Source organism: Artemia franciscana, chromosome 20 (genome assembly GCF_032884065.1).
Source record: "Artemia franciscana chromosome 20, ASM3288406v1, whole genome shotgun sequence".
NCBI classification, from domain to species: Eukaryota; Metazoa; Arthropoda; class Branchiopoda; order Anostraca; family Artemiidae; genus Artemia; species Artemia franciscana.
In genome coordinates this window covers 24,924,612-25,068,790 of record NC_088882.1, presented here as the reverse complement: position 1 = coordinate 25,068,790, position 144,179 = coordinate 24,924,612, and the positions used below count along the sequence as shown (strand labels likewise).

General features: G+C 35.1%; 3 protein-coding genes across 7 annotated transcripts in view; 1 reads left to right on the top strand and 2 right to left on the bottom strand.

The window, feature by feature from the left end:
• Positions 1–29,098, bottom strand: part of LOC136039953 (E3 ubiquitin-protein ligase RBBP6-like) — an 89,020-nt gene extending 59,922 nt beyond the window's left edge. Inside the window, exons 1-4 of the mRNA XM_065723964.1 lie at positions 28,944–29,098; positions 20,327–20,496; positions 19,554–19,641; positions 5,346–5,397 (exon numbers count right to left, since the gene is read on the bottom strand). Of these exons, the coding sequence (XP_065580036.1) occupies positions 5,346–5,397; positions 19,554–19,641; positions 20,327–20,492 (306 nt within the window). The 5' untranslated portion in view covers positions 20,493–20,496; positions 28,944–29,098. The remainder of the gene's footprint in view (positions 1–5,345; positions 5,398–19,553; positions 19,642–20,326; positions 20,497–28,943) is intronic.
• A 5,887-nt stretch (positions 29,099–34,985) lies between these two features.
• Positions 34,986–46,161, top strand: LOC136039952 (serine/arginine-rich splicing factor 2-like). Of its 2 annotated transcripts, none has more exons than XM_065723962.1 (5): positions 34,986–35,234; positions 40,002–40,163; positions 42,500–42,583; positions 44,258–44,325; positions 45,976–46,161. In XM_065723962.1, exons 1-4 carry the CDS (start codon positions 35,047–35,049, stop codon positions 44,319–44,321), a joined length of 498 nt encoding a protein of 165 aa, XP_065580034.1. In that variant the 5' UTR covers positions 34,986–35,046; the 3' UTR covers positions 44,322–44,325; positions 45,976–46,161. The 2 variants fall into 2 exon arrangements, with proteins under 2 accessions (XP_065580034.1, XP_065580035.1); XM_065723963.1 differs by lacking the exon at positions 45,976–46,161 and adding an exon at positions 44,479–44,490.
• Positions 46,162–61,876: 15,715 nt separating this feature from the next.
• LOC136039951 (mitochondrial Rho GTPase-like) lies at positions 61,877–134,113 on the bottom strand. 4 transcript variants are annotated; one of them, XM_065723957.1, is made up of 12 exons: positions 134,050–134,113; positions 102,287–102,478; positions 100,866–101,131; positions 94,866–94,967; positions 93,969–94,010; positions 89,605–89,770; positions 79,973–80,093; positions 78,800–78,995; positions 71,626–71,889; positions 69,805–70,017; positions 67,950–68,143; positions 61,877–62,061 (listed from the first exon to the last, which is right to left on the bottom strand). In XM_065723957.1, the coding sequence occupies exons 1-12, from the start codon at positions 134,096–134,098 to the stop codon at positions 61,935–61,937; spliced, it is 1,932 nt and encodes a 643-aa protein (XP_065580029.1). In that variant the 5' UTR covers positions 134,099–134,113; the 3' UTR covers positions 61,877–61,934. The 4 variants fall into 4 exon arrangements, with proteins under 4 accessions (XP_065580029.1, XP_065580030.1, XP_065580032.1 ...); XM_065723958.1 differs by lacking the exon at positions 134,050–134,113 and adding an exon at positions 117,258–117,398; XM_065723960.1 differs by lacking the exon at positions 134,050–134,113 and adding an exon at positions 117,311–117,393.
• Positions 134,114–144,179: the final 10,066 nt, after the last annotated feature.

The window sequence follows — 144,179 nt, the reverse complement described above, 5'->3', positions numbered from 1 at the left end:
ATATATATATATATATATATATATATATATATATATATATATATATATATATATATATATATATATATATATATATATATATATATATATATATATATGAGGGATCTTTTTCAGTAAGGTCCATCTGAACATAAATACACGATGACAGATTATTTCAAAAAAGTTAATTTATTTTTCGGCATAGTTTCCATGTTTTTTCAAACGCTTATCATACTCTCAACTAATTCTGAAGTAGCCTCTTCACAAAAACTTGCCGTCTGCTCCGATAGCCAAGACTTCACTGCCGTTTATACGACGTCGTAATCATTATAACGAATGTCACTGACGTGGCAACCGGTTGAACTGGAGACGAAATATTGGTGTCACATATCACACCCAAATCGAGGCAGCAGAACATGGAATAGAAACACACACACTCCCTTGTAAAGTTGAAGGCCAAAAAGACTCTGTCCCAGCGGAAAATCATGGCGTCAGTGTTTTGGGATAGGCAGGGTGTTTTGTTGCTCGACTTCGTGCAACGAGGAACAACTACTAATGCAGAAGAGCACTACCAAAAATCTTAGATAGCTCCACAGAGCGAAAAAAAAAAAAAAACAAACAAAAAACTTGGCATACTGACAAAGGGAACTGTCCTTCATGACAATTCAAGACATGCCACTGCAGGTCAGACCAGCACTTTGTGCAGGACCTCCCACTGCAGGTCAGAACCGCAATTTGTTAGACAGTTTCTGATGAAAAGTAGCAGATCGTGTACCCAGCTTTCTTGATTTTGCTCCGAGCGATTGCCATACATTTCTCCACCTCAAGTAACACCTCAGTGGCAACCGTTACAATGATAACGACGACGTAAAAACGGCAGTAAGTTCACGGTTATTGGAGCAAGCGGCAAGTTTTTATGAAAAGGTTACTTTAAAATTAGTTGTGAGGCATGACAAGTGTTTAAAAAACTTGACATACCGTAAAGTAGAATAAAGTATGTACATTCTGAACTGAATATACTATACATCGTCCTTGAATATCGTGAGAAGGCTCATTCAAACGAAAATAAGAAATTCTACTGATAAAACAAAGTGACAATTTCTGCTATTTGTGTTGTAGGGACAACCATTTTGCCCGAAAAGGGCTAAAATACTATCGAGCAAAAATGTTAAGACAGTCAATCTCTTTAAAACTATCGAAAAGCTATTTACGTAACCTACTCTAAGAAGTTCAGGGAAACGCATCCCTTATTACTGGTGACCCCATCCCCAACCGAAATCGTGGATGGGGCCCAACAAAAGACTTGGCATGGTATTACATCTGATTTAGAACATATCATTATAAAAAGATAGGATTATGTATTTTTTTGTCACGAGAATTAACAGGAAATCTTTTCCCTTTTTAACCAATAACAAGAGCTAAGAGCTCATATGGCACTTGTGACGAGGCGAGAAGAGCTAAGAGCCAAGAGATCATATGGTGTGAGCTCTAACAAAATTCTATGAGTCAAGAGATTGATTTAAAAAGGAAAATAAGAGGCTTAATGCGGTCAGGATTTAAAATAAGAGCTCTGAGTCACGATGTCCTTCTAAATAACAAAATTCATTAAGATCCGATCACCCACTCAAAGTTATAAATACCTATTTTTTTCTAATTTTTCCTCTCCCTTTAGCCCCCCAGATGGTCGAATCTGAAAAAAAACGACTTTATCAAGTCAAATTGTGCAGCTCCCTGACACGCCTACCAATTTTCATCGTCCTAGCACGTCCAGAAGCACCAAACTCGCCAAATCACTGAACCCCTCCCCCCAACTCCTCCAGAGAGAGCGAATCCAGTACGATTCTGTCAATCACGTATCAAGGACATTTGTTTATTCTATCCACCAAGCCTCATACCGATTCCTCCACTCCAAGTGGTTTTCCAAGCTTTCCCCCTCCAACTCCCCCAATGTCAAAAGATCTGGTCGGATTTGAAATAAGAGCTCTGAGACATGGACTCCTTCTAAAAATCTAATTTCATTAAGATCCGATCATCTATTCGTAAGATAAAAATATCCCAATTTTCACCTTTTCCAAGAATTCTGGTTTTTCCCTCGAACTCCCCCAAATGTCACAGGATCTGGTCGGAATTTAAAATTAGATCTTTAAAGCACAAGATCCTTCTAAATATCAAATTTCATTGAGATCTGGTCGCCCTTTCGTAAGTTACAAATACCTCAATTTTAAAATTACCCCCCCCCCAATTCCACCAAAGAGAGCAGATCCGGTACGGTTATGTCAGTCACGTATCTTAGACAGGTTTCAATTCTTCCCATTCAGTTTCATCATGATCTCACCGCTTTAAGTATTTTCTAAGATTTCCGGTCCCCCGAACTGCCCCCCCCCCAATTACACTTGATCTGGTTGAGATTTAAAATAAGAGATCTGAGTTACGAGGATCTTCTAAATATGAAGTTTCATGAAGATCCGATCACTCCTTCGTAAGTTAAAAATACGTAATTTTTTCTTATTTTTCAGAATTAGCCCCCCCCCCCCAATAGAGTGGATCCGTTCCAATTATTTAAATCACGTATGTAAGACTTCTGCTTATTTTTCCCAACAAGTTTCATCCCGATCCCCCCAAACTAAGCGTTTTCCATGATTTTAGGTTCCCCCACCTCAAACTTCCCCCAATGTCACCAGATCCGGTCAGGATTTAAAATAAGAGCTTTGAGACACGATATTCTTATAAATATCAAATTTCATTGAGATCCGATCACCCGTTCGTAAGTTAAAAATACCTCATTTTTCTTCTAATTTTTCAGAATTAACCCCTCCCCCAACTACCCCAAAGAGAGCGGATCCGTTCCGGTTATGTCAATCATGTATCTAGAACTTGTGCTTATCTTTTCCACCAAGTTTCATCCCGATCCCTCCACTCTAAGTGTTTTCCAAGTTTTAGGGTCCCCCCTCCCAACTCCCCCCCAATGTCACCAGATCCGGTCAGGATTTAAAATGAGAGCTCTGAGACACGATATCCTTCTAAATATCAAATTTAATTGAGATCCGATCACCCGTTCGTAAGTTAAAAATACTTCATTTTTTCTAATTTTTTAGAAATACCCCCCCCCCCAACTACCCCAAAGAGAGCGGATCCGTTCCGTTTATGTCAATCATGTATATAGGACTTGTGTTTATTTTTCTCACCAAGTTTCATCCCGATCCCTCCACTCTAAGTGTTTTCCAAGTTTTAGGTTTCCCCCTCCCAAATCCCCCCCCATGTCACCAGATCCGGTCGGGATTTAAAATAAGAGCTCTAAGACACGATATCTAAGAGCTCTAAGACTTCTAAATATCAAATTTCATTGAGATCCGATTACCCGTTCGTAAGTTAAAAATACCTCATTTTTTTAATTTTTCAGAATTACCTCCCCCCCTAGCTACCCCAAAGAGAGCGGATCCGTTCCGGTTATGTCAATCATGTAGCTGGGACTTGTGCTTATTTTTCCCATCAAGTTTCATCCCGATCCCTCCACTCTAAGTGTTGATTCTAGGTTTCCCTCTCCAACTCCCCCAATGTCATCATATCCGGACATGATTTAAAATAAGAGCTCTGAGGCACAATAGCATTCCAAACATCAAATTTCATTAAGATCCCATCACCCACTCATAAGTTAAAAATACATCATTTTTTCTATTTTTTTTTCGAATTGACCGGCCCCCCACTCCCCCACCCCCCAGATGGTCAAATCGGGAAAAGACTATTTCTAATTTAATTTGGTCCAGTCCCTGATACGCTTGCCAAATTTCATCGTCCTAGCTTACCTGGAAGTGTCTAAAGTAGCAAAACCGGGACCGACAAAATTTGCGATTGCTATGTCACTTGGTTAATACCAAGTGCCATAAAAACGAGAATTGGTGACAAAGAAAGAACAATTAAATGTAAAAACAGTCGATAACTTTTCCAAGGTTTAAATTGCCATTTGCATTGTCTATCCAAAATACATCATCTTGCTCACAAGGAAAATTCTTGATTTCAAAGGTCAATTGAAAATCTGAATGCCAAATTATAAAAAAAAGTTAATTGATGCCCGAAACTTTCAAATCTCAATGGGGGATGGGGGGTCTTCAGATCAATAAAAAACGGGAACTTCCCGATACCTGAAACCAGTTACAAACATAATAGCGACATACAGCTGGTGATACAGAATATCCAAGCATTTGGCATAATCATTAAGACAAACATTAATATAATCAAAACAGAACAAAACAGTTTAAAAAAAAAAAAACAAATTAAGACACTACTTCCCCCAAGTTACTAACTTTTGATAAAATGATAAATGAACAACATTTATTTTCATATTGATAACCTGTATACGTTAATTAATAAAACATGATAAGACTGAAAGCCAGAATCGAACTCAATCCCTGAAAGCAAGATGTATCAGTCTACTTTAAAACTTGAGGCTTCTGGGAAGGACTTCAATTCCTATTCATTAATATCAGAGGAAAATAGGAATGATTAAAGGTCGAAATGGAAATTTCCAATAACAATTATACCAAAAATAAGCAATCAGGGTACATAGATTATGGAGAAAGATCTCCGGATTAACATTTCTATGGTTGCAGCTTACATTAAAAACCATTGCGTGATTGTTGTATAAAACATACTTCCGGATCTTAAGGAAAAAATAGAGTCCAGTGCATTATGCTCACAAAAATCCCATCTAAGGAAATTATCTCAGGTATTAATAGTTTAACTTGATTTATTTCCAGTAAATTAAAAGCAGATACTAATCCCTAAAATTAGACAATCCACTTAGCACTTATCACCAAAGAACGGCAGTAATAGTAAAATATATAAATCAATACAACTGCACTACAATGATTACAAAACACTAATAAAAAGACAATGATAAAATACCCTTAGAATACTGAAAACGAATGGGTAACAAGTTTAAAAAAAAGAAAGGAAAAGAAAACGAGCATGATCAAATTCAAACAAAAAGTAGGCCGTACCATGGAGGGGGGGGGCGTGTTTTGTCGGCTTTAAAATCTTCTTTAAGCAACCACTGATAAATTTTAGTGGTATTTTGACTATGATTGCAGGAAACCATATTAATCACAAAAAACTTCCTTGGTACGACCCTAATCAAGAACAAAGAAGAAGTAGATCAAAAGTTTCCTCCGAAAAAATAAACCCTAGCGAGTTCAAGTGGTCTACTGAGCAAATATCACAATCTTTCGTTATCACAGGCTGAATCACAGACTTCAAGCTTATATTTCGGGGGCTAGATATAGCTTGTTTCACTAATTTCTAAACTAGAAAGAAAATGATTTATACTATACCAATAAGTGGCTTTGTTTCGAAAAGAAATTATAACATACTGTTCTCTGCAGTGCTCCAGTTTGTTGTCCATCAGATGTGGCTCCAGGCACCCTAAAAAAAAGTTTACAGTAAAAACTAGCGTTTGATGCAAGGACAAAGAAAAAAAAATACAGACACAATCAGACTTCGGATAAAATTTGTGATACTTGAGGGTCTTTTACTGACAGCCATTTTGATGCAAGGACAAAGAAAAAAAATACAGACACAATCAGACTTCGGATAAAATTTGTGATACTTGAGGGTCTTTTACTGACAGCCATTTTGATGCAAGGACAAAGAAAAAAAACTAAAAGTTTTATATATGAAAGACACCAGAATTTGGTTTATCTTTTCACTTGCTTTTATCATTTCAGAAGGATACTAGAGATGACATAATCAGGCTTCGAATAAAATTTGTGGTACTTGAGGATCTATTACTGAAAGCCCTAAGAAGGAGTACCGCTGATAGTCTTCAAAAACGGGCGATTTCTAAAGTTTAAACTCGAAATATAAAAACAAGGTGTATACAGGATTCATCCAGGGTGCATAGGTGGGGGGGGGATCAAGAACACTAGAAACAACGCAGTTTCAGATAAAGACGGTCCGAACGTCACAACTGTGTAAAATTAATATCTTCATAATGTTTTCCAAACAGATGAGCACTTGGGAAACCCTCATGGGAAGTTCTTCTATGGGCTGCAATGAATATTGCTTTTTAAAATTGCAGTTTTTGAGAATACCCCACTGCAAAATACCAAATAAAAAATGTTACGCCAAAAAAGCAGTAGAAACCGTGACTCTGTATTTCCTCTTTGAGCTCTCTTGAAAGCGTAAATTCCCTATTGGTTATCTAAATGTTTTCTGATCTCTCCAATAAGAAATTATTTCAAAGTATTCTTAATAAAATATTCTTAGCAAAGTATTCTTAATTCTTAATGTACAGAATGTAGTCTTTAAATGATCTTTGTAGATCAAGAGTGTGGTCTTTAATTTAGTTAATAACAATTATCCGTACACGAATTATCAATATTAGTACTCATACGAAACTTCGTAAGAAAAAGCAAATACACAAACGGGGAAGAAATATACGTACACACCTAATAATACACACAATTTTGAAGACAAAGACACAAGTAAAATAATACATAGTAAAAAGACATAGATACAATAAAATACACAAGTAAAAATAATACAATTCCTTCAAAAGAAGAAGAGAAAACTCGAGAATGTACTACAGAACAAATGGGTCAGTAATGGAGGAGGGATTAGCTTCAATAATGGGGTGCTGCAAAATTAGACTAACTGGACCGACGATACTGCACTTTCCAACAATACAAAAAATACCATCATAGGATGAAGTGCGTTTTCTTCAAATTTGCTAAGTTTATGTTGCGAGTTCCTCCGTGGACCCGCAACTCCTATTTGATGAAGAATTATAGCTTGTCTTACCCGTGTGCTAAGTCAGCTGAGCTGAATGTACACATGTGCAATAACTAAACCGGTCATGAATGGCAAAATGTTGTTTTTTGACGTAGAATCATTTTTGTTTGTATTTTAGAACGTAATTACGATATGTTAATTCTTTCTTCTTTTTTTTCTTTTTTTACAATGTACTCTATCACTTCATTATTTTGTATGATGGGTTATGAAACATACATACATACTAGTCCATGGGGAAAACGAAAAATATTTTGGGAAGCAGAAGAAGAGCATATTTTTGACTTTTCAGAATTTGAAAACATTTTCTGGAACGGTAAAATATAAGAGTAATGTGGGATATCTAACAGATTGAAAAGCTTCAAAACAAGAGGGTAACCGGTACATAAGTTATGAGCAACAATAAAAGCATTGGAAAGCCAAGCTTAAAGATCGATATGAGGTACTAAAAGTTTTTATTGGTTCACAATAGTGATATATTTTCCCTTTGTTACCACTAAAGGTTGCATAAATTCAGCGTTTTCTTGTCTCTTATTGCAAACTTAATTTTGCGACACTTTTCAGGAAATGACCTCAAAGAAAAGTAAAGAGGAAAATTAAAATATAAAACGATCAGAAACAAATAATAAGAAACAAAAACAGTACAAGAAATTAGATATAAAATCCCTGAATAATCTTCACAATAGTTTTTATTTTTATATTATTCCTTAAATGAATTTTTCCACAAAATAAGTTAAATTTTTATCCCAATCTGTATACAACTCTATAGGTTTCTGTGGCACGATAAAAATTCGACTATTGCAGATATACCAATCAAGAAATGATCCAATTGGTGTTAGGGAGAGGAGAAGTATTGACCCTTTTTATTTCTTCAATCACCTAGTCAATCACTGAGATGATTATTGAGAGTTGATCATTGGAGGGGGGGGGGCAATTTTGGGCTGAGCTACAACACACTTCCGCTGCCGAGAAAACGATTGGTAGACTATTCTGTGGTGGATAGTAATTGAGGCTTGATAAATTGCCTATTTTACTTAAGTCGTCCAAGATGGGTAGCCTCTGTGTCAGCTTGCCGGAGAAGTCAAAACTGATGAGATTCACCTGAGATTTGATAAACAGGTGTCTGCACCCAAAAATTTACACAAAGAAATGTTTGATCAATGACCTCTACCGATAGAAGGCTAGTAGGCTTCAAAATTTTGTAGTAATGGGATTATAGACTTTTTGAGACTTCGAAGTATGCTAGCATCTGAACCAAACAAAGCTGGCGGTATAAAATTTGGGGATGTGTAGCTGACTGTAGCTATGCACCAATCAAATTTCAAGCGAATCAGGGTACTTTCCAGTAGAAACTGGATGTGGAATGATGATTTAGATAGCTTGGAAACCCAAAGGGAGTTGAAGCCTAAATTGGCACCATTCCAGGATTTTCCAAACCCTATTTTTTTCAATTTCGAAACAATTTAGCTGAGGAACCACAACGCTATGTACTTTCAACTATTCATCAATCTCTTTTTATTTATCATCGAGTGATGCCTTGAATTGCATTAACTTTATGATTAGCTTCGTTTATACAGATTAAGGCCCATTTTATGGACTGAAATTTTTTAACCACACTTTTTTTTTTATTCTTCAGATTCCTTTGGCCAACGGTGCATACCCTTATAAGCTTCATACCAGTTAGGCTTAAATCATTTATTGAGAACTTACGCTCTTTTGGGAAAACCTGCCCTTTCCTTTTGGCCAAAAATACTCGTGCTTTGAAACCTCCTTGACCCAGGGCACACGCCTTATTGCTTTCAAACCAGCAGGAGAACAAATTTCAGTTTTAAAACATTGGAAGCCCAGTAGTCCCTTCTGCCAAAGGCTAATTGAGAGCATTAAAAGTCTGGCAGCTCCTTTTTGTCTTGACTGATCAAAAATATTACAAGACGAGCTATTCCTTCTGGCTAGAACTTATGTAAAAATTTAAATTCCACTTACTCCTTTTGTTCTGGGATGACCAAAAAGGTTTGAAACCCGGTAATTCCTTTGGGTTTGAACTGTTAATCTTCTCCCCTACAAGTTTCTAGCCTGTTAGACACTAACAATTTCTTTATGCATTTAAGCCCTCTCAGTGAAACTACTGCTGAAAATCAAGTGTCATGGTCAACTCCTTGGATGACAAAGAAGAACGAGAGGTTAGAGCTCATATGGCACTTGTGACGAGGCCAAGAGCAAAGAGCTCATATGGCATGAGCTCTAGCAGAATTCTAAGAATCAATAGATTGATTTAAAAGGATAATCAGAGACTTGATACCGGTCGAGATTCAAAATAAGAGCTATGAGTCATGAGGTCTTTCTAAATATAAAAATTCATTAAGATTCGATCACCCACTCGTAAGTCAAAAATACCTGATTTTTTTCAATTTTTCTTCTCCTTTCAACCCCCCAAACGGTCGAATTGGGGAAAACGACTTTATCAAGTCAATTTGAGCTACTCCCTGACGCGCCTACCAATTTTCATCGTCCTAGTACGTCCAGAAGCACCAAACTCGCCAAAGTACTGAACCCCATTCCCTAACTCCCCCAAAGAGAGCAGATCCAGTCCGGTTACATCAATTACGCATCTACGACATTTTCTTATTCTACCCACCAAGTTTCATCCCGATCTCTCTACTCTAGTATTTTCCAAGATTTCCGGTTTCCCCACCAACTCCTCCAATCTCAACAGATCTAGTCGGGATATGAAATAAGAGCTCTGAGACAAGAGTGCCTTCTAAATATCAAATATTATTAAGATCCGGTAAACCGTTCTTAATTTAAAAATACCTCAATTTTTCTAATTTTTCTGAATTAACACCCCAAGCTCCCCCAAAGAGAACGAATCCATTCCAATTATGTCAATCACGCATCTAAAACTTGTGCTTATTCTTCCCATCAAGTTTCATTCCGATCTCTCCACTCTAAGCGTTTTCCAATATTTCCGGTTTCCAAGATTTTTGTCCCCCCAACCCCCTATGTCCCCGTATCCGATTCGAATAGAAAATGAAGCATCTGACACATAAGATCTTTCCATATATCAAGTTTCATTAAGATCCGATCACCCATTTGTAAGATAAAGATACCTCAATTTTCATGTATTCCAATATTTCCGGTTTCCCCCTCCAACTCCCCCAAAGTCACCAGATCTGGTCGGGATTTAAAATAAGAACTCTGAAGCACAAGATTCTTCTAAATATCAAATTTCATTAAGATCTGATCACCCATTCATAAGTTAGAAATACCTCATTTTTTCTAATTTTTCCAAATTACCCCCCCCCCCCCAACTGCCTCAAAGAGAGCGAGTCCGATCCAGTTATGTCAGTCACGTATCTTAGACTTGTTCTTATTCTTCCCACCAAGTTCCATCCTGACCTCTCCACTCTAAGCCATTTCCAAGATTTCCGACTCCCCCACCCCAACTCCCCCCAACGACACCGGATCCGGTCGGGATTTAAAATAGAAGATCTGAGTAACGAATTCCTTCTAAATATGGAATTTCGTTAAGATCCAATCACTCCTTCGTAACTTAAAAATACCTCTTTTTTCTAATTTTTCAGAATTAACCCTCTCCCCAACTCCCCCAAAGAGAGCGGACCCGTTCGGGTTACATCAATCACGTATCCAGGAATTGTGCTTATTTTCTTCACCAAGTTTCATGCCGATCCCTTCACTCTAAGTGTTTTCCAAGATTTTAGGCTTTCCCTCCAACTCCCCCAGTGTCACTGGATCCGGTCGGGATTTAAAATAAGAGCTCTGAGACACGATGTCCTTCCAAGCATCAAATTTCATTAAGATCCGATCACCCGTTAGTAAGTTACTTCTTAGAAGAAGTACCTTACTTCTAGTTACTTCTTAGAAGAAGTACCTTACTTCTAGTTACTTCTTAGAAGAAGTACCTTACTTCTTCTAATTTTTCCAAATTAACCGCCGCCCCCCAGATGGTCGAATCGGGGAAACGACAATTTCTAATTTCATCTGGTCTGGTCCCTGATACGCCAGCCAAATTTCATCGTCCTAGCTTATCTGAAAGTGCCTAAACTAGCAAAACCGGGACCAGACAGACGGACAGACCGACAGAATTTGCGATCGCTATATGTCACTTGGTAGATACCAAGTGCCATAAAAACAGAAAAAAAACTTTTTAAGAAACTTCTTTTGGCTGCTGCCTGGGCTAGGGAGCCCTATGAGCGTGTCAACGCATCGATATAAAAAAATTTCTATAAATCTGCGGTTTAAATAATGTGCAGCATAACAATCTTTTCTACAAAAACCTATGTGAAAAAACAGACCCTTTGCAGAATTTGAGGCCCTTTCTCCTGGAGCAAATTGGACTATATCATACCCAGGGATACATTTGTCGAATCTCTCGACAATTCTAAGCCAAATGACTATCTAAAATTTATATCGAACATTATTAGAGCATATATTGGCATAGTTTATACTTTTCTACTAAAGCCTAGCAAGAAAAAATGGACGATTTGCATAATTTAGTACCCATGGAGCTAGGTGGGTCATGTCATCCCCAGAAGCTTATTATTACATTTTCGGCTTTTCTTGACCCAACAGCAATCACAAATATGGACCCAATGCCATCAATGTAAAAGGGGACACATGGGACATTGAAGGACTCAAGGGTCGCATACCTTATTTGTACCTCTAATCATGCATATTTACATTCCATGCCAGATTTTAGTTTTAATGTGGAACATGATTCCCGCCTTTTCTACTAAATTCTTTGGGGAAATGTTTGTGAGGTCCAATAATGAGGCGCATTCTTTTAATTTTTGATCATTCTGAGGGAAATGGCCTTAAAATATTGATCCAATGCTGATTTTTTGGTACTTGCTTTTTTGCGGGGACTTACTTGCTTCATAGGCTGAAACGGGCTGTCCCCCTGCCTACATTAATACTTAATATTGTTTTCACCTTTTTTGTATTTAACCACTTTAATTGATTCAATTAAAACTTTATTTCATTCCGAGGTTTGAGTTAAAAGGTGAGAGGGAGTGGTGTAGCCCCCTCTCCTCCAAATATGAGCAGCTAATAGAATAATTAATAACATTAAATTTCTAGCTTTAGAGGGAGAGATTGGGAAACATATTTGATACCAGTCATGGCTAATCCCAAGCTACCGTAAGTAGATGTTACTCTGCAGATGTAAAGAAGGTGTAATTTTAAGCATAAATTGTTCCAAATTCCCTGTAGGTCAAACTGATTATCAGCTCATGATACGTCTGCATTAGTTGCATGAATCTTAGTAATTCAGTGAGGCTGGTTCCAGATCCCCCTCTTCTTGCGTATACTGAATGTGTATTAACGCTCATGCCTTTTGATGATGTTACAGAATTCATTTTTGCTTTTAGAAAACTATGTGATCTTCTCAAAGAGGCCATTGTCTGATTTATTTGAATCAATATACTAAAAATTTCTATCCTAATAAGGGGCTAATAGGCAAAGGGGTTATTCTTAATAATAAGAATGAGATTGGCATTTCAAGGAAAAAAAGAGTAACCTCTTTCTGGGATTTATTTTCACAAATTGCTGCTTCTTCTTCAAAAATTAGACAGACTTTAAGTCCAATGATTTAATTAGTAGACCAGTATTACAAAAGAATTTACAACTCTATTCTTTTTTACAATTCTATCAGTCAACAGCCCCTCAACCTAGAGAAACCTTGGACGTTCGCGAGACCTTCTGTATGGGGGATGTAAAAGAATACAAAACACAATAAATATATCAAACATTAGAAAACTGTAGACACCAAGACTTTTTATTAACCTAGTCCCAAATCATATGTGTATTATTAATTACAAAAAAAAAGAATATAATCAAGAGTAATAGGGTGATAGAATAATTCTATTTGTTGATGTCATATATAATGAAGTTTTTGACAAAATTAAAACCAAACCAAAAATGAAAATTTCCATGGCAGTAGTTCCTTTGCTTTACAGGCTATACTAAATGCAAAGGCTCTATACCATCTCAGTTATAAAAGACTGGAAGACATTCAGTTACCCAGCTGGCACATAACAGATGTAAAATTGATGATTCCCAAGCAATTGCAAATTCCCTTAGTGATCAATTTGCCTCTATCTTCACACCTGTTGACAGTGCTCCACTACCAGATCGCCCTAAGCACAACATCATAAGTGTAATGCCACCTATGCCTCAGCTGAACCAGATGGCATTTACCCTCAACTTCTAAAAGAAGCACACTCTGGACTGTTTCTTCCTTTTAACAAGATTTTCCACAAGTCCCTAGATTTAAAGTGTGTACCTGCAGAATTGAAGTTAGCACATATTACCCCAGTACACAAAGGTGGTAACACAAATGAGGCAGTTAACTACAGACCAATCAGTATCACCTCTGCTGTGGGAAAAATACTTGAAAGCAGTCGACCCTGCAGTCATTCAACTCTGAATCGAAATATGCTGTTGTCCCATCGCCAGCATTGCCACATTGTCACACATTGCAGGATTGCAACATTGTCACACATTGACTGTGTGATGTTTTTCCTTAGTAATGCAAAACAAGCAGTTAAAGTGTTTGGGGAAAACGGAAAATGATTTATCTCTGAAGCTGCAGAGGTGAGAAGTGGAGTACCTGAAAGCACAGTCCTGGACCCAACTTTATTTTATATTTTCATTAATGATCCACCTTGAACATCAAAAATAAAATAAGCCTTTATATAGACAATTCAAAATTAATTGGCTCAGTTGAAAGTTCAGAAAAATATAAACCATTCAAGAAGACTTGGACTCATTTACTTGCTGGGCAAGGAATTGGAAGCTGAAGTTCAATATTCAGGAATGCAAGGTTATCCACTCTGGTAATAAAAACTCAAGACACCAGGACTCAATTGAGTCAATGGACAAAACAGGGCAACCTATCGTCAGTAGTCATGCTGAACAGGATCTGGGTCTATTATCTGATAAACTACTAAAGTTCAATTTGCATGCTCAGACTGTTGCAACAAAGGCTATTCAGACTCTTGGTATATTTAAGAGAACTTTCAGTAGTTGTTCACCCTCAGTCGTTTAACGCGATTCTCCCTTGTTGAAAGACAATGCTATTTCCTATAGCATTATACATAACGAGATTTCCTATTTTTTCATTGTCTTAATTGCTCCTTTAGGGGAGTGCCAGAAAATCTAAAGACTGTTGACTTAAGCTAACTTAAGCCAATAAGAAATATGGAAATCTTAGATATTAAAAAATTATTGCTAAAAATCATATCTTAGAACTACAAACTTAATAATCTTTGGGATTATTTATCGGTATAAGATCTACAAAATGACACAAAAATCAAAGCTGTATGATTAGTAAAACCGTTTATAGTAAAGGAAACGTATCTTAAATGGCCAATTTTAAAGAAAACTGATAATAATATAAAAAAAAATTCACGGCCAAAAATTTTGGAATCTTGTGGCAAATCGAGAGGCTACTTTACAATGCTCTACGTCTTGTAAAAATAGTTTTATTACTACTTTTAAACATCAGAGGTGTCACCACTAATTAATTTTTTATCAAGCCCTAAAGAAAAAAAAATGCAAATTTGTCTGGCCTATTCATGTTAAAGCTTTCAATGAAGCCACAGTAATTTTTCCATCAAAGAATCTGCTCGTGTCTGTTGTTAAGACGCATTTCACTGCTATAGGAAAACAGCTTTAGCTTACAACCTGGTAGAATGACCTTAAAGCTCTAAAAAGGTTTAATTTAACCTAAGCTAGAGTTTGGCATGTATATTGCCAATCCAATTGATAAATCTGACCAAGAAACACAAGAACCAGTTCAGAGGTGTTTAACTAAATGCGTCTGGGGCAATCTATAATATTCCCTACCCCTTCCAGTTTGAAAAATTGAATTTACCCTCACTGACTTATTGACAAAAGAGAGGAGATACGATTATGGCATTCAAGCTACTCAACCAGAAAAAACTCATCCCAAATGTCTTTCAACCAGATCATGGACAAGAAGACATTATCAAAATCTTTTCAAGAATCATGCCAACTCAAGGTTATGTAGCAAATTCTTTTCTAATCAGGTGGTGAATCTATGGAACTTGTTAGACCAGGAAACAGTCTCTTATGTCAGCATTGAAGCATTCATCAGTTGACAAGGAGTGGTGCAACAAGCCCAGGGAATTAATCATCACTCTGTGCTGACTGATCAGTCAGCACACTATCTTCACTGACTGGTGACTACAGGATCATCCTAATGCTGGTAAGTGCGATTTAAGGTAATAACTGTTTTTTCAAAACAACTAAGTTTACATTTGGCTTATGAATATTTAATCAGAATCATCAGAACATGTCTAGTTATAACTGTGGACATTTTCATTTGTCTCAAAACAATTTCAAAGCATGATCAGGATACATTATAAAAAATCCATTCAGTTAACTTTCAGTGATGGAGCTTTTTAACTATGCTAAGGATAAAACAAACTCATCGCCCAAAAATTCAAGCTTAAATAAACACTATACAGAAAAACCAGTATTCTCAAGCAATTGTGAGCGTTCTTTTATTTTTCTTGTTAGTAACAAGTTTTTTACTTTGCTAATTCAGATGAGCTGGTAACTAGGTTTTAAAAGATCATAAACTTTATCATGCCTAAAGTAACTGAAAAGACAAAAAAAGATATTCATGAAAATAAGTGTAGATATTCTGTGTTGTTTCAGCTGTGGATTAAACAAAAAAAAAGTTTTTCTGAGGGAAGTAAAGAGCAAAGTTGAAACTTGAAACGGACAAAAATTATTATTTCACAACCTATCTAATATATATCAATAAAACTAGTACAAATACACAAACTAATTATGTTCCCCTATGCTTTTAGGATCATAGAAAACTGACGCTTTACTGAAAACACAAAAGTCAAGCAAAAAAAAACTGGAATTTTGATTTGGGAGTCAAAAGTGAGTATGCAGCCTGACAACAATAAACAAATCCATAAAGCTTTTCATAGCCTTACACCAGTTGTGACATCAGTAACTTTCAGTATACAATTATAATTATCTTAAAAATAAGCGCAAAATTAAATATTTTTTTACTATCCGCGAAAACAGTGCACAGAAATATTGGACTGATTTATCAGGTAGGATTTTGGTCTCGCCAGCTATAATACCAATAGTGAGTAATACACAATTTTAAATTGTAAGAAATATACTTTAGTATTACTTGAAATGAAGATCAAACAAAACATAATAGGAACTCTGGAAATCCTGTTATTTCTCTCTATACAACAGTGAATTTCAAACTATGATAAATTACAAAGCTAGTCTATACTTCTATTACTATCAAGATGGCTTTACTTTGAACTTGTTTACAAACTAATCATAACGTGTCCTTTGCAGAGCTAGAACGAACACCAGTCATTGGACTGAGCCATTGTGCAGAAGTGATACCAAATTAAATGTAGAAAAAATAAAGCAACAATCCTAAAATGGATTGTTGCTTTATCTTAAAGGGGATTGATAATATTCTTATTCTGTAAAAAGTGTCCTTTGTTGGTTTACTTTTACTGTACCAAAACTCCTATATTAATTTATCCTATATTATTATTGTGTGTATTCAGCAAAGCATTAGTTTTCTATAATCCTAAAAGCATAGAGAAACATAATTAGTTGGTTTATTTGTACTAGTTTGATTGCTATATATTAGATAGGCAGTGAAGTGATAATTTTTGTCTGTTTCGAGTTTCAACTTTGCTCTTTACTTCCACAGAAAAACTTTGTTTTTTTTTCCTAAAATAATCTGTGTTCGTTTTTGATTAGAAAATTAATGTAGAAACAATGCTGTCGTGATCTTTTTATTTATATCGAATGATATATTTTCGTTTTAAGCTTTAATGTTACTCCTTAGTTTCAGCTGAAAACTTATTTTTAATATAATTTCTAATTATCATCAATCTTGGGGAGATAAGACACCTCTAGAAAACACTGCAAACAACCTTGACAGCTACAAAAACTTTCAGTCTATAACATAAAGTTCATTATCCATAACTCACAAAACAATACTAGTTTTTCAGGAACGCTTGTTTTTGGTGAGCAATAAGCTAATTTTACTCGACTGACGTTGCCTGAAAAAGCCCATAGTGAAGACAGGGCTTTATAAATCATCTACTGACTAGCAGAAAATAGAAGGCTACCTTAATAAAAGAGAGCTGTTTAAGGGTTAAAAGCTTATATTTATACCTAATCGGTTTTTATAAATTTGACTTGACAGCACATTCCCACAAAGTGCACTTTTGGCTGTTTCCCCCATTTTCCAAATGAAAAAAGTGCCTTTTCCAAAGAAATGACCAAAAAAGGTGTTTTTTTCAAAACCTAGGCAGGAGAAAAAATTAAGGGGGCAAGAACGTCCCTTCCCGTAAATTACTGCTGTTAGAACTAGCACACATACTTCATCCCAGAGTGAAATTTGGAGATACAATTCAAAACTGTTGTTTATTCAAGCTTAATTTTTGGTAGATTTTTAGTTGAAAAGTTTCTAGTTTTAGTTAATTTGTTTTTGCAATAACCTTAAACTTTTAAGTGAGTAGGCAATTTATAAAACTTACTAAGAGTGTCTGGAGGGGGAGTATATGTGAGGGGTTCTTATAAAACTCCAGTTAAGAGCTTTGGACCATAATTATTGCAATGGTACTGTTTTATGCTTCCAAACTCTTCCACTTAAGAAGTGGTACCAAAAGTGCCGTTTTTAGTGCTACATCGCACTTTTGTATGGTAAAACTGATAAAAAGCATGTAGATATGAAAAATAGATTTTAAATGAGCCTTCCCAGGATATTAAATAAAATGAGTGCAGTCACGTTTGCAAAAATAGTGGATCGTCTAAAAACTAATCATAAGAAGGGAAAAACCATGATTGAAGAAAAAATCCAAGCTGGAATCAAATGCATGATAATCTAATTTGAAGTCCAGCACTGCACTAAAAGAACCATGTCTCTAATAATGTAAGTTAATATATTGGTGTTTGTAGGACTTAAATTGTGTAGCTTATTAAGGAGGCCTGGAGGAGGAATTTGCAGAAGGTGTTCTTGCAAACCTGCAGCTAAGGGTTTTGGACCATAATTATTACAATAATACTCTTTTATGCTACTAAGATTTTCCACTTAAGAAGTGGCACCAAAAGTGTTCTTTTCAGTGCTATATCTCATTTACGAAAGGTAGAATTGATAAACAGCATGTAGATATGAGCAAAAATTTTCAAATGAGCCATTAAACATCACTGTAAAAAGTTCTGGTAGCCCACTAGCCCCAGCTTTTCCACTTGAGTCATGGCACCAAAAGTGCTGTCTTTAGTGCCATTTGAAACTTGCAGATGGTGAAATATATAGGAAAAATGTAGCTATGAGCAATATTTTTTGTATGAGCTATCAAAAATCCAAATAAGATGTCCTAGTAGCCCACTAGCCCAAGCCCTTGAGAGACAGCAATAAAGTGCCCTTTTCATGCCATATGACACTTACAGATGGTGGAATTAATATAAACCGCGTACATACGAGAAATAGCTCTTGAGTGAACTCTTAAGCATTTCTTTAGGATGTTCTAGTAACCTGCTAGACCTGAAAAAAAGAAGAAAAAAACGGTTTTTACAATTTTTTTTAACTTTTAGTTACTATGGGCTGTAGTTTGCTTTTTACTATGTAGCACCCACTGCATCGCCCATGACAAAGAGTTCATTGCAAATTCTCCTCAGAAACTAGTTAATATTGAAATCTGTGAAATATAATTGATGGTAGAATTTGTAAAAACCTATTCAATATAAGCAATAGTTTCTAATTGAGCCCTTAAACATCTATCTACAATGGTGTGGTAGCCTGCTAATGTTTCAGTAGCTTACTGATGAGCAGAAAATTTATGAAACTTATTAAAGAGCTGGGAGGGGGAGTGTACAAGAGGGGTTCTTGTAAACTTCCGGTTAAGGGTTCTGGACATAACTATTACAATAGAACATGTTTCGTACTTCAGAGCTTTTCCACTTAAAAAGTGGCAGCAAAAGTGTAGTTTTCAGTGCTATATTACACTTATGAATGGTAAATAGTAACTATGAATTGATAAAAAAAAACATATAATATATATATATATGAGCAATAGCTTTCAAATGAGCCATTAAACATCATTCTTATAAGTTCTGCTATCCCAATAGCCCCAGCTTTTTCATTTGAGACACGGCACCAAAAGTGCTGTTTTTAGTACCATATGGCACTTGCGGATATGAAAAATTCTGAATGAGCCATTAATCGTCTCTCTATGGTGTTCTTGTAGCCTGCTAGACTTATTTGAAAAAAAAAGGAGACAGATCAGTTCTACCAATGCAAAAAAGAGATTTTCTTTGTTGTTCAAGGAGGGGGACTGTAATCTCCCTGCACAGGGTTTTCGACCACGCTGATTCCAATGATACCGTTTTCAATCTGATCTGACGCCATTTTCGAGGGATTTGAGGCTTTTTTCGAAATCACCATGAATTTCTTTTCACAATGAACATTTACTTTTATGACAAACCAAAATAAGTTACCATTCCCGAGTTGGTGTCAGATGGCAATTTTTTTCAAAGCACAATTTTAAAATTTTTGTTACTATGGGCTGTGGTTTGCTCTTTACTAGGTTGCAGCAACTGCTGCAACCATGATAGTTTGATATTCTATAAATTTATAAAATTTTACCAAAAAATTAGTTTACTCTTCAATGTTCTTTAATAATTCTTTGATCTTATATAATTATTTGAATTTCTACAATATTTCAATTGTTATAATTGCCTTCACTTACCATATTTTCTTTGTACCAGCAGGTAAAGGTATCCTTGATACAACTAGTGATGTATTCTTGGGAATCAATGCTGCATCATCTTGGTACACTGCAAAATGAATAAATAAACAAATTAGCCAATTTATAAATAAAGCCTATTTATTCAAAGAAGTGATTAGCAGCATCCCCCACCCCCACTTATGCACTGTAAACTTTAGAGTTCTGGTTATGCTTAGGTCATATGTACAAATGAAACAAGGCCATTGACACAAGATTTAGAGCCAGATGGGGGAAGGGGGTAAATTAAGATATTACAGAAGGAACTGAAGACAACATTACCTTAGGTTATGAAAGATTAGACTAAAAACCAGAAGCACAAGCTAAATGATCAGAAAAAGTAATTTTTTTTTTGAAGTAAGTGGAGAGAAATATCAGCTGCATATTCAATATATAACCATCAGTGGTTTACACAATTAAAAAGCTGATATTTACTTTACTGAACACTTGAGAATTATAAAGTCAAATAACAACTTCAATGTAAGAGTATAGTTACATCAATTCACCAAAAGGTAGGGGGGGAGGGGTCATGTTTTTCTTGCTATTTTTAATTTAAATTTTCTAGTTGAATTAATTTTTCTGCTTTTAGCTTTTTTTTAATATAGACAATGACAGTTATTTCTATCTAGGGGAGATGATTTGAAAAGAAATATGAACAATTTCAATTTTTTATCTTGAATGGACCAGCAAGTTTATAAAGAATTTAGTAATTCAAAAGCAAAAAAGCATAAACTAACCTTCTCTTGTTTGAGCATTTGTCAGCTGCAAGTCAAAATCTGTTATTTTCCCTAGCTTCTTCTGGGAGATTATTGCCTTTTTGGCATCACCAACAGAAATGTGTAATCCATCAAAGAACACAGTGTCATGTTCAACTTGTGATTTGAATTTATAATGGATGGACATTATTCTAAAAAAGATGAAACACAATAAGCACAGATGTATGCAAGTATATTTACCATATACTGTTTTCTATCCACCAAAAAAACTTAGATTCAGCATATAATAATTAGAATACAAAAGAGGTGATTTAAGACAACTGTAGAAGAAAGTTGAGTGCACAGCTGATTTCTTAGCAAAAGCCAAAGCCAAAACTCCCTATGTCTGGAAGAAGTTTTTTCAACAGGACCCATGATTCCTTGACAAAACTGACTCTAGTTTCTCTTCATTTTACTGTTATAGGAGCAGAACAGCTGTACCAATACATTCTCTGTAACAAAATATTTTTTTTTTTTTTTTTTTTTTTTTTTAGTGTGCCCTATTAGTTTCCCAAGAAAAAAGCATCAATGTAAATTTACCCCACTGGATGGAGTAAAAGAAATACTAAACATTATTTTGTTAACTGAGTGGATAAGAATCAAAGCTTACTTCCTTCACTGATGTTGGTGCTGTTAGCACTTAATTACTTCAGAATCAATTGTGAAGACATTGTTTTATGCAAAACAGTTCAATTCAGCATAATAGTTATATAAACACATAACAGGTTTCTTTTTTCCAAAAACAAGCCTTGGCTTAATGTAGCTGTATTTAAAACAAGAGCTAAGAGCTCATATGGCACTTGTGACGAGGCAAGAAGAGCTAAGAGCCAAGAGATCATATGGTATGAGCTCTAACAAAATTCTATGAATCAATAGATTGATTTAAAAAGGAAAATAAGAGGCTTAATGCCAGTCAGGATTTAAAATAAGAGCTCTGAGTCATGATGTCCTTCTAAATATCAAAATTCATTAAGATCCAATCACCCACTTGTAAGTTATAAATACCTAATTTTATCTAATTTTTCCTCTCCCTTTGGCCCCAGATGGTCGAGTCTGGAAAAATGACTTTATCAAGTCAAATTGTGCAGCTCCCTGACACGCCTACCAATTTGAATCATCCTAGCACGCCCAGAAGCACCAAACTCGTCAAATCACTGAACCCCTCCCCCCAACTCCCCCAAAGAGAGCAAATCCAGTACGATTCTGTCAATCACGTATCAATGACATTTGTTTATTCTATCCACCAAGCTTCATCCCAATTCCTCCACTCCAAGTGTTTTTCCAAGATTTCCCCCTCCAACTCCCCCCAATGTCAAAAGATCTGGTTGGGATTTGAAATAAGAGCTCTGAGACATGAATTCCTTCTAAAAATCAAATTTCATTAAGATCCGATCATCTATTCATAAGATAAAATACCCCAGTTTTCACATTTTCCAAGAATTCCGGTTTCCCCCTCCAACTCCCCCCCCCCCAATGTCACAGGATCTGGTAGGAATTTAAAATTAGAACTTTAAAGCACAAGATCCTTCTAAATATCAAATTTCATTAAGATATGGTCACCCTTTTGTAAGTTACAAATACCTCAATTTTCCAAATTACCCCCCCCCCCCCAATTCCACCAAAGAGAGCAGATCCAGTCCGGTTATGTCAGTCACGTATCTTAGACAGGTTTCTATTCTTCCCATCCAGTTTTATCCTGATCTCACTACTTTAAGTATTTTCTAAGATTTCTAGTCCCCCCCCAACTGCCCCCCCCCCAATTACGCTTGATCTGGTTGAGATTTAAAATAAGAGATCTGAGTTACAAGGTCCTTCTAAATATGAAGTTTCATGAAGATCCATTCAATCCATTGTAAGTTAAAAATACGTCATTTTTTCTTATTTTTCAGAATTAGCCCCCCCCCCCCCCCCAATAGAGCAGATCCGTTCCAATTATGTAAATCACGTATGTAAGACTTCTGCTCTTATTTTTCCCACCAATTTTCATCCAATCCCTCCAATCTAAGCGTTTTCCATGATTTTAGGTTCCCCACCCCAAACTTCCCTCAATGTCACCAGATCCGGTCAGGATTTAAATTAAAAGCTTTGAGACACGATATCCTTCTGAATATCATATTTCATTGAGATCCAATCACCCGTTCATAAGTTAAAAATACCTCATTTTTTCTAATTTTTCAGAATTAACCCCTCCCCCAACTACCCCAAAGAGAGTAGATCCATTCTGGTTATGTCAATCATGTATCTAAGACTTGTGCTTATTTTTCCCACCAAGTTTCATCCCGACCCCTCCACTCTAAGTGTTTTCCAAGTTTTATGATTCCCCCTCCCAACCCAACCCCCCAATGTCACCATTTCCGGTCAGGTTTAAAATAAGAGCTCTGAGACATGATATCCTTCTAAATATCAAATTTCATTGAGATCCAATCACCCGTTCATAAGTTAAAAATACCTCATTCTTTTAATTTTTCAGAATTACCCCACCCTCAAACCACCCCAAAGAGAGCGGATCCATTCCGGTTATGTCAATCATGTATCTAGGACTTGTACTTATTTTTCCCACCAAGTTTCATCCTCATCCCTCCACTCTAAGTGTTTTCCAAGATTTTAGGTTTCCCCCTCCCGTATCCCCCCCAATGTCACCAGATCCGGTAGGGATTTAAAATAACAGCTCTGAGGCACGATATCCTTCCAAACATCAAATTTCATTAAGATCTGATCAACAGTTTGTAAGTTAAAAATACTTCAATTTTTCTATTTTTTCCAAATTAACCAGCCCCCCACTCCCCCCCCCCCCAGATGATCAAATTGGGAAAACGACTATTTCTAATTTAAGCTGGTCCCGTCCCTGATATGCCTGCCAAATTTCATCGTCCTAGCTTACCTGGAAGTGCCTAAAGTAGCAAAACCAGGACTGACAGACCTACAGAATTGGTGATTGCTATATGTCACTTGGTTACTACCAAGTGCCATAAAAAACAGGTTTCAAATATAATGATTATTAATGAAGATTTCAAAATATCTGATTCTTCAATGGTTTCAACTCATAGAACAGAAAAAGAATAAGCATCTTAAATTGTCAAATTATAAGCTTCAACCTTTCACAGCAAACAACAAGGATGAGCACAAAATCCCATGCTAATAAAGAATGAAACAATTAAGTTAAGTAGCTGTTACCAGCAAATTATATTTGCACTTGCACTCATCAACCTGTAACATATTACCAGAGTATAATTTTGTTTGCATCTCTTGGCAGAACCGAAGTTTCTGCAGTTTTTTGGCAGTGCTGGTAGTTGTTCACAAAGAATATCTTCTAAATTACATTTTATTTTGAGTACTGAAGTTTTAAATAAAATAAAAATATACCATAAGGAGTAAAACCCTTTGTAAAGACATTTTCTTGCTGTCTTAATCAAAAGTTTGGCCTGAAATTATATATTTTAATTTCATTTCAGTCATAAGTAAAAAGAATATATGGCTTGAAATTATTTTACAAAAATTTTTACTTTACTACATTCAAAAATGTATGTTTATTTATTTTTACAGCTGCTTCTAGTTTAACTACATTGCAGCTCCCTACCCCCTCTAATCCAGGACATGGTCCTAGGCTATATGATAAATTTTCAGGCCTCTCTCTACCTTTCTTGTAATCAAAACAAATTTTTTAGTGAAATTATGAGTTTTTAAGAACCAATTACAAATTGAACCTAAGACAGATGCACCAGAGAAACTGTCATTTCTTCAACATACATACTAAAATTAAATCACATGTACCAATATGAAGAAAAGAACTCAAACTAAGGAAAAGATGTATTCAAATAAATAAAACATTAAATAAAAGAAAAATATTTAAAATTTTAATAAAATACAAGTAATTGTTGCACATTATTATGTCCTGAGAGACTAGAGGCTATCTTCTATTAAATTATCAGTGTTTTCAATTGTCAAAGATTTAAGTCAATTGACCCAGCTTTAACTGAAACATAATGGATTTTTTTGGAGATCATGAATGGTCAAAAAATAATATGCTCATGCTACTCACTATGTTCTGCAGGATGTATAATACAAAAATCAGTCAGTAGCCACATATACTTTTTAGTCATCAACACACAATATATGAACTTTAAATATGAGATATTTATTTAACCCAAGCTTTAAGTCACTGGTCCAAACCAATTTTAAGCCATGGCCCACCTAGGCATTTCTCATATCCAGATACCCACCCCCTCATAATATTTCTAATTTTGTTATTCAAAATTTTAAATTTAGCCTATTCACCTGAAGGAAGCTTTAAAAACCATTAACTTGGTAAATTTTTTGGGGGGTTGTCCACTAGGCATATTTATACTAATGAAAAAGATTGTCTAAATACAACAACTTCTATGCAATGTATGAATTCATTGCAACAGTATCCTGTATCTTTTATGCTCTTTAAAGATGTATATATTTTTTTAATTAATGCTCTATACTACCAAACAATGCTCTTTGAAATAGACAGATAAGTGTATTTCAAAAATCCATGGGCCATATACACACAAAAATATAAATAAATAACAAACAAGCAAGGAAATTAACAACAGCACAAACACACACACACACACAAAACAGAATTCAACACAAAAAGTACCTAATCTAACTTCAAAAGAAATTAATCATATAAAACTTTTTCTTCTTATTAAAGATTTATCTATATATGATAGATAAATATATATATATATATATATATATATATATATATATATATATATATATATATATATCTATATATATTATCTATTATCTACATATATGCTCTTTGAAATATTGATATGGTCTAAATTGCCAAGTAGTCTAATTTCTTATATTTTGATATAAGAAATTTGATATTATGAGCCTTTTGTATAAAGGACATGTTTGGCCAAGGCTTGAGACAGGCATGGTCCTTGCGTCCTTCTTTTTCAAAAAAGATGTTAAAATTCCTGAAGATGTCCAGAGAAGAGCCACTAAGATGGTGAGTGGAATGCATGGGCTCCCTTACCCTACAAGGCTATGCAAGCTGAAACTCCCAACTCTGGTTTACAGAAGAAGATAGGGTGATGCCATTCTAGTTCATAAACTTATTAATTCAAAGCCACTTCCTGATCTTCTTCCTTTGATGTCTCAGAACTCTTGTACAAGGAGACATAACTTGCAGTTATCCAGGCATTTCTCCTCAAAGTGGCAACATGCCCATTTTCTTACCAACTGTGTTGCCAACCTCTGGAACAAATTACTGCCAGATACCATTGCTGCCCAAAACACAGACAGCTTTAAGAGCCATCTTGACAACAAATAGTCAACAAAAGAATGGAAGTATAACTGGGAAACACTTGAATCAGCAACATCAAAACACTAGTCAAGTGTACATATTCAACTATGTGTCATGTATTATCAACTCTGGAGTTTCTACAAGGAAAAATCCTTAGATTGCTCCAAGCTGCAATTTAAGGTAATTTGATGCAACTTACCCCTTTCCTTCAAAACCAATTACTGTATTTATGTGTGTATGTGTCTAACATGACTAATAGACCTAAGCATTAAAAAAGTTTCTACTAAAAATATGAGTAACCAAAACTGTGAAGGCCTCAACAAATGCCATACAAAGAGTGTTTATGTTACTTGAAGCTTTTTATGCTCACATACCAGAGGAAACATACCAACATGATTATGGCCTGCAAAATTATTTCAAAAAATATTCTCCTTGCCTCCCCTCATAATGGTCTGTGATAAGAGGGCATTCCAAGAAAAGTTTTAAGAAATGCTCCTTAATCCAAGAAAGAAGCCACTTTTTTCAGCCAGCAAGTAACAAACTTGTGGAATTAACTCTACAAAGATATAGTGGCTACTTATTTGAAAGGTGTATTAAAAAAAAAAAAAAAAATGTTGACAAAGAATGGCTACAGCAAAAGTTCCTAACTGGGATGCTGTTCTAGTCCTCAATCTAAATGTAGCAATCAACCACATCAAACAACCTGCAGAAGTCATAAAACAGTATTAAAAGGATAGAAAATCCTTAGAATTGCTCCAACCTACAATTTAAGGTGATAAGGAGGTACAAAGCATAATAGATAATATGGAATTTATTTAACAGTAAAATCAACAACAAAAAATTAGAAATTACAGCTAATATAAAGCAAAGAGAAAGAGCTTGTAACTACAGTGAGAAATGGTTACATTATGTCTGCCACATTTTTAGGTGACTATACAATAGCATCAACCTTATTTATTGTAATCTATGTCCCTTGTAATTTTTTAGCCTATATTTGTTTTAAGGGCAAAATTCCAGTTCATTGGCTTTTGGCTATGTTGGAAAGGGGTTAGGTTAGGAAAATAAAACTTTTGGGGATGAGACTACAGGCTAAAGTATATACTGGGAAGGTAATTGAAGTACCCATCTCAACAACTTCTTTCTATAGAGGACCCTGAAATTTGCCTACATGACAGGTCTATACCTATTGAAATTTTGACAAAACAACATTTTACCTTAATTTTGAGTTACCAGTTACTTTTCTCTGCCTTTAGCTCTGAAAATGTAATTCCTTTTATTTGAGTAGAATTCTGAGCCATATCCATGTTGTTTCTTTTTTCAAAATTTAGGAAATGTATTTGCATATCTTTAAAACCTTGTAAATTGGGATTGAGCAAAGTTGTGAGGCTGAAAACAATTTTGTTGTACTTTATTCAAGCAGAAGATCTATTTTGCAAGGCTTCACTGTTATAACACAAATATTTTAAAAGCTCAGGACCTTCTAGAGGGAGAAGGAATAGAGGTAGGTACTTCAAAATACTTTCTTAGGATATACTTTAGCCTTTAGACCCATCCCTGAAAGTATCATTCTACCCCTTTCCAAGACAGCCAAAAGTCAATAAACTAGAATTTTACCATTTTAAGTTTTATTTCTTCAAGTTCAAGCTCATTTATTAGCAACATACATACAATGACAAAAATGAAAATAGATACCCCCCCCCTTCAAGTGGGTTCCCTGGCCCCAAAAAACAAGGATAGAGAAAGAAGAAAACAGATCAGTATCTATAGGAATCATCTTTATATTGCCAAGTGTAATTTAAAGTGTAGTAGGCTAATTACCTTTAGAGTAAATATTGAGCAGTTTATATAATTCAACTAGCCTATGAATAAAGAGAATATATCACTTGATGCCATTTTTATGCTCTTTCTGAATAATTCAAAACAGTTCTGCCATGTTTTCTTCTTATTCTGTTAGACTGCTTAATAACTGCTATTTCACCTATATGTTGGATATTAAAGCCAATAGAAAAAACATGGTGGATAGAAAAATAAAGAAATTGTTTTGATTTATGTTTTTTTTTTTTTTACTCAACTAAATTGTAATAAACAAATGCTTTCAGATTATACAACTTTAACAAAAATTAATTTTATAATGAAATAGAAACCAATGTTTTAACCCTTTTTAAAAAACATGGAAATAAATTATCATCTTCAAGGGTCCAAAAAAAGCTTAATGTTGAATTTGCAAAGAAATTGATTTTTAAAGCCAGAAAGAGCATAAAAATGGCATATTGTGTTGTGTTTCTACTGTTTATATGAACTGCTCAATATTTAGTCTATATCCCATTAAGGGATGATAATGGAACTCCTCTGAAAGCAATTATTATATTTGAAAAATGCAATAAAGTGATGTGTTCACTTTCTTTCTAGCTAAATAACATGAAAAAGCAAAAATTGCCAAATCCCTATTTTGAACTTAGGCTAGGCCTATGCTCTCAAGGTTTCCCAAGTTATACTATAAATATTATAATGTGGAGTCTATTTTGGATCATCTAGGTTGATGTGAGGGTGGTAAAAATTTAGTTAATTGACTTCTTGCTATCTCAGAAAGGGTTTAGGTTAGGAAAATGAAACTTTCAGGGATGGGCCTACAGGCTAAAGTATGTCCCGGGAAGGTATTTTAAATTACCCATCTCCACTCCTTCTCCCTCTAGAGGGCCCTGAAACTTGCCTACATGACAGGTCTATACCTATTGAAATTTTGACAAAACAACATTTTACCTTAATTTTCAGTTACTAGTTACTTTTTCTCTGCCTTTAGTCCTGAAAATGCAATTCCTGTTATTTGAGTAGAATTTTGAGCCATATCAATGTTTTTTTCAAAATTAGGAGATGTATTTGAATATCTTTAAAACCTTATAAAATGGAATTGAGTAAAGTTATGAAGCTGAAAACAATTTTGTTGTACTTCAGTTAAGCAGAAGATATATTTTGCAAGGTTTCACTTTTATAACACATATTTTTAAAGGTCATCAAAGGTCAGGGCCCTCTAGAGGGAGAAGGAGTGGAGGTAGTTGGTTCAAAATACCTTCACAGGAGACACTTTAGTCTGTAGAGTCATCCCTGAAAGTTTCATTGTCCTAACCTAAACCCTTTCTGAGATAGCAAAAAGTCAATTAACTTGAATTTTACCGGGGCTTCTCTGCTAATGCATCTTTTCCAGAAATAAAATTTCATTTTACCTATCTAGGAATTCAAAAATTTCATATGCCAGGCCTGGAGGTAGCCTATACAATCTTAAAAGTTTAAGACACTTGAAGAAAACAAAAAAATTACCATATGGAACGACTTTTTAGACAAGCAAGACAAAGCTTAGTGAATAAGAATATATAAGGTATTTTCTTCAAGATTAATCTGGTAGGGCCTATTTGATTAAAAACAGAAAATCAATAAAGAAAGATGATTATGATGAACATGGTTCCTGAATTTCATCAACGTCAATCCTTCCTATGGCCCGACGTGAAGACTGAAATAACTAAAGTAACGCTCACATTACGGACTGAGTGTCGGATAGAGACTGTTCCAAATTCTAAGTTTAGAAAGTCAACTGGTTGTGTAAATTCGTCTCAGATGATGGAGGAGTAGGTTTTCAAAGAGTTCTGACATCTTTAGTATAGTTGAAACAAAAGCACATTGTATGTCTTGCTGGAATTCCACCTACTGTTTGTCTGCGAAAAGACTTAGGCAACAGATATAAAAAATATCCAGTAATAACAATCCTGTTAAAAAATAATCATTAGGAAAAAGAAGAAAAATCAGCCCAATTTTAAAATAGTTTGAATAGAACCAATCAGGAACACCAAATAAACTATATCAACTTGTTATCTTTAAGCAATCTTCAAAAATTACCAAGTTTGGATAGTGTTAAAATTTCCAAATGCAGTTTAACTGGAACGAAACTTTAAACATTGAAGTGTTTTAAGAGATGATGGTCCAGCCCTTATTTGTAGGAACAGTTTTCCGGATTTTTTTCAATTGCAATCATTCTGAATTCACTTCTGATTTCACAAGTTTTGGTATATAACGCATTTTAGACATTATACACCGACAAATTAGCGTATAAATTCATAGGAAGGACTATTAATATGCTAATGCGTCAACAATCTAAATCAGGAAAAGTATGTTGCACTACAGTCTGGGTCTTCGGTTTACAATTTCGCCATGTTATGGCTATAGACCCCAAAGTCGCGCCAACAAAAATTAGCGGTTATAGATACAATTACTTTATTAGCGGCACGCCATCAGTGACACTGAATTTTTCGGTGGCGCGCCGGCGAGAAATCTTTGGCGGCATACCATTAATTGACCGGCGTTTGTTGTGTTTTTAGAGTATTTTTGGTCATTTATTAAAAAGTTCTGCAAAATTAATAGGTGTCAATTTTTACCTAAATTTGGTCTAAAAATTCTTTTTAGCTTCATTACCGTGATTTAACCTAAGACAAGATAAGGGCGAGATATCAATCTTAATTTCCCCAAATCATTCTTTTAATCCAAACGATTGACAGCGAGACATTTAACAGTCTGATTATAGATTTAATCCGACAGAATAGGTAATTTAAATTTAACTCAAATTAAGCTCTAAAACTTGAAATAAACAGATTTACTTTTACCATAAATCTGAGGTTAGTTTATGAAACATTAATGGAATCTGATCTGTATATCTTACTTTATGTTTGAATTTCCTGATCTTTCAACCTACATTCCACTTCTTTGGCTACCCTACTCCTCAACCCCTCGTTTTTTACACTACAGAAGCTATTATTTCTCATTGCTTCAAGATTGAATCCTGTCAAGTGGTAAAAAAAAAAGTTCTAAATTAGACATTTCAACGAACTCCTTTGAGAATAAAAAAATAAAAGTGTGTCCCATCTCAGCAATTAAGGTACTATGATCGTGGACGTACTTGAACATGGCAAGTAAGCACATCAAAAAAGATCATTGTTATACTTTAGCGTATTGGATTTAATATTTGATTTTTTTTGATTTTTTTAACATAGCCAACTTTCAGAAAGTTAGCGTATCATTTTTAACGGAAACGGATCTGCTCTGTTCGGGGGAGTTGGGGGGTTAATCTTGAAGAGTTTGAAAAAATGAGGTATTTTTAAATTATGAAGGAGTGATTGGATCTTAGTGAAATTTGATGTTTGGAAGGATATCATGTCTCAGAGCTCTTATATTACATTTCAACCTTATCCGATGAAGGGGATGTTGGGGGGGGGGTGGAATCTAAACTCTTGAAAAATGCTTAGAATGGAGGGATCGGGATGAAAATTAGTGGGAAAAATAAGCATAAGTCCGAGATACGGGATTGACATAGCCGGAACCGATCTGCTGTCTTTGGGGGAGTTAGGGGGGATTAATTCTAAAAAATTAGAAAAAATTAAGTATTTTTAACTTGCGAAAGAGTGATTGTATCTTAGTGAATTTCATATTTAGAAGGACCTCAAAACTTAGCTCTCTTATTTTTTATCCCGACCGGGTCCAGTGTCATTAGGGGGGGGGGGTGAAAATCTTGGAAAACGCTTAAAGCGGAGAGATCAGGATGAAACTTGGTGGAAAGAATAAGCACAAGTCCAAAATAGGTGACTGACATAACCGGAACGGATCCTCTCTCTTTGGTGAAATTGGGAGGGGGGAGAAATTCAGAAAAAATAGAAAAATGAGGTTGTTTTAACTTACGAACGGGTGATTAGATCTTAATGAAATTTGATATCTAGAATGGTATTGTGCCTTAAAACTCTCATTTTAAATCCCGACCAGATCCGGTGACATTAAAGGGAGTTGGAGGGGGAAACCGGAATTCTTGGAAAACGTGAAATCAAGGTATCTTACGAATGGGTGATCGGATATCAATGAAACTTGATATAAAGAAGAATATTATGTCTCACATGCTCCATTTTCAGTTGGAATCAATTCCGAGGACATAGAGGATTGGATGGGGAAACAGAAATCTTGAAAACCAGAAATCTTAGAAAACGCTTAGAGTGGAGATATCGGGATGAAACTTGATGGGAAGAATAAGCACAAGTTATAGATCCGAGATTGAAATAATTGGTACGGATCCGTTCTCTTTGGGAGAGCTGGGGGTTGTTAATTTGGAAAAGTTAGAAAAATTGAGGTATTTTTAACTTAAAAACGGGTGACCGGATCTTAATGAAATTTGATATTTAGAAGGAACTCATGTCTCATAGCTCTTATTTCAAATCCCTACCAGATCTGTTGATATTGGGGGGAGCTGGAAGGGAAAACCAGAAATCTTGGAAAATGCTTAGAAATATCGTAGATACGTGACTGACATAACCGGACTGTATCCGCTCTCTTTGGGGGAGTTAGATGGTGGGGTTCAGTTCTTTGGCGTGTTTGATGTCTCTGGACATGCTAGAACCTTGAAAATTGGTAGGCATGTCAGGGAGCTGTACAAATTGACTTGATAAAGTCGTTTTTCCCGATTCGAACATCTGGTGGGCTGAAGGTAGAGGAAAAATTAGAAAAATTGAAGTATTTTTAACTTAAGAGTGGGTGATTGGATCTTAATGAATTTTGATATTTAGAAGGACCTCGTGACTCAGAGCTATTATTTTAAATCCCGACCGGCATTAAGCCTCTGATTTTCCTTTTAAAGCAATCTATTGATTCTTAGAATTTTTCTAGAGCTCATACCATATGAGCTCTTGGCTCTTCCGACATCGTCACAAGTGCCATATGAGCTCTTAGCTCTTGTTTGGATATGGTAAAGGATTTATAAATAAAGTATTCGAGGAACATCAGAGGACAGAAACAAGTGAATGATAATTTCAAGTCCATAGTTGATGAGTAGATAGAAAAATATTTTGAGAGGATCCATTTTTACATCTGGCGTTAAATATTAAATTTTATCAGCACCTGGGGCCTTATTATTTTTTAATCCTTTTAGTGCTGTCGCTAATCTTCCTCACTAAGCAAATCTTCCTTCACATCTAAGGTATCACAAACTTTTTCATTTTCATCTATATCTTTTCCTGCAACTGTATTAAATTTCGCATTATGTGTGCTTCTAAACAGTCTCAGAAACAGCGCTCTGAAACAGTTTTGGTGGTGGTGCACCAAAAGGTTTTTGGCTACGCACCTCCGGTTTTCGGCGCAGCATTCGGTGATGATGTGAGTCGGGTTCATGATGTTTTTTTTTTGCTCTACTATGTGTAATTTGAATTCAAGATATGTTTTAAGACATTCATTTGTCTTTGAAAAGGCCTGAATTCTTAGAACTTTGCTCGATTTGTGCTTGGTATGAATAAAAGAATGATTTTGAACTAAACAGAATGATTTTGAACTAAAAAGAATGATTTTGAACTAAAAAGAAGCATTTTTCCATCGCCTAAAAAGTGTTGTCATCTAGTGTTACAAACCATTTATGTTTGTCATCTCATTTAAACTTGTCAATTAACTTCCATTATTTAGGACTGAGCTGGAGAAACAATGTTATCTATATCTTCTAAACTGTAATAGCTTTTTCATCATTCATATGAAACTTTGTTTCTCTCTTAATTATCATCATCATTTTATTCAAACCGGTCACAAAAAAATGAGCACAGCCCAGAAAAAGAAAAAGTATAAATCAAGAGAAACAAAAATGAAACAATATAAATAAAAGCATACTTTGACAACTATGAACAAGGGGCAAACAGAAATTACCAAAGATGGGAAAACTTTTGGCATTCTGTAAAGAAATCCCAAATACGCTTCTCATAAACCCCAGCTGAGTATACCGATTGATGCTTTTTATGCAGAAAAGAGTTGATTGTCCATGTTGCCATTTCCCTCAAATACTTTTCACATATAAAATACTTTTGATGAACTTGTTTGGTTACCACAGATAGAAAAAGACCATGCATGAGCAAGAGCGACTGGGTGAGGAACTTTTAAGTTACTATATAACTGAGAATGGTGAACTCTACTCAGATACAAAACATTTGAAGCCACGGATTCAAACACAGCCAAAATCTTACTTGAATAATTTTTCACTACCAGATTTGCAGTTTCTTTCAGATTCGCTTAAATAGGCATTCCCAGCAAGGCCGGAAAAAGAGCGATTGGATCCACTGGGCCCGATTCAGGTCCCACGTTTGAAAGGGCCCCGCGCCACAATCAAAATGAACAATTGACGTTCGAAATTATGAAATGTTTTTATCGATCCTAGTAAGCGTTGCTTCTGGAGGCAGATCTTTTTCCAGGCTAACCCCAATAAAAAAAACTATTTGATATCAAAACAATCAATAAGGAAAGAGTAAATAGTTTAGCAATCATGTTGAACGAAAGTGAAGACACGAGGAAAATTGATTTTAAAACCGTTTTAAAAGTATTTGGAGAAAAAAATTTGAAATATGTAAATTAATGTACCCATTTTTGGTGATGTAAATTTCAAAAGGCATTTTCAACAGTTTCATAACATTTAGGGGACACAGACGTTAATCAACGTTAGCACTAAATGAATACAAAATCAAAATCATAAAAGAGGAGAAGACCATAAGCTCAAAATAAAAAAGACTGGACCATCGAACGAGACAATGTCAAGAGAACTACTTGAGAATTGTAAATGTATTATGGTGATAGTGAACAACCTAGACCATCAAAAGTGACAAGACCAAACCAAGCAACTATGGCAAAAGGCATTGAAAATATGTCTGAAGCAAAGATAAATGAAAATAAAGATCAAAGAGATATTTAGTTAAAATATTAACAAAAATGATAATTCGAACAAGTCAAAAATTAAATTGAAGAATATAGTGATATGTACTTAAAAGATAAGTGGCAGCAAGAATCACAACGACTCAAAACGAAAATGAAGAACAAAAACAAAGTATGTGGTTAAAAGACAGCCGGCAATGTTGATGAGAACGAATCAAAATGAAAATGAAGAACAGAGAGATGTGTGGTTAGAAGATATACGATCGTGAGAACAAAGAACTGTGCAGCTAGAAGATATCCGGCAGCAAGAATTACAAAAGATAGCAGTGAAGCAAGTATCAAGAGTATCAAAGTAGCAGTGAAGAACAAAGAACTCTGCTATTAAAGGACAAAAAATTGAAAGTGCAGAAGAAAAAAGTACTTGTGTACATAATGATGCATATTCTAGTCTGTGGTGAATTATTCAATCAGCAAAAGACAGCAGAAGTGTGAAAATTGAAGCTCAGAGCACCCACTCCTCTCTCTTTTGAGTTTGATCATTTTAACAAATTCAGTGGGAGAACTTGGTATTTCTTCAAAATATACGAACGGCGATCACTGAAATTTATAATTTGGCCTGAAAATTCCCACAATAAACGAACGCACCTTCAGACTTCTGTCTTTTTCATCATTACGGCCATTTTGGGAAATAGCTTTATTCTATTTTCTAAAGGAAATGAGTTACGCTTACGGGAAAACTCCACCTGCTATAGAGGGTATGACATCCCTTAAAGTTGACAATTTGACTTACAGAACAACCCCTGATGAATTGAAAAGGGTATTTGGAAGATACGGCGATGTTGGGGACGTCTATATACCTAGAGATAAACACACTAGAGAAAGTAGAGGATTTGCATTTGTAAGGTATGAATAATTTTCTTTCAGTAAGGAGATTGAGATATTAGGGCGAGGTTGGATAGTCTATATAATTAACCTACAATGATTTCTTTCTATTGTATTTGGGTAGCTGAAAAGAGTGAAAACAGTGGTTTCAAAATGACTTTCATTATAGGCCATTTATCCATTTTGTCAAAATAATATAATCAGCAAGCATTGCTTTGTCAGAATTTAGCTGTTTAATAGAATTTAGAGTAATTTTCCATTTTTGATCTGCCATGTCTCTTCTGTGAGCTTTGATATTTTCAACATAAAGCTTAGCCTATGTGAAATGGGAGTCTTTGAGTGGCCTATCAGAATAAGAAGAAAACATGTCACAATGATCTTGAATATAAATAACAGGTAAATTTTTCATTGTTCATACTATTGACTAGCCTACACTTTTAATAAAATATTGAAAATATAAAGAGCCAAATGAAGAAGGTCTAGAATGGTTAGGTCAGGCTATACTGTCTTAAGCCTTTTTTATACTCTAAAGTTTGAGATATTTTGGTCATTTTCAAGAGCTCAAAAAGGGGTTAAATCTGAATTTGTGATAAGGGTTGGGTTAGGAAAATGAATAAGGCACTTGGTGTCTTTAATAAAAGGCACCAAGTGATATGTTCAATAAAATTCTAGTTAATTGACTTCTTGCTGTATTGGAAAGGATTTAGGTTGGGAAATTAAAACTTTCAGGGATGTGTCTAGAGGCTAAAGTATGTCCCAGGAAGGTATTTTGAAGTACCCACCTCCACTTATTCTCCATTTAGAGGGCCCTGAAATTTGTCTACATGACAGGTCTATACTTATTGAAATTTTGACAAAAAAACATTTTACCTTAATTTTCAGTTACTAGTTGCTTTTTTTCTGCCTTTAGTTCTGAAAATGCAATCCCTGTTATTTGAGTAGAATTTTGAGCCATATCAATGTTTTTTTTTTTTTTCAAAATTTAGGAAATGTATTTGCATATCTTTACAACCTTACCAAATGGGATTGAGCAAAGTTATAAAGTTGAAAACAATTTTTTTGTACTTTAACTAAGCAGAAAACCTGTTTTGTAAAGTTTTGCTTTTATAACACACATATTTTTAAAGGTCATCAAAGGTCTTGGCCCTCTAGAGGGAGAAGGAATAGATGTATGTACTTCAAAATAGCTTCCCAGGACATAGTTTAGCCTGTAGATTCATCCATGAAAGTTTTGTTGTCCTAGGAAATGTATTTGCATATCTTTACAACCTTATAAAATGGGATTGAGCAAAGTTATGAAGTTGAAAACAATTTTTTTGTACTTTAATTAAGCAGAAAACCTATTTTGCAAGGTTTCACTTTTATAGCACACATATTTTTAAAGGTCATCAAAGGTCAGGGCCCTCTAGAGGGAGAAGGAGTGGAGGTAGTTGCTTCAAAATACCTTCACGGGACACACTTTAGTCTTTAGATTTATCCCTGGAAGTTTCATTTTCCTAACCTAAACCGTTTCTGAGATAGCAAGAAGTCAATTAACTAGAATTTTACTGTATGTTCACTTTATTTTACCTTAGATCCTCTTGAGCCATCAGTGGTGCTGAGGATGTCAAGAAAGCCTCCCCATTCATCATAAACCTGTGTGGCTACAGTGGTATGTTCCCATTGTGGTGGAATGTTGGCCTCTTTCAGGTCCTGATCATACTTCCTCTCTAGTGTGTGCTTTGCTTTGCCTTGTTTATGTCTTCCTTCAGGTTGCCACTGATACACTCTTGAGGGCATTCTGTCTTTGGGCATGTGTATAATATGACCCAAATATATCCATCTTTGTTTCTTCATAACTTTGGTCACTATGGGCTGGTTTGTTTTCTGGCAAATTTCTCTGTTCGTAATTTTCTAATGCCAACTGATTTTGAGGATCCTTTGAAGGCAATTGTTTTTGAATCCAAGGATATGTTTCTCAAGTTGTTGGTTGAGTTTCCAACATTTACTGGAATAAATATACACAGCACATTGCTGTCAAACAGGTGCAATCTTAAACAAATTGAGTACTTGTTACTTCTCCAAATTGGTGCCAGTCTGTTGAAGGTACCTGATGCTTGTCTAATCTTTCTCCCAAAGAATTAGACAAGATACAGAAAATGCATGGGGATGTATAATGTGGGCTGTATATTTACACATTAGGAGGGTAGAATAAACTAAGTAAAGTACTTATATTTTTTTAACTAGGTGTCTAAGATATTTTGAAGTTGTTTTTGAATATTTCTACTTCCTTTTGAGGGTATTTAGACAAATATCCTTTGGTAAATTACCAGTATTAGCCTACAGATGGATTGGTAGAGAAGGAAACTTGTTAAGAAAACAATTTGCATTTCATAAACAGAAGAATTTGTGCCCATAAATTGAATTATTTATGACAAAAAATACCCAGAAAAACCAGAGTAGTGGCTGACAGATAGGGTTATATTCCTTAATACCTGATTTGCCCTTGACTTGTGTCATAGTCAAATAAGTAAACTGTTTCAGTTCAAGCAGCTTAGAACCATATTCATGTTTTTAATCATATGCTGTATTTTTAATTGCTTGTCAATATCCATTGGACATAGTATAGTTGTTATTGACAGGGAGAAATTGTCTGATTTGGATGAATCTGTTTCCAGTCATGGCTCTGAAGATCATCAGAACTTTCCTAGATCATTTTTATGTGTTGGAGTATATCACATGATAATGTTGATGCCTAAGAAACCCAAGTGTTCAGCTGTGATTAGGGGTTTAAAGGTCTTAGTAGAGGCTAATTTATCTACCTTTTGCTTCACAACCAAGTATTGATTTTGGTTAGTGTGTCATAGTCATCAAAAAGGGTATGCTTCATTCTACTTTTCTAAAAAAAAACATCATAAGGACTACTAAAATTCTTCTCTTCTATTGCAATACAGACATGAAAGTTGTTATTAATATTATTATTTTTCATTAGCAAACCCATTATACAAAAATAGGAAGATAGAGCATAAACAAAAGAAAAAAAAGTTTCAGATTAAATACAAGAAAAAACAATTCCTAAATGCAGCAAGTACTTCATTAAGTTTGCTAGTGTGTTAATTTGTTAGATGGCTCTGCTATTTGTTTATGTGCCTATCCATATAGAATCTGTTTCTCAAATCCTGGGACCTATTTACAATTCCAAATTTTGATTTGCAAATCTTTAGTTTTGTTGCATACAGACAGTGAGCCAAAGGCATCCCTCAATTGTTGAAATACATTTGTGTAAACTCTAAGTCTCTGAATTAGTAACAGCTGAGAAGTTATTACAGAGAGGTATTTATTTATTAGTATTTTGTTATGTCCAACCAAGCCAAACACAAACATATTACCCAGCTAAAGGTCATGATAAGTGTGCACCATGTGCTACTGAATTGAATGAGGGGTCTTTAGCCATTGAGTGTAACATTTGTGGTGAATGTTCAGACCTGTCCCATGGTGAATTTAAACAGTAAAATGATGCTGATACTTACATGTATATGGTCCTGCCCAGCCTGTAAAGTTAGCCCTCTCCTCCCCCTAGTAGTGAGCAGGCTATGGTAGCGAAGTTAGCTTCTGTCATGGGTAATTCCTTGGAAATTTTAGGGAAGATCTAAGAAAGGAATTTGCTACAAGTAGTCAATTATCCCTAACCCTTTGCCAGCTGAGGACTGACATCAAAAGGGAAATTTATGCACAGATCAGTGCTATTGCAAGTAGATTATCTCATATGGAAATGTGCTTTGATCTGTGTGCTCTATGTTAACTATCCAGGACCTAGTGTCTTCCACAGTGACTACAGAACTGTCTAAACTTTCTGTAGCCCCCTTGAACAAGTAGATAGTTATGGCATTATGGAAACTCCCAACTCTTGTATACAAGAGAAATAGAGGTGGTGTCATTTTAATCTATAAGTTAATGAGTGCTAATATACCCCCAGCATTATTTCCCACTGTAGGTCCCAACTCAAGAACTAGAAGTCATCAGCTGAAACTTGTTAAGCAGCCTACCCTATCCAGAGTCTGCACTCATTCTTTGCATCAAGAATCATCAACAGTTGGAATAAACTCTGAAGAAACATCTTCAGACAAAGACTGGATGCTGAGTGGTCCTCCAGGTAGTATTAACCTAACTAGGAAGCTATGGATCCACACAGTGTACCTGGTCACTAAAAACTGAATACAACTCAAATTGTCAACCCTGGAGTTCTACAAAGAGGAATCCTTAGTTTGGTTCAAGCTGCAATTTAAGGTAATGAGTTCTGAAGACCAAGGATGGACAGACAAGTTTTATATACAGAAACTTGATTTTCTACAGATATACAAAATTGTATATTATTTCATGAAATGTTGTTGTTATAATATGATGACAAAAATTAATGGATTCTCTGATCTGTATCATTTTCTGAGAGTGTACTTTGACCAAAATTTCAAATATATAAAGCCTATAATATGCAGTTTGTTTCTTTTAAATAATACTACATGATTTTGCCCCAATGGGTTAGATTGTCATTCTTGAATTGATTTCTATAAATGGCAACAAAAAAGTTTGAATTTAGACCATTGCCATTTTGAAGTTGGATTATAAAAGTCTGTTTTTTCTTTCTTTATTTCTCTTTCTTTATGCAGATACAAAATAGCAATTATTTATTTAAAAGTATTGTTTGTATTTTTTTTTTCTTTATGCAGATACAAAATAGTAATTATTTATTTAAAAGTATTGTTTGAAGGCAGTAGTGTCCAAGTGCTCCTTTTATGTGTCTTTTGTTTTTAGATTTTATGACAAAAGAGATGCAGAGGACGCAATGGATGCCATGGATGGAAAGCGTCTTGATGGAAGAGAACTCAGGGTTCAGCTTGCAAGGTATGGAAGGCCTATTTCACCCAGCAGAAGAAGTGGTGGAAGAAGAGATGGAGGCTCTAGGTACAGAGGAAGGTATGTTTTTTACTCATGCTTAAATTCATTCAGCTTCTCTTTAAGACAGTTAAAGGTAAGATTGAGCATAAGGAGTCATTATTGTTACATATATATGTCATCAACCTCTCCCTCTAAGAAAAATTCTTCAATTGTCCCTCCCTCTCCAAGAGGTAACCTGTGTATAACTATAAAGTACTTAAAAACCAAAGGTAATATATTTTAATAGTCTTTGCTAAAGGCTCATCAATTTTTTTCCATTTATTTGCCCCCTCCCCCTTTTTTTATCTACTCCCAGCTTCTTATTGCAGAAAAATGGCAAGGTTTCTTATGGAAATTGTGGACCTCCAGTTGAATTGATGAATATAACATTATATTTTGTATAAGATTATTGTCTGGGTCTAAAAAGGATGGTTCCTAATTGTCCTTGAGCCAAAGCAGACACTGTGTAAGTTGAAGTAGTTGTATTGTCAATGTCAGTGAATAAGGTCTACAATTGTTCTACCATGCTTTAGTTTATTTAAGCCATGTTGCTGCTTCTGAGTGGAAAGCTCTGTTCAAGTAAGCAGTTTTAAGCTGAAGTTTGGCTAAAATGAAGCTAAATTAAAATGCTTAACATGGGGAACAGTTTCTTGTGCTATTGTCAAAATATGTTCTTAGAAGAAAAAGTAGGAATACTTTGACATCTTGAAAAGGAGTATTTTCCTGTTTGGCTAAAGATATTGCCATGTACTTTGTAGGGTATTTCTGTTTATGATTTTATTTTTTGTCTTTGTAATTGAGGTGGAAGAACCTCAAATGAACCTATTACCTTCTTAATGTATATTAGAAAGTTGTTCTGCTATAAGAAATTCAATTCTAAATTCAAGAGAGATACAATTTTTTTTAATGCTGATCAATGTTCATTGAAGACCTGATGATTGTGTATTGCTTCCATTTTCTTGTACTATACTTTGTTCGTGGGATACATCATAAGACAGTGACTCAACTCGTAAGACCCAATTTGCTGTAAGAACAAGCTAAAGACAAAAAATGTGTCCAATGTCCCTTCTCTATCTGCCTACCTTATCACACCCTTTGGAAAACGGAATTGGTATATTTCGCCTTTTTGAAGCAGAATTTCATAAGGATTTTCAACTTATATGATTGAAGGGCCAAAATTGGCCATTATGCTGCTTGTAAAAAATCAGACATGCTGCACCTTCTTTGAACCAAACATGGATTTTCAGTTTCCATTGTTAGAAAGTACATAGTAGGCCTATGTTCTTTCCAATACTTCTAGTCTTCTTGCCCTCTCCTGACGTATTTCTTTGCAGAAGTTCTTGCAGAAGAACTTTGCATATTATTTAAAGTAGAATCCTGCTATTCAACTCAATGACTGGTGGATAAAAGTGGGGCCACAGCTCCTTTGACAACCCTGTCCTTGCCAACTTTTTTGCTGGTAGGTAGACATTTTGCACCCTTTTTTAACAGGAAGCACGCACGGATTTTCACTCTACATTGATGGAGGCACAAACTGGGTCTTTTCACCCTTCAAAGCCTCAACTGCATTTAGCAGTAATGTATTTACTTCACTTGAAATTTGGTGGAAGGGTACCTACAACCAATATGATGTTAATCATGAAATTGTAGTTCATTTAACTAAAAGCCCAGGCCATAGCTGGCTTTTAATTTTCACTTGTAAGCAAGGATCACAAAACTTATTGCTCTCCAGGAATAAGGGACTATAGACTTGTGCTAATTCACACACCTTTTTATTGGTTTCCAATATTTTTAGGATAGGAAAGTTGGTCATCATGCAATTAGTTATGCAATGATTATAAGCAATAATGTAGCAGAATGAAATTGCTTGGCAATTATTAGTAAAGAGTATGTGTAACAAGAGAAAGCTCTCTGCAAGATGGCAATAATAAATAAATTATGTAATTACATATGAAACAATTAATAGGTTTTACATGTTCAGGTAAAGTAAAATAACACCAGATTTTGGCTGCTGCAATTTTAGAGATAGCAATATAGTTTGTGTTAGGTTTTATGTTTTGGGGCAAAGTAATTAATGAATAGCCTGTATAAACAATGAATTTTGAAACTAATAGCCATGATTTGGTGTCAAGAAATAGAAAATAAATTTTATAGTGTGGTTTGAGACCATATTTAAGGGACATATCTTTTTTTTGTGTGTGTGTGTGTAGAAAAAAAAACCTTTTTTGAAATGCCATTTTTGAAGTTACAATAAGGCTGATAACCATGGCGTTTGATGTATAATAAAGGAATAAAATGGGAAATGCATGAAATCATACAAAAGGAAATGCATGAGATTACAATTTTTCTACAGAGTTTTTCTCCCGATATTTTAGATCCCGATCAAGAAGCCGAAGTCCTCGTCGATCCCGTTCCAGATCCAGGTCACGTGAAGATAAACGTGAAAAGTATCGATCTAGGTAAAGATGAATTTTATTGCTTTATTTTATTTTTGCTTTTATTCCTGCTACTGTAACAGACTTATCATAGTGCTAAACTTTTTGTGACCAGGATGATGGGGAACACGCCCCTTACTCTCCTTTCTTAAGGTTTCACTGAACCCACTCCATGAATCTCTTCAAGATTTGAAGTTTTTTTAATATCTCGACCAAATCTAAACTCCTCAGCTTGCCCCCCCCCCCATTTCTTTTAAGTTTGTCCTAAATATTGAATTTTTTGTGTTCTGATGAAAATCAAGCCTATCTAAATCACTCTCTGATTGCTTTAAACAAAAAGATTCAATATGTGTTTGGGGGACTGCCAAACCAAACCGCCCTTCTGTCAAAAACAATTATGTTCATGTTTTTGTCATGGATGCTTCCATGTAAATATGGAAGATGCTGTTGGTGTGATGAATTTATATTAATATATTTCCATTATTTATGACTGGGTTATTCACACTCTCTTAGTAGTTTGAAAAACAGTACTTCTAGGAGATATCTGAAAGTAACTTTTCTAAAAATTCCCCCACACGCAAAATTGAACAGTCACAGAGAAAGTACAATGTTCCTCAAAATTCTGATCAGATGTTCTAAAGGGGTAACAAAAGGACCAGATATCATAAGCAGTTTTTAGTACCGGGGCTGGCAACTCTCTAATTTCCAATCGAATAAGCATCTTCCAAAGTTTCTATGACCACTGGGGGAGGTTGGGGATGAGAATAGCCTCCTTCCTAGTCGGAATAAGTTTTGCTCTTTTTGGGGTTTAATGTTACTCTTTACTTTCATAATAATAATGTGGACAAGAAATATTCCCATAAGAGGGGGATAGTTGCCCTCCGATCATTTTTTAATCTTTTGATTTCCAATTGAATGAGTTCCCTCCAAAGTTTATACGACCATCCTTCCCGTAAAATCTTATATCTTAGAAATGGGCAACTTGCATAGCTTGCAACCCTTAACCTGGGGGCTGGAAGGGGATTATCAAACCCGGAAGCATGGTTATTTGACCTTGAACTATTTTGAACAAAATAGCTACCTCAAAATTTTGATCAGATGCGTTTGGGGGAAAACGGTGTTGGTGGTGGTTTGTCCTCCAGTCACTTTTGACTCTTAAAAAGGACACTAAAACTTTTAATTTGCAATCGAATGAGTCCCCTCCGAAGTATATGCAATCACCCCTTCCATATTAAGTGCCTCTGGAAAAAATAATAATAGCACATTAAACCTTTATGGCTCGTTGCTTTAGGCATCGCTATAGCATTGCTTCTGACTTAGACATGTGAGAAGAACTCGCAATTTTCCTTCTAATGAACATACGTAATTATCCAGGGTGAATGTGGGGGGGATTTACCGGGGTGGGGGAAACGCCCACACCCGGTTGGTTCGTACTTTGTTAGTTGTTTTTTTTTGTGTGTTTTTTATATTTGCTTGTTGTTTTGCTTTGACTTAACATCAATTTTTTCTTATGTTTTTTTTATGCCTTGTACATATGTATATATATATATATATATATATATATATATATATATATATATATATATATATATATATATATATATATATATATATATATATATATATATTTTGTTGGTAATTTTTAGAGATATCTAATTATTATTTTTGCACATTCACAAAGTTGAATTATGTTTGCAGGAGTCGTTCTCCAGATCGTCGCAAAGCCCGTAACGACAGAGAAGAAACTCCCGCTTCTGACTAAAAAGGTAAAGACTTCCCACTTTGTAATGTCGGGAGGGTGTTTGCAGTCCTGTCCCTATGATATTTCATGACTTCTAAAATTTTCTTTGAGTTTTTAGTTAACGATATGGAGCCTCTCAGCGTAAGATAAACTGATGTGTACATTGTGTACATAATCCCTATTTCTGGAGAAAAAAATGTGAATAGAGGGTGGTAAATATTTTAAAATTAGCTTTTCAACCCTAAATAATTGTTACTCCTTCAAAACCTCCTGTGGTGACTGTGTTTCAGATTTTGTGGTTTTAGACCTCTCCTAATCATTAATTTTGTTTACTTTTAACTTTGAGTATTTCATTGCAACTGTATTCAATTCGCAGTGAATTTTCCCTTGATCCGTTTGATAGTTTCTACTTGAATTACTGTTAGTTTCAAGTCTATTATTGAACTAGAGTTTTGTTCTTCAAACCTTATTAAACCTTTGGGTGACCCAAAAATAGGAAATTATTTCAGTAATTTTATGCAAGTTAATACAATATAAACAAATGAACCAAAAAATATCATGTTTATTGAATTCACAATATAGTGTTGTCATTTGCTGCTACTTCATTGTAAAAGTAGGTTAATGGTTGTAGTATTGGTTGCTATAAGTGAAATGAAGCGCTAATATCCATCCGATTTCGGCACATTATTTTATTGGATGGGAGGGGAATTAGACTTGAGAATTTAAGTTTTTGCCATGATATCTCAAGGGAAAAAATAGACAGAAAATTTTACTTATTTAAATATAATTTTATATTTAGTTTTACGTGTTGGTTAAATTGACTGTTCTGTTCTACTAATCTTTATGGCCTAGTCCATATTAGTTCAGGCTGAGGGTTACCTTAATACCTCTGAGTTGATGTTGGATTAAAAAGATGTTTAAGCTTAGCACTAAGTAAAGAAACTTATATTTTGTTGTCCTCGAAAAAATTCCTAGCCTGTCATAAATTGTGCCGTTTCTCAAAAGTTGTTGCTGACTAAAGTTTGCTTTGGAATGTTTCAAGGTCATTTTTTGCTTTTTCTATTTCACACATGCTTAATTACACTTTCTGTGTTCAAATTACTGCAATGAACAATTTTGGTAATGTTCGAAAACACATGCCACAAGTCCTTCTGCTGGATTGTTCCGTTCAGTGCAAAAACGTTTTTTTTTTCGAATATGCCAATCCCTGCTTTATGCTCATTATTTTTATTGTAATACTTGATATTACCATTCAGTATTACAATCCGGAAAAGGGGAACTTCAGCTTTTAAGTTTTAATTTTGACTAGGTGATTTGTTACTGGCTTCTGAACTCATTCTCGGGAGTCTTGAGGGTCCCAAGTCGGGACTCTGAAAGTCATCCTGGAGTAGTGCGTTGCCGAATCACATACCATAAATGACGCTCGAGGGGCCCAGGTTTGGTGGCGTGTGTATTTCGTTATGAACTTCTCCCCCCCCCCCCCGCGAAAACATCATCCCAAAATAGTGTAGTTTAGAGATTAGGAAGTTGATAACGGCATAAATCTGCAAAAAATAGTTTTAAGTGTTCTATATTCCGCTCCCTGTGTTTTCCGGGTATCACTTTTAATTTGTGTATTTAATTAGATTTTTTAAATACCAAATTAAATTTATATATCAGTATCTTTCTTTTTCAGCTATTTCTGGGGTCGATGGCTGCATGACTGTGAAAATCGATTAAGCCAAAAGGGTTTAAGATACCCAAGGTATATAAATGTCTTCTTTTTGTAATAGTTGTGAAAATTTCTTATTTTTTTTGTTTTATTACATGCACGCCCTCGACAGAGGTGGAACACTGAAATAAAGTTTTGATAGTACCTAAACTGTCCCTAATTAATATTTTTCAAGTATTGGTTTCGTCATAGCGCTGTTTTTTTCAAGGCAACTCTTATTTACAGTTTTCAAAAAAACACGTATAACTGTGGAATTCGGAATACTTTTTATGATAAAAACTAAACAAAAAGCACAAGACCTTTTTTTGCCAACGCGTAATTCTACGGGAGAGAAAAGAAGTGGAATAAGGTCGAAAAGTTTTAAATCTCCTTTTCTGTCCTTTTTCATATTCTCTGTCGAAAAGTTAGGTATTTGGATGCATTTGAATGTAAAAATAATCGCACCATAGGACCAGGTATCAACTAAGTCCCAAAGCTACCTGTAGCAAAATTCGACAATTCCAAAAGCTGCCGACATTTTAGCAGTACAACTTGCGTTTTGACAACTTTTCTGTCAAAACAAATACCATTTTTACATATAAAGATACTTTATGCTCAAGCAAAAAATATTTTTATGTATAAAAATGGTATTTTCAGACAAAATCTGCCAACAAATTTCCATGACGGCATTCCGCATAGGACGAGTTATAGTAAGTTAAAATTAAAAACGAAAAGCTTTGATTATGGTAAAGTACTGCTTTTCGACAAACTTTGAAACGGTGTCCGTTAAGAAACAAAGTTGGATGTTGGTTATTTTAGTAATCGGGGCTGATGAAAAAAATACTTCTACTTTTGTTGGATACTTGAATATTTGTAAATATGACACTTTCCCCCTTTTTGAAAATTATTTTAATTTTGAGAGACCTGCTATAGAGTTACGGAGCTAAAATCTTACCGTAAAATACAAGTTATCCATTAATCTGAAAAAAAAAACTTTCTGGAAGTCCTTGTGAAGTCCCTTGGCAGTCTTAAAGTCTAGAAAGTAATGCCGAAATTGGAGAAGCCTTTAGATTCTCTGTGTGCATTTACTTTAGTTAACACATTGTTTTTTGCCACTAAGATGGATTTTTCCCTGTTTCTTTAAAAAGATTAAAAAGTTTTCAACTGAAAGTAAGGAGCAGCATTAAAAATAAAAACGAATAGAAATTATCCCGTATATGTGGGGGCTGTCCCTTCTTATCCCTCGTTCTTTAAAGTCAAAGTTATTTAAAAGAAAAACTTAAATTCAGTGGCTTTTGTGTTGGAGCAGTCTTTCTTAAAGATTTGTAACAAAAAGTCAGTTTCAGTGGAAAGTTTAATTTCGATTGACGAAACTTGTTTTTAAAAATGTAATTTCTGGCCATTTTTAAACCATACCTGCAAATCTCCCCCTCCCCCCTACGGTGTAAGATTTCTCCTGGAAATTTCCACCCGAAAACTTTCCTCTAAATAGAAAGTCCATCCTATAGACTTACCCTCCCACAGAAAAATTTACGTGTATTTCTTAATAATAAATACTATATATAAACAATAAGAAAATTGCATAACTTAAAGCACTTTCCCCCTGGGGCTGTGAGGGTCAATGTTATCGCCAGAGGTATAGTTACTATGCATTATGAATATGCTGAATCAAATGGCTATCTCAAAATTTTGATTAGCCGACTTTTAGGAAAAAAGAAGCATGAGAGGGGGGCTAGTTGCAACTTAAAAGGGGCACTAGAAACTTCGATTTCAATCTAAGACCGTTGGTTCGATACAATCACTCTTTGAAAAAACAAACAAAAAAACGCAACAGTGATCTCCTTCTGGCAAAAAGTACAAAATTCCGCATTTCTGTGGATAGGAGCTTGAGTAGTAGAGTACGGTACGGTTCTCTGATATGCTGGATCTGATGTGGTGATTTTCGTTAGTCTCTTTACTTTTTGAAGGGGTTTCTTCCCTTTTTCAAGAATCAGCAAAATATTCTCAGACTCGTAGCTTTTGATGGGCAGCATTAAACCTAATGAATTACATATACTTGGAATCAGCATAAAAAGTAAATTTTTTTGATATGCTAATTATTAGATAAAATTCCTTTCTTTAGAGTTTTGGTTACTATTGGGCAAGTCGCTCCTTACTTAAATTTGTCTATATTAAAAGATGTTGGATAATGAAGAGCTGTCAGGTATTTTTGTCAATATGACACATTTAGCTTGTTGCTGTTGGTACTTTTTACTCCTTACATTTGGCCAAAGAAAAATGATATACGTTTCAATGTTTGCTGTCTAAGACACATTGGAGCAATTATTTATTTTGCTGTTTTTTGAAAAAGGGTAATCTAGGCCCTTTTTTTGTTTGGAAATGTGCTACAGATATCTAAGTACGTAAAATTTATTTTCAACTCGCAGAATAGCAAAGAAAGAAAAGACGAGTAAAATTTCAAAAATGAAATGCAAGCTCATTTTTTTTAATGTATGTAAAATAGACGTGCAAAGCCAAAGAAAAAAAAACGTAGAAAAAGAAAAAGAATGAACGTCATTTCTGCGATCACTTGGATTATTTTATAGGTTCGGTAAAGGATATTCAATCTACCTTATTATGAATAAATGGTCTATTTTTGTATTGGTTTTTGGCACCTATTTTGATTGAGGGCAGTAGATTGTTTTGGTCCTTTGACAGTTCAAAGGACCTTTTGTTCTACTAATCTATGATTTCTTATCAACAATGTTAAATCGAGCGTGATTAATAAGTTGCTCAACTTCGTGTTTAAATATCTTGTTTGTTTCACAATGGGGGGGGGGGATATCTATACAGTATTTTTCCCTTTTGAAATATTTAGAAGATGAGGCTTGCGCTATCTTAAATAACTTCACCGCATTTTGGAAACATACGGCAGTCTTTTGGACTGTATATCAAGTTTTTACTAGACATAAAAGTTTTTTTTGAGTATTTAAATATTATGGCATGTTCATAACTCACATCTTGAAGCCTTTTGAATAGCTGGCCTTAGGTGAATCTTTTTGGCCAATTTTTGAAGCGACTGCTGTAGCTGAACTTTTGTTTGAACTGGAAAACTGTAAAATTGGTTTGGCCTGAAGTTAGGGCGAACGAATTTTAAGTTGATCAAATTTCAAGTTTAAGTAAAGAACCAATTTATGTGCGTGATATAAATCAAGCAATAGTGCTGAATTTGGTAAATAAAAAAGGAGGTTGAAGAGAGAAAACTGAAAAGGATTTGGTCCCTAAAAACAAAATGAAAGCATAGATCGCATATACTTTCTTTTTTCAAGCAATATTGAAATTGAAACAGTATCAACCAAAACAAAATGAAAGCATAGGTCGCATATACTTTCTTTTTTCAAGCAATATTGAAGTTTCAAACAGTAGCAACCGATCAGCAAGCTAGTTCACTGTCATCGAGCTAGGCTAGAAATTAGTTTTTTCTCTTATTGATATCTTTATGTTAAATTCCTGAAGGAGATATTAACATTTTTGTTATTTTCCTAATAGGAGGCTGTTTGCTGTTAAGCTGTGTTGGGGTGCTGAAAGTACTCGGGTTTAGTAGCTGCCCAAACCATAAAAGAATGCAGACTAGCTGATTTTTTCGGGCTGAAAGTATGGGGGGCAGAGACAAACAGCTGCTGATATTGGCGCTGCTGAACTAGAGCTGCTGACCAATAAATAGCTGATGATTTGATTTTGCGGTTATGGGTTCGAGCAGTCCTGCAATGTTTTACTGTCCTGAGTTCGTGCATTGTCGTACTTGATTTTGCAGTCCTGAGTTCGTGCACTGCTGTTCAAAACCTTGCCGCCCTTTGTTCCAGTACTACTGTCTAGCTGTCACTGCTGATACCAGACGAGCCTTAAACATTCCTTGCAAATTTATAAATCTCGTCTTGTTTTAGGTAGTCAAAGTTATCCATTTTTTTACTTTTAAACTAAATATTACTTATAAATTTACCCCCCCCCCCCGCCTCCTTTTTCGTGACTACATAGCTAATGAGTCTGCAATATATGAAAATGTTGCCCAACATTTCAATTGTTGTATGATTTTAGCAACTTATAGTTATATGAAAATTCAAAACAAACCCAATGGAAAGAGGAAATTCGCGCCATTATAAACTAAGTTGACAGTTTTTTATACTTTCTCAAGGCTCATATATGGATAAAGATTTGAGAATAAAAAAGCAAACTCATATGTGAAAATAATATAAGGGAACCTAAAATTAGTCAACACATTTCGAATACATGTAATAGTTCTATTAAATTGCTAAGATGCTAAGGAGATTTCTTGGGAGATGGCAAGTGCTAGAGGTTGGAACAGGGCGGAATGGAGGACTGGTGTTTGCTCACTAAAATGAACACATATCAATATAAAATGCAAATTTTGTTTCTTATACCATTGATGGTTTTGTTGTAAAATATTTAAGTGGAAAAATAGTAGTTTTCCCGCGATTTAAAAATGTAAATAATAAATTTATTGGTAATTTTGGTCTCAAATCTTGTGGAAATTTGTATCAATAACAAACATCTTGAATCCTTTTTTCTTTATGTCCCGATTAGTTACATCTGTTATAATTAAGGATATATCAAGGATTTTTGTTGGGGGGGGGGGCTTAGAAAAAATACATCAAAATTTGTTTATAATTTTTGTTTGAATTGAAATTGAATAGTTGTGGGCGTCAAGTCATGGCTAATTGTGGAAAAAGCCAAGACAGATAGTCCAATCGGGTGAGAGGTAATTATGTTTATGCGTCAGACGGAAATATAGCGGGGAGGGTCAAACCCCGTACTCCCCCCTGGATACGGCTTTGCTATAACCAGTTAATTTTTCGAATGTGCTATATTCCTTATGCACGTTTCATAACCTTTCGAAGTTCTACATAGTAGAAGTTCGCCCGGAAAATCAGGAAAGACAAACAAGCTAGATAGTACTTCGTTCCAGTTTTCCTGTATTGTTGAGAAGAAATAGCGTCGGTAAGTACTTCGTAGAAATTCATTATCTTAATCCTCTGGATAATTTTTTCTAAATAGCCAATAGTAACAGGCACGTATTCAGATATATATTTTCCCAAGGGTGGTCAAATAAAGGCAAAAATCCTAAAAAACACGAGAAATTGTAACAGTTTAGGGGAGTCATGGACCTGAAGGTCGCCGTCCTGTCCTTGGAACTTATGCCAGCCATTAGGAGTAATTGATGCTTCAGACGTTTCTTTTTTGTCATCAATGGCAACTTTTAATATCAAAAATTTTGTTTGTGGAATTCATCTCTCTTTTTTTTTTAATGAGGCTGGAACAATAGGTCCAAGTTTGGTTTTTAAAGCCCTTTCTTATAAGTAGACACTACCGTTAATGGCAGATATCATAAATTAAACAGAAAAAGTATACTGTTCTTGTTGGAAAAATTTTAATGGATACACTCCTGTCACATTTTAAGGTTCTGCGAAATGTTTAAAGAATACAGTGGATCATGTACAATGGGTGAAGGAATTAAAAACACTGTTGTCGTCTGAAAAGAGAATATCGGTTGACAACCAAATTATAACTAAAAAAAAATTCTTCTAAAAAGAAACTTTTTAGCCCCATATACCTAATGTTATCAGGGACACTTCATTTAGTCCTAGACAAACGCAGAAGTCTCATTCACGTTAAGAAGCCCATATTGCAAATTCAGTTTTGAGGGGTTCATAGGGCGTCTAGGAATTTAATATTGTCAAGGCTCCTTCTTTTGAATTTTGTTTTTTAGTTGAAGCTTTGATTGATCCTTGATAGATCACGTTTCTACTCTTGTCATAATTACCAGAGCAAACTGCATTAAAAAGACATTTTCCCAATTTTATGGTTCAAATCTGGTGGACTTATTGGTGTTGCAGTCTCTTCTGATTTTCCAAGCACTATTAAACGTTGAAATGGCCCCAGTAGTCGTTCCCATGCGTAATCTGGCATGTGTGTTGACGTTTCTAATTCAATGCCGGTTTCAAACCTGCAATGGCCAGTTTGAACTTCCCTCAACATTGGTTTCCCTCCCCTTTACTTTGGTTTACAACAATATACGTCTTAAAAACTAAGAACTAAATTTTATTGAAAAAAATTCCATATGCAGCTATGTAATTTTAACACTTAATAGTGCCAAGTCCGGAAACAGGAACGTGTGTGTAAAAACCAGCAGAAAAATTAGCAACAAGAGTATAATGGGGAACGCTCCAAAAAGCGTTACCTTTTTGATTGCTGTAGCAAAAGACAAACACTGCCATTTATTGGCAATATACTGGGTAAACAAAGTGATCGAATAAATTAAGTAATTTAAGGATAAAGCCCTAGCATCTTTTACCAAATAGGAATTGAAAAAAAATGTTATATGTCTTTTAGTAGCTAAAAATCTAAGCTATGCATTAATTGGTTATTGTTAAAACTAGTCAAGATTAAACATTTAAAAATATTAGTTGACTTAACCACAAAAACAACTTTTTTGAAAGACTAAGAATCCTATTTTGTTATGCTTATTTCTTTATTGTTTTTATCACTTATTACTTAAGTTTGAATTGTAAAAAACAAATATTAAATTTATTCCTTTGCTTCAGACGCCATGATGAAAATCTTCAAGACTTGATGCATTTTAAGTGTCATAATGTCATTCGTCAAAAGATAAGTGCTAACATTGGGGGTTTTAACCCCCTTTGGCTTCATTTTTTGATAATATAGCTTCATCCTTTGAAATTGGATCCAGCCAGTATAGAAGAAACATCCACAGATTACATTTGAATTTTTATGAACGAGAAGCATTGCCAATTTACCGAATTAGTTGATTTTTTTTTTTTTCCACTGGTCTGCGTGACAACCAAAAACAATCGCAGAAAGTCCCGGTTTTCGTTTACGAATAGACCTAAAACCGCGCCAGGGGGCAATAATTGTTTTCATTTTGATGTCCTTGGTACTTCTAGCAATTTGATCAATTGCATGTGTTTAGTGAGAAAAAGTAGTATTTACTGTAAAAGTTGTTCATCTGAATAGAATTGCAAAAAAGCCAAACAGTGTCTTTTTTGCAATGAAAACTACAAATAAAGCAGTGATCAGGGATAAACAAGGTTAGGAGAGATCATTTGGTAGTTTCTACCCTCATAATATGAATCTTATTATTGCATACTTTCGTAAACATGAAAGAAAAAGGTATTATTTTTTAAACAGGCGACAGATAAAGCAGTCCTGTATTAAAAGGTCCAGTAACTGGTTGCTTGATAGAAGTGCAAGTTTCGTGGACATTTCGTCCGCAACTTGTATGCTTAATTTTTAAATAAACTTTCTAGGGCATATAATACAGCTTTACATTCCAAACTTGCCCTTAATACTTGTGAGTTTGAACAAAAAAGGAAAAGAGCCTATTGTAGCATAATTAGCATCAAACCGTAGTAGTACTCACCAGCAAATCCATTAAATTTGAACCTAACAAGCCCCGTTCTCTGAGAAGAACCGAGGGTGCTTTCATCACAAAAGCAGTGGGACCATCCAAATAAGGGAAAATATCGTTGTTATTATGGCGACAGAAAAATGTACGATAACAGCTGATACTGGCCCCAGAATTGATCCTTGAAGGACAACATAATCAACTTGTGAAGGTAAGAGCATCAGTAGAAACTATTCTAGGACCCCTTGGGGTCAGTTAAGCTATCGTAGGGGGTTAATGGTGTAACTCAATAACCTCAACCAGAGTCGAGCCAGCTCTAAATGGGTGCCTGGAGAAATCTGGAGGGAAAACACGGAAAATGTCGGATGATTTGCCCCCAACCACGCATTGCACTCCCGGCCGAAGACATTGAATCAGGAGATAGGTTCAGTACCCGCGAAACGCAGAAAATAGATCATCACGCGAAATTTTTTTTTAAAGAAAGTTCTTTTATTATGCAATTATTATGTTTATATTATTACTAGCTGTTGGGGTGGCGCTTCGCGCCACCCCAACACCTAGTTGGTGGGGCGCTTCGCGCCCCCCCAAGCCCCCCCGCGCGCGTAAGTCGTTACGCGCCATATTAGTTATGCGCCATTGTAGTTGTGTCCCTGTGTCCCACCTGTGAATATAGATAGATTTATATATGTGTTTCAAACTACGTAAAAATTGCGAATAAACAACATTCTTGGCTTTCCCATTGTCTGTGCATATACAAAGCCGTATGTACTAATAATGACGTCATATGCAAACGCTCTTTTACAAACAAACAAACATGCATCCACACAACTCGTTTTTATATAGATAGATAGATAGATAGATACAATACAAATTAACTGCGTAAAACTTGCGAATATACAACATTCTTCGCTGTCCAATTGTCGCTGCATATAAATACATTGTCAGGTTTACCGACCCTCGAACATGCAACGTACAATTGTCCATGGGAAAAACAATCAGTATTAAGATCTATACCACATTTTTCTAATGATTGACCTTGAGCTTTGTTAATGGTGATTGCAAATACTAATCGAATTAGGAATTGCAATCTTTTAAATTGAAAAAGCAGATCCGTTGGAATCATGGGAATGCGAGGAATAAGAACAGCCTCACCCTCATAAGGCCCTGTCAAGATTTTGGCCTCTATTAGGTTTTCCATTGTTTTTTTTTACGGCAAGTCGCGTGCCATTGCAAAGCTTTGGTGGGTTGATATTTCTTAAAAGTATTATTGGTACGTCTATTTTTAGTTGTAGCACGTGTGGTGGAAACCCTGAAGGATCTATGGAATTTAAAAATTCAGATGGATAATTAACCGCTTCATTTGGTTCCAAAACTGTGTCGACTGACTTGTAAAGGACTGCCTGGTCTCGAATCTTGGTCAAAACAATATTGTTGATTTCGTGGACGTCTATATTTTTGGGTGCGAGAATCGCTCTTTCACTTAGCCATTTATTATTTTTATAATTTTTTAGAATATTCGGAAATACTTTTTCAATCAATTCATTTTTGGACGTCACTAAATTACAGAAATCAGCAGGTAGTTGTATACGTCCTGAAATTGAGTCTACTGTTTGACCAGAGTCATCGTTTTGCAATCGGACACGCATATTTGTAGTTAATTTTAATATTTTTACGTGTGCCCATAAATTAGAATTTTTTAGGCAAGCATTCATTTCGTCTGCAGGAGTTAAACTACGTAAAAATTGCGAATATACAACATTCTTGGCTTTCCCATTGTCTCTGCATATACAAAGCCGTATGTACTAATAATGACATCATATGCAAACGCTCTTTTTACAAACAAACAAACATGCATACACACAACTCGTTTTTATATAGATAGATAGATAGATAGATACAATACAAATTAACTGCGTAAAACTTGCGAATATACAACATTCTTCGCTGTCCAATTGTCGCTGCATATAAATAGATTGTCAGGTTTACCGACCCTCGAACATGCAACGTACAATTGTCCATGGGAAAAACAACCAGTACTAAGATCTATACCACATTTTTCTAATGATTGACCTTGAGCTTTGTTAATGGTGATTGCAAATGCTAATCGAATTGGGAATTGCAATCTTTTAAATTGAAAAGGCAGATCCGTTGGAATCATGGGAATGCGAGGAATAAGAACAGCCTCACCCTCAAAAGGCCCTGTCAAGATTGTGGCCTCTATTAGGTTTTCCATTGTTTTTTTTTTACGGCAAGTCGAGTGCCATTGCAAAGCTTTGGTGGGTTTATATTTCTTAAAAGTATTATTGGTACGCCTATTTTTAGTTGTAGCACGTGTGGTGGAAACCCTGAAAGATCCACGGAATTTAAAAATTCAGATGGATAATTAACCGCTTCATTTGGTTCCAAAACTGTGTCGACTGACTTGTAAAGGACTGCCTGGTCTCGAATCTTGGTCAAAACAATATTGTTGATTTCGTGGAAGTCTATATTTTTGGGTGCGAGAATCGCTCTTTCACTTAGCCATTTATTATTTTTATAATTTTTTAGAATATTCGGAAATACTTTTTCAATCAATTCATTTTTGGACGTCACTAAATTACAGAAATCAGCAGGTAGTCGTATACGTCCTGAAATTGAGTCTACTGGGAGCTTTCCGTTTCCAATTGTCAGCAATTGATCTGAAAATGTTTGACCAGAGTCATCGTTTTGCAATCGGACACGCATATTTGTAGTTAATTTTAATATTTTTACGTGTGCCCATAAATTAGAATTTTTCAGGCAAGCATTCATTTCGTCTGCAGGAGTTGATCTAGGTATTATAGGTAATGTTTGCCTGAAATCTCCCGCAAGCAATATTAATGTGCTGCCAAAGGGTTTCGACTTCCCTCTCAAATCTTTCAAGCATTGATCCAGAGCCTCGAGCGATTTTTTGTGTGCCATTGTGCACTCATCCCAAATAATAAGTTTGCATTGCTGCAATACTTTACCCATCCCAGATGATTTGGAAATATTGCACGTGGGAGTTTCTGTAGAATGCAAATTCAGAGGCAATTTCAAAGCGGAATGAGCAGTTCTTCCAACAGGCAGCAACGTTGCGGCTATTCCGGACGACGCAATTGCCAACGCTATATCATGTTTTGATCGAATTGATGCCAGAATCAGTTTTATCACAAATGTTTTACCAGTACCTCCTGGCGCATCCAAAAAGAAAATTTCTCCAACGTTGTTATCGACACAATGCATTATCGTATCATAAATGTCTTTTTGTTCCGACGTTAACTTGGAAATGTTATTTTGTACATACGACAATAGATCACTCGTACTGTAACTTTGTTCACGATCCAATTCTACACATGTCGAAACAGCAGCGATACGGTTAGGTGAAGGCATTCCCAAATCCTGAAGAGGTTTGTTTGCCATACGTACGCACAAATCTTCTATAATAACTAAAGTGTAGCTATAAATTTCTGATGTAAAATCAAAAGTCATATCTGACGTCTCTAACTGTTTTCGATGGAGTATATCTTCGGACATTTTTGACTTATATTTTTCCCATAACTCTGTAGGAGCTGATGGAGAGCAAGTTGTTAAAATGATGCCAAACAATGCACGAATTTGACTTGGGGTTGACGTTTCGCACGCGTCATTGATGCAGTTATCCCAGTGTTGGTCATTCTCCAATAAATTCAGAGCTTGGCATGCACAACGGTAAGTGTCATGTATAGTACCGTTTACAGTTCTCAAATACTCAAAGGATGTCGGACCGGGTACATTCACCAAAAGCAGGCGTAGAAAGAAGCATTCATGTTGATTGGGGTGAACGGTGTAGAGTCTTCCTATCGTGGTATCTTTGAAGATGGTAGGTTGGCCGTCGACTGACTTACCCTGTTTTCGACGTTCAAATACTTTATTTTTAGTATTCCACGTGTAATACGAAGGCACTTCAGTATACAGCAGTTTTTTTGCAAAAGAATCATTTTTGCAAAGCGAAAAAAAAAAGCTGTTAATGTTGTATCACCGTCAAAGCAAAAATGACGACAACTAACTTCATGACGTCAGTCAACACAGAAACATGACGTCACCTGACAGACAGACAGACACACAGACAGACAACTTATTTTTAAATATATAGATTATGTCTAATTGATGAAACATTGCAGTGTTTGTAGTTTTTAATATTAAATTTAAATAGTTAGCCTCTTTTTTGCAAAATTTAACTTGAGTTAATTAAATTAAGTTCTATATTTACAGGATCGTCTTTACATATACGGTTTTTATGGCACTTGGTATTAACCAAGTGACATATAGCAATCGCAAATTCTGTCGGTCTGTCGATCCCAGTTTTGCTACTTTAGGCACTTCCAGGTCAGCTAAGACGATGAAATTTGGCAGGCGTATCAGGGACCAGGCCAGATTAAATTAGAAATAGTCGTTTTTCCAATTGGGCCATCTGAGGGGGGAGTGGGAGGCCCGTTAATTCGGAAAAAATAGAAAAATTGAAGTATTTTTAACTTACGAACGGTTGATCAGATCTTATTGAAATTTGATGTTTGGAAGGATATCATGTCTCAGACCTCTTATTTTAAATCCCGACCGGATCTGGTGACATTGGGGGGGATTTGTGAGGGGGAAACCTAAAATCTTGGAAAACACTTAGAGTGGAGGTATCGGGATGAAACTTGGTGGGAAAAATAAGCACAAGTCCTAGATACATGATTGACATAACCGGAACGGATCCGCTCTCTTTGGGGTAGTTGGTTTGGGGGTGGTTGTAATTCTGACAAAATAAGAAAAAATGAGGTATTTTAACTTAAGAACGGGTGATCGGATCTCAATGAAATTTGATATTTAGAAGGATGTCGTTCTCAAAGCTCTTATTTTAAATCCTGACTGGATCTGGTGACATTAGGGGGAGTTTGGGGTGGGGGAACCTAAAATCATGGAAAACGCTTAGATTGGGGGGATCGGGATGAAACTTGATGGGAAAAATAAGCAAAAGTCTTAGATACGTGCTTTACATATTTGGAACGGATCCACTCTATTGAGGGGGGAAGGTTAATTCTGAAAAATTAGAAAAATGACGTATTTTTAATTTACGAAGGAGTGATCGGATCTTTATCAAACTTGATATTTAGAAGGACCTCGTAACTCAGATCTCTTATTTTAAATCTCAACCGGATCCAGCGTCATTGGGGGGGGGCAGTTGGGGGACCGGAAATCTTAGAAAATACTTAAAGCGGAGAGATCAGGATGAAACTAGATGGGAAGAATAAAAACCTGTCCAAGATACGTGACTGACATAACCGGACAGGATCTGCTCTCTTTGGTGGAGTGGGGGGGGGGTAATTTTAAAAATTGAGGTATTTGTAACTTACGAAAGGATGACCAGATCTTAATGAAATTTGATATTTAGAAGGATCTTGTGCTTTAAAGCTCTAATTTTAAATTCTGACCAGATCTTGTGACATTGGGGGGAAATGGAGGGGGAAACCGGAATTCTTGGAAAACATGGAAATTGGGGTATTTTTATCTTACGAATAGGTGATCAGATCTTAATGGAATTCAATATATAGAAGGAATTCATGTCTCAGAGCTCTTACTTCAAATTCGGACTAGATCTTTTGACATTGGGTGGAGGTGGAAATCTTGGAAAACACTTGGAGTGGAGGAATCGGGATGAAGCTTGGTGGATAGAAAAAGCAAATGTCCTTGATGCGTGATTGAGGTAACCGTACTGGATTCGCTCGCTTTGGGGGAGTTGGGGAGGGGTTCAGTGATTTGGCGAGTTTGGTGCTTCTGGACGTGCTAGGACAATGAAAATTGGTAGGCATGTCAGGGAGCTGCACAAATTGACTTGATAAAGTCATTTTCCCAGATTTGACCATCTGAGGGGCTAAAGGGAGAGGAAAAATTAGAAATAAATGAGGTATTTATAACTTACGAGAGGGTGATCGGATCTGAATAAATTTTGATATTTAGAAGGGCATCGTGACTGAGAGCTCTTATTTTAAAACCTGACCGGCATTAAGCGTCTGATTTTCCTTTTAAATCAATCTATTGATTCTTAGAATTGTGTTAGAGTTCATACCATATGAGCTCTTGGCTCTTAGCTCTTCTTGCCTCGTCACAAGTGCCATATGAGCTCTTAGCTCTTGTTTATATATGTAGTTTAACTTTAGAGTATTAAAGACATCAAAATTTATACATCTTTTGCCCCATGAACGCATCTTAAGTCTGTTCATATTTGAATGTGGTAACTAAGGCTAAGTAAGTTGGTGCCATGTGTTTTAGCTGATTTTTTCACTAACGGTTATCTTATAAATTCCACCAAAAAATAAATAACTGCATATGGACTGGTCTTTTAATTGAAAATTGAGTTACTGTCCTTTTTATGGCACTTGGTATTAACCAAGTGTCATATAGCGATCGCAAATTCTGTCGGTCTGTCTGTCCCGGTTTTGCTACTTTAGGCACTTCCAGGTAAGCTAGGACGATGAAATTTGGCAGGCGTATCAGGGACCAGACCAGATTAAATTAGAAATAGTCATTTTTGCGATTTGACCATCTGGGGGAGGAGTGGGGGGTCGGTTGATTCGGAAAAAATGTATTTTTAACTTATGAACGGGTGATGATCTTAATGTAATTGGATGTTTAGAAGGATATCGTGTCTCAGAGCTTTTATCTTAAATCCCGACCGAATCCAGTGAAGGGGAAGTTGGGGGGGGGAACCCAAAATCTTGAAGAATGCTTAGAGTGGAGGGATCGGGATGAAACTTGGTGGTAAAAGTAAGCACAAGTCCTAGATACGGGATTGACATAACTGGAACGGATCTGCTCGTTTTGGGGGAGTTGGGGGACGGTTAATTCTAAAAAATGAGGTATTTTTGACTTACGAAAGAGAGGTCGTATCTTAATGAAATTTCATATTTAGAAGGAGCTCAAAACTCACATCTCCTATTTTAAATTACGACCAGATCAAGTTTCATTAGGGGGGGGGGGACCGGAAATTTTGGAAAACGCTTAAAGCGGAGAGATCAAGATGAAACTTGGTGGAAAGGATAAGCACAAGTCCAAGATAGGTGACTGACATAACCGGACCAGATACACTCTCTTTGGTGGAGTTCGGGGGGTAAGGTAATTCGGAAAAATTATAAAAAATGAAGTATTTGTAACTTACGAACGGGTGGATGGATCTTAATGAAATTTGATATATAGAAGGATCTTGTGCTTTAGAACTCTCATTTTGAATCTCGACCAGATTCGGTAACATTGAAGGGAGTCGGAGGGGGAAACGTGAAAATCGAGGTATCATACGAATGGGTGATCGATCTTAATGAAACTTGATATATAGAAGAATCTTATGTCTCAGATTCTCCATTTTCAATTCGAATCGGATTCGGGGACATAGAGGGTTGGAGGGGGGAACAGAAATCTTGGAAAACCCTTAGAGTGGAGAGATCAGGATGAAAGTTGATGGGAAGAATAAGCACAAGTTATACATACGAGATTGACATACTTGGTACGGATCCGTTCTCTTTGAGGGAGCTGGGGGTTGTTAATTTGGAAATATCAGAAAAATCGAGGTATTTTTAACTTAAGAACGGGTGACCGGATCTTAATAAAATTTGATATTTAGATGGAACTCATGTCTCAGAGCTCTTATTTCAAATCCCGACCAGATCTTTTGACATTGGGGGTAGTTGAAGGGGGAAACCGGACATCTTGGAAAACGCTTATAACGAGTTTGGCGCTCTAATCTTTTTAATTTATTCTAGTTTTTATAAAAACTAGAGATTTTTTTAGATAACACTTTAGAGTAAGAAAAGTTAACTAGAACGATTGTACAAATACCAAAGCCTCAAATGGAAACAGGAGATATAGTTTCTGCTAGGAAAGAAGAAAGAATAAAAATCAGTTTGTAAGTATTTGGATCGATTAGGATTCTTGCGAGTAGCGTTAAGCTAAATTGGGATTGCCTGTCGTAACTATTTTGAAAATTTTCCAATTATTACGGCGGGTAAGATTTACATGACGTTCAAAAGTGAGACAGGTTGGCATGCTTCCTTTTCTTAGCTATAGTTACTCTAAGATCTTTTATTCCAATGACAATATCCAAAAGACATTTTCAATGAAAATGTCTCCCCCAAAAGATATTTTCGAAGCATAAGGGGCGTGGGGGGGGGGAGAGGACAAACAATCTAAAGAACACATGCCTCTGTGAGCTGGAATTAGGTTATTTTTCTAGGGGGGGGGGGGGGGGAATGTAGACTTTGTCACCGCTGCTGCACCATCAATTCTGTAAATATTAAAATTATTTTTATCCTAAATACTACAATTTTAGCTTATTTTATCACCCTCAGACATTCTGCACAGGGAGCTTGCCCCCTCCCCATTCACGCCACAAAGTAGCCCTACACATCCGAGTATGAGCCTGGTGCAAAGGATAAACCACACTTAAGACTGCGCTTCGCAAAGAAGATTAAACGTGTAATTTACTAATACTATTTTATATAAGAAAAGCAAGCTAGCTAGACTGGCGTAAGTGTTTGACTAACAGGAATGAAATTAGAATTGCTGCCGTAGAAAATGCGCTTATCTTGAGCAACGAGCCAAAAGATACGGACTGGAGAATCTTCAACTTTCTGTTGTTTCTAAAATAAGAAAAGTATGTGTAAAACATTTTGAATTTGTATTGAGTTATAAAAAGCTAGGAAAGCAAAACAAATTCTGAGTTGCAGATAATCTGATATTTAATCAAATAAGATGACAAAGTTTATTATAAGTCCAAAAAAAGAAAAAGGGAGGTAGATGGAAATACTGAGCAAATTAGAACACTAGAAAATTTAAAAATAACTCGCTGGGGAATCCAGCGTTCACATAAATTTGGCAGTGCACAAATGATCTATTGACTATGAATTCAAACAATCCACTGTCAGTCGGTAATTTTAAATAAATAACCACAACCAGAATTTTAAAAGGAAACCACTAGAGAAGGTTCTTTGTAAGGAAACCTTGTAGAAAATAAACGAGCGTGTTTTTGGGCCAAAATATCTACATATCTCTTAAGCGGTAAAAGGTGAAAATTTCGCATGGGATCATACAACGGAGAAGTTCCTATGAAGTTCGCCCTTTTGGGGGATCAGGACACAATTTCTGATGGAGAAAAAGAGGATGAGGAGTTGCGTAATTTTTGTCATTAGGAAATCCAACAAGAGATTTCCTGTAAGGATTAAGTGAAAGTAGATAATCGGAAATTAGTTTATTTTTTTATTTGGAAGTTTCTGGTGGTGGTGGTTAGTGTTTTTTTCAATCGTAGTGTTTATTGTTTGCTTTGTTTTCATATGTGTGATTTTTATTTATTCATTTTAATTACTCATGTTTAGTGTATTGTTGAAAAGAAGGAAAAAAGATGAATACACCAGGAATTGCAGGAAAAGATGGGAAGACGCTGAAGTATGTACGAAAGAATACAGCATTTTATGACCTTCGCAGCATTTGCAGATGAAGACCTGCCAATCGAACTTGCGATACACAGATGGATGAAACAGAACGGTTTTCGAAAAGAAAATTTGATAAGCATCGATGCGTCAAGTTTGAGGGAGAAGCGGTCCCTAAATACATTTCGTCAGCACACCTGACAGAAAGAAATGTCAGTAGCTGAACCAAGCTTGATTGGAAACTTGATAGGATTCTAGTACTGCTTTTTACTATGAAACTTTACTTTTTACTGCTAAATGACACCTATGGCGTGGGAAGAGAGAAGGTTCATAGATTCTTTTCATCACAAATTCTAACATAACAGGCGGTCAGATATCAAAATGGGAAGGAACCAAATGTGAAGTAAACGAGCAAAAGATAAAAAGTGGGAAAGTAAATGCCTTTTTAAACCCAACATACATTAATAACATGGACTTGTTGCTAGTGATAAACATACATTGAATCTTGAAGTAATACAGCTATTTGCATTTTAGACAGTAGAATGATTTTGTTTTTTGTTTTGCGAGCGTTTTAATACATTATAAACTTACAGTTAGGAGTTACTCTTTTTATGTAATTGATTCTATTGAAACTTCAAAATTTTGGGACATCCAGCATGATTAACCGATCAAACCCTAGAAGCGGAAAATATTTAATAAATTTGTGCAGAACCACTGAATTAAGAAGCATTTTAGTTCATTAACATTCCTAAAACAAATAGGTTGTTGTTTTAGCGCAATTTTGTAAGCTATTAAAAGTTTACTATTTTTTTGTATTTAACCTTAAAGCTATCATATTTTCTGCAAGGAAGCGAATCTTTGTAGTTTTGCGAAATATAATGAGCTCGGTGGCAAGACATCCTTAATCCTTAAAAAAAATATAAAAAAATCATAAGTATTTTGTCATACCTGACTCTGGCAAATAGCATCCAAGCAGCTTGAAAACAACTACAAAAAATCATTGCAAGACAGGTAAGATCACCTTAACATATTTATATATTTCGCAATGGATTCATATAGCAGTTGGTGGGAGAGTGAGCGAGAAATAGGTAGGGTTCCAATAGCCTCGACAAATCAAATTTGTCTTTCTAATTTAATTAATTTATTTTTGAAAAAAGAGCTACGAATATAACGGATCCTGTAATAAGATACACTATCCCATGGGACTAAATATGACATTTTTTTTTTGGAAGTTTATAGTGTTCCTTATGGCCTGAATCTTCCCATTATTTCTATCTTTTTCTAATTAAGTTTTCTTAATAAAACAAAATACATGATAAAAGCGAGAGATCTCGATACTTGTTCAAAATATAGTTGAAGATTGACCGAATTCTGACTCGACTAACCATTCACACAAGAGAGGGATTCTCAACTCAGCAGAGTAACTAAGGCTATTGGCCAAGTAGGACAATTTTTCTATCATTTGTCACATATAAAATCGACCAGTTAGCTATGCCCGATGATAGTCGTAAAGGAAGACATGGTACGCCAAAAAAGTACAATGCAGAAAAACTGCAAAGAGCAATTACAGAGAGACGGCAGAGACAATAAATTTTGAAAGGGAATTTTAGCTAGAAGTGAATGCAAATTCCAATTAAATGCGGCTCCGGGAATCAATACTGGAGTTGTAATATGCGAGTTTTCCTAGATGAACCTTGTATTCGGGAATTGGTTTTGATACAGTAAAATAAAAAGAAACTTGAAGAAGAGTTACAATTTTTATGGCCGCTTATTCAATGTAATTGATGTACAACATAAAGATAATGTGGGGGCTTGTCCTTTAGCTAGGTTTTTATGGCACTTGGTACTAACCAAGTGACATATAGCGATTGCAAATTCTTTCGGTTTGTCGGTCGGTCTGTCTGTCCCGGTTTTGCTAGTTTAGGCACTTCCAGATAAGCTAGGATGATGAAATTTGGCAGGCGTATCAGGGACCAGACCAGATTAAATTAGAAATAGTCGTTTCTTAAATTCAACCATCTGGGGGGGAGTGGGAGGACAGTTAATTCGGAAAAATTAGAAAAAATGAGGTATTTTCAACTTACGAATGGGTGATCGGATCTTAATGAAATTTGATATTTAGAAGGATATCGTGTCTCAAAGGTGTTATATTAAATCCCAACCGACATTGGGAGAATTTGGAGGGAGGAACCTAAAATCTTGGAGAACGCTTAGAGTGGAGGGATCGGGATGAAACCTGGTGGGAAAAAAAGCACAAGTCATAGATACGTGATTGACATAACCAGAACGGATCCGCTCTCTTTGGGGGAGTTGGGAGGGAGGGTTAATTCTGAAAAATTAGAAAAAAAATGAGGTTTTTTTAACTTACGAAGGAGTGATCAGATCTTAATGAAATTTCATATTTAGAAGGACCTCGTAACTCAGATCTCTTACTTTAATCCCGACCGGACCCAGTGTCATTGGGGGAAGTCGGGGCGGGGGGAATCGGAAATCTTGGAAAATGCTTAGAGTGGAGAGATCAGGATGAAACTTGGTGGGAAGAATAATCACAAGTCCAAGATACGTGGCTGACATAACCGGACCGGATCCGCTCTCATTGGGGGAGGGGGGGGTGGTAATTCGGAAAAATTAGAAAAAATGAAGTATTTTTAACTTACGAACACGTGATCAGATCTTAATAAAATTCGATATTTAGAAGGATTTTGTGCTTCAGAGCTCTTATTCTAAATCTCGACCAGATCCGATGACATTCGGGGGAGTTGGAGGGGGAAACTGGAATTCTTGGAGACCGTGAAAATTGAGGTATCTTTATCTTACGAATGGGTGATCGGATCTTAATGAAACTTGATATATAGAAAGATTTTATGTCTCAGATGCTCCATTTTTATTCGAATCGGATCCGGGGACATAGGGATTGGAGTGGGCAAACAGAAATATTGGAAACCGGAAATCTTTGAAAACGCTTAGAGTGGAGAGATCGGGATGAAACTTGATGGGAAGAATAAGCACAAGTTCTAGATACGTGATTGACATAATCGGAACGGATCCGCTCTCTTTGGGGGGGGGGTTAATTCCAAAAATTAGAACTTATGAGGTATTTTTAACTAGAGAACGGGTTTATCAGATCTTAATGAAATTTGATATTTAGGAACTCATGTTTCAGAGCTCTCATTTTAAATCCCTGCCAGATCTGGTGACACTGGGGGGACTTGGAGGGGAAAACCGGAAATCTTAGAAAATGCTAAGAGTGGAGAGATCAGGATGAAACTTGGTGGGTAGAATAAGCAAATGTCGTAGATACGTGATTGACGTAGCCGGACTGGATCTGCTCTCTTTGAGGGAGTTAGGGGGTGGGGTTCAGTGCTTTGGCGAGTTTGGTGCTTCTGGACGTGCTAGGACGATGTAAATTGTTAGGCGTGTCAGGGAGCTGCACAAATTGACTTGATAAAGTCCTTTCCCCCGATTCGATCATCCGGGGGGCTGAAGGGAGAGGAAAAATTAGAAAAAGTGAGGTATAGGAGTGGGTGATCAGATTTTAATGAATTTTGATATTTAAAAGGACCTCGTGTCTCAGAGCTCTTATTTTAAATCCCGACCGGCATTAAGCCTCTGAAATTTTACACGAATTTTGACTAAAATTTTACATGAATTTTGAATAAATAATCTAAATAATGAAAGGCCAGAGTACAGCTAAAGACAACTGACAGGCGAAATCCAGCTTTTTAAAAAAAGCTATTATAAAAGATTTGCACGTTCACAGCGGAAAAGAAATTTGATTCTGCCTCAACGTGTTTCTTTTGATTTATAAACAACTATTGTCAACGAATACTTCAATAGTAATATTTACAAGAGATACAGTTGAGTAAGTGCAAGTCCATCAACAATTATATCTGTAACAACATCAGGAATGCAAGACTATTTGTAAATGAAGAAATTTCACCATTTATTTTGAAATCCACAACGTCGTTGGATAACTCTTAAATCCCTTTATTTTACAAACATTGAATTGTGTCTTTACAGTTTGGTAGGTTTTGAACTATCATGTTTTGAATTTCTGATTGTATGCTTTTGAATTCTGAATTTTTTATTTTTGCATTTTAGTCCAGTTTGATCGAATTTAGGTAAATTCGAGTGTAAATTCAGCTGTATTATTGGGGAACACAGTATAATAACAATAATCAAAAAAAAAGAATTGACTAAACTGTACACTATTTGGCAACACAGTTAAAAAAAATGCTATATGCACAATAATATATTATTTGGCAGAAGTTATATTATTTGGACATAGAAAAAAAGGAATATTCGCACATTATTCTAGGTATAAATGTTAAATAGTACCACACTTTGAAACATACTTTGCTGATTCGAACTTGTATTTTGTTTTAGGTTTCTTTTTAGATTTCCACACAATTTCACGGTATACGACCCCCACCATCGATTGTTAGCAGCAAATGGTACAACAAAAACGCGTTAAAAATCTGCCTTTTCCATTGTCTTACGGCATCTGTTTAAGCAAATAGCATAGGCCACAAGCAGACAAATAGACTGTTAAAAATATTGTCACTGAAAGTATCTAAAGCCTAATCAATTTATAACAATTGAATTGAAAAAAGGAAGTTAGAACAAAACATGCTCTGCTTCTACGAAAGATAATAATACACTTTATCTAATAATTTTACTAACTATTGCTTTATTTAGGTGATTTCCACAAATTATAAATTTTTGATAAAATACTGCTTTATTTATGAGATCTTCCAGTTTAAGCTTCTGTTTTAACTTTCATTAGCCAATATTTATATTCCCATGCAGGATATTTCCCATGTATGACGAAAGAAAGAGAGAAAAAAAATATGTTTGCCTACTATTCGTTGCAACAATAAGAACGACAAGAATAATCATTACAAGCCAGTCTTTTCAATTATTGTATGGCTTCTTTTTAATCTGGAAAAATTAGAAAAAGTACAATCTAATGTAGTGTCTTACTATTTTTTTTTTCGGGTTAGGGGAGAAGTGTGCTTCCTCGTCAAATGTGTGGAAGAATGATTACAATAAAAATAATAAGAAGAATTCGATGCAACTAAAAAAAGTTCTGAATTACTCACGGGAAGACAGCCATTGTGCAGAGTTTGACGTAGAGATCTTTGTTGGCTTTGATCGAAGTGAATGATTGGGGTGGCAGAAGTTTATATTTCATGCAGAAGGCATCTGGCTGTAACAGATAGTCTTGCCGGACAAGCGGAAGGTCAGATTTGGAGCCGACTATAAGCACCGGAATTTTCGTTTCACTGAAGTAACGCTTGAAAAAAAAAAACAACAAAATATTAGGTTAAAATCGTTGAAGAAAAGTCAAATCTGACGCAGATAAAGTAAACATTCGGGAAGAGGGCGGCCTCTCTTCTAAAATTTCAGGAATCATAATACTTTCTAATATTGCTCATATACGTCACCTATTCTTGTCAAATTTTCCCTCTCTCCCGAAACTAAATTGGCACCATTTTACTTTCAACATATAATCGGCATTCGATATAACAGGGGTCAGGGGGCTTGTGATGTTTTAATCATGGCATTCAGTATCAATGGTACTAGTACTGTGCATTAATTTCTTACTTCACAAAAAATTATCAAGGTTAATGTGAACTCCTAAAGATAGTCAAAGAACAATTATAGCCTCTCTTCGTACTGGAAAGGCTCCACTTACGTTGAAGTTATTTTTGTGAAAAGTAATAAAAACAAATATCGTTACTTAGTCAGTGTAGAAAAAGGGCTTTAATATCTGTTACTGGAGCCGATGAAGGTACAAGACTTATAAAAATGCTTTTCTTTTCTTCTTTTTTTCTATTGTACATACTACCAGCTTCGCTCAGTGAAAAGAAAGACAGTTTTTTAATCTCTTTCGAAAAACAACTTTAATATCATTTTATTCAGCAAAACTTTATGCATATTTATGCCCATGTTTCTCACGGCGTCAACTCTTATAAAAGTACGAGAATTCATAATGTTTAGCCCGTTAGTATAACAGAGCGTCAAACTCACGTAAACACGAGTATATACAAGTATAAACACATACCTTACTTTGTGCATCTAGAGAATAGATATGGAGACAACATGGAAATTTCTATGGAATAGAAAAAAAAGGCAACAGTTTTGCAGTTCCATTGGATAGCTTAGAAGTATTTACTTTTAATATATTTACTGGATGCTTTATACAGAAGGACACGAGGAGGAACAATAAATATAAAGAAAAAATTAAAAAGACTCGTCTTCAAAATGGGGTAAAAGATAAAAATAAGTTTTTGTCGAGAATTTATGAATATAAGTTAAGACTAAGGGGCGCAAACAGATTGAGTTCAACTTAACTTTTTAACTCTATCCTCAACTCACCCACCTTTTTAATTCGTGCATTTTATAACTTAGATCAAAGATATCAATGTTACGTGATGCCCAATCTGTTTTGCGCCCCTCGTTTTCACTTATATTCATAGATTCTTGAGAAAAAAAAAATGAAAACGCGTGATTTTTTGTTATTATTATTTTTGACTTTTTAATTTTCTCTAGGACAAAATCTGTCTTACCTAAAATTCGAACCTAAGTTGCCAAAGGCTAGTGTTCTAACCACTGTGCTATCAAGTGTTGTATATTATTGTTTATTCTATACTTTTAACTGTGCCCAATCACCCGTTTATGTTTTTTTTATTCATACCATGGGAGTATGCAAGAGAGGGAATTTTGACGTTATATTGTTGCACTCACGTCAGAAGTGCATATATTGATAAAATTTGGAAGTAATTTTGGAACATTCGGATGTGGTCGAAAAATAGCTAAGAAATTAAACAAATTTCTGAGACAAATAAAAAAAATTGACAAGAAGTCAGTGAGCTAAGGAAACCAGTTACTAAAACTCGTTTGTCCAAAACGCAACACATTACTCTAATAAGACTGCCAAAATTTAAAACTTACGAGGTACAGCTTGGCAACGTGTTCAAACGACTTGGGCTCCGTTCGGTCGTAGACGAGACAAGCCACGTCACAGTTAACCTGAGACGGGGACAATGTGTCCGTTAAGTTGAGAATATCTATATCATGTAGGACAAGGTACTTCTCCGTTCCGTGTACTAGTACAGTGTTTATGACGTAGCTGGAATAAGCACTTGGAGGAATGCCTTCCAGATCCTAAAACCAAAGAAACTAATTTAAATACTGAATTAATAAGTAAACGAATAGACATAGAAAAATGTGAAATTATAATGTATAGGTGGAAAATATAAATGTATGGATGGGGATAAATTTAATATAATGTAATAAAATTTAATATAATACATATAATATCTTATATTAATATAAAATATAAAAATATGCGGATGGCGATTTGAAAGTAGTAAGGCCATATTTGACAGTATGTACCCAAAAAAAAGAAAATTTTACAGAATTTGCTTTGTAACCTCTTCTAATACTTCAGATGAGCTCTTTACATTTTTCAAAAACACTTTTCTAATTCAAATTTCCATGCAAATAGACATAGAAAAATGTGAAATTATAATGTATAGGTGGAAAATATAAATGTATGGATGGGGATAAATTTAATATAATGTAATACATTTACTATTTATATATTAATGATACATATAATATCTTATATTAATATAAAATATAAAAATATGCGGATGGCAATTTGAAAGTAGTAAGGCCATATTTGACAGTATGTACCCAAAAAAAGAAAATTTTACAGAATTTGCTTTGTAACCTCTTCTAATACTTCAGATGAGCTCTTTACATTTTTCAAAAACGCTTTTCTAATTCAAATTTCCATGCTAATTTCTAGAAAATATTTTATTTCTTCTAGAAGTCGCCTTGTCTTAAATTCGAATTATCGCGTTTTATCCTTCAAAAAAAGAATACATTCTAACAAGAGCGTGATGGCAGAATCGATTCTACAAAAGGGGCTGCAAGAAAAAACAAGGGCTTTTTTTTATGAAAAAAGGGTTTTGTTGATGTCGTTAGTTTCATAGCAATATTTTCTTAGTTAATATACGAAACTTTTAATATTTTGGTATAAAATCTGAACACATCTTTATATTTTGTATTTAATTTTGATGAAAAAGGCTTTTTTTGATGAAAAAAAGGGTTTTGTCGACGTCGTTAATTCCATAGCAATATTTTCTTATTTAATATGCGAAACTTTTAATATTTTGGTATAAAACCTGAACACATCTTTATATTTTGTATTTAATTTTGATGAATAAACTACAGATTATTTAGGGATTTTCATCCTTGCCTCCTTTCTCCTATCTCTTTTTTATTTTCTCTTTCTTTCTCTCTTTGAAAAGTGTTCAGTATTGTTTGGCTTTTTTTTGTGACAAAGGAAACGCATCTATTCTCACTTCTCTGTCTACCCATTGTACTTATTGGTTGAAGGACCATGCAACGGAGATCCGCACTGGTGGTTTGGACTATCGAGTCTAGTGCCACACCCTTTACCTTTACCTCTCCTTTACTTTCACCTCCTTTCAATAAAAACAAGTTAAAATTGAAAGCTATATATCTCGACAAATAAAAGAGTATATGGATTACTCCATAAATCTTGATCTTTCTAAAACTATGATTACCTGTCACGAAGCCAGGCGATACAAACACTTGCATGCTCTATCATATAAATGCTTCTGGGATCTCTGAAACTTACAGCTATGTAACAGTAAATTTACCCAAGCTAACATCTCAAAAATTTATTGCGTGCAAAATTATTCAGGGGAGGATCGTTTAGCCAGATTTTAAAATACGTACAGTCCGGGATCGATTAATGAGTCCTTGGCAGAACGATGATTTTCCAGCTCCTCGAGGACCAATAACGTGACACTTGAACACGTTCCTTGACGTACTTCTCCTTTTTAAATCCTTTTCTTTAGGTTGTGTTATTGTCAAAGCAGTCATTTGACTTTCGTCTGTGGTGTGATATCCATGGTATGCCAAAGCTTTACAAGTCGCTCTGGCGTTAAGCAGTGTTGTTAACACCCATCTGGCTAGAAAACCACTGACTGTAACTAATCCCTGAAAAAAATAGCATTAGGTTAAAAAACGAAAAAATGGAGAACCTTAAAAAGTAAATTAGTGTGGTTCCAATAGGATTAAAATCACTTTAGTTAGTCGTAGTCAAGGTAACAGCACTGAATTAATAAATAGCAATGTCTCCCATATATTATAAAATGTAGAACGCTTGGTCGTATTAAGTTGGGAAAGGGTTCATTCCATTGCGCATTCTGGGTTTTAGCTCTCTTTTGAAGGCGAAATGGAGACCAAATGGTATTCAGAAATCCCTTCAACGTCTCGAGTGCCTTCACAAGCTTCTACAACCCCATGTGAAATTAGAGTCACCAAATTTCGTTAGTGTATACTTACGGAAACAGTGCAACATATCCATCATAATCAATTTCCAATAGAAAGATGATACTTTACACCTTGCAGAATTTAGAGCCTTACAAGGGTTATCAATCTGTATGATTGAAAGGAGACTTGTAACGACATCCAACCTGTTCTCGGGTTTTTACAGTTGAAAAATGAAACACTTAGGTATCATCTCAACTCCCTTGGGAGACAGTACGTGCGATTAGTCTCTGAACCCGTTATGTCAAAAGTGCACAAGCTCCACCTCTAGCACCTTTTCGTTATGATCGCGGTATGACTATTCTAAATCAGAAAAAGCAAGGTCCACGAATAATGTTTGATTTTCACTGTAGTTGGTATTTCAAAAACAGGATTCAGATTTTGCTGAATACAAATTTCAGGTTACTTTCGCAGCATAGAATTTCCAAGTCAAAACACATTGATTAAATATTTCAAAGTAAAGTTTGATTTTCATAGAAAGTTCCTCAGGCAGGTGGTTAAAAATCTAAGGCTAAATGTATAATCCCTGATGGTGGTTAAAAGAAGTTATAAATAAATATACTTTGTTAAGGAACTTCTGTCAAAAAAAGTAAAGTACATATTTTAAAAGATGTATTTCATTTTCATCAGAGTGGGTACTGGACTCTAATCATATCCCATCACAGTGGATAAGATTCGGTATCAGTTATAAATCCTAAGCTAATTTCAGGAAATACATGTCCAAAATAAACAAAAACATATATAGTAGGATGTTCAGAGATCGCGTTTTGACTTCACCCGGTTAAAGTTTAGAGTGTATGAAGTTTTTCATTACATATCTAAGACTTATTTACAAAGACAGAAGTGAAAGGCCAAAACACATTAAATATAATTCAAAAACAGTGTTTATTCAAAAAAAAATAACAGCATAATTGAACAACTCAACATATAATGCTGCACTTTGCTTCTGTTATTTTAACGATTATTATTCTCTTTTTATTCAATTTAAAGATACTGTTTTTACCAATAAATTATTATTTTAACATTTACTTTTTGGAAAATTACGCACAAGTAGATTTCGGGAAATGCTTAAAAATTATCGCTCGAAGCCTACGAGTGAGTGGAAGTTCCGATTACATACAGAAATTTGTTTTACGTAACGTTAAAATATGCAGTTATGTATTTTAGTTCTCAGATAAAAAAAAATTACGAACATTCCTACAATTAATGCAATTACTACTATAAATTATCATAGATAAACGGATAGAAATTAAACTGAAAACACGTTTTCAAAGCTGATTTTACAACCGAAGTAGAGAGAGATATGAAAACCTGAAACGACTCGAAACATTCATGTAATAAGTCAAACTCAAAACAAATAGAAACTACTATGGATCAATAAACGACAGGAATGATAATTTTTGGCAGAAATTTATCAGGAAAGGTAGAAATAATACTAATAAAATGAAACAGAAATAATAATTGACAATAAAGTCAAATTTAAAACGAACATTAATGACTACACATAAGAGCTGGGCTCGTGCCCACTTCGAACCCGTAAAAACAAAACTTTCACTTTGCTGCCATCTAAACAGATTGCTTCATAAGTTGCGAACAGACGCTTTAAAGTCTTATTTAGCTATCAATTTTCTTTACTTTCGAATAAAATGGAGCAAAGCAAATTAACGAAAATAAATGGTTATTTTTTTTCCTTTCATTAGTAGATCTAAATCTGATTGTCGGAAATGTGGTTGTTTTTTAGAAAATGTTCACTTGTTTTCTGAAATTTTTAGAGGCATTTTCATCTTCTTAGACTGTTTTGATAAAAAAAAAAAAAAAAAAATAGGGACAGACACTATTCAAAATATGTAGTATTTTCAGTAAATCGTAGATGGCACTATAACCTTTAGATTATTCTACTTAATTACTATTGGTTTATACATCATTACCAACGCGGTACAACCGTACCCTCTTTGGTACAATTTAAAGGTCCTGATACAAGCCAATACATTTGAAAATTTTGTGGTACAATACAAAATCTCCACTTCATTTTGTTTTTATTTGCTGCTTTCTGACTTGGATATCTGTTCAAGTTTTAGTTTGTCGAAAATTTTCTTTCTGTGTCAACAGATTTTTAATCTGCTGTTCCAATGGTAAAAATTGATCTCTTGCAGTACAGTTTTAGTCCGAAAATTTGTACATATTATCTTACAGCGGTGGCAATGCTGTTTATAACCTCCTTGAAATTTTTTTATCTAATTCTACTATTTGAGCAATAATAAAAGCTACTTTAAGCTCTATTTCTCATCAGATTTGGCTTCCACAAAATTAATAAAATAGGTAACTCTAGGCGGGCTTGCCTTTCTAAAAGCTAGCAAACAAGTATTGGTCCAATAAGAGAGTCATACTTACTCCTGCCGTTCAACCGTGCCATTTAACCCAACACTTGGAAAACTATAGTTTCTATGACTATCTTAGTTCTATGACTATCTACCTTAGTTCTACCTAGGAATGACACATGGACGGGTGATAGAAAGACTAATCTATTAACAAATGAACTGACATCATTTTTATACAATCCTAATAAGGGCTTATGCTAGATTTGCCTCTCACTCAGTCGGACTATATGTCTTGACTTTTTCTACAGTTAGCCATCGCTTGATGCCCACGACTACTTGATTTTAATTCAGGTCCGTTGATTTTGAACTAAAATCAAATAGTTGTGGGCATCAAGCCATGGATAATTGTAGAAAAAGCCAAGACACATAGTCCGATTGAGTGATCAGAGGATGACTGGTTGAAAATATGCGAAGAGCTATTCCCACACCTACGAATACAAAATCGTTAAATTTTAAGCCCCTCAGAGAATATAACACAGAAAAACACTCCTTCCACACCCACCGCTGTTCAAAACTTCTGTCACCTCCCGAGAAATCCGAAAGATATTGAATCTATTTTCGCGTCTCACCTTAAGTTATAGTTGCCTTTTTAAGATCAAAAAATTGGTGGGCAACTAGGCCTCTTCCCTTGCTCCTTTTTTTCTAAAAATCTTCCGATTAAAACTATGACAAAGCCGTTTAGCCAAAAAAAATTAATAAGCAAATTTCGTTGTAATTATTTATGTGCGGAGAGCCAAGATCAAAAGATGCATTAATTCAAAAAAGTCCAGAAATTAAAATAATAAAAAAACAAGTTTTTTAACTGAAAGTAAGAAGCGACATTAAAACTTCGAACAGAAATTACTCCGTATATGAAAGGGGCTTTTCCTCCTCAACGCCCCGCTCTTTACGTTAAAGTATTTTACTGTTTTAAAAAGTAGAGTTAAGAGAAAGAGTCAAACTTTAGCGTAAAGAGCGGGGCGTTGAGGAGGAAAAGCCCCTTTCATATACGGAGTAATTTCTGTTCGTTTTACGCTTTAATGTCGCTCCTTACTTTTAGTTAAAATAAACTTGTTTTTTTTATTTAATTTCAATAAGAAACCATAGTTTAGCTTGTTATTTACATTTTAGAGAAACTTTTCAATATTTTTTTATCCTGACACAAATAATGTTGTTTAATCTGAGTTTATACCTTTTCAGTTGACCTGAAAAATAAAACCCAATATCATTACCAAAAATTGTATTTATGCTTTTTGACAACCTGGATACTCTTAGGCTCTTTTGATCTATTTAAATCTTAAGAACAAAGTAGTAATAGTTGTTGCCCCGAAAGTTCCAAATTAATACCCCTAGTCGTTCTCAATACATTGCTGAGGTTTCTTATTGGCAACCATGCATACAGTGCCTTTTGATTTAGTTTTAAAGCAAGATTTAATTTTAAATCATAATGGACCAACTGCATAATTGAGGGGTGTTGATATACCCAATATCCCTAGAGACATAGATGCTGGACTATTTTATTATGCTGAACCAAATGGCTGTCTAAAAATTTTGATTGGATGTGTCTTGAATACGAATAGGTTTGGGAGGAGGGCTACTTACCCTCCAATCTCACTTTACTCTTAAAAAGGGCACTAGTACTTCTAATCTTGGATCGAATTACCCCTTTAAAAGTTTCAACAATTTTTCTAGCTATTATAGAGCGGCACTGCCTATGATATTGCTTATATGCCCTTTGAAAACCTGCATGCATAGTTTTTTATTTAATTTAAACTCCCCCTAAACGAGATTCACCTTAATACTCTTAGCGTCATTAGTCAGAGCAACTGTAGTGGTAGTAATCATAGTATGTGCATCACCTTTTGGTGGTTAGAACTTCATTCTCATCAAGCCCTGGAAATTTTAACTCAATACAATTAGCCGTTACTATGACATTGCTGATATATCCTTTTGATAACCTGTATATTTTATATACTTTAATGATTTTCATCGTAATGCTCTAAGCCTTACAAGGAATCGCAATATAGGTAGTAGTTGAAGTAGTAGTAGCATTAAACGTAGTACCGGCAATAGCATTAGTAGTAGTATGCACATATTGCCTTTTTGTCAATTGATTTTCCACTTTAAGCATTTTCTGAAAGTTCCAACTTAATGCTCAAATCCATTCTTGAAATTCGCTGTATACGCTCTTTTGACAATGTGCATGCACGTATTTATAATCATGTCTTTTGATTTAGTTCAAATTTCCCCCCACTATTTTATATGTAGTACTGTGTAGTAGTAGTAGTGGAATCAGTAGTATTGGTGGTAGTTATAGTGGTAGCAGTAGCGAACAAATATTACCTTTTTGGTCAATTGATCATCTCCCTTATCATTTCCCGAAAGTTCTAAATTAATATACCCAGTCATTCCTAAGGTACGCCCTTTTGACAGCCCGTTTGCACAAAACGTGTTTTGATTTAATTTAATACTCCCCTCAACCTTCTCTGAACGGCTCACCTGAATATCCTTTCTCGTTTTGAAAGTAAAGGTCAAACATACATACCTTCATCAGGAATGTTTGTCGCATGTAAACAGTGAACGAATAGCCTAACTTACAGCCCTTGTTCTGAAGGTTGTGAGGGGGTTGACATCTCCAAAGGCATACTTACAGGATCTTTTAATAACCCTGAAGAAAGTAGACATACGAAAATTTTGATTGGATATTTATTTTGGAAAATGATGGTCATGGGAGGGGTGGGGGTCGGTTGCCTTCAATTCACTCTTGACTCTTAAAGAGTACTATAATTTCAAATTTCAAATCAATTGAGTCCTATCCAAAGTTTATACGACCACACAATCCATAAAATCCTTATATGCTTTCGGGGAATAGCTTAATACCCTCACTTCCAGGCTCTGAGGAGCTATTTCCACCCTTGAGGGGCTTTTCACATGATCTTTGGACTATTTTGAACAAAATGCCTATCTAAAAATTTATATTGGATGCATTTGGGGAAAAAAGACTCTGGGTAAGGCTAGTTGCCTTCCTATCACTTTTCACTCTTAAAAAGGATGCTAGGACTTCAGATTTCCAATTGAATGGTCCAAATACAAGGTTTATACAGCCACCCTTTCTATCAAAGCCTTATATGGCCCCAAGACATAACTTGCAATCCTTGCCCCGAGTACTGTTGGGGGGGGGGGTCATCCTCAAGTACATCCGTTCTAGAAATTTAAACTATGATGAACAAAATAGGTATCTCATAATTTTGACCGGATGTGCTTTGGGAAATGATAAGCGTTGGGGGTGGGGGAGGGCTGGTTGCCTTCCAATCCCTTTTGACTACTAAAAAGGGCACTAGACCTTTCAATTTCCAATTCAATGAGCCCCCTCTGAAGTTTACGGGACCTCCCTTTCCATGAAAACCTTATGTGCACCCAGGGCGTAACTTACAACCCTTGCTCTGGGGGCTCAAGGGAGGGGGGTTAATCTTTAGACATAATTACCGGACCTTTCAACTACGTTGAACAACTTGGCTATCTCAAATCTTTGATTGGATGTATTTGGGGAAATGATGGACGTGGAGGGGTAGGGGGTAGCTGTCCTGCGATCATTTTGACTCTAAAAAAGGAAACTAGAACTTCTGATTACCAATCAAATGACCCCCTTCCGAGGTTTATACGACCAATTTTTCTATAAAAACCCTATATACCCCCAGTGTATAAAATATAGCCCTTACCCTGAGGGTTGTGAGGGGGGGGTTGTCATTCTCAAAGACATAATTTAAAGACCTTTCAACTACGCTGAACAAAATGGATATCTCAAAATTTTGGTTGGGTGTATCTGGGGAAATGATGGACGTGGAGGGTGGCTGGTTGCCCACCAATCACTTTTGACTATTAAAAAGGGTACTGGCTCTATCAATTACCAATCAAATAAGCCCCTTTCGAGATTTCTACGACTATTCCTTCTATATGATGTGCCCTGGTCTAAAAAAGTAAAAAAATAACTAAAAAATATATATATATATAATTTGTGCCCAAATTGCTCTTTACTTAGGCAGCGGTATTGCACTTCCTTTGGAAAAACTTACGAATACAAGGATACCATAAAGTTTGACAAAAATGCGAAAGTTATAATGAAAACCCAACTCAGAACTTACATTATTACAAAACCTCTATCACGTTCAGACTGTTATATCACAAGAAAATAAGTGAAAAAATAAACAAGGGAAAATTACCTTGCTATTTGTCACAACAACGTATTTCAAGTCTTCCTTCCACAAAGTTTCAGGATACATGCTACTAAATGATTCGTACTCTTTCTGAGACAGGGCTCCATCTTTGTCTCGGTCAAACTTGAGAAAAATACTCGTGAAGAAGTTAAGTCCTTTAGAATTTAACTCTGCGGTAGAACCAGGGGGGATCCTCAAGTTACTAAAAAAAAAAATATATTCAACTGCTATAAAGGTTTGATTCTCATTCTCAGAACTCTAGGCCAACCTGAAATACTTTAATTCGTTATCATCACTTGGATACTACAGTAGAACAGGAATAGTAATGTAAAAAAAGAAGAAAAACACCAACACTTAACACTCGGTAATGCTATCCATTTGTTTTTTCATTGATTCACCACAGCTATTATATATCTAACACCATTACTTAACCCAGAAATTATTTCTTTTTACTTCCCTAGTTAAAACCTGATCACACCTGACCTTGAAGCTCTTTTTTATTTTATCCATCTAAAACGAGCTTATACACCACACTAGAAAGTTCTACATTTTCTTCAGCTAAAAATTTAACACGTGTTAGCATGTGTTTTAGCATAAATTAGAGACATCATTTCCTGCAGAGGGCGAAAGCCGAACGTATTTTCTTCACAGCAACATGATTTCATTCTACTTCATATCGACGAAATGTAAAAACTGGACTAAGGAAAATACTTAGGGAGTACGTAACAAAGTACTTTATCCATGGTTCTTCTTTCTATTGAAGTTTGTCTTGAAACATACTGACTGATTTCCCATCTGTTTATCCAACTTTTTTTGATATTTTGCTTTTTTTCATCTTTTCACTTCTTCATGAAAGTCATAATTGACTTAAATTACAAAGTGAGAGTTTGTGGAAAAGTTCTAGCCTGGGGGCGATTTCGTTTTTTTCCCAGTAAAATACCACAAAAAGGAATTCAATGAGAATACAAAAAGTTTTTTAAAAATCTAGGGGGAGAGAGAGAAAGGCGAATGGAATAAAAAAATCTTGTCACTTATTTTATTGGGCTTGTATCTCAAAAGTTGCTTTTCGAATCATTATTTGCTGTAATACTGAACTCTTTAATTGTAATTAATACATACTACTTATATATTGCAAATTAGTCACATTATGCCACAATTTATTACAAAAATAAAAACTACCTTGGTACCAAATACTCTTTGGTAAGTTCAATATTGTCATCGTATCCAAATTTTCTAAGAATGGTCCATGTAGTTTCGTGACGGCCTCTTTGGAAGAAGAGACAATGCAAAAACAGGAAACCTAAAACGATTTATTTATGATAATGTACATAAGTTAATAACGTTATTATCATTCGTTATTATAACGGATCCCCTAAAAGGCAGGTACATTTTAGGCCAGTAAGAGTTATGCTCCCTGTGCAAGTAATTCGCAGATTATTTTTCAGCAAGTCTACGATTTCAGAGTTTCAACATACGACGACAATCTTGTTATCATTCAACAGCTGAAATTCAGTTTTAGTCATCTATTTAATTACATTTTTTAAAAATAACGTTATAACGTTATTATCATTCGTTATTATAACGGATCCCCTAAAGGGCAGGTACATTTTAGGCCAGTAAGAGTTATGCTCACTGTGCAAGTAATTCGCAGATGATTTTTCAGCAAGTCTACGATTTCAGAGTTTCAACATACGACGACAATCTTGTTATCATTCAACAGCTGAAATTCAGTTTTAGTCATCTATTTAATTACATTTTTAAAAAATTGCCTTGGATTCTATATAGACTGAAAAATACGCTGAAAATCGTCCTTTTTAAGCAAGTTTAGATCATTCTCCGGGAAAAAATTTCAATAATGTCGCCATTTCGGCTCGGTGATGAATATGACAATATAACGATGATGAATCTAATGAATATAACAATATAAATATCTTGTCCTTTCAGATAACAACTCTATGCTTTTCGTAAAGTCGTATGTTTCACTGGAAACATAAACCTTAACATCCCTGAACATGCTAAGAAAAATAATTTTTATAATATCACACAATTTTATGTTTAAAACTTTGTAATTTTTTTAAATTTTATATAGCTATATAAAAAAAGATAATCTCAATATTTTTCAACGTACTACACAAGCCAAAGAGATGGGTGACTTACATAAGCTACCAATACATAAACCTTAACATTCCTGAAGATGTTAATAATTTTATAACTTTATATTTTTATAAGTTTATAGAATTATTATAAAAGTCTATAAACTTATCAAAATTATAAAAATACAAAAATCCTATTTTTTAATGTTATTAAAATTATTTTATTATTATTATTATTATAAAATATTAATTTTATATTTTAAAATTCTTAATTTTTTTTTAATTTTACAAGAAAAATAATAGATATATTTTTCAACATACTAAACAAGCCAAAGAATATGGGTGACTTATAATACTTAAGTCATAGTCATTAGTCATATAGTGACTTATAATACATAAATCTTAACATCCCTGAACATGTTACGAACAATAACTTTTATAATTTTATAAATTACAAGTTTATAAAATTATTAAAAAATTCTATAAAATTATAAAAATCTAAAATATTACATTTTATAATGTTATATTATTTTATATTTAAAATTTTTTAATTTTATAGGTAAAACAATCTAAATATTTTTCAGCATACTACACATGCCAAAGATTATGGGCGACATAGGTGAGTTACCAATACATAGACCTTAACATCCCTCAACATGTTACGAAAAATAAAATTTATATTTCATAATTTTATATAATTTCATATTTTACAATTTTGTAAACTTTTTTACATTGTATATAATTTTATAAGAAAAACTATCTGAATATTTTTCAACAAACTACTGAGTATTGGTGACTTATATAAGTTATCAACAAATAAACCTTAAAATCTCTGAACATGTTAAGAAAAGTTACTTTTATAATCTTATAATTTTACAAGTTTATAAAATTATTTTAAAATCCTGTGAAATTATAAAAATCTAAAAACTATATTTCATAATTTTATATTTTAAAGTTTTGTATTTTTTCTTTATTTTATATAATTTTATAAGAAAAAACAATCTAAATCTTTTTCAACACACTAGACAAACCAAAGAGTATGGATAACTTATAAAAGTAACCCATACTCTCTGATACAAACTGTAATAAACTAGTAATCCCCCTGTAAATAAGCAATATAATACAAATTGAATATTTACCAAAAGAACTATTGCACAAAGAAAACGTATGAGTGGAATTCAGAGGGCTCTGGTGTCGAAGTAAATCATTACACTCCATACCAAAGGCAGCAAGAAGTAACATGTCCCTCATCACAGCCATGCACAGATAAAACTTTTGGGAGAATTAGAAGTAACATTTGATGAGGGAAGGGGAGGGGGGTCTTATATTCCTTAAATACATACAAAAGGGAAACAACACTTGATGCTGTTTCGATGTGGTCGTTTTCCGCTGTTTCATTTAAACCCATAGTTGCTTCAATGCTAAACAGATAATTGCCGTTCTTAAATCAGTTTTAAACATTGGCCCAAATAAGAGGCAAATAATACTCTAACTTCCCTATGAATTTTTGATATGTTTTTAAACAATTTTCTTAGAGAAGGGCTTAGTTTGATATGAAGAGAAAATGAACAAATAATCGAGTTTCGAAAGTATAGCTCAATTCAAAAATTATGTGCGGGTCTAGGCGTCCCCCCCGGAAATTATCTCCGAATAACTCCCTTAGATAATTCCAGATCTTTATTAGAAGGGAAATCGAAAGTTATTTATTTGAATTCAAGTGTATGTACCACTGCTTGTGAATTGGTTGGTAGCTTCCCGCTCTTTTTGTCTTCTGTTCGAGAGTTCAAATATTGGATTGTAAGTAGCAAAATTATAATTAAGAACTTATTCAACAAAACTACTGTTAATCGAAAATTTTGACCAACTCATCAAAATCTTATCCAATATTTTGCATACAATCTAATATTTGAATTCTCAAGCAGAAAACTGAAAAAGCGAAAAGCTAAGCTACCAACATAAAAAGCAAGTAAGGCAAGAAACGACAAAAAATAAGATAAAATAAGAACTTATCTGACCCCTCACCCTCTTCCTTATATTTTAGGCTATTAGCACTGGCAAATAGCACCACTAGGAAATTTTTCCATTGGGAAAGGGAGGGGTGAGTAATCAGGATTTAAATAAGAATTCTTATCATTTCTCCTATTGATACACATTTAGAATGCATTTCCTTATTCCCCAGGTAAGAAGGTTTAAGTCCCTAGTCCTTATTTGGAGGCATCTATAGCACTGGTACTTACGCTTGTCTGACTAGTGTTGTTTTTTCTTTTCAACTGTCGTTTAGACAGCTTGGCTTGACGATTTTGCACAAGAATAAGAATTTTGTTAATCGAGTTTTTTGTGGCATTTTTGCCAGATCACAATTACATTACAATTATTTAACGTTCAACATCCACAATTCAAAGCGTTAAATTAAAAATAAAGCATTTAAAGAAATGAAAGACAACCTTGAGTTCATTTTTGCGGTTCGCATTCTTATTTCGTTTCTTTCTCTGCCTCCCCTTTTTTCATCACCTGTTCCCTCTTTCTCTTTTCTTCCCTTTCCATGATATATGATACGAACTCCTTAATGTATGGTCAAAGCAATTCTATTATTTATTACTACTACTAACAACTTACTGCAGCATCGAGCCCCCTGAGACACGCAGCAGCATTCTTCCTCCACCCCAATCTATTAACGCTTCCCTCTTTACCCCACCTATAAAGTTTCAACCTCCTTTAAATTTTTCCTTATAATCTCTTCCCGTCCCGTTCGGACTGGAAATTCTGTTATCAGACGCATTATTTTGTAATTACAGAAAGTGTGCCAAAACTTGTAAGTGTCCTAGTAATCCAACAGGATACTTGAAAACCAGGTAAGCCTATTTACTCACTTGAAAGGGGTAATTTTTTTTAACAAACTAGATATATATTTTTTAATAATGCCAAATGAGTTGCTTTAAGCTTTATAGCAGATTTGCATAGTTTCAATAATCATATATAGCTGAGTCACGGAGATCAACACGTGTTCATATAACAAGAACTTATACTCATTACAACCTTAAGCCATTGGAAACTTATGAATTTGTTTTAACTGAAAGTTTTAAAAAGAAACACAGACGGTTTCTGCTTGACATCGACCAAATAGAAAAAAAAAACTTGATTCAGGAAAATTCATTGCTGTATTTTCAGAACACTCTAAAATGTTCTATTTGTTTAGACATTTAATAAAACTACAGTTTCCTAAGATGACAGCTTAATTAAACTTTGAGAAAAATTCCACCATCCAAGAAACAATTAATAGAAATAAGAACCAGTTTGTTATGATTAAGTTATTTCACTATGTCTTGTACTCTCCTCATAGTAAAAAGAAAGCCAGGAATAACAATGAAAGGTCATGAATCGAGACACATTTCAAGCATACGCCACATTTAATTTGAAAGAGGTTTATAAATACCTATTAATCTGTCTATGTACATCACACTTTTGACAAAGAGCAAAGATATGACTCAATCATTAATTTAAATTAGGAAAATACTTTCGGTTGTTTAGATCAAAAATTTATATTTTTTTATTACTACTTTGCTAGTCTCTTGAAAGTCTCACTGTTGCTTTAAGCTCTCAACTTTCACTTTTTTTGTCCCTCAACCACATTTAACATTCATTTATTAAAAATAGCTATCTTAGTCACGGCTGACGTCACCACTTATTTACGCTATTTTTAAAAAAAAACATATTAAATGCTAAACGATATATGGTTAGGAAATGTTTTAATGGTGACCTGGCCAGGAATCCAATTCCATTTTCTTGGCCTTGACTTGAGTACAAAAGACCATGCCTTATATAGATGTTTCCTTTGAACACGTAAGTTATTTTCCACTGATGACTTTGTGATAATCAGGAAACGCAATAGATTTTTTTTTTCTAATTTTTGCCGGAAAAATAAATTTTAGCGGTAGAGCAGTGCAAAAGTCTCAAATAAATAAAAATAAATTGCATATTATATAGTATGATAAACATAGATATAATAATATATTAAACATATAATATGATGAATATACAACATAATAATAAATAAAAAATAAATAAAGACAAATAATAATAAATGCAAAATAGATACATTTATTAAAATTTTACTAAAGGCGCATTATCAGGAGAAACAGAACACCTCGTACCAAAATACTGTCGCAAATTGTCACTTAATGCTTTTATCTTTATTTCAGGCACATGAGCTACGAAATAACGGTTTCTTATGAATAAAAATCAATATTTTCAAATTTTCAAGGGGTTATACTTCTTCAAAATTTTGTGACAAACTGAGCCCATAACTGAAGCAAACCTATTCCTTTGTCTCCTAACGAAGAATATGATCTTCGTTCTAACGACCACAAGTTGCTACTCTTCTTTTATCAAATTGATCCCTTACCAGTCGCGACAATTCACGTATTTTCTTTATTTATAGGGATAAACATACTACCATTAACGATTCACCGCAGCACCAAGCCACCTGAGGCCAACACAGCTACCCACGCTTTTCCTCCGTTCCGATCTATTCAAAGCCTCCTTCTTTACACTTCCCATGGAAGTTCATGTTTCCCTTAAATCGTTCTTTACAACATCCTCCCACCCCAGCCAAGAACGACCGAATTGCCATTTAGCCGTAGATGGTTGGCCAAAAAGGACAATCTTTGGAAATCTGTCATCCTTCATCAGGAGAACGTGTCCCAAGTCATCTCAACCTTTCTCTCATTATAGTCCTAGAAAGCAGGATTGAACCATACTTTTGTACAGCCTACTGTTTAAAATACAGTCAGTCAGTCGGGTACCAAAAACAATCCATAGGCAATTTCTCTGGAAAACATAAAGGAAATAACCTCCTCCGATTTTCGGAGTACTCATACTTCAAAACAATATTTGACCTCTGTCACCCCTGTAGCTTCCGATATTCTAATCTTGATTCACAGACTTATCTTCCTATTCCTCCAGACTTTTTTCATCTATGAAAGAATATTTGAGAAACTCATTTACCAAACTATCAGCCCCTGGGGTCTTATTTTCTTTTAATCATTTCAGTACTATAACCAGTTCTTCCTCCTAAAATAAATCTTCCTTCAAATCCAAGCTGTCGCAGATGCTTTCATTTTTCTTTACATCTTTTTTTTTGTAACTATGTCCCAGTTTGGCAAATTCTCAGAATTTTCAGTCATATTCCTTTTTATCTCTTTCCTTATCACTAATTCTGTCCCCGTTCCTATCTTTAACTTGGTCAAGTCCAGATTGACTATTCCCGCTCAATTTATTAATATGTCAGTACACTATTTTACTATTATGCCGTCTAGCAGCATCTTCCAGATCCTCGGCAATTTTATCCATGGCCTCGACTTCACACCTCCTTAGTTCATATTCTAAAGCTTTCTCCATTTTCTTTGCATTCCTCTTACTTTCATATGGTCTATCACCCAGACATTTCCTGTACAAGCCCCTTCTCCTCTTAATTAAACATAAAGCATTTTCACTAATATTCATAGCTGCGTTCCTAACTTTCTTACCTAAGACACCATTAGCAACTTCACAAATTATTTCCCTAAAATTATTCTAATAAGCTTCTACATTGTCAAATTTTAAACTCTACAGTTTAGTATTCAACTGTACATGGAAAGTTTCTCTCAAATTCTCATCCTCGATTCTACCAACGTCATAACTTCCCGGAACCCTTCCAAAATTTCAGCTTTGAATTAGCCATAGACACTGCTAGATGGTGATCTTTACCTTTAACGTCAATAGCAGCATTCCTATATACCCTGATATCTTATATTGATCCTGACAGTCTTTGGTTTACAATAACATAATCAATAAGATTAGCTGTCTTACCACGATGTGAATACCATGTTAACTTATGAGCCATTCCCTGACCAACTACTGTATTGTTTATAACTAGATTGTTATATTTACAAAATTGCAGCAGTCTGTAGCCATTACTGTTTTCTTTCCAACAACAAATTTACCAAGGCTAGGGTACCATCTATCCCTATTTCTACCGACCTGAGCGTTAAAAACTCTTAGTAAAAACACCATATTCTACCTAAGATCCTATCTATTTGTTCTTGTGACTGAAAGTAAAAATCATATGAGGCACTACTATTTCTGTCAGTCAGTTCTGCAGTGACATATGCAACTATAACTGGTACCTCACACTTTTTAGTCATAAGATGAGCGAGTAGCATTCTATTACTAATACCTTCCCAACCTAAACATGACTTAGCAGCTTCTTTATTCATCATGAGCCGTACTCCCTGTCTATGCACCCCATCCTTCCTGCCAGAGTAAATAAATTCTATATCACCTAATTTCATGTTTCCTACCCCCTGAGGTATGAGTTTATGAAACTCATAATAAGTCCAGTTCGAAGCGTCTGAATTCATCAGTGAAAATTTCGATACGATAATTATTTTTTAACATCGTAACATTCCAATTTGCAATTTTCATATTCTTTGAATCATTGATATTATTTTTGGCTCAGTAGCAGCAATTGCCCTAGAACCAGTGTAGGATGGGAACCAACACATCTTCTCAAGTCTACACAGAAGCACTTAAGCTGGCTTAGAACCGGGGAGCAAGAAGTCATTGGGACCTCCAGTATGAATAGAGGCTTTGTACAATCCTGGCCACAACATGGTTTTCAGGACTTGGCGATGATCTTCTATCAACAAGAGTCGAAATCCTGCACCGACAATTTCAAGCCTATTACCCCTGACCCATTAAACATTCATGCCTACAAATATTATGCTACTACGGAGTGGCAGCCCATAGTAGATAAATTAGCTAGGAAGAGGCGAGAAAAAAATATGTTTTTTGCAAAATCTTGGAGAGTGGGAATTTTTTTTTCTAGCAAAAATACCAAAAAGGGTAAAAATACCAAAAAAGATGAAAAAGGGTGAAAATACTAAAAAAGGGGCATTTTTAGAAATTAAGGGGGGGGATCGGTTTTACAAATTCAATTGATGATTTTGTCTCTAAAAGAAATGCAGAAATACGACCTTATTGTTAAATATGATATAAATAAGTACAGATACGTGTTCTTTATCGACGAGGCCAGTTCTTTAATTTCTCCCTTGGGGTATTTTCTAATTCCACTCTGAGACTATAAACTTTCGTTTTGATTATTTGAAAGGTAATAGGATTAAAAAAATTAATAAGCCCTTAGTCTTTCGATCCTTAGTTTCATAGAAAGAAAGGGGTGCGAAGAAAAATACTTTCCAAGGGAAACTTTGAAACAGATTACAAATTTGCTGAGATATTAACATAATTTGTATATAATTCCAAACTACTATTGAAACATATGGCTATTAGACCAAAAATACCACTCTTGATTACGAGACAGAGAATGTATTTGCTTTACTTGCGGGCTCAATTTATCACAAAAAGGTAATTATAAAATCTACAAAATTCAAAACATTGATTTTTTTTTCATTAAAAACCTTTACGCTGTAGCTCAGCCCCCTAAAATAAAAAAAGGAGCAAATGAAAAATTATTTTGGTGTGAGTTGTTCTGTTTCTCCTGTCTGATGGTAGTATACCTTTAGTACTGTCTAAGCATACATTTAACATACAATATCAAAGAAATTTTTTTTCTGCTTTTTAGTCCATTTGGAAACGAGTTAAAAAAATTACATTTATTATTTTTGACTTTTAAGTCTTCCTATTCTAATATCATGAAACAGCATTTACTTTTTTGCAAACACTTGTACATTTTATATTTGTAACTACTATGCCCTCTTGATTTCCAATTGGAACCAGTTTGATTTTGAATTGGATTTTGAGTTCCTTAGAAAATAAAGACTTTTTTCTATGATTCGAGCCTATGTTACCACGGCCACAGGCAAGCGGTCTTGCCACTTGCCTGTGGCCGCTATCAAGTCTTGAGACTAACAAGGAAGAAGCTATCGAATTGCTCCTCTATTAGTTAAAAACTGTCATCCACAAATAGATTGGAATGTATATACAAAAATATGATAATACCTAAGCAAATCTATAAGCTACCTCAAAAGAAATTTACTCCCTTTGAGCGTTTGGTTCGCACCTCTCTTTGCCAATGGATTCTTAAAATAATTAAACAAAACTTCATAGTGTTAGGGTAGAATCGAAAGTCAATTTCAAGGCAGAAAGCGAGAAATAGGCTCGATCAATTTAGAACACTCGTCTGTATGCACTTATATTATTCTTGTTGCGTTTTTATCAATAAGGTTCGATTTCTGCATACCCTTCAGTAACATACTCACCAATTGAATCTTAGAAACAGAAACTCACTCTTTGAGTATGTCTAGACTTGTGCAATATTTGACCAATGAAAAAGTAATTCATTGAGTCAATGACTTTGATGATTTCTTCTTAGACCAAATCATGGTCACTTTTGTCAAATAATAGACTGGAAACTTAAGCTGCTAATACGTCCTTCAACTGGCAAGAAATACGCAAGACTCATCATTACTCCAAGCTCTCGCTCACTAACTTTATAGGAGGGTGTCAGGAACTAATTATTAATCATATTGGAGTAAAACATGACCATGTAAAGCTGTGTTGGCCTCAAGTAGATTCGTTCTACGACGTGTTGTTAGTAGTAGTACTAGCGATTCGTATCTTATCAGAGGAGTGGACCCTAGACATCCCATAAGAATACACTGGACTCAAGTAGGCAAATTGTCAAGGAGTTAATCAGTTTTATAATTCGATTTTCAACCAAACCTTTTAAAGTAATTCCTCCATCTTTAACTCCATCGTTTGTCTGGCTTCTGACAACATTTCGAACATCATCCAGAGCTTGCGGATTTAAGGAGGCTCCGAAACATCGATGTTGAAATACATTCAGCTCCACATCGTTTAATACCATATCGTTGTCCATATCAAATACCTCGATAAGAAATACATAAAAGTATCATACAAATCTTTGAGCCGTAAGGTAAAAAAAGAAGAAATTAAAAAAAAAAAAAAAATCATGTATATTGTAAGTGAAATTATGTCCCAATGACATTATACAGAATGACCCGGGTACAATAAACAATACTATATTCTAAAGACATCAAGGCTCCACTGAGGATCCAAGGAGTGGGAGACCCGCCCTCCCCAAGATTTCTTCTGGTACACTCATTCCATGCCCTTTTTTCTGTTTTTCCCTTTTTTTTTATAATCTTGTCAATCCGGTCAATTATTGGCACCCTTGTCATATTGGCCACCCCCTAAGATTTTACTCTAGATCCGCCTTTGCAAGCCTCTGATGAGCCAATTCAATTTCAGACTTTCCTCTTTCATTGTAGAAATTGCCTCATTCTTTTAAGGACAATTTTCTGGTGTGCATAATATAGATAAAATTTATCTTCTCATACACTAATGTATCAGCAGTGAATTCAATAGCTGAACTGCTCATATTTTTTATTTTGAGAGGAAGAATTAGTAATGGTATGGCCTTCGTTTTTCTTCTCGCACGACAAAAGACTGAGCTTTGCTCAACCTATTAAAGGATTAGAAATTTCTGCAAATATACATAAAAAATAAAAATAAAATCATTTTTCATAAGAAAAAACCACTATTATTCGAAAAGACCTAAGCGCACATCAAATCATTGTGCCAGCAAACCTCATGCTATTACTTTTTTTTAGTTAAACCACGTTTTTTGAAATATGTGACTATGTTCTCATTTGTGACTTATTTCTTTGATTCATTTTTTTCTCCGTTTATCTCGACGTTATGTCGATAAGCTTCAAAACGAGGCGCTCATTTTCTCAACTCCGACTTCAAGCCTGGTTCTTTTTTCCTTTTAACTTACTTTGGGACGAATAATACATGAGTAGGATAACAGACAAGCATGTAGAAAATAAAAATAAACTATGAAAGACAACAGTAAACCGTGCAAAAGCACGTATGCAGGATTTTTTTTTTCGCGAGAGGGCGGAAGAGTAAAAAAAAAATTCTTTAGATAATTTTGGTAAAAAGTGCCCGGAAAATAAGGATTCTGGGGGAGGGCCAGGACCCGAGGCCATCCTCTTGATACGTTCCTGTCCGTGCATATATCTTGCAAGTTGGGCTCCCATCGATTTTGAACTAAGTTTTTATGATTGCCCGGTCGAAGTCAGGATTGAAAACTGGATGTATTAAAGGGAAAATCAATTTTAATATCAGAGATGAACAGTAGGGCAATAAATGGTTTTCTTTTGGTAAGGTAAACTCTTTGAAAAATATCCTACACGTCTATGTTTTCGCCATTTAAATCATCTACTTATCAAGTGCGTTGTTAACGAAGAACGCCCATGATTGGCTTGGATTTTAGTCTTTTTCTTGAACATTTACAAAAAAAAAATGTCGACATAAATGGTGTTTTTGCGTGATTGATTTTTACCGTTAAACAATTTCGAAACAATAATTCCGGAATTAAATTATCCAGAAATTCGTTCGGGCCTTCTCTCTACAGAAGAAAAGAGCCATATTTCAACAAATGATAAACGCCATGAAAATAAAAACTAATTTATTACGATACATATGACTCCGCTGCAAATATTATAGTTGCTAAGCATACTGGGAACTAGAATAGCCGACTCAACGGTTGAACAAAACAGATCAAGACAGTCCTACACATTTAGTGTACGCACCAATAGGCATTCGAAGAAGAAGAAAAAGCCATTCTGCTTCTGTGTTTATGTCCATGGATCAATTACTATCGATTACGGCCCCACCTCGGTTAGGACTCTGGGTAGCTTTTTCGTTTTTTTTCAATATCAAGGATTGCTTTTTGTAACCTTTTCATGTTTTTTCATGGAAACAGGGTCTTTTTAGATCTCTGAGGCACAAACCACAAGTATCCACCATATCTAATATAAAGAAGACACTTGTTTAAAGAATTAAAAAAATTAAATGAGGAGAAAACTTGTTTCGTTTAAAATTAATATTTTAAACGAAGCAGTGGACAAAAAAAAAAATAAAAAAAAATAAAGAGACTTCGAATATTTTCTGCTCCACAAAAGAAATGAATTTTCTGGACAAAAAAGAAATAAATTAAGCTAAATTAAACACAATATATAAAGAAAAACAAAAAACAAAACAACAATCACACAAGCTATATAACCTAACATCTTTACTGTCAAAGACTTCATTAACTATAAGCCATTAAGTCGCAAACTGCATTATAAAGAAATATACTAGAATTTATATTACCACTATTGGTGTGCCACTAATTAATTACCATCTTCATTATGTATCATTTGCGTGCACTCTACTGGACATATATTTAACGTACTTGGTCTAGTGGTACAACAGATGGCTGATACGTAGGACATTGTGGGGCTAAAATCCCACAGATAGCCCAACTTTCGCAGTAAGTTTAATTTATTTTTTGTTTATTACTTTACTGTATATTGTCATGTATATCACTTTACTATTAATTGCTGACATGGAGCGGCAACAAGATTCCCACACTTCCATTTCAAAATTTTAATTCTTAAAACAGGAGTTTTCTAATTCAGCAAAATTTATCACTAGTTTAAAGTTCACAGCTAGCTGGGGAGGGGACTCTTTGTCCCTTTCCCTGAGATAAACTCTCAAACTTCTATGAGAGGATAAATAAGCCTGATTAATGATGGGGCATCTGTGTCCCCTAGCTCATTACTTGCCCACTCTCCCTCCCACATAAAAAGACAATATCTAAGACAATATTCATAGATATTGAACTTAAAATATCGCAAAAGACGATTATGCTTTATCGAATGAAAGTAACACTTGTAGAGCAAAATTTGGTTGCCCCCCCCCCAAAAAAAAAAATAGTTACTGACTGTATATTTTTGTTGTTTTTTTCAAGCGTAGCTCAAAGATACATTTTGTCGGGGCTTTTGGGGATTTTTTTTTTAATTTAATAACAATTATTGACAAAAAACTTAACAGAAGCACATCTTCTCAAAATGCCACTGCTGCATGATATGGAGGAGAGATAACCAAACAAATAAAAAAAAAAACGAAAAAAGAACACTTGACATAAACCTCAGAAGGGGTTTTAAAAACAAAACACAATAACAACATCATATACCCTGCTACCATTCACTTAATACTCCACACTCAACTAATTCCTCAACACACCTCAATAAAAATAAATCCCTACATTCAATGATTTAATACCAATTTAATTTATCAACTAAGCATCCTATTAAATCGATCATTAAAATCATATTTAAAAAAAAATTCATTCTTCAACAGCCTTTTAAATTCACTTAAATTGCTATTTTTGATATTCTCATTGAGCGAATTCCATAGCTTAGCCCCTCTAAAAATAAGAGAAAACCCTGACTTAGACGTAACCAAATTATTAACGTAAAATTTGTTCATTGATCTTGTGCCATGGGAATGAACTTCAAAAACTTGCGTGAACACACTTAGAAAAGAAGCGTAATTAGAAAAGAAATGATGGAGTCACATCTGCAGTCTTAAAACAATCAGGGAATATGCCAGCTTTAAACCAAGAGCTAATTAATCCCAAAAAATCTTTCAAAATTGTTGGTAGAATATATTTTATTACCTTTAGATTTAATTTATCACCTCCAACTGAGCTTGACTTCATACAACGAACAATATTATTCACCTTATAACAATTCATTAGCCTTAAATAAAGTGTACCTGCTGGTAAAAACCTTTCGAAATTTATATCCTCTGGTGGCTGAATATTCGGTGATAGGTTTGACGCGATATTTGAAAAATATTCACAAAACATATGGGAAATTTTCACAGGATCCGCCAAAACATTATTTCCTCCATCTTTAATAACGTAAAATTTACCATCTTGGGGGTCACTAACTACGCTTTTAATAATTTTGATAAGATAGTTTTCTGACAAATGCACTGAAAAACACATTCCCTATCCAAAACCTCCCTCCAGTTACAAAAGAAAAGCTCTTTTAGCCCTGACCAAGAAACTAATTGAAAATTGCCTTTGGAGATTTCCTTTAATTTAGAACAGTCGGAGGGCACACAAAAGACATTCACTCTTGTACAGCTTTCAGAATTTTTTTCACAAACTATTTGTCATACAAATTCATACAATATGAGACTATTTGTCATGCAATATGTCTTACCATAAATATCCTTGTCAGAGCTTTCTTGCACTTTGGCGTTAGCTAAAACAGAAAAATCCAAATTAGTCGGAATGAACTACAATAATGTTTGCAGTGTACTAACAGGCAAATTGGAAAAGACTGATAATAAGATAGATCTGATAGAGAATGAGTGAGAAGGAGAGACACAGATTGGGGAGGGGAGAGAGAGCGGGAGAATGCTCACGAAAGTGTTGGCCTCTGGTTTTTAAATACAACGATATAAAAGATGTCTGCAAAAGAACGTCGGCTTTGAATATACTATAAATCAAATTTATTTATTTGAAAGAAGTAAACAAAACACACCATTTCTTCAGGAGATGCACAATATCGGGGACACGACTACCCTAAGCTAGCCCTACAGCCACTCGCTATGCGCATGAAAATAAACATCATTCATAATTTCCCCATCTGCTTTGTTGAGAACCCTTTGAATTTCTTGTATGAACTATGACATTTTATAAGATTTATTTTTGTAAACTCAAGACTATTCCCACTGAAAAAAGTCAATTTTATGCTCTAACAACTTTACACATGTCATCCTTTTAAAAACACCCTACTTGAACTGTAATCATACAAATACTTGCATTCTGTATGATTTGAGAATCGTAATAGCCCTCCAAAAACCCCAACCCCTACCACCAGCTTATTAGCAATAAGGCAGGAACGCTACATCTTATCTGAACCAGATCGTAAAAGCTTCAAACTGTATTATTAGTGGACCAAAGAAGATCCGTGACCCGGCTTTTCAAGAAGGGTGTTCTTTTGGGCTTTTTCAGGATTTCAGTATTCAGAAATCTTTATAGGGTTTTGGGAATACACAGAATTAAGCAGAAAAATGGACTATAGTGAAATCCTATAAATCCAAAAATTACTCACGTCTTTCTCTTCTGCATTGTAGAGAGGTGCAGTAGGATGCAGAACTGCTTTTTGAGCATAATAGAATAACTCGGATACGTTCTTCAACGTTCTTGCAGAACACTGAAAATGAATAGCTATACATTTTAACTGTTGCAATTGACTAGTTACTGCATGATGTAGGAGACACAGAGGGTAAGTGCTTTGTAAACACTTTTGGCCAATATGCAGATCAGGTAGCAACAACAATCTTGGATTTATGTTTTCTAGAGCTTATTTTTTTAGGAATCTGAAATCGAAGGTTTTTTATGTTCTATGTGTTTTTTTTTTTTTTTTTTTGGGGGGGGGGGTAAATTAATCTCATTATTGAGAAAAGTAAAGGAAATAAGCCTTCATTTTTTGGGCATTAATCCATAGGAAAAATAATAGTTTGAGATTTGACTTTATTGTCAACTGACCGATAATAACTGTCATTTTTAGATTTTGTAAAACTAGCAATCAGTTGGAAGGAGAGGTGGTTATTTCTGTGGAATGTAATGTTATGAAATAAACTTCTCCAAATTGTGAAAATCATACATTGGTTTTGTTATAAAAATTTTATTTAGCAACACTTAACCAAATAATCGACCAAGTTATTGAAAGAAGGAAAAGGTAATTATACATATCTACTATTTTAAACTTTCAATAATTGTTTTATATTGTTTGCTAAAATTAAAGCTTTCTTTTATAGTTCATTATGATACTTTATTTTCCTGATGAAAAACAATTTTTCCTGTCGAATTTCCAGTTACAGACCAGATTCATTGGCTAAAATAGCGTGGTAAGCATAAAAAACTCATCTACAGATAACCATTCTCCAGTTAAAGAAGCCAACTACCCTACCTACTAAATACACATTTTGTTTCCGGACTATCGAACCTCTTTACAAAAAACTTAAAAAATCCATAAAAAATCGTTTATACGCGTTTTGTTACGTTTTTATGAGTCAGACAAAAATATCGAGGGGGGGGGGTTCAAACAGGCAACTCCTCCCCCTGGATAAGGCTTTGCTTGCGAATGTTAAATGTATTTCACAAAAGTTGTATGAGCTTAGAATAAGGAGTGAATTGAAAAATGTCAGTCAATATTAGTACTAAAGATCTTTACTGAAAGGAAAAATTAAATGAAATCTTATTATTTGGAATAAAATTTTAGAAAACATTATTGAAAGGAAAAACAATCCCCACTCAAGCACAAACAAGGTCTATTTTAATGACAAGCACTTTCTTTCATTTGCCGTTGCGCTGTTTGTTTAGGTTAATACATTATCCAGAAGGGACTCTTGAAGGGGAATTCTTGTATACCTGTTATACCAAGAGATATAATGGGTAAATTAAGGGGGATCATTCATTCTACCTTCAACCAAAAATTTTCAAAAACATTTTTCAGATATTTTCATTTACCACAATTATTCCTGTTAATTGCTGTTTAAACTGTACGCATTTCTGTTTTTGATACTTTTTTTTTTATATCTCCTCTGACTTCTACTTGAATTATTCAGCTGGGTTAAAATGAGACATCGTAAGAAATGAGAACATCCGTAAGTTTAAAATGAGACATCCATAAAGTTAACTTTCTGCAGAGCAAGTGGAGTCATTCTAAAGTGGAGATCAAGTCATTGATCAAGTCAAGTGGAGATCAGTCATTCTTTTCAACTAAAAAATTACAGATCTTTAGCTTTTCCAGAATGGCAAAGGTTTGCATTTGCCAACAGTTTTTTTTCCTACAAATTAGACTTTTTGAGTCAACACTAGTATGAATTTCAATTAAGGTCTTCTGAGCAATAAAATCCCGTATATTTCATTTTTACGAAATCAGTTTTCCTGCAAACGAGCACTGTTAATTTCAAACCATTTGCTAATTTTGCTAACGCAACAGACCAATTTACCTATTATGGTAAAATTGCAAAACAAGAGCTCAAGTTAAGGAGTTTTAGTATGCAGAATGGTTCGATAAATAAATTAATTTAGCTGAGAAAACCAGAAACCACAAAAAACCAGTAAACAGAAAACCAGAAACCACAACGACAGAGATGAACAAGGTAAATCACAGCCAGTAAAGAAATAGAAAAAAATACAAATATTTCGGTTGAAACCTCTGCTCTATCGTCCTGCTCTATCGTCCCCATTGCAAGTATAAATCCTCAGGACAATATAATAAGACAAACTTTCAAAATAAAGTTTTTCTACTTTGTTCTACCTTTTCACGTTTTTTCAAGCTAATTTGGTCTCATAAATTATTTATTAATTTATTTTACCAATAGCAAACGAGGTTTCATACTTAATTTGCATAGTACAAGTTCTAACAAGCAATGTAACATCACCAGTCACCACTACAGTAACAAAATACAAGAAGAACTTGTATCGCTCTTAAATTAAAAAAAATGTATACGAAACTAAATAAAATAGAGAAAAATTTGAACTATGTAAATTAAAAACAAAACTACAGGAACATAAAAATAGTAAACAAACTGTTATCTACACCCTTGGGCTGCATTAACAGGACATTACTTTTGTTTTACAAGTGCTATATAAGGCGTCAACTTGATTATGGGCTCATTTTATACAGTGCTTAGTCACTCAAAATGATAGAATCTGACTCATATTTGGTCTAAGGATATGCACAAATACTAAGTTTCTGCACAAAGAGAGTGGTTTATCAACTATAAATGAAAGCAGAAATGTCCTCCTAATTAAAGGTTTTTCAAAAACTGAAGCTAATAGATCATGCATGCTGCACAACTGGTTAAGAAATGCATCCGTTTTTAAGGGTTAGATTATGAATTTGCTAAAGTTCAAATAAAATTCCCAGTTCCTACTTAGTTTATTGCTCTCACCTTTATCCTGACCCCCCCCCCACGGAACTGGATACTCCCCTAACCAACACACGTTTCTTGGATTGGATAAAATAACTCGGTTCCGTCCAGTATGTGCATAAAAAGTGTACTATGTTTGACTAGATTATAAATAATGAGAACTTCCCTATTTTTGTTAATGGTTCAGTAGTAGGTACTAAGGTCCCATCTTGAATATATCTTCCTTGTAAAACTGGTAAAACAATATTTAATTAACTATGTAACATGTCAGCTGAAATAAATGCTTTAAATATGGCCCTGAGATATGCTGTACATAATTTTCCATCTGTTTCCAGTTTAGAAAATATAATTATAATTTATTCAGACTGAATATCAAGCCTTGAGCTCCTATATTCGGCCACAAAATATAAGTTAGACAAAGACACCTTTTATTGTCTAATATTTGCAAATGCAGTTGCTTCTAAGGGTATAAAGATGTACCTCCACTATATTCCTAGCCAATTGGGTATTATCGGTAAACATGATGCAGGTAAAATAGCTAAGAATCTACAAAATATAGTCCAGCCAAGTAGGAGTCCCATCTGCCTAAGAGATGTTTCTCGATGCAGATTATCAGAGGCTTATGTAACAACTAATAAGCCAAATTTTCCGCCATTTCCCACCAAATTATACGCTAGACCGAATATACACTAGAGTCTGTGCAACCTCAAATGCAGGCTTTTTCTTACCAAATCCCAAATGTAACTTGCCTCGTCCCCTCCTGCCCATATGGCAGATTCTGTAACATAAAAAGTTAAAACTATTTTATGACCATTGTCTATTTGAATGTGGTGAAACGCATATAGTGTTCGCTTCAAAATATTTTTTGAAGTGCCTCAAGCACCACCAATTAACACCCTCAGTTAAAATCCTGGTTGGCCACACCCCCACAAAGAGTATTGAACTCAAAATCAGCTCAAGGATAGTTCACTTCCTTGAATGCAAGGAATTACTTCAAGAAATACTGTAGTAAGCTTTCACAGAACCTCACTCCGCTTTAGGATGAAGATAAAGAAAGAGGACTAAATAGTCCTGACTGAAAAGCCCAAAGTTTAAAGAGAAGAAGAAAGAAAGAAAATAAAGAAAGCGCCTCATAATATAAATTATCACACTGGATTTAAAAAATTCATTCACAATTCTGTCAAGCAGCCACAGTTTTTACCTTATGATTTGTCTTAAAGCTTATGGGATTTTTCTGATGAAATTTCTGTGCTTCGGATTTAAATTTAATACAACATTATATATATATATATATATATATATATATATATATATATATATATATATATATATATATATATATATATATATATATATATATATATATATATATATATATATATATATATATATATATTATGAAAAGAGAAATCACAAATGCAACAGCACAAACACATAAAAAAAAAAAGACAGAAGGAGAAAAGGAAGACTGTTTTCCTAAATTAGTGATTACTATAGACCAGCACTTGAATGAGGCCTTAACCCTACTCATCCATACAATCACATAGGTCAAACAGCATAGCCATACACAATCAACCATAAAGAATAATCCATGGACAGGCAGTCATGTCGTCAATAAGTATAAGTCGTCATTTACCAAACAATAGAAAAAATAATAAAGATAAATAATTCAGAGGCAACAACCCAACACAAGGGCTCATCAGGAGAATACACTTGCCTATAGGGTTTCGCCACTTTAAATTCTCTACCCAGCCAAGTGTTGTGGCTACCACAGAATATCAATGGCATCCCCGTGTCAGGTACCACCCCCAAAATACATGCCTATGAAAAAAAAACAGCAAATGTAAAGCAACCAAGTAACACCAAAACAAGCTTATCCTGTTAATATATCCTTCTTTTTAGCAACAACAGGTAAACTAAATATGATGAATTTTACCAAATCACAAATATTAACACATTGCAAAAAAAATTGAATGAACTAAACATTTATAGAATTCATCTTTACATAATTAGATTCGAAAACGCTTAGCTGTTTCGATTTAGCTTAAAGGCTTACTTTTTGCCGCATATATATATATATATATATATATATATATATATATATATATATATATATATATATATATATATATATATATATATATATATATATATATATATATATATATATATATATATATATATATATATATATAAAGCCTCTAACAAATGGTTCCTTGCGCATAATATTAAAACTAAAGTTAAACAACTTTTTTAAATAGTTAAACAATTGTAAAATAAAAGTTTAAAACAAACAGATATTAACCCGTACCAGAGCAAAACAACCGAAAGAACTCTTTACATAAAAAATGGCTATTGGAAATATTTACCAAATTTATTTCTAGTTTAAGTTTCCTGATTCCAGTTTCTTTAAAAAAGAAGGAACATTTTTATATTTTAACGCAGATAATGTATTTGAAAGGCACCATCATCACATCACATTTGGTGAAATATTAAAAGTGTGTATCCAAAACTGTTTTTTTTTCAAGTATGATTTTAATGCAATGCGTTTGCATTATATATATATATATATATATATATATATATATATATATATATATATATATATATATATATATATATATATATATATATATATATATATATATATATATATATATATATATATATATATATATATATATATATATATATATATATATTCCAGTTTCTTTAAAAAAGAAGGAACATTTTTATATTTTAACGCAGATAATGTATTTGAAAGGCACCATCATCACATCACATTTGGTGAAATATTAAAAGTGTGTATCCAAAACTGTTTTTTTTTCAAGTATGATTTTAATGCAATGCGTTTTTATATATATATATATATATATATATATATATATATATATATATATATATATATATATATATATATATATATATATATATATATATATATATATATATATATATATATATATATATATCACTAAGAGAAAACTTAGTGAGGCTCTCACTAAACTTTCTATGACTTCTAGTTTCACAGAATAGCCACTGAAAAAAAAATTGTTTATTAGTAAGTGAAGAAGCCCAAGGAACGTGTTTGATTCCAGATGAAGAAACTATCAAAATGCATGCCTGATTAGTAGCCGCATTGTAACTCAAAATGTATATTTTTTTACCTCTATACAAGTTTCAACTTCTTGGTATTCATTCATAATCGGCATCACGGCATCAAAGGTAGAGTAGTCAACTATATCACATTTATTACCAACTAAAATAACAGGCTTAACATTCAGACTGTTTTGTTTTTCCACGTCGTGAAGGAATGGTAACCATTTCGAGGTCACTGCTTCCAAAGTTGTTTCATCATCTACGCTATAAACGATACAGACTACATCAGCGCGTTTAACCTCTTGTATCAGCTCATCCTGACTCTGCTCAGCAGCTAAAAAAAAAGAAGAAGAAATTACGGACAAAAATGGAAAGAGATACCAACATAGAGCGTCCATTAGCCATTGTACCATGGCAACTAAACATAATTATTTTATTTGCAGGATTGCAGTATACTACGACACAGTTCACTGAACTCTAGCATACGTTTTAAAATCAAACCTTGTAAATGCTTGATAGTGGAAGATTAAAATGATATGGTACGTCAGATCAGTTGATACAGTGTTTCTCATTGAATTTTAATCTTCAACCTATCCAGAGAAACCTAAGAAGCCGGCTTCCAGCCTGTTAGCAAAACGTCGTTTTTGTCTCCTTTTTTTATGCTTTCCTGGGCCTTTGGCCCTAACTAGCATAGCCCAAGTCACCTCCCACATAGGAGTAGGCAGTTTGGCCTTTCAGCCCTCATGTATAGCCTGACATCACCTGACTCTACCTCCTACAGTCGGCAGCTATGATGTATAGCCCTTACAGGCTTCTTATCATGTCACACATCTGTTTTTTCTTTGTTTTCTTTTCTTTTAGCTTCAATTTTGCCAATTCAAGTAGCCTTTATCCCTTCTAATGTTTCCAAAATTACTCACTATAGATTTCCTGTCTAGCTTAATTAGTTAATTTTTAGTGTACATACAAAAACACGCATATAAGCACCTTATCTTACATATTTACTGGCAGAAGGACTAGTTATTTAGCTAGCAAAAAATATAGCTTTGTTAGCCTTATGTTAACAGTTTCGGCTTGCTCTGGCCTACTCCCTTCATAAATGATAGGCTTGGGCATTGAGCCTAGCAATTCTGATTCGCAAGCAAGACTTATATTGCGTTTGTCATGTATGATAATAATTCAAAATAAATTAACCCTTTAAGACAATAACCATGCCTGTTGAGCTTAAATCTTCCTGGAGTCCAGGCAAATCTTACTCTTAATGACAATATTTTGAGCAAAATTGCCAGGAAGTTGATCTTAAGGCGATTTGGAGAAGACTTTAAACATAGTCCACTATGGAATGAGCTAGGAATAGACCAACTACAATACAAATATACTATATGTATAGGTACTATTTTTCAGACCAAAAAGCTATATAGAATATATAGCGCAAATTGTGTCCTGAAAAAAGAAGACAAAATCCTGACCACTATTTGAGCATACAAACCTGAAGAATCCACAATATGTGTAGGGACATTTTCTGGAGTTACATCTGCGGGTATGGTGATTTCTTCAGCTTTGCTTGGGACATATTCGGCAAACTCTTCACTAACAAGGCTCAATATTAGCGAGGTTTTCCCAACTCCTCTTTCGCCAACTAACAAAATTCTCACGTCTTTGGTCCTTCCTTTCATTTCACCTGTAATTGAAAATAGATAATAAAATCAAACAGCATTCATTTGATCTTTTTTTTAAAAATTAGAGTTTTAAACTCAAATTTTCAAAACTAAAAATTGTACCAAAAGAAAGTTCACCTTTTAAGGTGTATAGATCATAATCATAGAGTTTATCTGCTATAAAGCCACCTCAAGCTGGCTCAAGTATTTTGTTACAGTATAAGCATCAGGGAGTTTGAATTACTCTTAATGGTGATGTCAACTCCAAATGTTTATTTACACTGCCTACTTTTACTGTTCTTAGATTTTTTAAAGATATTCTTAATTAACAAAGCGCTTTCTATTAAATATATTGTTTAGTAGCAAGATTTTAAGAGCAATAAATTTTAATGTTGATTTCTTTTCTGTATAGCATACTTTTTTTTAACATGTTTTTTTTTCTCATGATACCCAGCACACCCAGCGCCCAACATGCCACATGACATTATTGCCGAGTTTTATCACCAGGTTTTTTACACCTGTTGAATTTTTACTAATAGAAGCCTATAAATGCCTCAGATGGGAAAACACCATCAGGGAGAAAGCTCCAAATCATTGTACAGTGCTGCACAAAGCTGTTTTTCCAGTACCTTTACCTGGGTACTTATTTATTCAGGTAATAAAAAGGACCTTTGTAACTACACGTTTGTATTGGATAGAATTGTCAAAAATTTGCAACAAGGGCAAATGAGTTCTTACGCATACAGGAAACAGCAAGCGAAGAGCACTAACACTCGAGATAATAGCTTAAACAATATATATATATATATATATATATATATATATATATATATATATATATATATATATGTAAAATGTATAAAAAAATAAAAAATGTATAACAATCCTTCTCTGGAAAAATAAGAATTTTTGTGGATAGCGACTTTAATGTTCACATACAATTTAAATTTCGTTGCATAGCTTCTATCTGAGATTGCTCTAATTTTTGGGTAGTTTAGGCCATATTTCTAAAATTGTCCGAATTTTCGTTAGCTAATTGCTTTTGACAACCAACATGAAAAGTCATAAATGTTGCATACATAGGATCAGCAAATAAAATAGATTTTGTTGATACAAACATTTTAATCATAGTTTAATATAGCATATACTCGGTGTCAAGCATGATAATCATCCCACAAAAATTACATCACTTTACATATTTTTCAGGAGGAGGGAGAGGGTTGAGAAATGAATGTTAGGGTAATCATTTTAACAGTTTGACACGCCTAGCACGTCCAGAAACACCAAACTCGCCAAATCACTGAACACCTCCCCCCAATTCTCCCAAAGAGAGCGGATCCAGTACGGTTATGTCAATCACGTATCAAGGACATTTGCTTATTCTATCCACCAACCTTCATCCCGATTCCTCCACTCCAAGTGTTTTCCAAGATCCCCCCCAACTCCCCCCAATGTCAAAAGATCTGTTCGGGATTTGAAATAAGAGCTCTGAGATATGAATTCCTTCTAAATATCAAATTTCATTAAGATCCGATCACCTATTCATAAGATAAAAATACCCCAATTTTCACGTTTTCTAAGAATTCCGGTTTCCCCCTCGAACCCCCCCCCAATTTCACAGGATCTGGTCGGAATTTAAAATTAGAGCTTTAAAGCACAAGATTTTTCTAAATGTCAAATTTGATTAAGATCTGGTCACCCTTTCATAAGTTACAAATACCTCAATTTTCAAAATTACCTCCTCCCCCCCAACTCCACCAAAGAGAGCAGATCCGGTCCGGTTATGTCAGTCACGTATCTTAGACAGGTTTTTATTCTTCCCATCCAGTTTCATCCTGATCTCTCCGCTTTAAGTATTTTCTAAGATTTCTGGTCCCCCCCCCCAATGACACTGGATGCAGTTGAGATTTAAAATAAGAGATATAAGTTACGAGGTCCTATATATATATATATATGTAAAATGTATAAAAAAATAAAAAATGTATAACAATCCTTCTCTGGAAAAATAAGAATTTTTGTGGATAGCGACTTTAATGTTCACATACAATTTCAATTTCGTTGCATAGCTTCTATCTGAGATTGCTCCAATTTTTGGGTAGTTTAGGCCATATTTCTAAAATTGTCCGAATTTTCGTTAGCTAATTGCTTTTGACAACCAACATGAAAAGTCATAAATGTTGCATACATAGGATCAGCAAATAAAATAGATTTTGTTGATACAAACATTTTAATCATAGTTTAATATAGCATATACTCGGTGTCAAGCATGATAATCATCCCACAAAAATTACATCACTTTACATATTTTTCAGGAGGAGGGAGAGGGTTGAGAAATGAATGTTAGGGTAATCATTTTAACAGTTTGACACGCCTAGCACGTCCAGAAACACCAAACTCGCCAAATCACTGAACACCTCCCCCCAATTCCCCCAAAGAGAGCGGATCCAGTACGGTTACGTCAATCACGTATCAAGGACATTTGCTTATTCTATCCACCAACCTTCATCCCGATTCCTCCACTCCAAGTGTTTTCCAAGATCCCCCCCAACTCCCCCCAATGTCAAAAGATCTGTTCAGGATTTGAAATAAGAGCTCTGAGATATGAATTCCTTCTAAATATCAAATTTCATTAAGATCCGATCACCTATTCATAAGATAAAAATACCCCAATTTTCACGTTTTCCAAGAATTCCGGTTTCCCCCTCGAACCCCCCCCCAATTTCACAGGATCTGGTCGGAATTTAAAATTAGAGCTTTAAAGCACAAGATTTTTCTAAATGTCAAATTTGATTAAGATCTGGTCACCCTTTCATAAGTTACAAATACCTCAATTTTCAAAATTACCCCCCCCCCCCAACTCCACCAAAGAGAGCAGATCCGGTCCGGTTATGTCAGTCACGTATCTTAGACAGGTTTTTATTCTTCCCATCCAGTTTCATCCTGATCTCTCCGCTTTAAGTATTTTCTAAGATTTCTGGTCCCCCCCAATGACACTGGATGCAGTTGAGATTTAAAATAAGAGATATAAGTTACGAGGTCCTTCTAAATATGAAGTTTCATGAGGATCTGATCACTCCTTCGTAAGTTAAAAATACGTCCTTTTTTCTAATTTTCATAATTAACCCCCCCCCCTCCAACAGAACGGATCCGTTCCAATTATGTAAATCACGTATCTAATACTACTGCTTATTTGTCCCACCAATTTTCATCCTGATCCCTCCAATCTAAGCTTTTTCCATGATTTTAGGTTCCCCCACCCCGACCTCCCCCCAATATCACCAGATCCGGTCGGGATTTAAAATAAGAGCTCTGAGACACGATATCCTTCTAAATATCAAATTTCATTGAGATCCGATCACCCGTTCGTAAGTTAAAAATGCCTCATTTTTTCCAATTTTCCAGAATTAACCCCCCCCCCAACTACCCCAAAGAGATTGTATCTGTTTCGGTTATGTCAATCATGTATCTAGGACTTGTGCTTATTTTTCCCACCAAGTTTCATCCCGATCCCCTCACTCTAAGTGTTTTCCAAGATTTTAGGTTTCCCCCTCCAAACCCCCCCCCCAATGTCACCAGTTCCGATCGGGATTTAAAATAAGAGCTGTGAGACACGATATCCTTCTAAATATCAAGTTTCATTGAGATCCGATCACCCGTCGTAAGTTAAAAATGCCTCATTTCTTCTAATTTTTCAGAAATAACCCCCCCCCCCCCAACTACCCCAAAGAGAGCGGATCCGTTCCGGTCATGTCAATCATGTATCTAGGACTTGTGCTTATTTTTCCCGCCATGTTTCATCCCCATCCCTCCACTCTAAGTGTTTTCCAAGATTTTAGGGTTCCCCCTCCTAACTCCCCCCCAATGTAACCAGATCCGGTCGGGATTTAAAATAAAAGCTCTGAGACACGATATCCTTCTAAACATCAAATTTCATTAAGATCTGATCAGCCGTTCGTAAGTTAAAAATACTTCAATTTTTCTATTTTTTCCGAATTAACGGGTCCCCCCACTCCCCCCCCCCCAGATGGTCAAATTGGAAAACGACTATTTCTGTTTTTTTTTTAATGTTCCCTTCTGGAGAAATTTCCCAGTGCCTCATTTTTACAGTAGAGCTATTTCTCATGGTTTTATACTTACAAAATAAAGATTATGGGTGCATGTATAGAACAACAACTTTCAAGAAGGAGAAATGTTAAAACAAAAAAAACACAGGTATTTTTATATTGCTAATCTTATGCTCTTTCTCATGGTTAAAATGATATTTGTGACAATCATACCTCCCCCCCACCCTCTTAATGGTTTCATATATACCCATAGACTATATACATAACTAACATAACAATGATGCTGCAGGATTCTTTATTTCTTTCATTCTCCTTTTCAATATAATAGTCATTACCCTGACCATGCACCCTACTTCCCTCTCCCTAATGGACCCTTACATAGCCTAAATAATAGATATCATTATTTATTGAAAACCCATCTTCATAAAAAAAAGAAAATGATGGAGCACTACAAAAAAAGCAAAAGAGCAATATACAACTATGAAAATGTAACTAATGTAGAAGAATTTGGTTCCAAAGTATGTTTTAAAATCTTATAGTTGTTTTTTTCTATAAATTTAGCAACAGCTATAGTAAGATCTGCCATATGAGGACTATTGATGAGCTTTCAACCACATATCCAAATTTGATATCTCAGTAGGTATTTTCCAAAACAGAAAAAAGCGGAACAGAAATCAATCAGCATTTGTAAGAATCTTTCACAAAAATGCTATGTATATTGCACCCTTATCCACCATATGCACCACTTATCTACCCTTATGCACCATATACAATGCCATGTTGAAAGCCAAATTGTTGTGGCGGCATGCAACATTTTTTACTAAGTTCTTTATCAACAGTACTTCATAAAGCTTGCATAAACTGGTTGATACAGTTATGGGTCTGAAAGATGTGCATTGATTTCAGGTTTTTTTTTTCTTGAAATGTATGAAAGACCTGTCACATAGAATACTGATGGAACCAAATCTGGTGTAAAAATCATTTGCAGTAGCAACATGAGATTTCTAAAAGTGTAGGACCACCATTTTTGATAAGTAGAGCTTGAATTCCATCCATACCTTGTCACAGCTTTCTCTTAAGGCACATAATAGCATCAACTGTAGATTTATAGATATTATATAATTAGTCAAGGAATATATACACAAATTGGTCAAGCTCTTCAATATAAATGTGTTCAAGTAGATGGTCTGGTGGAGAGAATTTCACCTCACAGAAAGAATACTAATCAGATAAAGGAACATTAGAAGTAGAAAAGGAAGTTTTGTGGATCCTTGGACAGAGCAACAACCAAAGAAAATGGGAGTTATCTTTGTTATCTTTGATTTTTTGTTCTGTCAGTTCTATGATTTGCTTGGGGTGATTCTGAAATTCCTTAGCAAACTTCTTCTTTGTTGTGATACAGATGGAATTAACAGGACTGGACTTAGGTTGGTCACATTCAATCCATAGATACAGCCAAAACTTTACTGAATCACACGATTGGGAAAAACTTTGGTTTTCCTGCCACTTAGTCTTAAATTGCAGCTTGGAGTACTCTGTGGATTATTTTTTTGTGAAGCTTCAGAGTTTATGGACAAGTTATTTTTGGTGTCGTTCAGTTACCAGGTCAACTTGGATGATCAGTAGCTTCCCAGTCAAGTTTGGAAGCCACTCTTTATCATAGGAGGCAGTAGGAATGACACCCTTTGAACTCTACAAGAAAAAGGATCAGGTCCCAGCAGCATCTAAGCCAGTGAAACAGGATGATAATGCAGAATTACTAGCCTTAGACCTGATTGATGTTATTATAAAAAGAGTTCAAAATCAGAATCACATCATAAGTGAGGAAAAAGTGCTGATTGGTCAACTTGGAGAAACCAACACAGCATATTCAGCCATCATAATGGACACCACAAAAATGATACTGAGCAGCAACAATTTACGACAATACAGGCTAGGAGACGCCACGAAATTCCCCATATTCCATAGTATAGGCGCAATGACTGAACCACTTCAATTTGTAATTGCTGGAAAAGTCTTGTGGATTGTTATAATCACTAGCTCAAACCAAGCCATGGGAAGTAGAAACCAAAACAGATAATTCCTATGCAATTCAAAACGCCCCTCTTTGACCCCTTTTTAAGGAAAAACCCAAAGTCAAATGCCCAAATGCCAAAACAACTGTGCTTTTATTTAAAAAAATAATCACTATAAATGGGGATCAAAATGCCAACTCAGTCATGAAGAAATACTGCAACCAAGATCACCAAACAATTAGAGGTTGTCTCATTGCTCCAGGAAATCGCAGAGGGATCCATCCTGAAAAGTATGAAGAATTCGCAGCAGGTGCTTGCAGCAGGGGATTATGCTACAATTCATATCATGCAAACGTCAAACTTACCCCAAATCCAAAAACTGACCAGCATACAACAAAAGCATAAGAAAAACTGGAGACAAGCCCTAGACCGTCATGCACCAGAGACAAAAGAATTAACCAAATGAAGGTCACAAGTTTTCTACAGAACTGGCTCAGATACCACCAGGGTTTTCTCCAACAACAAAATGGTTGGAGAAACACAAGAACAGACTCTCACCAGCACATTTGAACACAAAATCACAGCCAAAGGCGCAGCTACTGGATCTCATCCCATTCAACTTACCAGCAAAGGGAAAGCTTCCCAAACAGTCACCAATCAACAGGGAGACCTTATCTAAGAACAGCCAGGAGTCTAGTATGGAACACACTTGTTTAAACATGGAGACAATAAAAACTAGTTCAAAATACATCACTATCACTTTCAACTCAACAGCACAATCTAAGACTGGAGACTCCTGGTCCTTCTTCCTGCAACTTGGAAAGAGGGAAAAAGAAAACAGGTTTTGATACAAGGCCAATCCAATCTTACTGTTTTCCAACAATATCCCTGTCAAATATTTGATCCCTCAACAGCAAGGCAGAGGATATGGATGTTTTCCTAAGGAAACATGACATTGACATCATATCCATGACAGAAACATGGATCCCGTCTCCTACTTTGGCCATGATTGATGGGTATTCCTGTTATATTTCCCCAAACTGAAGCACATCAGGAGAACCCTTTACATGTGGTGGTGTTGGTTTCTGCTACAAAGAAAATATAGCTCATAGGATTCTGGATGTTGTGGTGCCAGAGGACCATGGCATCAAAGTTTTGTGGCTATAGGCACAACCAAAAGGCCTACTCATCAAGTGTCATCGTTGATACATGCCACAATATATTTCCCATCAAGTGAGTAATATTGGCTACAACTAGTGGAATACCTTCAACAAAGTGGGAACTTCATCAGAACAAAATATCCATAAGCTGGAATATTTCTTTGTGGGGACTTCAACAACCTGAAGCCAAACTGGATCAAAAGATTTACAGCCCTTCATCAAATAGTTAAAGTGGAAACACAGGGAGAAAACACCTTTGACTTCATCTTCACTACATTTGGTGATTTCTACTTAGATCTTTCAGCAGAAGCACTGCTCTCAACCAGTGACCATGCAACAGTTATATTACAACCAAAGTAAACAATGAAACCTAATAAGCAAACCAAGTTCAACTACCGTCCAATTACAGAAGAAGGTATAATTGGCTACAGAGAATGGCTCAACTCAATAGGCAGGTGCTGCCTTTTTGAAAACAAAGACACAAACAGCATGACCAAACTCCCTTATAAACAAACAATTCAAGAATATTAATGATTATTCCCTGAAAAACAATTTAAAATTAGGGCATAGAACAAACCATGGGTTACTTCAACAATTAAAGCAGCAATGGTAGAGAGATATGCTTTATGAGACAAAGCTACACTCCCAGAAATATAAATGGAAGAGAATTATAGTAGTTGGAGCAATGAAGCAAGCTAGGTGTCTGTATAGACACCATATTTTCTCTAAGTTGTCGTCACTCAGTGATGCAAGGAAGTCCCATTCAACCAACCATTGAGACAACACAAACAGAGGTATAAATTCACAGATGATCTTTCGCTAAGCCTACTGCACTTCCTGTCACAAATGCCCAGTCAACCCCTGGTTGTAGAGCTTCAACATCAAGCTGATCAAGTGATACTCCAGCTAAGTCTTGAGAAAAGTTGTGTAATGTGCGTAAACTTCCAGAAGAAGAAAAGCATAGGCGAATCTGCACCTCTCCAAACAGAGAAATCAGTAAAAATACGACAAACCATGGATATCTCCAGCTATTAAATCACTAATAAAAGAGAGGTCTCGCCTCTACTCCCGTGGTGATATTATCAACGGCAAAAAATTGCGAAATCAAATAGTCTCTTTGGTAAAGAAAGCCAAAGCTCGCTATGGTCGTGAAACCATGCCCTCCCAATTACTTACTTCAGACCCTAAAAAGTGGCACAACGCTGTGAAAAAAGTGGCCGGCCAAGCTTTTGACAGCAGTGTTAAGATCAGCAATGATGGTGGGTCCTTAATCAGTGCAGAAGAAGTGAGTGAATTCTTCACCAAGATCTGCACTACCTATCCAACTATTACGGCTCATGAAAAGTCCACCTTACTTGAGAAATGTGAGCCTGAGAACAACATAATAGTCAGTGAGTTTGACGTTTACATGGAATTACGGAAGATCAAACCGAATACATCTTCATACCCTGGTGAATTACCTGCCAAACTGCTATGTGAATATGCAGCCTTCATAGCATTACCACTGTCCAGCATCATTAACGAGTGTTTTGCTTCTGGCTATTTCCCGTCACAGTGGAAAAGGGCCTATATTAGAATTATTCCAAAAAAGCGCACCCCTATTGCATGCGACGATCTCCGCCCGATCTCACTTACACCTTGTTTGGCGAAAGTAACTGAGGCCTTTATACTCAAGTTTCTTCTGAAACAAATTCATGGGCGTATTGATAAATTCCAGTACGGTGGACTCCCCAAGTGTAGTACTACAATCTACCTAGTACGGATGTTTGACTGTGTCCTCCAATGGCTTGAAAAAGGTAGCTGTTTTCGTCGACATCTGTGCAGTGGATTCCCGAAAGGCCTTTGACCTAATCCGCCACCTGACTGCAGGCATGAATCTCCGGGAAATGGGGGCCAAACAGCACACCCTTGGCCTTGTACTTGACTTCTTAACTGGCCAAAAATAAAAAGTCTTTGCACTCCACGAAAACGATTCAGATTCATCATGGTCAGATACTTCTTGTGGGGCCCCACAAGGCACAAAATTAGCTGGGATAATTTTCCTGGCTGTAATTAATTCCCTGCTTAATCATCACGACGACCGTTACAAGTTTGTAGATGATCTGTCCATAGAGCTCGCTTACCTGGTCGAAAACACTATCATAACAAAGCAGTTTTCAGACCAGTTATTTGATCAGCTAAAGACCGAATGCTCAAGTCATGATCTGCCCATTAACAAAGCCAAGTCGAAGATAATTCGCTTCAACCCTCTGAAGCGGAATATAGATATGCCTCTAGTCCCTTTCCCAATTGTGAACAAAATAAAAATCTTAGGAGTAACTTTCACTAGTGACTGTAGTTTCAGTGCCCATATTAATTTAACCATCCACAAGGCTAATGCAAGCCTTCAGACACTTACAAAAATGAGGCGTTTTGGGTGTGATACTGAAAGTCTTCTCCATGCCTACATGTGTTATGTTCGCCTGTTGCTCGAGAACGCGTGCCCGGTGAGGGGTCCATCTGCTATCTGCACAGCGTACCTATTACGCGACATAGAGTGCGTCCAGAAAAGAGCAGCAAGGATTATACTCCGAAACCGTGACATACCTTATGATCAAGCCCTCGCTAAATTAAATTTATCTCCACTTAAAGTCCAGCTTGAACACCTTATTCAGCAATTTGGAAAATTCCGTCCTAGCCAATAAGAGCCACCAATCAATACTACCCAAAACAGCCCCTCCCAATAGCCGAACTCAGTTACAAAATAAACTTCTACCCCCTAAAGTACGAACGAATCGTTACGCCAACTTATTGTGCCTTTCTTCACATCATTTTTTAATACTGAGCTGTAGAGTGTGATTTTTGTTTAAATGTATGATTTTTTTTTAAAAACTGAATTTAGCTATGCTATGATAGTTTTTAAATATACTGCTCTCTCTCTCTCTCTCTCTTGTTCAGAGATCACCCAAGCCAGACCATAGCAAAAGCAGCTGGTTTTCTAAAATTCTTCACGAATTTCAGAAGGTTTGGAATAAGCAAACAACTGGAAACAATTCAGAAGTGAGCCTGCAAAATGATTCTTGGGCCAATTTACAATAACTATGAACAAACCCTGAACAAACTCAATCTCCCAGCCCCAGATGAAAGGAGGTATGAAATGCTGGTGAAGTTAAGAGTTGACATCCTGAAGTCCTCAACACACCAAAAATTCACAAAAAAAGGTTGGCAACTCTGAAAGAGGGAAAAAAACCATTAAAATGCCTGCCTACACACCTGACAACAAGATTTTTCAACTCCTTTGTGCCCTACTATGTCAGGTGTTACAAAAAGTGTCTTGAAGCTGAGGTGATGGCTCATCATTTTTTTATGTTGTCTTTTTATAGTTTTCTTTTTTTGTGTTTTTGTTTGACAATACTGATGCAATTGCAGTGTGATAAAGGTAACAAATGAAGATTATTATTGTTAAGACTGATGACTTTAGGGAAATGAGTGGAAAGAATATGGTTAATCAGCCCCATGATTAAACTAGCACCAGCAGCAGACTTTTTAGGATGAGAACTGAATATTGATTCATTACCAATAGTGATTCCAAGATTTTGCTCAATATTTACAGAGGAAAGTGTGTGACATGAGAAAAAGGGTTCATTTTGCCAAAGTGAATGATATGGCACTTGACAACATTAAATTTAAGAAACATTGATCAAGCCCATTGATCAAGTAGTCCAAGATTATTTTGTACAAGGGCATGATCTTCACAGGACAAGGCTGGTTCAATGAGCTTCAGGTCATCAGCATAGAGTTAGTTTACTGCTGATAATGGAAGGAGCATCACTGATGACAATCTTAAGAAGTAAAGGACCCAAAACACTTCCCTGAAAAACTCCACTCAAAACATGCTTAGACAAAGAAAGAATATTGCTACCATAGTTGTCAAATAACTGAACACATTGAGATCAAATATAAAAAAAAAATCAAGGATTCAGAGCAAAGACTTCTCTTCAAGCTTGACACCATGTAATTTGATTTCAATTTACTAGGGACAAACTTTGTCAAAATCTATAGAAAAGTCAATCAGATCCATGTTAGCAAACACCCCAGTATCAAGTAACTTAGTGATATGGTCATATGATTCAAGGAGGTTGGTATGAACAGATCTCCCAGAACAAAAGCCATGCTGTGAGTTGTGCAAGAGATTATTTTCTTCAAGATGTCTGATAACTGGAGAAGTGATTTATCTTTCAAGAACCTTAACAACTGCTGATGTCATGCTAATTGGTTGGTAATTTTTGGAAAGGTCCCTTCTACCTTTCTTAATTAGCAGAAAGATGTAGGCTGTTTTCCAATCCATACACAGTCTGGAAAGATTTAATGATAATTTGAGCAGTAAGGAAAGAGGTTGACACAAGACTGTTTGAAATTGATGGAGTATACAAGGATGAATACTGTCTGGACCAGCAGATTTATTCAATTTGAGGAATTAAGTTCCTTTATAAAAATTGTATCATTAATCAGAATAAGTTCCATATTATGTTATACATCATACACAGGAGGTGGAGAAAAAAAACAGATGTAAATTGTTGGATGAAAATTTCAACTTTCAGCTCAGGATCAGCAACTGACTGACTATCATGCAGGATATCAGGGACTGTGCCTGAGGTTGACACAAGACTGTTTGAAATTCATGGAATATACAAGGATGAATGAGGAATGTAAGTTCCTTTATAACTATTGTATCATCAATAAGAATAAGTTCCATATTATGTTATACATCATACACAGGAGGTGGAGAAAAAAAAACTGTAATTGGAGGAAAAAACAGATGTAAATTGTTGGATGAAAATTTCAACTTTCAGCTCAGGATCAGCAACTGATTGACTATCATGCAGGATATCAGGGACTGTGCCTCCGCTATGACATTTTTGAGAAACATAACACCAGAAATATTTAGGACAATATCCATAGCCAATAGTTCCTCAAACTTTCTCTTCAACTGCTTGATAGGCTTGGTTGTCTGGTTACAAGATATTTTGAAGAGTTGATAATCTTCTGAAGTTTTCTTTTCCATGTAACAATTCTATGCTAGATGTTTTCTATTAATTAACTTACTTGTTTCAGTAGTTACAAAAGGTAGACTTTTGCCTGTTTAGCCCAAAAAATTCTGGCGCAAGACTTTTTGGCATGCAAAATTACAGTTTTCATATTTCATCAGCTCTCATCCATATCATTGGTGATAAGTTTTTCTCAATTGATATTGGCAAGTCTTTCAGAGAATAGTTTGTAACTGACATATTGTTGCTGCTTGGAAGAGGATTGTTTAGTAAGGAAAGAAAAATCTGATATAATTACAGCATGGTTGCTATTACCAACAAGTGTGGTTGTTCATTCATTATTCATCACATTCATAATAAGAAAGTCAGGATTACTAAGAATAACCACATCAAGAGTGTTGGAAACTTGACCTTACCTGATGTGAATTGGTTGTGAAATTGTTTGACTGAGGTAATTATCAGAGAGAGCAGACAAAAAAGGAGAATCTCTAGTGGAAAAACCAGATCCATCAATCCACTGGATTTCAAGAAGGTCAAAGTCCCTCAGAAGGACATGATCATAGCTTGCAAAATTGGACATCACATGTGATAACATAGCAGCCAAATTAGATTCAGAGTCCAAAGCACAGGGAGCACTGGATCTTTTATAACCAACACCCACTACAATTGAGATTGTTTGATCAAGTATTTTTTCTAAACAGATCCAATTCCATGAGTAATTAAAAAAAAATAATTATTCAGACTAACCTTTAGCCTATCTCTTACATATAAGCACTCTCCTCTGTAACATAGTGAGGAATTCAGTTTAAAAAAGAGCTGATAACCATTAATTTGGATTTCATCCAGTGATAAGGCTGACAAGATATTTTTAGGTGCAACTTCTATAATTGCTGCAACATCCACCTCTGTCATTAACATACAAAAGAAAAGTTCTGAAAGTTTATTAGGGAAACTTTTAACATGGGAACTAAGAAATTTTGTTCTTTGAGAGGATGCAGGACTAGTATAAGCAAGAGCCAAAGAACTAGAAATATTATTGGATACCATGCTATGAAATAACAAGGAAGAAACAATAAGTGAGCAAGTTACTGCAGAAGAAACATTAGAAATAGAAGCAAAAGAAAGGTCAGCATCAGACAAAGAAACATTATATGAATACTACTAGGCAGCTAAGAGACAATATTAGATGGTGTAACTCTGTAGTCACTTAACAATTTACAGGGGCAGACAGAGGCAGAGTCATCAGTTGAACATTGAAGCAGTCAGGAGATTGCTCCAACTGTCAAGTTTATGGTACAATGGCACCCTTATAAATTATCATGTCAACCTCTCCATTAGCTTTCTGGTGTTTCAACTCTTCAACCAGAGCTTTGTTTGATCTTCCTTGGGTAGTCACAATAGAAACATTTTGTACCTTTTTTCTGTATAATTTGTTTTTGTTTTTTTTTTCCTTTCAGTCAACAGCATAGAGAAAAGTACCTGAGTGTTGTTAGCTACTTGTAACTCTTTGAAATTTACTGGATGGGCACCAATATGAATTCCATAGGTAGAGACCAGATGCAGGAAAACAACATCATCAGTTTGGGGGGGGGGATTCTATATACAACAATATTCAAGTGTCTTCCAAAATGCTGATGCTCAGAAAAAGCAATCTGACAAACATCATTCTTGGTCAAGTAGGCTACAAAAAGTTTAGACAGGTTTTTTTCTAAATCTAGGAAAAGTATTTGTAGATCTTTGAAACTTCTTGCCCAAAGTATACTTTAGCCTTTAGATCTATCCCTGGAAGTTTCACATTCCTAACAGCATTCCAAGATAGCAAAAAGTAGCTTATCTAGAATTTTATCTCCTAGGCTTACATCCCTTGTTTTCTTTACGTTTGATAACCAATATCCTTAGGCAATACATAAAACCATCAGGCATTGAATTTGGACCTAGCCTTGACCTTTTGTGTTGTCAACACCTAGGCTACAAGTTTCCTGGTAGTCTTTGGTATAGATTAATTGTTGGTAAAATTCTAGTTAATTGACTTCTAGCTGTCTCAGAAAGGGTTTAGGTTAGGAAAATGAAACTTTCAGGGATGAATCTACAGACTAAAGTATGTCCTGGGAAGGTATTTTGAAGCAACTACCTCTACTCCTTCTCCCTCTAGAGGGCCCTGACCTTTGATGACCTTTAAAATATGTGTGATATAAAAGTAACACATTTCCTAAATTCTAAAAAAAAAACATTGATATGGCTCAAAATTCTACTCAAATAACAGGAATTGCATTCTCAGAACTAAAGGCAGAGAAAAAGCAACTGGTAACTGAAAATTAAGGTAAAATATTGTTTTGTCACAATTTCAATAGATGTAGACCTGTCATGTAGGCAAATTTCAGGGCCCTCTAGAGGGAGAAGGATTGGATACTTTAAAATACCTTCCCGGGACATACTTTAGCCTGAAGACCCATCCCTGAAAGTTTCATTTTCCTAACCTAAACGCTTTCCAAGATAGCAAGAAGTCAATTAACTTGAATTGCACCTAATTATTTACCAAACTTGATGTGGATATAGTTAATTCTTCGCTTTCTTGGATCTAATAGGCACCTTCTCAGCAACAAAGTTATGTTTCTTGGAAAATATTGGTATGATTTAAACTATGTGGAGCAGTGTTGTCAACGCTTCGGAAGAAAAAGTACCGCAAAACGCCCTAGAATTGTACCACTGATAAAAATTGTACCATATCCATTTTTTTGCGTGTTTTGCTACGGGGAAGACGAATTTTTTTTTTGCTACGCACAACACGTTGACGACCGGAAAAATACATTACAATAAAGAGGACAAAGTATTAGATATCTTCTTTCGAAGATATTTGGGAGACCTCCTTTCTCCTGCAGAGACGATTTTGGTGTCACTCCTCCAAATAGCTGCACACCTATTTTGTACTTACCGTACAGATAGCTCTGCTGCTTCACGCTTTATTATGACCGCAAGAAGCCAACAACAGGCTTTTAAATAAATGTGTAAAGGAAAACTTAAAACTCTAGAAGAAAAAACAAATAAAAACTACAATTCCCTCCGCTCGCTGCGTCTTGACGCCCAGTTAAATCTTATTGTACCATATTGTACCACATTTTGTAAAATGTACCAGGAAAATTGTGATTGTACCAGAATGTACCTTTAGAGGTGAAATGTACCAAAATGGTACAATTGTACCGCTATTACTACTACTACTACTAATAACTCACTGCAGCACCAAGCCGCCTGAGCCCAACACAGCTACGCACGCTCCTCCTCCAACCTAATCTATTTAAAGCCTCCCTCTTTACACCCTCCCAGGAAGTTCCCATTTCCTTTAAATCCTTATTTATGACATCCTCCCAACCCAGACAAGGACGACCTGCTTTCCGTGTAGCCCCAGACGGTTGGCCAAAAAGGACAATCTTCGGTAATCTGTCATCCTTCATCCGTAGAACGTGGCCTAGCCATCTCAACCTTTCTTTCATTATAGCCCCAGAAAGCGGGATTGAACCACACTTTTCGTACAACCTACTGTTTGAAATACGGTCAGTCAGCCGGGTACCCAGAACAATCCGTAGGCAATTTCTCTGGAAAACATCTAGTAAATTTTCATCTGCTTTTCGGAGTGTCCATGCTTCAGAGCCATATCTGACCACTGTCATCACTGTAGCTTCCAATATTCTAATCTTGGTTTGTAGGCTTATCTTTCTATTCTTCCAAACTTTTTTTAACTGTGAAAAAACACCCTGAGCTTTAGCTATTCTACTTTTAACATCTTCACTGCTCCCACCATCTTTACTAATAATACTACCAAGGTAACTGAAGCTCCCAACCTGATCAATCTTTTCGTTACCTAAGGTCACCTGTTCATCTTCACTTATTCCTAACCTTAGTGACTTAGTCTTCTTAACATTAATTTTCAAGCCTATTTTAGCACCCTGAACTCGTAAAACCTCTAAAAATTCATTCATTTTGCTCACACTTTCATCTAATATGCTTAAATCATCAGCATAATCTAAGTCCAGGAGCGTTCTTCCTCCCCATTTGATTCCATGGTCTCCAATTGCCTTTCCTGTGCTCCTTAAGACGAAGTCCATCAAAATGATCCATATAAAGGGGGATAGAACACAACCCTGCTTAACTCCTGATTTAATACAAAACCAGTTGCTAACCTCATTTCCTACTTTAACCGCAGCAGTATTATTCTCGTACATAGCGCAAATCACTTTAATGTATTTTTCTGGTATACCATATAACGATAAGACCTTTGTTAACGCTGTTCTATCAACAGAATCGAAAGCTTGCTCATAATCGATAAAACTAAGGACCAAAGGTGTTTGACAACGAAGGGACTTCTCAATTATTAACCTAAGAGTGAAAACATGGTCGACACATCCTCTACCTTTTCTAAAACCGCATTGTTCTTCCCTTAAAACTTTGTCTGCACCATGTCTCAGTCTAAAAAGTATCATATTACTCAGTAATTTGCTACCTACAGAGACCAGACTAATGCCTCGATAATTCCGACATTCACTCTTGTCACCTTTCTTATACAGTGGTTTAATTAAGGTTTTCCTAAAATCATTGGGTACTTCCCCTTTTTCAAAAATCATGTTCATAATCTTCAGTAGCTTATTCCTAACCTCAGAGCCACCATATTTAAGGAACTCATTAATCATACTATCAGCACCTGGGGCCTTATTATTTTTTAATCCTTCTAGTACTGTCGCTAATTCTTCCTCACTAAACAAATCTTCCTTCACATCCAAGGTATCACAAACTTTTTCATTTTCATCTATATCTTTTCCTGCAACTGTATCTCGGTTTAGCACATTCTCAAAATGTTCCACCCATCTTTCTTTAACTTTTTCCTTATCACTAATTGTGACCCCATTTCTATCTTTAACTGGGACTAGTCCGGATCGGCTACTCCCTTTCAATTTATTAACATGCCAGTATAATATTTTACTATTATGCCGTCTAGCCGCATCTTCCAGATCCTCAGCAATTTTATCCATCGCCTCCATTTCACATCTCCTTAGTTTATATTTTAATGCTTTCTCCACTTTCTTTACATTCCTTTTGTTTTCATACGACCTATCGCTCAGATAATTCTTATACAAACCCCTTCTACTCTCTATTAAACCTAAAGCTTTTTCACTAATATTCCTAGTTGCTGTCTTAGCACTCTTCCCTAGGACACCATCAGCAACTTCACAAATTGTTTTTCTGAAATTATTCTATCCATCTTCCACATTGTCAAATTTTAAACCCTCAAGTTTAGTACTCAACTGTTCCTGGAATTTTTTTTCTCAAATTTTCATCCTGAAGTCTACCAACATCATAACCTCCCGGGAGGGAGTTACTCTTCCGAAATTTCAGCTTTAAATTAACCTTAGACACTACTAGATGGTGATCTTTACTTTTAACATCAATAACGGCACTCCTATACACCCTAGTATCTTGTATTGATCCTGCTAGTCTTCTGTTTACAATAACATAATCAATAAGGTTTGCTGTCTTACCATCACGTGAATACCATGTCAACTTATGGGCCATTTTGTGACCAAACACCGTATTGGTTATAACTAGGTTGTTATACCTACAAAATTGCAAAAGCCTATAGCCATTACTGTTTTCTTTTCCTACACCAAAATTACCTAGGCTAGGATACCATCTATCCCTATTTCTACCAACCTGGGCATTAAAATCTCCTAGCAAAAACACCATATTTCTACCTGGTACCCTGTCTATTTGCTCCTGTAACTGTAAGTAAAATTCATCTGAGTCACTAGTATCTCCATCAGTTGGTTCAATGGGGGCATATACTACTATAACTGATACCCTAAACTTTTTGGCAACCCTGATGTGGAGTTTCATTTAAATGTTGCCGATTGTCGGAATGTGCTTAATATGAGCAAAGGATTTTGACAAAATCCTATTTGTCTTTAGCCATAGACAAAAGGAAAATAAGACTGTGTTCTGATCAGGGCGTAGCTCCAGCATCTTTATTGGGGGGGGGGGGTTAGGAGAGGAGATTCATATCTGGGGAGTCAATGAGCATGGAATATCCTAAAGGGGAAAGGAGTTTTTAGATATTTGTGAAAAATAGTAGCCTAAATATTTTTTTATAATGGATACTGAATACCTAATGAAAAAAAGTGGGGGCAGTATCCCAACTTTTGTTTTTAGGGAAGCTAAATTAATCTTGTACAGTCGTAGAAGGAATGTAAAATTAAACTGAATATTCAATATACAATGATATTGATTACTGAAAGTTCATCAGTTCAAAATTTAATTTTACTGTAATTTATGTGTGTATTTACAATGTTATAATAAGCACAAAAGAAAATATTTGTAACATAATTCGTTTTCAGTAAAGCGCCAATGACGCAGTATGTTTTAGAATTTTACAATGAGAGAAGGAGGCAAAACCTACACTCTTGTTTGTGGTGGTTTTTGAATGTTTCAAGCTTGATTTGCATGTTCAATTTAGGATTCACTTGTTTTAAGATTTATCTACTCATTTATGTTAGTACCTACTGTATGTTTGTTTGCAATGGCTGCTTATTTAGTTTTGTTCGTTTTGAGTTTCATTTATGCTTCAAAATCAAAATACTTTTTTTCGTTTTAAGCTTGGTTTCAGATTCAAATCTCAGATCTCAGTTTTAATATGGCCTTTAATTTTCTTTAGAAAACTTCTTTTTCGGAAAGATTTCTTAAAATTAATTTCTGTTTGTTTTTTATTGCCATAGTTTCAAGTTTTTGAAAATTCCTTATTTCAAAATAATTTTTTATTCGAAAAATAAATTAAAAGCTTTGGCAAGAACTAATACGATTAAACTTAATACTTGATATATACTGATATTAATTAATGAAAGTTCATCATTTCAAAATTCAATTTTACTGTAATTTCTATGTTTATTTTCAATGTTGTAATAAGTACAAAAGAAAGTATTTGTAATGTAATTCGTTTTCAGTGAAACGCCAATGACACAGTAGGTTTTAGACTTTACAGTGAGAGAAGGAGGCTAAGCCCAAGCTCTTTGAGATTTTTGTTTGATTCAAGCTTGATTTGTATATTCAGTTTAAGCTTTACTCGTTTTAAAATTTATTTATTAATGTATATTAGTGCTTGTTATAATTGCTTATTTAACTGTTATGACTATTTATTTATTCATGTTCGCTTTGGGTTTCATTTATTCTTTAATAGTAATTTGTGGTTGTTTTGAGTTTGAGCTATTGTAAGTTTATTATGGCCTTTACTATTCTTTGGAAAACTGCTTTTTTATAAAGTTTTTTTGAATTAATATCTATTCGTTTTGATTGCCAAAGTTAAGTTTTTCAGTTCTCCTTATTTCAAAATAATTTTTTATTCGAAAATAAATTAATAGTTTTGGCAAGAGCAAATAAAATGAAATGAATATTTGATATATAATGATATTAACTGCCGAAAGCTCAGCATCTATAGTATTTGTTTCACCCAAGGCCAGAATTAAAGCTTTAACGCCTCTAGGCCCGAGCGTTTTTGTAAAATCCTCGTGGAAATTCCAAAACTTCGGGAATAGTGAAAGCCGCAGGGCCTAGTGGGCCTATTGGTAAATCCTGGTCTGGTTCCACGGTAATTATCATTTATTTTCAATGTTGTAATAAGTACAAATTTTTGATTTGTCTAGTATAATTTTTAAATTTTTACAAGGTGTAAGAAGGTTTTTTTAAATTGATTTTTCTTCGTTTTTTGATTGTAAAAGGTTTCAACTAAAAAAAATTCTTTTTTTCAAAATAATTTTTTTTCAACATCAAACTTTCTTCAAAGTATTAAAACTAGTTTCAAAGTCAAAAAATCAAAGTAAAATGTGTCAAAGTAAAGAAAGCATCGAAGTAAACAAAGCATATTAGTAACAGTATGCAACTTGCATAAATTACTGCCCTTGCACCGCAAATTGAAGTTACCAAGTAAATCACTAATTTATCAAAGTAATCAAAAATTTCAAATTAACAATAATTTAGTTCCGTAGCTCAGAGCCATTTTCCTGGGGTTGGGGGGGGGGTCAATCCCGGAAGCATAGTTATTTGGCCTTTAAACTGTTTTGAACTAAATAGGTATCTCCAAATTTGACCAGATGCCCTTTGGGAAAGTAGGGCGTCGACTAGTTGCCCATTGATCACTTTTAATTCTTGAAAAAGAGCTTCAAATTCCGATCAAATGAGCCCCCTCCAAAGTTAATACGACCACCCCTTCCACAAAAACTTTATATTCTAATAATGGACAGCCTATGTAAGTTGCAATACTTGCCGGAGGGCAAGGGAGGATTTCTCAACCCCTAAGTTATAATAATTTGAATTTTGGACTATTTTCAACAAAATAGCTATTTCAAAATTTTTATAAGATGCATTTGAAAAAAAGGCACAAGATTTGTTATATTTTTTTATCAATTTCAATTCTTCAAAACTTACGACTTACATAAGTTACAATTCTTGTCCCGGATGCAATGGAGGATATATCAACCCCTAAGTTATAGTAATTTGAATCTTAGACTATTATGAATAAAACGGCTATCTCAAAATTTTTATCCGATGCATTTGGGGAAAAAGGCAAGAGGGAGGGGGTCGATGTCCTCCGATCACTTTTATTGACTCTTCAAAAGGTGACTAGAACTTTCAATTTCCGATCAAATGAGCCATCTCTGAAGTTTATACGACAAATCCTTACATAAAACCTTATATGCCCCCCCAGCATAGCTTACAACACTTCCCCCTGAGCTCTAGGGGGCTATGTCGACCCTGGAGTTTTGTTATTTGATCTTTAAACTGTTTTGAACAAGATAGCTCCAAATTTTGATTGGATGATTCGGGGAAAAGGGCCTTGGGGGGGGGGGCTAGTTGCCGTCTGATGACTTTTTACTCATAAAAGGGCACTAGAAATGCTGATTTACAATCGAATGATCCCCTTTCAAAGTTTATACGACTATTCCTTTCAAAAGAACTTTATGTGCCCCCAGGGCACATTTTATAACACTTGCCGCCGGATTCAGGGGACTGTTTTAGCCCTGGAGCTTTTGTTATATTATCTTCGTTCTATTTTGGACAAAATGGCTAAATACAAAATTGACTGGACACAATTGGAGAAAACAAGGTTGGGAGGGGGGCAGTCACCATCGGATCAATTTTGACTCTTAAAAGGGGAATTAGAACTTTCAATTTCTAATCATTCGAGTCACATCCAAAGTATATGCGACCACCTTTTCCATGAAAACCTTATATAGCCCCGTGACCTAAGTTACAACCCTTCCCCGGGCTCTGAGGGGGATGGGTATGCTGACAACAAATTTTTTGTTATCTGATCTTTGGAGTAGTTCAAACAAATAGGCTAGCTAAAAATTTTGATTGGATGCATTTGGGGAAACAGGCGGTGTATATGTGTGTGTGTGTGTGTGTGGGGGGGGGGGGGTTTAGATGCACTCCTTTCGCTTTTGACTCATAAAAATGTAAATATAAATTTCAATTTCTAATCAAATGAGCCAGCTTCGAAATTTTACGACCACCCCTCTCCCACAAATCTTATACGCCCCCGGAGCATAGCTTAAAACACTTATCCCCAGAATCCGGGGGTTATGTCAACCCTAGAGTTTTGTTATATGATTTTTGAACTATTTAAAAAAATATCTATATCAAAATTTTTATCATATGATTTCGGGGGAAAAGTGCGTAGGGGAGGCTAGTTGCCCTTGGATCTCTTTTGACTCTTAAGAAGTGAACCAAAACTTTCAATTTCCAACCAAACAAGTCCTCTCTGAAGTTTTAGCACCCCTTCTAAAAGAACCATATATACCTCCAGGGCATAACTTACAACGCCTGACCCCCCCCCCCCACCTTAGGGGGCTATGTTGACACCGGAGTTTTTGTTATCTGACCTTTGAACTATTTTTAATAAAATAGTTATATCAAAATTTTAACCGGATCTCTTTTGACTCTCAAAAACATTTTTAGCTTTAAAGTTTGCATTTTAATATATATATATATATATATATATATATATATATATATATATATATATATATATATATATATATATATATATATATATATATATATATATATATATATATAAATAAGTTGTCTGTGGATGTGTGGGTCTGTCTGTCGGGTGACGTCATGTTTGTGTGTTGACTGACGTCATGAAGTTAGTTGTCGTCATTTTTGTTATGACAGTGACGTCATTAAAGATATTTAAGACACGCGTTCACGTAGAAATCTATTAATGTTTAACTGTAAAATGACTGATGAACTTACAATGGCAACAGCCGAGGAAGATGCTCAAAGAGTCTATGCCAAAGAACTTGCTGCTGATAGAGAAAGTAAGAAAGCGTGCCGAGGAATCAAAAGAACAGCAAGGAAACAGGCTTGAGGCTGATAGAGAAAGAAAGAACAGAAAGCGTGCCGAGGAACTACCAAAGCAACGCGAAACCAGACTTGCTGCTAAAAGAGAAAGTGAAAAAAGAAGGTGTGCCGAGGAACTACCAGAGCAACATGAAACCAGACTTGCTGCTAAAAGAGAAAGTGAAAAAAGAAGGCATGCCGAGGAACTACCAGAGCACCATGAAACCAGACTTGCTGCTAAAAGAGAAAGTGAAAAAAGAAGGCGTGCCGAGGAATCACAAGAACAGCAAGAAATCAAGCTTGCTGCTGATAGAGAAAGTAAGAAAAGAAAGCGTGCTGAGGAATCAGAGCAACCTGAAAGTTATCACCTGGCATTCAGGTACAGCCCAGTCGATGATTATAGCTTGAGTAGATGTGTTCAAATCGGGACTATGTCTAAAATTTGTCCCTATTGCAAGGCCTTGAAATTCAATGGTGAAACAATGGGAATGTGTTGCGCCTAAGGAAAAGTTAAACTTCCTCTATTGGCTGCACCACCAGAACCATTGAAGACTTTCCTCACTGGAACTACGTCAGAATCTAAGCGTTTTTTGTCACAAATCAGAAAATATAACTCATGTTTCCAAATGACGTCGTTTGGAGCCCAAATCGAAAATCCAGATCAATTTATGTCTACTTTCAAAGTAAAAGGGCAAATTTATCATAGAGCAGGGTCCCTTCTACCATTCTCAGGCGAGAATCATAAATTTTTACAATTGCACTTCATCAGTGATAGAAATTCTGAATTGAATGCACGTTGCGAAATTTCTCCCAACGTTGAAAGGACAATCGTTTCCCAATTGCAACGTCTTTTCCACGAAAATAATAATTTAGTGCGTCTGTTCAAAACAGCCATCGATTTGATGCCTACTGATACGCATAAAATTGTTATTTCCGCTGACAAAACGCCTCCTGGCCAACATGTGCGTAGATACAATGCTCCAACTATCGACGAAGTGGCAATCGTTATGGTCGGTGATTAGTTTTTACCTCGAGATATTATTCTTCATAAGCGAAACGCTCAATTGTTAAGAATTGCTGAAACTCATCGATGCTACGATGCCCTACAATATCCTATCATTTTTTGGGATGGAGCCGACGGCTATCACTTTAATATTAAATTGATGAATCCAGTCACTAGCAAAGAAATGAATAAGAAATGCAGTGCAATGCATTATTATTCCTATAGACTAATGATTCGGCAGGATGAAGAAAATTATATTTTAAAATGCCGTTAATTGCTTCACCAATTCGTCGTTGATATGTGTGCTAAAATTGAATCAGAACGTTTGCTATATATCCGCCTGAATCAGACCAAGCTCCGCTATGAACAATACATTCATTTGCAAGATGCAGTTACAAATGACGGTAATACCACAAACGTTGGAAGATTAAAAATTTTACCTTCGTCATATGCTGGCAGTCCCCGTCATATGCATGAATATGCTCAAGATGCTATTGCGTATGTTCGTCTCTATGGTCGTCCAGATTTATCTATTACATTTACATGTAATCAATCTTGGGACGAGATACTGCAGCTTTTACTTCAAGGACAATCGACGGTTCATAGACATGACATTACGGCCCGTTTCTTCCGGCAAAAGTTGAAATCACTGATAATTTACATAGTAAATTTTGAAGTGTTTGGGTCAGTGCGATGCTGGATGTACTCAGTGGAATGGCAAAAACGAGGTTTGCCACACGCACATATACTAATCTGGCTACATAAAAAAATTACTTCGAACGAAATTGATGATGTGATTTCCGCTGAAATACCTGATGAAAATGTCGATAAGGGGTTACATGATATTATTGTAAAAAATATGATACATGGACCTTGCGGTGCACTGAAAGAAAATTCACCATGCATGGCCAAAGGAAGGTGCACAAAGCAATATCCTCGACTTTTAGTATCCAACACAATTACTGGCAATGATGGCTACCCACAATATAGAAGAAGATCTACTGAAGATGGCGGTAAAACAGCAATAATAAAGAAGCGTAACGGTAACACCATCGAAGTAGATAACCAGTGGGTTGTTCCATATTCCCCATTATTATCAAAAACATTTAATGCACACATAAACGTTGAATACTGTAACTCCGTAAAGGCAATCAAATACATATGTAAATACGTCAACAAAGGCAGTGACATGGCAGTTTTTGACTTGCAGCCCGAAATCAAAGATATCGACGAAATCGTATAATATCAGGCTGGAAGATACATAAGCAGTAATGAAGCTGTTTGGCGAGTTCTTTCATTTCCGATACATGAACGTAGTCCAGCTGTTGTTCACTTAGCGGTACATTTACAGAATGGTCAACGTGTTTATTTCTCGGAAAACAACGTGCAACAAAGAGCCCTGAATCCACCGGATACAAAGTTAACCGGTTTCTTTTCGCTTTGCAAAAATGATTCTTTCACAGAAAAACTGCTGTATACTGAAGTGCCTTCGTATTACACATGGAATACTAAAAATAAAGTATTTGAACGTCGAAAACAGGGTAAGTCAGTCGACGGCCAACCTACCATCTTCAAAGATACCACGATAGGAAGACTCTACACCGTTCACCCCAATCAACATGAATGCTTCTTTCTACGCCTGCTTTTGGTGAATGTACCCGGTCCGATATCCTTTGAGTATTTGAGAACTGTAAACGGTACTATACATGACACTTACCGTAGTGCATGCCAAGCTCTGAATTTATTGGAGAATGATCAACACTGGGATAACTGCATCAATGACGCGTGCGAAACGTCAACTCCAAGTCAAATTCGTGCATTGTTTGGCATCATTTTAACAACTTGCTCTCCATCAGCTCCTACAGAGTTATGGGAAAAATATAAGTCAAAAATGTCCGAAGATATACTCCATCGAAAACAGTTAGAGACGTCAGATATGACTTTTGATTTTACATCAGAAATTTATAACTACACTTTAGTTATTATAGAAGATTTGTGCGTACGTATGGCAAACAAACCTCTTCAGGATTTGGGAATGCCTTCACCTAACCGTATCGCTGCTGTTTCGACATGTGTAGAATTGGATCGTGAACAAAGTTACAGTACGAGTGATCTATTGTCGTATGTACAAAATAACATTTCCAAGTTAACGTCGGAACAAAAAGACATTTATGATACGATAATGCATTGTGTCGATAACAACGTTGGAGAAATATTCTTTTTGGATGCGCCAGAAGGTACTGGTAAAACGTTTGTGATAAAACTGATTCTGGCATCAATTTGATCAAAAAATGATATAGCGTTGGCAATTGCGTCGTCTGGAATAGCCGCAACATTGCTGCCTGGTGGAAGAACTGCTCATTCCGCTTTGAAATTGCCTCTGAATTTGTATTCTACAGAAACTCCCACGTGCAATATTTCCAAATCATCTGGGATGGGTAAAGTATTGCAGCAATGCAAACTTATTATTTGGGATGAGTGCACAATGGCACACAAAAAATCGCTCGAGGCTCTGGATCAATGCTTGAAAGATTTGCGAGGGAAGTCGAAACCCTTTGGCAGCTTATAATATTGCTTGCGGGAGATTTCAGGCAAACATTACCTATAATACCTAGATCAACTCCTGCAGACGAAATTACTGCTTGCCTGAAAAATTCTAATTTATGGGCACACGTAAAAACATTAAAATTAACTACAAATATGCGTGTTCGATTGCAAAACTATGACTCTGGTCAAACATTTTCAGATCAATTGCTGGCAATTTGAAACGGAAAGCTCCCAGTAGACTCAATTTCAGGACGTATGCAACTACCTGATGATTTCTGTAATTTAGTGACGTCCAAAAATGAATTGATTGAAAAAGTATTTCCGAATATTCTAAACAATTATAAAAGTAATAAATGGCTAAGTGAAAGAGCGATTCTTGCACCCAAAAATATAGACGTCCACGAAATCAACAATATTGTTTTGACCAAGATTCGAGACCAGGCAGTCCTTTACAAGTCAGTCGACACAGTTTTGGAACCAAATGAAGCGGTTAATTATCCATCTGAATTTTTAAATTCCGTGGATCTTTCAGGGTTTCCACCACACGTGCTACAACTAAAAATAGGCGTACCAATAATACTTTTAAGAAATATCAACCCACCTAAGCTTTGCAATGGCACGCAACTTGCCTTAAAAAAAAAAACAATACAAAACCTAATAGAGGCCACAATCTTGACAGGGCCTTTTGAGGGTGAGGCTGTTCTTATTCCTCGCATTCCCATGATTCCAACGGATCTGCCTTTTCAATTTAAAAGATTGCAATTCCCAATTCGATTAGCATTTGCAATCACCATTAACAAAGCTCAAGGCCAATCATTAGAAAAATGTGGTATATATCTTAATACTGATTGTTTTTCCCATGGACAATTGTACGTTGAATGTTCGAGGGTCGGTAAACCTGACAATCTATTTATATGCAGCGACAATTGGACAGCGAAGAATGTTGTATATTCGCAAGTTTTACGCAGTTAATTTGTATTTTATCTATCTATATAAAAACTAGTTGTGTGTATGCATGTTTGTTTGTTTGTAAAAAGAACTTTTGCATATGACGTCATTATTAGTACATAAGGCTTTGTATATGCACAGACAATGGGAAAGCCAAGAATGTTGTATATTCGCAAGTTTTACGTAGTTTGAAACACATATATAAATCTATCTTTATTCACAGGTGGGACACAGGGACACAACTACAATGGCGCGTAACGACTTACGCTTTCGTGGGGGCTTGGGGGGGCGCAAAGCGCCCCACCAACTAGGTGTTGGGGTGGCGCGAAGCGCCACCCCAACAGCTAGTACATATATATATATATTATTGTTGTTCTAACTCTTGCATAATGCAACACATAAAATTGTAAAACTGCATAAAAATAATTTTTATATATCTCCGTTTACCTCCTATAAAGTGTTTTCTGATTTCGTTTTCAACCTTAAAAATAAATATATGGTTTAAAGCACTTTTCTTTATTTACTTATCCGAAAATTTTTATTTATTTAGATAAATATAGCTCCAGTCCCAATTGAAATTCCATCACAGACTGCGGATCATTTCTTTGCCTTTCGGGAGAAGCTTATCTTGAATGCATAAGGGAAACGTCTTTGCCCAGGGAAACTTATTCAGATTCTTGATCTGATCCGTAAATAAACAGTCCATTCTTTTTTGGGATTATTGGAAAAAAGGAAGCAGAGTTTGAAGGTTCTCATTATGATGAAGCGTCTATTAAAATTATTCTTCCTTAAAGTTGTGACCTAATTAGATCGTTTTTGTGGCTAGAAATCTCAATATACATGTTTTGAGAAATAGTTCATCTTTCTTTTCCGGGATCTAGTAATGAGGAGAAAAAGAAGCATCAAGAGGTGGTAGGTCAAAGCTGTCATCAAAGGGAAATCCATGCGTTGTGTTTTGGAAGGATAAAGGAGAGCATATCCAAGGGGTGATAATTCTCGATAGTTAATGGGCTGCCAGCCATGAGCGCAACAGCCGAGCGTCATCCATATCTATTCCAGTGAAAAAAACGTCTCCGGTAGCATGCTAGTCATGTCCGTGTTCCATTAAAACAAGTTTTAAAACTTAAGAGTTTAAAAACTTTCTGAAAATTGAGGATGAAAAGACTCGCTACATGCAAAAAAATTCTTTTCAAGAAGTCTACTTGATTTCCTAGAAATAAGGTCTCTTAAACCCAATATGACCTATTCTATATAATATTTACGCCAAAAGTACAGAGAAATGCAATATATTGATGCACCTCTTTCTTGGTCCTAATTCTAGCCCCCTGAATCTTCTATTTAATCGTGTCACGATGAAGCAGAAGAGGGCGATGAAAACATGTTTTAATGGAAAAGGAACATGATTGGCGTGCTACCGAAAGCGTTTTTTTTTTATTAGAATGTATATGTACCATTCTGATGTATATAGATTATTGTAGTTTTTTAGTTGGTATTGAAAGGAAAAAAAAATAAAAATAGAAAAAAAACTTTCAAGTAAATCATTTTTCTAGCTTGTACTAGCATAGCTTGTACCAGCATGTACTTGTCATAAACGAACTATAGCTGGCTGATTCTCACTGCAGTAATTGAGGATCTCTTAGCTGTGACAACCAGACCCATCGTTGAGATGACGTGGTTGACAGCCCAAGAACCTACCTAGAGCTACTACCAATTTCATACGTTCTCTTTAATCTTTCCAAAATACAATGTATTGGTTTTCATTTGAGGATGTCTTTGACCTATTAGCTATTGGTCCTTCTTCGCTTGATGCTTCGACGTACATCGTCGAGTGTAAATTTATGAATATGAAATATGAAGTAAACTATTTTAGTCTAATCTATATATATAAAAATAAGTTGTCTGTGTGTGGATCTGTGGATGGATCAGGTGACGTCATGTTTGTCCGCATATGACGTCTGAATTATTTCACACTAATACAAAATAAGAAAAAAAACTAAAAAAGGTAAAAACTAAAAAAAAAACTAAAAAAAAAAAAAAACTAAAAAAGCTAAAAATCTAAAAAAAACTAAAAAAAGGTAAAAAACTAAAAACTAAAAAACCTGAAAAAACTAAAAAAAGGCAAAAACTACAAAAAAAACTAAAAACTAATAAAAAAACTAAAAAATCTAAAAAACTAAAAAAACTAAAAAAACTAAAAAAAGGTAAAAAACTAAAAAAAAAACTAAAAACTAAAAAAGAAAAAAACTAAAAAAAGGAAAAGACTGAAAAATAAAAGAGAAAAAGAAAACTAAAACAATATGAATAAAAATACAAAAAAATAAAAAAGATAAAAACTACAAAAAAACTAAAAAGAAAAAACGAAAAAAAAACTAAAAAAGCTAAAAAAATAAAAGAAGCAAAAATCTAAAGAAGGTAAAAACTACAAAAAAAAAGAAAACAAAATAAAAAAATCTAAAAAAGCTTAAAAACTAAAAAAAAACTAAAAAAAGAAAAAAAACTAAAAAAAAAACTAAAAAAAGGAAAAAACCATAAAATAAACTAAAAACTAATAAAAAAAAGGAAAAAACTGAAAAATAAAGGAGAAAAAGAAAACTAAAAAAATATAAATAAAAATAAAAAAAACTAAAAAGATAAAAACTTCAAAAAAAAACTAAAAAGAAAAAAGAAAAAAACTAAAAAACCTAAAAAAAGGTAAAAACCAATAAAAAAAAACTAAAAACAAAAAAAGGGAAAAATTAAAAATTTATTTCATCATAAGTTTTCAACTGACGAAATTACATACCGGGACATCGGGACACAAATGACGACCGGGACACCGGCACATAGGGAATATGAATGACGACACTCAAAGAGAAAGCGACCGGGACAAAAGGAATGTTTGATTAGCAATCAACAAAGCACCGGGACACAAATGACGACCGGGACACAGGGAGTATAAATGACGACCAGGATATAAGTAAAAAAAACTAAAAAAACTAAAAAAAAGGTAAAAACTACAAAAAAACTAAAAAGAAAAAAAAAAAAAAACTAATAAAAAAACTAAAAAATCTAAAAATCTAAATAAACTAAAAAAGAAAAAAAATAAAAAAGGAAAAAAATAAAGGAGAAAAACAAAACTAAAAAACGAATGTATATACAGACCGGGACACCGGAATACAAATGACGACCGGGACACAGGGAATATAAATGACGACCGGGACACAGGGACACAACTACAACGGGGACGCCGGGGGGCACAGGGGGATATAAATGACGACCGAGACACCGGGACACATGGAATATAAATGACGCCCGGGACACTCAAAGAGAAATCACATACTGGGACACCGGGACACAAATGACGACCTGGACACAGGGACAAAACTACAAAGGGGATGCCGGGGGGCACAAGGGGATATATAAATGACGATGGCGACACAGGGAATGGTAGATTAGCAATCACCATCAACAAAGCTCAAGGGCAATCATTAGAATCATGAGGTATAGATCTGAATACGGATTGTTTTCCCATGGACCATTATATGTTGCATTTTCAAGAGTCGGTAAACAATCTATTTATATGCACAGACAATGGGACAGCAAAGAATGTTGTATATTCGCAAGTTTTACGTAGTTAAAAACATATATATATATATATATATATCTATATTCACAGGTGGGACATAGGGACACAACTACAATGGCGCGTAACTAATATGGCGCGTAACGACTTACGCGCACGGGGGGGCTTGGGGGGGGGGCGCGAAGCGCCCCCACCAACTAGGTGTTGGGGTGGCGTGAAGTGCCACCCCAACAGCTAGTTAAACATAAAAAATTATTTTCTGAGGGATACTTTTCTGCTGGGCAGGGGGAATAATCCTGACAACCTCTCATTTAGTTAGACAGATTACGCAGACAGATTATTGCGATGCACACTAATAGCTTTGGTTTCGCGCTAAATTTAGCAAAAGTCGATGGAGGGTGGGATTTGCTGTGGAGACTGGGGAGGAAAGGTAATTGTGAGGAAAAAATTTGAAAGTGTCCCAAATCATAAATGAATTGGATATGCCCCAAGGGGAGGGCTAAGAGGCCCCTCTCTTCCCCATTTTGAGGCCATTCTCGGTAGAGGATAAAGGAAATCGCACTTTTTTATTGCTTAAAAATTTATGGTCTGATGGGGTTACTTTGCAAACAAATTTTACCGACTTTTTGGTCAGCCTGAAAATTATCAAATTCTACATGAATTTGAATATTCACAACAACATAAAAACACAACTACTCAAGGAGCTTAGTTTAAACATGTTAAGGCCCTTAAGTAAGAAATATCATTTTCAAAAATCTGAAGTGATTGCTTCTCAAACAAAGTAATAGTTATCTATCAGAAACACCACACTTAGCACTAATTTTCATGTTGCGATGACGGCAAGGTAAATAAAAGAATAACTTACAATAATGAAAAAAGACAAACCATTGTTTACTGCCCAACAGCGTTTTCCTATCTTTGCCTCAATGCCCATGCTTCTATATTCTTAAATGCTGAATTTCATTGATTCAATTTCTTTTGTAGATTGGTAAGTTATACTATGCTAAGAGAGGTGGGAAAGGTACTTACGCCTAAAATAGAAAATTTATTTCTAAATCTAATTGTACAGAATAAATAGAAAAGAAACTTTTTTATTTAGAGCTCAAAATGTGAGGCACCATCATAAAACTAAATGAGTTTATGGTGGAATCCTGTAGTGGATTCGTGAGAGCCGCTAAGAATTTACTTGACTCACTGAGGTTTTCACCCAAAGAACAGTCGCTTCCATTGCTCAGGGATATCTTAAATACCTATGAAAATGATGTCATGTCCAGCAAAGCTGGATCATCACCTTTCAAGTATTTAGACAGGCATAATATGAGCTGCATCTTAACTATCTATCTAGACAGATTAAGGTTAAAAATGCTGATAGCAGAAAACTAGTTGGAGGTCCTTGAACAAGCAGCAGAGGTTATCGGTTGATGGACGGAAAAAAAATGGTATTTATTTTTGCAAAAATAAAAGTAAAAAATAAAACATTGCAGCATATATTACCTTTTGAGGATCAGAAACTTGCTTTATGAATCGGTATAATGACAAGTACTCATAAAGTAAGGTAAACCTCTATCAATTTTTTTTAACCAAGTTCTATAAAAATTAATTACGTTGGTACCCATGAAAGAAAGCAGCTTGTATGAAAACCTGGTTTAAGGTCTATGCTGTGATGTAAACAATGAAAAGAAATAGAAACCATTAGAACAAAATTCACTACTGCTCAATGAGCTTGGTTTGGTTGTCGTTAGTTAAACAAAACCTGTCGTTAGTTAAATTCGAACATCTGACGCGATTGCTTCTCAAACCCATTTTTTTGGTTATTCCTAAAATTGGGTCTTATGTGCCCCAAATGGAGATTCGTGGGGTGAAAAATTGGGATAGCAGTTTAGAATGTTGGAACTCAAAAGCATCTAAACTCTCAATAGTATCTTGATAACTCTGGCTCTCTAGGAAATCAAATAAACTATCTCAGCTCTGTTTCTTTTCTTAATTTAGTTCCAACGTGTGAAATGTTTTAGAAATTTTGTTTTGAAGCAGCCATGAATATGTTTTAGCAAACATAATTCATTTTGTTTTTATGGCCTCATATTTTTTACTTTTGGGGACGGTTAAGAAGAGGTAAATCACTGAAAATTTGCCCCAGATTATTCGACTATATTACTGAATTATTTTCCACCAAAATAAAGGTTTTTGTAAATTAGTATTCCGTTGGTAAAGTGCTTTTCACATCTACGTACTATCCGCCTATCTATATTACTTTATTGATTTTCATGGGCACTAAAATTAGCACTAGTTTCATCACAGTAACTTCATAGAAGATGGCGCTTACTACCGAGGCCATGCCCGGAAACCGAAGGACCGACTTTAATTTTACCAGTTTTTGTCGTCAGGACCGGAGCTATTGCTTGTGCTAAGAAAATAAATTTCTTTAAAGTGAGAGTCTTTATTATTCGGTACTTTCAAATCAAAATTATTCCAATAAATGAGGATTTTTAATTTAACCGATATATCCGAATATTCTTGCTATGTAACCAAGTTTAGGTAAAACGGAATAAAATAAACACACTCTTCCAAAAGTCAAAATACAAAGTTATTCAATACAAATAAAACTCCCAATAAAATCAAAGAGTTCAATTGTTATAAAAATTCTAAAATCTCTTATCAGTGACTTTGAAATAACGCTCAAAACAAGATTTGGTAAAATCACCCACGCGAGTTTTTGTTTGCTAGTAGGCTAAACTAACAGGGTTTTTCTCATTCTTTCTTTGTCTTGAATATTTACCCGCATGGAGAAAAAAACCTCATTTTGAGAAAAATTCTTTCGAATTTTTGAAGATAAATACGTTTTCCCTCTTTCGAAAAACTTGCCGCAAAAAAAAAAACAACAAACAATTATGCATTCTCACCAAACAAAAATAAGAATTACGAAGCATATTTTGTAACACAATCGTATCTATAGAGAGACAATGCAAAAAGAGAAAAAAAAAATGGATCATTAGATAGAACAAAAAGCAATTAGAAAAATAAAATTTTCTCCCAAAGACTTATCCAACCATAATGACTAACTGCCATTTCAAGGAATGTTAGTTAATAGATCCAAAAAGGGAATTTTTTGTTAAGGTAGCTGGAAAGACAATATTATAGAACTGTCTACATAGGCTCCATAAAAAGAATTATACAACCGGAAAAGAGGACAACCTACTTAGTCATTAACTTAACGAGCCAAGAGACATATGCCCGTGACTGATAGTGGCAGCAATTCATCAATTCTTCCATCAGGAATTTGGACCTAACCTTGTATATAAATGATAGTAATATTAATTATTTATTCCATAACCAGGCGTACAGACAGTTAGTAAAAGACGAGTTAAAATAGAACTAAAAATAAAACAAACTAAATAATTAAATACAAAAACCAACACTATGTTGTTGAAGTGAACTCTTTTATTTAAATTAAACATACACATAATCAATAATCCATCCAAGAAGCAGAGTTTGTCCATGAAATTAAATAAAAAAAACAAGTTTTTTTTAACTGAAAGTAAGGAGCGACATTAAGACTTAAAACGCACAGAAATTACTTCGTATATGAAAGAGGCTGCTTCCTCATCAACGCCCCGCTCTTTACGCTAAAGTTTGATTCTTTCTCTCAATTCTACTTTTTAAAACAGTAAAAAACTTTAGCGTAAAGAGCGGGGCGTTGATGAGGAAGCAGCCTCTTTCATATACGAAGTAATTTCTGTGCGTTTTAAGTTTTAATGTCGCTCCTTACTTTCAGTTAAAAAAACTTGTCTTTTTTATTTAATTTCTGAACGTTTTTGAATCAATGCATGTTTTGATTTTGGCTCTCCGCAGAGGAATAATCAAAACGGAATTTGCATTTTTTTTTTTTTTTTTTTTTTTGGCTAAATGGCTTTCTCATAATTTTGATCGAATGATTTTGAGAAAAAAAGAGCGGGGGACGAAGCCTATTGCCCTCCGATTTTTTGGTTAATTAAAAAGGCAACTAGAACTTTTAATTTTTTACGAATCTTTTTATTGGTAAAAGATTTACGTAACTTATAAATTAGCTTACGTAAAGAACTTTTGTATTCTCATGTTTTTATTACATATATGAGGGGATTCGCCCCATCGTCAGTACCTCGCTCTTTACACTAAAGCTTAAATTTTATTTCAATTCATTAAGAATGACCCCTTAATCACAGGAGCCGTAGAACAAATAGTTGAAATTACTAAAAATACTTTAGCGTAAAGAGCGAGGTATTAGAAGGAGGTGAGCCCCTCATATGGGTAATAATTTCTGTTTGTTTTAAGTTTTATTGCTGTTCCTTACTTCCAGCTGAAAAAGCTTTTTCACATTTATTTTTTAATTGTTTTTTTTTTAAATAATGCTAGTAAATCCTGCTCTCCCTTCATGGAAATTTTCTTCTCCCATGACAAATTCTCGATGGAAAGTTCCCCCAGCGTATCCCCCTCTTCTCAACCCCTCCCCCAACCAAAAAAATCATCCTGAAAACGCCTGTATACTTCCCAATAACCATTACTATATGTAAGCACAGGTCAAAGTTTGTAACTTGTTGCCCCTCCCACGGGGACTGTGGGGGAGTAAGTCGTCCCCAAAGACATAGTTATAAAGTTTTTGACTACGCTGAATAAAATGGCTATCTCAGAATTTTGATCCGTTGACTTTGGGAAAATAATTAGCGTGGGAGGGGGCCTAGTTGCCCTCCAACTTTTTTGGTCACTTAAAAAGGGCACTAGAACTTTTCATTTCCGTTAGAATGAGCCCTCTTGCAACATTCTAGGACAACTGTGTCGATACAATCACCCCTGGGAAAAAAAAACAAAAAAACAAAAAAAAAATAAACACGCATCCGTGATCTGCCTTCTGGCAAAAAATGCAAAATTCCACATTTTTATAGATAGGAGCTCGAAACTTCTACAGTAGGGTTCTCTGATACGCTGAATCTGATGGTGTGATTTTCGTTTAGATTCTGACTTTTAAGGGGTGTTTCCCCCTATTTTCTAAAATAACGCAAATATTCTTAGGCTCGTAACTTTTGATGGGTAAGACTAAACTTGATGAAACTTATATATTTAAAACCAGCATTAAAATGCGATTCTTTTGATGTAGCTATTGGTATCAAAATTCCATTTTTTAGAGTTTTGGTTACTATTGAGCCGGTTCGCTCCTTACTACAGTTCGTTACCACGAACTGTTTGATAGGATACACTTGGTTGACATAACTAAAAAACGAAGAGAAAACAAACGAAAAAACAAAAAAGGAAAACAGAGATAGGGAGAGAGAAATACCTCCTTACTACAATCCAGACGCATAACCTAATCTTAAATGTGCCAAAAAAAAATACTAAGCCTCCAAGAAACCCAATAACAGCTAAAATTCAAAATTTAAATATGACAAAATATCAAATCTTTTCTTAAATGAGCAAAATCAATAGAATTTTTCCATGGGCAATAGTTGTTAATCCGTGCCAATATACAGAAAACTACATTCTTTGGGTTTAACTTTTTAGTAACAAGGACATCAAAATGAAAACATTGTTTGCCCGATGGCTCAAGTTTAATGTACTATTGAACAGATTTGCGGGTTTTTTGCCGGTCAACGCTATAGTTCTGTTTTTATTGTATACAGGACGTAGTAGCGCTAGGATTTATTATTTCAGTTTTTCTTTTTAAATGACTACAAACAGTAGTAGGGCTAACTAAGCCTTCTAAAGACCAGAGCAAGATTTGCGCTTTAATGAATTAAATTTAAAAAAAACAAGTTTTTTAACTGAAGTAAGGAGCGACATTTAAAATTAAAACGAACAGAAATTACTTCGTATATGAAAGGGGCTGCTTCCTCATCAACGCCCCGCTCTTTACGCTAAATTTTGACTCTTTCTCTCAAATCTTCTTTTTAAAACAGTAAAAAAATTTAGCGTAAAGAGCGGGGCATTGATGAGGAAGCAGTTCCTTCATATACGAAGTAATTTCTGTTCGTTTTAAGTTTAAATGTCGCTCCTTACTTCAATTAAAAAAACTTGTTTTTTTTATTTAATTTCTGAACGTTTTTGAATCAATGCATGTTTTGATTTTGGCTCTCCGCAGATGAATAATTGAAACGAAATTTGCATATTTATTTTTTTGGGGTAGATGGCTTTCTCATGGTTTTGATCGAATGATTTTGAGAAAAAAGAAGCGGGGGAGAAAGCCTAATTGTCCACCGATTTTTTGGTTACTTAAAAAGGCAACTAGAACTTTTAATTTTTTTTACGAACGTTTTTATTAGTAAAAGATATACATAACTTATAAATGAGCTTACGTAACGAACTTTTGTATTCTCATGTTTTTATTACATATATGAGGAAGTTCACCCCCTCGTCAGTACCTCGCTCTTTACACTAAAGCTTAAATTTTGTCCCAATTTATTAAGAATGACCCCTGAATCACAAAAGCCGTAGAAAAGTAGCTGAAATTACTAAAAATACTTCAGCGCAAAGAGAAGGTATTAGGAGGAGGTGAGCCCCTCATATGCGTAATGATTTCTGTTCGTTTTAAGTTTTAATGCTGCTACTTACTTCCAGTTGAAAAAACTTTTCTTCCCCCATGACATATTCCTCGATGGAAAGTTCCCCCAACATATCCCCAATATCCACAACATTATCCTCTTCTCAACCCCTCCCCCAACCAAAAATTCCCCCTGAAAACGTCTGTACACTTCCCAATAACCATTACTATATGTAAGCACTGGCCAAAGTTTGTAACCTGTAGCCCCTCTCACGGGGACTGTGGGGGAGTAAGTCGTCCCCAAAGACATAGTTATAAGGTTTTTCGATTACGCAGAATAAAATGTCTATCTCAGAATTTTGATCCGTTTACTTTGGGAAAATAATTAGCGGGGGAGGGGGCCTAGGTGCCCTCCAATTTTTTTGGTAACTTAAAAAGAGCACTAGAACTTTTCATTTCCGTTAGAATGAGCTCTTTTTCAACATTCTAGGATCACTTGGTCGATACGATCATCCCTGGAAAAAAAACAAACAAACAAACAAATAAACACGCATCCGTGATCTGCCTTCTGGCAAAAAATACAAGATTCCTCATTTTTGTAGATAGGAGCTTGAAACTTCTACAATAGGGTTCTCTGATACGCTGAATTTGATGGTGTGATTTTATTTAAGATTCTATGACTTTTAGGGGGTGTTTCCCCCTATTTTCTAAAATAAGGCGAATTTTCTCAGGCTCGTAACTTTTGATGGGTAAGACCAAACTTGATGAAACTTATATATCTAAAATCAGCTTTAAAATGCGATTCTTTTGATGTAGCTATTGGTATCAAAATATTTTTAGAGTTTGGTTACTATTCAGCCGGGTCGCTCCTTACTACAGTTTGTTACCACGAAATGTTTGAAATGGTTAAAGGGTTAAAAAGAGGTAATAAATCTAAGTTTTTGAGACTTCTAGAAATGATAATCAGTCAGTCTGCTTTTATAAGTTCTTTTTCAGTAATCTTTTCTATTATTGTGATTTTCTTTCTTTGCTGTTGTTGATGAAATCTTGACAATTAAAACAAAACTGCTTAAGTTTGGCTCTCCTGAGCAGAAGTTATGGACAGGAATCATCAAAAAAAAGTTTGAAAGTGCTGCTACCTTTGAAAATGAGAATGGAAATTGCAGCACGACAAAGCGACAATTGCTGCCATTTTCTGCTTAAAAACAATTTGGCTGGACTATGCCCAAAATTTGATCGATAAAACATCTCGGGTGTTTAATTTCAGAAAATTACTGAAAAGTTTTTATATAGCCTCCCAGTTTAAGAGACCATCCTTCGTCACAGTGAGACTTTTGACCGTGAAATACAGACGGATCATTCAAAATGAATGGCTACCAGAAACAATTTACGCAGTAGATTGTGCGGGGGGGGGGCTTGGGGGGCCCCCCAAGCCCCCCCGCGCGCGTAAGTCGTTACGCGCCATATTAGTTACGCGCCATTGTAGTTGTGTCCCTGTGTCCCACCTGTGAATATAGATAGATTTATATATGTGTTTCAAACTACGTAAAAATTGCGAATATACAACATTTTTGGCTTTCCCACTACTGGGAGCTTTCCGTTTCCAATTGCCAGCAATTAATCTGAAAATGTTTGACCAGAGTCATCGTTTTGCAATCGGACACGCATATTTGTAGTTAATTTTAATATTTTTACGTGTGCCCATAAATTAGAATTTTTCAGGCAAGCATTCATTTCGTATGCAGGAGTTAAACTACGTAAAAATTGCGAATATACAACATTCTTGGCTTTCCCACTGTCTGTGCATGTATAATGCACTAATAATGACGTCATATACAAACGCTCTTTTTACAAACAAACAAACATGCATACACACAACTCGTTTTTATATAGATAGATAGATAGATAGATACAATACAAATTAACTGCGTAAAACTTGCGAATATACAACATTCTTCGCTGTCCAATTGTCGCTGCATATAAATAGATTGTCAGGTTTACCGACCCTCGAACATGCAACGTACAATTGTCCATGGGAAAAACAATCAGTATTAAGATCTATACCACATTTTTCTAATGATTGACCTTGAGCTTTGTTAAAGGTGATTGCAAATGCTAATCGAATTGGGAATTGCAATCTTTTAAATTGAAAAGGCAGATCCGTTGGAATCATGGGAATGCGAGGAATAAGAACAGCCTCACCCTCAAAAGGCCCTGTCAAGATTGTGGCCTCTATTAGGCTTTCCATTGTTTTTTTTACGGCAAGTCGCGTGCCATTGCAAAGCTTTGGTGGGTTGATATTTCTTAAAAGTATTATTGGTATGCCTATTTTTAGTTGTAGCACGTGTGGTGGAAACCCTGAAAGATCTATGGAATTTAAAAATTCAGATGGATAACTAACCGCTTCATTTGGTTCCAAAACTGTATCGACTGACTTGCAAAGGACTGCCTGGTCTCGAATCTTGGTCAAAACAATATTGTTGATTTCGTGGACGTCTATATTTTTGGGTGCGAGAATCACTCTTTCACTTAGCCATTTATTATTTTTATAATTTTTTAGAATATTCGGAAATACTTTTTCAATCAATTCATTTTTGGACGTCACTAAATTACAGAAATCAGCAGGTAGTTGTATAGGTCCTGAAATTGAGTCTATCGTATCATAAATGTCTTTTTGTTCCGACGTTAACTTGGAAATGTTATTTTGTACATACGACAATAGATCACTCGCACTGTAACTTTGTTCAAGATCCAATTCTACACATGTCGAAACAGCAGCGATACGGTTAGGTGAAGGCATTCCCAAATCCTGAAGAGGTTTGTTGGCCATACGTACGCACAAATCTTCTATAATAACTAAAGTGTAGTTATAAATTTCTGATGTAAAATCATAAGTCATATCTGACGTCTCTAACTGTTTTCGATGGAGTATCTCTTCGGACATTTTTGACTTATATTTTTCCCATAACTCTGTAGGAGCTGATGGAGAGCAAGTGCACGAATTTGACTTGGGGTTGACGTTTGGCACGCGTCATTGATGCAGTTATCCCAGTGTTGGTCATTCTCCAATAAATTCAGAGCTTGGCATGCGCTACGGTAAGTGTCATGTATAGTACCGTTTACAGTTCTCAAATACTCAAAGGATGTCGGACCGGGTACATTCACCAAAAGCAGGCGTAGAAAGAAGCATTCATGTTGATTGGGGTGAACGGTGGAGAGTCTTCCTATCGTGGTATCTTTGAAGATGGTAGGTTGGTCGTAAATCCACTGGTTATCTACTTCGATGGTGGTACCGTTGCCATTGTAGGTTCTTCAGTCATTTTACAATTAGAAATTTCTCTTTCAACGGTCTTCTTACAATTAAAAATTTGTCTTTGAACGATATTCTTAAATACCTGTGTCCTGGTCGTCATTTATATTCCCTGTGTCCTGGTCGTCATTTATATTCCCTGTGTCCCGGTCGTCATTTGTGTCCCGGTATCCCAGTCTGTAATTTCTCTTTGAGTGTCCCGGTCGTTATTTATATTCCCTCTGTCCCGGTCGTCATTTGCGTCCCGGTCTGTAATTTCTCTTTGAGTGTTTTTTCTTTTTAGTATTTTTTAGTTTTTTACATTTTTTCTTTTTTCAGTTTTCTTTTTCTTCTTTATTTTTCAGCTTCACTATGTCGCCGAACCTTTGTTTTTTTAACTAAAATCTGGTAGGCATTGATGACCTTATCCAAGTCAAAATCCCAAACCCAATCATCATCGCAATCATTTTCAGTTTTGATATGTTTTGACTCTCGCTGATTCCTTTTTATTCCTCGGCACGCTTTCTTTTCTGACTTTCTCTATCAGCAGCAAGTTTTTTGGCATAGACTCTTTGAGCATCTTCATCGGCTTTTGCCATTGTAAGTTCATCAGTCATTTTAAACTTAAACATTAATAGATTTCTACGTGAACATATATGTCTTAAATATCTTTAATGACGTCACCGTCATAGCAAAAATGACGACAACTAACTTCATGACGTCAGTCGACACAGAAACATGACGTCACCTGATCCACAGACAGACAACTTATTTTTATATATATAGATTGTATATAAGATTATACATAATTCATGGCTACTAGCAAAATCTTGTGTAATGTTCAGATGCTCCCTTTGGGTAATACATAGGGCCATAAACAAATATGAGAAGGTAACATTTTCTATTGTTCAACAGTATGTGAGACTGAGCAGCATATACATGAAGTTGACCGAATATATATGTATTCTAAAAAACAAGTAAAACAAAATATAAGCAATATAAGTCACCGCAACATACAATTAAGCAAATATTTCTTATTTTGAGGCATATCTACTTTGTGTAATGAATGGAAGTGGCATTTAAGTGGCCAATAAGCTTAGAAAAAAATGACTGGGGACGATTGTACTGGCTATTTTAGTAGTAACTTATGATTTAGGGAATTTTGAAGAAACTTAAAACAATTTTGGGCTTTTAAAATATATTCGCTTTAGAATGAAAATA

Excerpts from the sequence above, each read along its gene's own strand:
- LOC136039952 (XM_065723962.1), top strand. The coding sequence starts at position 35,047 with ATGAGTTACGCTTACGGGAAAACTCCACCTGCTATAGAGGGTATGACA. Across the intron at positions 35,235-40,001 it reads AGAGGATTTGCATTTGTAAG|ATTTTATGACAAAAGAGATG; the intron begins GTATGAATAATT and ends TTTTGTTTTTAG. Across the intron at positions 42,584-44,257 it reads CGTGAAAAGTATCGATCTAG|GAGTCGTTCTCCAGATCGTC; the intron begins GTAAAGATGAAT and ends TTATGTTTGCAG.
- LOC136039951 (XM_065723957.1), bottom strand. The coding sequence starts at position 134,098 with ATGGGCATTGAGGCAAAGATAGGAAAACGCTGTTGGGCAGTAAACAAT. Across the intron at positions 89,771-93,968 it reads CTCTGACAAGGATATTTATG|GTATTTGATATGGACAACGA; the intron begins GTAAGACATATT and ends TTTCTTATCGAG. Across the intron at positions 80,094-89,604 it reads TGGAGGAATTACTTTAAAAG|GTTTCCTGTTTTTGCATTGT; the intron begins GTTTGGTTGAAA and ends AAATCGTTTTAG.